The sequence below is a fragment of the Heterodontus francisci genome, chromosome 25, assembly GCF_036365525.1.
Source record: "Heterodontus francisci isolate sHetFra1 chromosome 25, sHetFra1.hap1, whole genome shotgun sequence".
In the NCBI taxonomy this organism is placed as follows: Eukaryota; Metazoa; Chordata; class Chondrichthyes; order Heterodontiformes; family Heterodontidae; genus Heterodontus; species Heterodontus francisci.
This window is the reverse complement of record NC_090395.1, coordinates 73,989,025-74,110,920: the sequence shown is the minus strand read 5'-3', so window position 1 is coordinate 74,110,920 and position 121,896 is coordinate 73,989,025. Positions and strand designations below refer to the sequence as shown.

Sequence of the window (121,896 nt, the reverse complement as noted above, 5' to 3'; positions counted from 1 at the left end):
ACAGAGAGGAAGAATGAGTTGGAATGATTTCCGTGGGGCCCTGATGTAACTATACCACAATTAAACATTATGCCACCTGACCTTGCACTAACCTCTGATTATGTCTTGTTTACTCCTGGTCCCAGCCCTGATCTGGGCTAATTATAAACTTTTCTTCCGTCATTTCTGGTGGCAAGTCTTTGTAAAGACTCAACAAGTCATTGAATCCATTCTGCCTTGATCTGCAGCCACAGGAAACTCTGCCCGCTTTCCAACTTATAGCGAACACAGTCGTTTCCCCTCCACCTCACTCTCCCACTCATCCAATCCCAACAGGAGGTCATGAAAACCACCAATAGGACAGCACAATGGGAAATCTCTCAGGGTATTGGTGCAGAGTGGCCAACTCTGCTTGGACTTGTTCCTGGAGGTTTTAATCACCTGACCCCCTGCCTCCAAACACCCCTCCCCAAACACTCCCCGACATTGGACCTCTGATTTGCCCACTCTCACGATCCCCCACCTTCCCACAGCCAATCAGAAAGCAAACAGACTCTCCCTTACCTGATTGGATAATCCTTGATTGTCAAACAGAATTTCTCGACTGTCCGATATTTAACAAATCCCAAAAAAAAGCTTGCTATATTAATGTAATCTGGGCAAAATCAGCTAAACCTGCGCAAAAGATCAAGGAAAATTTAAGCATGAATTACACAAAACTACTTACATTTATGTTTTCCGCAATCTTTCGCGCCGCTTCAAGACTTAATTTGCCCACAAACAGAATGTGCCTCCAGAACTAAATTATGAGATTGCGCCAATTGTGCTGGTTTGGGAAGGCTCTTTAAATTGAGCTAATTTTCTTCGATGCAGAGGCTCTAGAAGGCATGTTTTAAAAGATTTATCACATGAAAAATTATTTAATTTCCTAAGAAACTGACTAGTGTACATTAATGGTTCAGTATCGTGTTTTAAAGTCATTTTCAGTGATTTTAAATCAGGCCACTCTCGGGATGAGTATGGCACATCCTTGTTATTTTTCAGATCGGCGAATTGCACAAAAGTTGCAATGTTTTACTCTCAGCCTGCACTCATCCCCATAACCTTCCAGTCGGATACTTACACCCAAATGTGGCAGTCCATGAAACCCTCCCTCTGTGAAAGACTTAAACCCCCTCTATTGCCTGGGATAAAGGTGGTCACAGCCATGAAAGGAGTGTTCATATCATGGCCTGTCAGGAGCTGTGAATCCTTCCATTACTTAACACTGAAAGCATAGATACAACACCCAGTCTGTCCGGACAGTATCTCCGGCCTCACACTAATGTTTGTTAATTCTGTATTCGATTCTGTGTTCATATTTAAATACACTGCTTATTTCTACATGCCTCTAGTTTAAATGCCTGTGCTACGAGTTCTCTCTCTCTCTCCTTTCTCCATCAGTAGAAACAAAGTGAAACCTTTTGAACCTTCCTAATTATATAGACCCCGGAATCACACTTGGCAGCTTCAAACAAGCTCAATGATTTCCATAGACACAGAGAAGGTGAGAAGTATATACGACTGATATTACTGGTTAATAAGGGCAAGCGTGCTATACCATGTGACACACAATGTATTATCCTGCTGCTAAAGTATAGCTATGTGCAACTTGATGTGACCATTTAAGGCCTTGCCTTCCCCAGGTCATTTAGAGGCTAATTGCACAGGTCAATTTGAGGTCACATTTTTTTAAAAACACCTTTTTTAAACAAAGAAAGTCAGAGTGATTAGCATTTTATATATACACCAGGGAATCCCTCATTACACTTCAGTGCAGTACTGAGGGAGTGCTGCACTCTCAGCGATGACATCCTTCAGATAAGAGATTAAACCAATGACCCGTCTGCCTGATAATAGCACTACTGGAGAAGAGCAGGGAATTTTCCCAGTGTCTTGGCCAACACTCCTCCCTCATTCAACCACCACCAAAAATACACATTATGTCATCACTCAATGGGATCTTGCTGTGCAACATACTGGCTGCTGCACTTGCCTACAGAACAGTGGCTACATTTCAAAAGTAATTCATTGGCTTTGAAGCACATTGGACATCCTGAGGACATGACAGATGCTACACAAATGCAACTCTTTTGTTCCACTCAGTGACCTATGCTAGAAAATTGTGTGTGTGTGTGTGTGTGTGTGTGAGAGAGAGAGAGAGAGTGAGAGTGGATGCGAGTGTGAATGTGTGTACAAGTGAATATGTGTGTGTGTGTCTGTGAGTGAGCGCGTGAGCAGATCATAACTGGATCCAGTTGGGTGAAAACCCACCCCCAACATGCAAATAACTTACTGACATTCCCTTCCAGGTGGCAGTCGTGACAGAACTGCACCCTAGCAACAGTCAGCACTGCTGGGGAGATGGTGAGCGGGTAACTTGGGGAAAGACATTTAAAGCTTTCACAGACATAGAATAAAAGCAGCTTTGCTCTGATGGGGCGACTTGTCCTGTTACACTGTGGCTCAATAGCACCACCTGGTGTTCAATAGAAAGATCTTCCCAGAACCCAGAATCAGAAGTAATTAAAACTTAACTCACCAGAACAGTTAGTTATATTAGTGGACAAGTAGTCCAGAAACCTAAGTGAATTACCAAGAGAACATTTGTTCAAATCCCACTGTGTTGGTTTGAGAATTTGAATTTGTTTTTAAAAATCTGGAAATAAAAAAGCTGATGTCAGTCACGATGAAACTGTTGGATTGTCATTAAGAGCCAACTCGTTCACTACTGCACTTTGGGAAGGAAACCTGACGTCCTTTCCTGGTCTGAACCGATATGTGACAGAAACGTGGTTGACTTTTAAATGTCCTCTGAAATGGCCTGGCCAGCCACTCAGTTGTATCAAAATGTACTACAGGCAAATGTAAACCCCAAAGACACTGCTGGCATCTAATGCATGTCGCTAATAGATTTGCATGTCTGCTCACTAGTCTAGGCCCTGTTGCTTGCTGCAAAAACCATGGTGTCATGACTACTTTGAGCAAGCTTGCTTCACAATGTGATTCTCAACAAATCAATGAAGTAGTTTTGAAGTGTAATCACTGTTGTAATGTTGGGAACATGGCAGCCAATTTGCAAACAGCAAACTCCCACAAACACAATGAAATTAAAGGTGTATCATCTGTTTTGGTGACATTGAGGGATAAACATTGGCCAGGACATCAAGGACGAACTCCCCTGCTCTTTTTTTTTTTTGAAACAGTGCCATTGGATCTTATATGTCCACCTGGGAGGGCAGACGAGGCCTCAGTTTAATGCCCCGTTCGAAAGATGGCACCTCTGACAGTTCAGCACTCCTTAGTACTGTGCTGGAAGTGCCAGCCTGGATTTTATACTCCAGTCTCTCGAGTGGGCCCATGACCATCTCACTCAGAGACAAGAGTACAACCCCCCACTAAGTCACTTTTTAATACCTTAAAATATAACTTTCAGGTAATGTTAAACACTGACCTGCAGTATCACTCAGCATTCCTGACCTGCTCCTGTGACCTGGGAGAACATTTGAGAAACAAACGATAACTAAAAAGAGTTTATCTCTGTTGATTTGGCTCCCGAGTCTTTTACTCCTGCCTGCCAGTCTCAGCAAGATTAGGTGATGCTAAGTTTCAGTTAAAAAAAAGGACAGAGATTAAAAAGAGAGCGAATTCAACTGATCAACTTCCTGTCGTTCACTGTTAGTAATGTGCATTTTCATACAAAGATCTCCAGGTGGCAATCCTGCTCTCTCAATAGCCCGAGTTCTTCACTAACAGTATGGGTACAGGCTGTAGCTCAACGTTGGTGTTCCTGCTGTGCAATCAGTTCAAAACCCACTTCAGACAGTCCCAGCCAGTGGAGAATAGATCTGAATTCTGGGGGGGAATTGTTGCTTCTGATGGGTGTGGTTAACCTATTCAGATGGGGCTATGACTGTAAAGCACTTTAGGATGCCCCAATATATAATTGCAAATTTCCTCTTGTATTAACACTCATCTTTTACAGTGCAGTCCAGCCTCCAGCCAGAGAAGTAATTGACAGAGTAGAGGGAGCTTTACTCTATACTAACCCGGTCTTCATTTTGCCCTGGGAGTGTTTGATGAGACACTGTAGAGGGAGCTTTACTTTGTATCTAACCCTCTGTACCTGCCCTGGCAAGTGTCCGAACAATGATTGTAATTCTCTATGTAGAAGTGGCTGTGACAGATTTACCTGGAGGGTTTAGCATCAACGGGAAAGCAAAGTCACAGAAGGACACACTGCAACACTCACTCACTGCTCATTTTGAGAGGTCCTGGGTGTTCTGCAAAGTCATTACCCTCACAAACCTGAAATTGAAGTTTCAAAAGTGCAGCATGGCCCAAATTATTTCTTGCACCTACTCACAAATCACACTGATGTAAAATCCAAACCCACGATAGAATGGCACTTTGAATGAACCAGGTTTCAGTCAATAAATTAGTGTGGAATGTTTGACATCGACAGAATGAGGAATTAGCACTATTGCCCTTAGGAGATTAATTCTATGATGGGAATCAGCATTGAACTAAATCCAATAGATTAATTACTGGGATGCGGACTGAAGATCCTTGTAGATCAGAGAATGGAACAGATTTTGGAAGGGGAATGCCAATAGAGGAACACTTGATCCTTGTGTTGTATACCAAAGAGGGCAAGAGTCACGTGTGAAGTTTAATTGCATGTTCCATCAAGTTGATCATTATATCTTGGGATGCAAGCTGGCGTTTATTTCACATTCCGAGTTGCCCACAGTTGAGAAAGCCTTCTCCTAGAACTACCGGGACTAAAAGGGTTACATTTTGAGGACAGGCTGCAGAGACTAGGCTTGTATTCCTTTGAGTATAGGTCATAGTCATACAGCACTGAAACAGGCCCTTCGACCCACCGAGTCTGTGCTGACCAACAACCACCCACTTATACTAATCCTACATTAATCCCATATTCCCTACCACATCCCCACCTTCCCTCAATTCTCCTACCACCTACCTACCCTAGGGGCAATTTAAAATGGCCAATTTACCTATCAACCTGCAAGTCTTTGGCTGTGGGAGGAAACTGGAGCACCCGGCGAAAACCCACGCGGTCACAGGGAGAACTTGCAAACTCCGCACAGGCAGTACCCAGAATTGAACCCGGGTCTCTGGAGCGGTGAGGCTGCGGTGCTAACCACTGTGCCGCCATTTATTCTAAAATAAGTAACTGTAGTCATTGTTATGCAGAGAATTGTGGGAGTGATTTTGCATGCCATTGCCAACACACTGTATATAGACAGAAAACACACTATAGTCAGGAGCATAAAATGAGAGAGAGAGATTGTTAAAAGGGAGTGGGCTGAACTGTGGCAGATGGATTTCAATGCAGTTAACGGTGAAGCCTTCCAATTTAGACTAAATAAGGATAAGGATAAAGGCAAGGAACAGTGAAACCTCAAAGAGATTTAGAGGCCCATGGATACAGGTCTCTAAAACGTAGTAATTAGGAACAAAATGAATCAAAAGGCTAATGGAATGTTAGCCTTTATATTCCAGCCCTCGAGTTATAAAGGAAGTTTTGCTCCTGCTATACAAATCCCTGGTCAGATCTCAATGAGGGCACTGCACCATATAAGAGATGTATATGCTTTGGAAGGAGTGCAGCACAGACTCAACAGAATGTTACCAGGATTTCAAGGATTAGATTATAAAGAGAGATTACATAAATTAGGCTTGTATTCCCTGGAAAATAGGTTATTGGGCCAGTCTAGGACAAGGAGTCAATACTTAAAAATCAGAGCCAGGCCATTCAGGAGAGAAGTTAGAAAGACATCTTCATGCAAAGGGTGGTAGAGGTGTGGAACACACACCCACAAAATGATTTTACGTCTGAGATCGATAATATATTTGGTATCCAAAGGTATAAAAGGATATTGGACTCAAGGTAAGTGGATAGAGTTAAGATGCAAATCAGCCACTAAATGGCAGAACAGGCTTAAGGGGCTGAATGGCCTCTTCCTATTCCTATGTTACACTATATTTCATTGGGTGTGAAGTGCTTTGGGAGATCCTGAGGTTGTGAAGCACAAATGCAAGACCTTGTTTCACAGCCCCTATACATTAAGATGTGGTTTGAAAATTTTGCCCTTTCAGGTGGATGCAACAGCTTCCATGGCACTAACAGCAGGGGCACCCTCCCTGGTGTCCTGGCCAATAACATCTAAAACAGATGATCTGGTCATTATTTCTTTGCTATTTGTGGCACCTTGCTGTGCGCAAATTGGCTGCTGCAATTCAAATATATTAAAATAATGATTATACTTCACAAGCACTTCAGGATGTCCTGAGGTTATGAAAGGCATTCTAGAAATGCAAACTCATTCTCTTTCCAACATGTTCAGTTACACAGATTGCATGATTTATAGGGACACATTGGTAAGTACGGAGGCTGAAATCCACCTGCCAAAACGCACAAATATGATGCAGAGATTTACTAGAATGGAACCAGGGATGAGGGACTTCAGTTATGTGGAGAGACTGGAGAAATTAGGGGTTTTCTCTCCTTAGAACAAAGGTGGTCAAGGGAAGTTTTAATAGTATTCAAAATAATGAGGGGTTTTGATAAAGCAAATTAGGAGAAACTGTTTCCAGAGGCAGGAGGGTCAGTAAGCAGAGGACACAAATTGAAGGTAGTTGGCAAAATAACCAGTGGGGAGAGAAGAAATATTTTACGCAATGAGCTACAATCTGGAAGCCACTGCCCAAGGGGTGGTGGAAGCAGATTTAACAGTAACTTTCAAAAAGGGTATTGGATATACACTTGAAGGGGAAAAATTTGCAGGGCTATGGGTGGAAAAAGCAGGGGAAGTGGGACTAATTGGATAACTCTTTCAAAGAGCTGTCACAGACGTGATGGGGCCGAATAGCTTCTGTCTGTGCTGTAAAAACCCATGAGTTATAGAAGATTTATTAAATGGGAATGAAATTTGAAATCACTTTAGAGTGACCACATTTTAAACCAGGAGAGAGCGTGCATTACAGGATATGATGTAGTGGAAGCAAGCGTGCTTGTGTTTGGGTTTCCAGTTTTCCCCTCAAATTTCTCCACCATCCCTCCACCCACCTCAAGGAGCTGATTCTTTTCATCAGGCAACAGCTCAAGTAGCCATTCTTTATGCAAGTGGCAGCAGGGCTATTCAAATGTGAAGGATTTCACAGCCAAGCCCATGGCTCCATTTCTCACCAGACATCCTTGGACACGCTTTATAACGTAGACCACTGGGTGATGCACATCGGGGCTGATTCTAGTTTGATTCCCCAACTGAGGGACTCTACACCACAACAACCCAGTCCACATGGAGAATAAAAGCTGGCATCCAGTTCCAACCCACTTTGCTCTTCCTAACATGCCTTACGTTTGTCTGTTACATAGGAAAAGGAGGCCATTCAGCCCCTCAAGCCTGTTCAGTCATTCAATTAGAACATGGCCGATCTGTACTTCAACTTTGTTTCCCCATCTTTGCTCCATATCACTCAATACCCTTACCCAGCAAAAATCTATCCATTACATTCTTAAAAATTTCAATTAACCTCCAGCATTCACAGCCTGAGATACGAGAGCATTCCAGATTTCTACTCCCATTTATGTGAAAAAAAATCCTTCCTGAACAGCCTGGCTCCAAATTTAAGATATTGCTCCCTTGTTTTGGACTCCCACTGGAAAAAAAATCATTTTCTCTCACTACCCCATCGAACACTGTCATTTTAAACACATCAATCAGGTCACCCCGCAACCTTCTAAACAAGGGAATACAAGCTCAAGTTTAAGCTGATTATAAATAGAAAAACCAAAGTATTATATAAATGATAGAACACATGACATATTTTAGTTCCTATTCTAATCTTGTGTGTCCTAGGCCAATTATTTGCCACCTTTTAACTCCACTTCACCTGGTCACGTCATGCCACAAGGTTGATCAAACACGCCAAACATCCACAGCTCAGTTTTTCCTACTTTTTACTGTATGCAGAAATACAAGCTTTTTACAGAAACAGGTTTATTTTACACATGCTTTACAGAATGTACACATGACTGAGGTGAAACAAATATACACAAGGACAGACACTGGTTTACACATCCGCACACTGCAATTGCAGACGGCTCGTAGCACAGTACTGGTACAGAGAGGGTTCACAGCACCTGCATAGAGAAGGCTCATAGCACAGTACTAGGACAGAGATGGCTTACAGCACAGGACTGGGACAGAGAGTTTTCACAGCACAGGACTGGGACAGAGAGGGTTCATAGTACCTGCATAGAGAGGGCTCACAGCACAGAGAGAAAGATCACAGTACATTACTTCCATTAATAAAAATTAAAGCGGAGAGAATAAATTAATTTTAGATTCTGCTTTCATAAATGTGCCAGGCACTGTGTGCATCCAACATGAAATAATCAACCAGGTTGCTCCCTTTCAAAGAACTGGCACCAGCACAATGGGCTGAATGGCCTGCCTCTGTGCAGCACGTACAATCCATACGTTTGCTTATTCCCTGCCTCCCACCTCCCACACCCTCCCCAGGATGACCCACATATCACTTCCAATCTGAGGGCAGCCAGGTATTTATTTTTGCTTTTCTTTCAGAATTCCCACTTGTGTAGCTTCCCCACCCACATTTCTACTTTTCGCTGTGAACTGTTGCCTACAAGTGCTCTTGGACCACCTTGTGTGTCTTAAGACCCATTTCCCTAAAGAGGGCACTGAAGATCAGAATTAAGGTCAGGTAGGGAATTCAACCAGCTCCGATTAACCTGGGGGATATCGGATCAGTAGAATTAAAGTCAGATACAGCAGTCGATGTTCTTCTTAGAGCAGAGAAGGCTAAGAGATGATTCGATAGAGATGCTGAAAATCATGAAGGGTTTAGACAGAGTAAATAAATAAGATGGAGATGGGGTTTCATTGCTTTGAAGTTCTGGGAAAGAATTAGTTAAGGATAGGAGATAACGATGAACTTCACACTAACAAGTTACAATCAGATAGCAACTCCAAATGAAGCAAAAACATCCCTCGGTACTTTGCAGCTGGGAGTCAGGAGTAGGAGGGCTGTTGAGAGAGGTAGCCCAAGAGGTTAGCTTCAAGAAGGACTTTGAGGATGGAGAGGTGGTGAATGAATCCAGGCAGAAATATGAAGGACTCACTGATGGCAAGAGAAAGGAACTTGACAATGGTCAGTAGGACAGAGTTGGCAGAAGCTAGAGAGGGACCTTTAGACAGGAATGACGATCTTGATATCAAACAGTCAGGGGTGGGGATGACAGGTGAGCAGAAATTTGTATAGAATAGACTGCTGCTGGAATGCGGAATGTTGGAGTTTACATTGGTGGAGTTTGCAAGGCGGAAGATTGAGTGAATGAAGGCCGTGACAGCAGTCTGGGACAGACTAGATTCAACCCAGCGAGAATACGCTTGAAGCTTTAGAGAAATGAAAGGAAAATTCAGAGCAGCAATGACCATACCACTAGATCATGCACATCCCAAAGCTATCAGACAGCAGACACCCACTGACTTTAGTGACAATGGCACCACTAATACAGGTGACAGCCCCTCACCAAAGTTTTTTCACAAAGACAAATGCACCAGTACAGAAATGCCACAGATTTAAAAAGTATATAAAAGCACTGGAGAAAAGTGCAAAAACAATTTTCAAGGATGACAGCAGAACTAAGAGATTATAACCATCAGGGAAGACTGAACAGGATGGGACTCTTCTCTAAAAATAGAGAACTGAGGGGTGACCTGATAGAGGTCTTCAAAATTATGAAGGGGTTTGATAGAGTAGACATGGCAAAGTTGTTTCCACTTATTTTGGGGGGTGGGGGAGTCCAAAACTACAGCCCATAAATATAAGATAGTTACTAAGAAATCAGATAGGGAATTCAGGAGAATTTTTCCCCCCAGAGCGGTGAAAATGAACACCTTGTTACCACAAGGAGTAGGTGAAGAGCAGAGATACATTTAACGGGAAGCTAAATAAGCACATGAGGGATATTGGAAGGATACGCTGATAGGGTGAGATTAAGTAGGGCGAGAGGAGGCTCATGTGGAGCATAAACACCAGCACAGTCGGGACAAATGGCCTGTTTCAGTGCTGTAAAATTCTAAGATTTGGCCGAGTAAAGACAAACTTCTGCAGAAAAACCAGAAACCTGTTACCAAACAGTCAATGCACCCTGGCAAATCGTTACTATGGCCTAAATATACTTTGGAATTGAATTGATAAGTAATAATTCACTGCAGTCAGTCAATCATTAATCACTGGGTACTGAAACAAACCCGCACACCAATGGAATAAATCACAGCTCACTACAATTGCTGACTGAATCAGGTCCAGTAAATCTCTGTTAATCATTACAACTTGGTTTAAAAAAATAATAATGAAATTCTATTAACTTCTTGTTTCTCCCACTTGTGATCCAGAAATAGAGAGGAGAACGCAGAAATAAGCGAGTGGTAATTAATACATTATATCAGATAGCAGCTTGCTAGAGGAGCACAGGAAGGGCTTTAGGTGATTTGAACAGTCAGCAGCAAGTAGTAGAGGGAACAAATATGTCAGACATGGGTGCGGCCATGTAGCGCTGTTACTGAATCCAGAGAACAGAAGTTCAAACTCCAGTACGGCAGGTCGGAACTGAATTCCATCAAAAAAAAAGCAGTTAAGTGACCATGAAGCTGTCGGATTGTCATGAAAAACCTAACTGGTTCAACTAATGCTCTTTTGAGACATCCTCACCCTGTCAGGCTGACATGTGACTCCAGTCCGACACCAACGTGGCAGACTTTGGTAGTACTTATTTAATAAAGACAAGCAGTGTGAAGCTTGACACTGTGCCAAGCCATACTGCAAACACATTTCACAAACTATCCTCGCAGACTATCGTCTGAATGCCTGCAGATCTTTTCTGAAACTCCTCTCATGTTAAGTTAAGCTGCAACCTACAATCTTGGAAACATCATATCCTGAGAATGTCTCAAACTACAAGATTAATATCTCAGATACTTCACTGTAACTTGAGTGACAGCTTCAGCCAACACCAACAGTTCGCAGATGACAAGAAAATTGATGGTGTCATAAATAGTGAGGAGGAAAGCCTTAGATTACAGGATGATATAGATGGGCCAGTAAGATGGGCGGAGCAGTGGCAAATGGAATTTAATCCTGAGAAGTGTAAGGTGATGCATTTTGGGAGGACCAATAAGGAAAGGGAATATACAATGGATGGTAGGCACAGTGGAGCAGTGGTTAGCTCCGCAGCCTCACAGCTCCAGCGACCCGGGTTCAGTTCTGGGTACTGCCCGTGTGGAGTTTGCAAGTTCTCCCTGTGACCGCGTGGGTTTCCGCCGGGCGCTCCGGTTTCCTCCCACAACCAAAGACTTGTAGGTTGATAGGTAAATTGGCCATTGTAAAATTGCCCCTAGTGTAGGTAGGTGGTAGGAGAATGGTGGGGATGTGGTAGGGAATATGGGATTGATGTAGGATTAGTATAAATGGGTGGTTGTTGGTCGGCACAGACTCGGTGGGCCGAAGGGCCTGTTTCAGTGCTGTATCTCTAAATAAAAAATAAAAAGTAGGACCCTAGGAAGTACAGAGGGTCAGAGACCTTGGTGTACTTGTCCATAAATCACTCAAGGCAGCAGCACAGATAGATAAGGTGGTTAGGAAGGCATATGGGATACTTGCCTTTATTAGCCGAGGCACAGAATATAAGAGCAGGGAGGTTATGATGGAGCTGTATAAAATGCTAGTTAGGCCACAGCTGGAGTACTGTGTACAGTTCTGGTCACCACACTATAGGAAGGATGTGATTACACTGGAGAGGGTGCAGAGGAGATTCACCAGGATGTTGCCTGGCCTGGAGCATTTCGGCTATGAAGAGAGACTGAAAAGGCTAGGGTTGTTTTCCTTAGAGCAGAGAAAGCTGAGGGAGGAACATGATTGAGGTATACAAAATTATGAGGGGCATTGATAGGTTAGTTAGGAAGCAACTTTTTCCCTTAGCGGAGGGGTCAATAACCAGGGGGCATAGATTTAAGGTAAGGGGCAGGAGGTTTAGAGGGGATTTGAGGAAAAAAATTTGCACTCAGAGGGTGGTTGGAATCTGGAACACTGCCTGAAGAGGTGGTAGAGGCAGGAACCCTCAACATTTAAGAAGTGTTTAGATGAACACTTGAAACGCCATAGCATACAAGTCTACAGGCCAAGTGCTGGAAAATGGGATTAGAATAGTTAAGTGCTTGATGGCCGGCACAGACACGATGGGCCGAAGGGGCTGTTTCTGTGCTGTATAACCCAAGACTCTAACAGAGGTGATTAAGGCGGAGATTATACACTCCAAGTCCGTGCATATTAATTTAAAGTGTTGGATTTTTTTCACTGGAGTGGATACAATAAAACTGTTAAACATGAAACACAATTAACAAGTGGTAAAGTAATAACTGTGCTAGAACAGCCCAATCTGTGCATAATTAAATGTCAGCACTTAAATGTATTGTTCCTACTTTGTGATTGATAGTTGTCTGGATGTGGGTGACACTGGCATGCCATAAACAATCAACCACATCGTGTAAACTAGAGACACATCTAAGGCAGATTGTGCAAGAACAGGTCCCTTTTTCCCTGAAGGACATTAGTCAATCAGTTGGATTTCCACAATATTCGGACAGTTTTCATGCTTACTTCCCCTGGCGTTAAACCACATATTAACAGGTTTATTGAAATCAATCTCAAAACTGATCATGGGATTGAAACTGGGTTACTAGACCAGTACCAAAACCACAAGGTTAATGTACCTGCAGTTCAACAGTTCGAAAAAGGTTATCGACCTGAAAAATTAACTGTTTTCCTCTCCGCAGATGCTGGCTGACCTGTGTATTTCCAGCATTCGTAGTATTTTGTTTTTATCCACATAGCAAACTATGACGGTACAAGTAGTTGTTGCTACAGTACACTACAGGGCTACTTCAAGTCACGTGTTATAGTTTGGGGCAACAGGAGCTACCGTACAACTTTAATCTGATCATATATACTAACAGTGGCTCCAATGTGGATGCAGGAAGTTAAGGAACAGGTGGCTATTCAATGGGAGAATTTATTAGTCTCTGAAGCCGATGAATGGGATGTCAGCCTTGCTGTCTGTTTACAGTTTTCTCTCGTGCGTCATCTTGCATCAATGTTTCTATTGTAATATAGTGGGATTGTACGTTCCAAAATCCCAGGAAATTGTGGGATATACAGAGCTGCTGAAACCAGAGAAGGGCAGTGAATGGCTTCCACTTACATCGTAATCTATTGACCTGTGGTGATGACAACATTGACAACCACAGATGCCAGTCAAAGCTGCAGGTACCAGGATGCATTCCGGACAAAGTTCAGATAGTGGAATTGAAGGTGTTGGCCCAGCCATATGCATAATCACATGTACCAGTTCTCACAATAAGCACTCAAATCCATAACTGGAAAAAAGGAAACTTATTTACATCATATAAGGCTCTATATATATATAATATAAAAATTATAAATGCAAGAGTCAATTTATACCAAAGGTTCCAAAATAGACAAGAACATTGTGGCCAGGGGGACAAGTTTCAGCAGTCACATGGAACCGTTTATGTTTCTGACACCGCACCACTCACCCCCACCCACCCCCTGCCCCAAAACAAGTTCTCTCCTGCTGGTTACCCAACAAGGAATCATCATTAGGCCAAAATAAAATGGTGTATGTCTGTTTATGATTATCCTGTCAAGGTTACACAGCAACACAGGAGGAGGAGAACATCACTGGCACATACTGTGTTTGCCGCTCACTTCCGTGATGGGAGGTTGGAGTCGGTGCTTTGATTACAGCTCACGTCCTGAAAAGACGAGAAGGATTTGGAGTCGTGAACTCTTAAGCTGTTTAATCAATAGCGTACATTTTCAAATTCATACTCTTGCAGATAGTCAAAGACGAGTCGCTCTTTCTCTTCTCCTCAGCTGGCTAATGCCAAACCAAAACATGTCCTGCTCAAATCCTGAAAGCGAGATACAGCAGCCATATCACACCAAGTTTATCTTGGCTGGAGCACTGCAAGTTAGTTCTTTTTAAAACTCAAATGATTTTTAAAAACTAGCAATGTTTGTAGCATCATAAATCTGACTCTGGCAGCAATGCAAAACCTACATTTCAACCAGTACATTCCACATCATTAATGCAGTCCGGTTACTGTAATGGCTTTATATTTGCTGTACTGAGGCTGAATTATAACCAATAACTCGCATGGTGTCTGTCTGCTGACTGCCTATAAAATTGTCACACTTGGGAGAGAAGGTTCTTTTGGCTGCCTTTCTAACTTACTGCTACTGTCTTGGCAAAGATGAGATTCTTTGAGAAAGGCTAATTGGAAAGTCAGACCTAGAGCCGCAAACCAAGCAATCACGTTACTGTAAAATCAATTCAGACAGGAGAACAATTATATATGCTTACTCATCCACATGCTGTTCTTAAGGCAGTTAAAGCTGCAACTTACTGCAGTGCTGTCAGTGCAATGTCAGTAACATTCTGTACACTGTATTCACTGGAACTGTGAAATATACACCCAGCAGCATGATTCTAGATCCTGGTGTTCCAAATCCAGGAGCACTCTGAGCTGAATATTGGATGAATTACTGCTGGGTACAGTCTGTTACCAGCAGGGAGAAAATTGATGGGATTGAATTATTTGGCTGGAGTGTGACTTTTCCTATAGCCAATTTTTGAAATTAAATTCCATTTTTATTAGATGATTCCAAGAGGTTTGCCAATATTTCAGGGATTGCATTCCACAATTCCAGCTGTTTTGTTTGCCCATAAGGTATTGGCACAGATACACTAAAATTTCCTACTAACGCTACAGTATGTACAGTGTGTGGTTGGCACTGGGAGATTAAACGCACATAAAATGGAATCATTCCTCCGCTGCTTCCTTACAAAGATTGTTTTCCTAAAAACATAGTAAATGAAGATGAGGAGAGTCACGAAGATCTGTTACGTCTAATCATAAACATACATATCCAGTGTGTCTGGCCTCAGTGTCAGCGCTTTGAGGTAGTGGGTGGAGGTTCTGTTGCTCAGAGTACCAAGAATACATTTGCATTCATCACAAAGACCATCTACGTAGTGGCACCATAAGCCTGCACGGCTAGAGTCCGCTCATTGCCAGCACTCTGATCAAGGCTTCTCTGGCTCAGTCTGTTATTGGCTGCAGAGGGCTCAGACCCACCCTCTGCCTCATCATCACCTTCCACGAGAGCCCGGGGATTTTCATGGACAGTCACAGGTTGCTGTGAATACTGAGAAAGCGTGTGCAGTCCTGAATCCACATTCAGATCCCATGATGGCCGTGGGCAGGATTCTAACAAAAGGAGCAAAAGAACAGAGAAAATTAAAAACATGCAATGATTAACTTTCACACAACACTCTTAACATAGGAACAGAACAAGGTCATTCAGCTCTGTGAGGCTGTTCTGCCATTCAATTAGATCACAGCTGATCTGCATCATAACTTCATTTACCCGCCTTGGTTCCGTAACACTTAACACCCTTACCTAGCAAAAATCTATCAATCTCCGCTTCGGAATTTTCAATTGATCCCCAATATCACTTTGGAGAGTGGGTGGAAATAGTATTCTGGATTTCCAACACCCTTTGTGTGAAAAAGTGCTTCCTGACATCGCCATTGAACATCCTAGCTCTAATTTTAAAGTTATGCCTCCTTGTTCAGAATTTCCCCAACAGCAGAAATAGTTTCTCTCTAGCTACCCTACCGATTTCTTTAATTATCTGAAACGCCTCAGTTAGATCACATCCATAGTGCAGGAGATACATGCCTAGTCTAAGCCCCTCAATGGACAATGCCGCTGTGAAGAGTGTAAACTCATATCATACGGACAGGATTTACTGTGCTGAACCATTCCACCGAATGTCAGAAAGCCCAAAAAGGAACTGCGATTGCCTTGTTAAACAGACAAACAAACTTACAAGTATAGGTTGGTAAGGAGTAAACTTTAAAAAGCAGGCAACACGAGTGAAGCTGAATGTCTGTTGAAAGGTGAAGTAGTTCCAAACTGTATAAGCTACTGTGCAAGCTAAACCAGGCTGCATAAGGTATGGGCCTTAGCAGGACATCCAACCAGGGCAAAGGAAAATACTCTTCCCAATATGGACACAACAGCAGCGTTGGAAATCCAGAGCAACATCTCAAAAGGAAGATAAAAACAAGAAATGCTGGAAATACTCAGCAGGTCTGGCAACATCTGTGGAGAGAAAAGCAGAGTTAACGTTTCAGGTCAGTGACTTTTCTTCAGAACTTCAGAAGTTCTGAAGAAGGGTCACTGACCTGAAACGTTAACTCTGCTTCTCTCGCCACAGATGCTGCCAAACCTGCTGAGTATTTCCAGTATTTCTTGTTTATATTTCAGATTTCCAGCATCTGCAGTATTTTGCTTCTATCTCAAAGGAAGAAGCAGTTTTGGCTGGTTTGGGAAACAGGATTCTCTTTTATACAGTGCCATATGCAGATCACAGCATTTTACACAGAATGAATTAGTCTGAAGCGTAGATGCTGATGTTACTTTGGATTCTCATCAGAACTCTCACTAGAAACTTTAATACAGCTCTTTTCATTGGTAGAGCTGCTATGAATTTCCAACATTTCTGTGCTTCTATTTTCAGCACTTAAAAGTTTTTCTTTTTTTTAAAAAATCTAGTTGTAGCAGTGATTAAAGCTGTGTGGCTTCCTCTAAGCTATAGTTACTGTAAGATGTGGGTTGTACTTTTAGAGTCAAACAATTTCTCGATATTCTGCTTCACACGAGTGTCAAGTCGCTCGGGTTTATGAGTCCCTGTGTGTAGAATGGCTGCCATGTTTCCTACATTACAACACCGACTACACATCAAAATGTTTCATTGACTATAAAGCACTTTGGGACACCCTGAGGACATAAAAGGTGCTATATAAATGCAAGTCTTTACTTTAAAAAAAGCATAATTCTTTCTTTCAAAGATCAGTGATTAGTTATATTGTTTTGGCAGCAATGACTTACCCTTCCGGTATTGCTGAATCGCAGTTGCAGGATTGCATATCCTATCGTGGTTTGTTAGATAAACGGACACGTCGGCCTCTGTGATCAGACTATCTATGGCTGTGCCCTCGTGCTGAGCATGTACAGCGAAGCTGTCCTTTGGAAGTTGGCCCATAATGTTGGAGAGAGCATGCTCTAGGGGATCCTCCTCCCCAAGGAATGTGTATGGACAGTACTCTCTGTTTTTTGCGTATATGTTAGCATTGTCGTAACAGTCTGAGCATATCACCAGTGGTCCAGAAGTGCCACCTGAAAACACAGATTTAAGGGTTAAAAAATAAGTAATTTAAGCACTGTGGTAGTTCTAGCTGGATTCTTTGTCAGATAGAAAGATCTACATATCTCATATTTCAGGATGTTGGAATGCACCTCACATAGAATTAATCATTTTGAATCACATTCACTACTGCTACATTGGCAAACACAGCAGCCATTTTGTATATAAGACCTCTTGTCTTTAAATCAGAAGGTCGTTGGTTCACCTCCCATTCTGGGACTTGAGCACATAATCTAGGCAGTGAGGGAGTGCTGCACTGTCAGAGGTGCCATCTTTTGGATGAGATGTTAAACAGAGTTGGGGTGGATGTTTAAGATCCCATGGCACAATATGAAGAGCAGAGGACTTCCCAGTGCTCTGGCTAATATTTATTTCTCCACTAAAACAAATTACCTGGTCATTAACTCACTGCTATTTGGTGGTGGGGGTGGGGGTGAGGGGGACCTTGCTGCCACTATTCCTACATTGCAACACTGACCACAGATCAAAATGTTTCATTGACTACAAAGCGCTTTTGAACAGCCCGAGGACATAAAAGGCGCTAAATAAATGCCAAGTCTTTACTTTGAAAAAGCAAAAAGCAAAGTTATTTCTTTCAAAGATCAGTGATTAGTTACATTGTTTTGGCAGCATTGATCGAGAAAGGTGTGTTGCTCAGGACACTGGGAGAGGCCCTGCTTTTCCAGTAGTGCCATTGGATCTTATGCATTCACCCAAACTCAATGTCACATCCAAAAGATGGGACCTTCGACAATGTAGCAGTTCCCTACAATTGCACTGGAGAGTTAGCCTAAGATTATGTGCTCAAGTCCTTGTTAAAGGCTCAAACCAACAGGCTTCTCAGAGGTGAGAATGTTAGAAAATGAGCCAAACTGAAAGCGAAGGAAAGAAAATCCTACAGTAGAATAACCTTGGAAGGACATGTTTCAGACCAGGTTCTCTGGGCTGAATGGTCTTTTCCTGCACTGCATTTTATGCTCTAAGTATGTACTTCTTACTCAACCCAAACTTAAGCAGCACGTGTAATGCATACCTGGGTTGGCCTGCTGTGCCAGTCCTTCACGAGGCTCACTCGGGTGGAAGCTGCCTCTTCCTGCATACAAGGATCCCATCCTCCCATGCAGGTTTGTTGTAAGAGGGGTGGTCAAGATATCAGCGTCTGTCTCACTTCCGGTGTCTACATAGCAAATACCTTTTGGAATGAAGCAACAAAGTTTCGAGACTAAATCAGCATGTCATGAGGTACACAGGAACAGAAGTAAGCTACTCAACTGGGGAGGCTCAATAAATAAGAGAGGGAGCCAAAATCCTTGTGCTCATTTTAAGATAAACTCTGAAATACTTCCTCCTATTCATAATGCAATCAAACAAAGCTCCAGGAAGCCAAGGTGATCTAAAATGTATCACTAGACACGTTTAACTAGCCTGCCTCCCCCACCATGTCCTGTTTTAATGTCAATAGCACTGCATCTGACCAGAATAGTATCTGTGCAGTAAATTCTATGTAAAAAAGAGTCAAGCCACATCAATAGCAAGTAGATACATCTGTATTTTGCCATCAAAACAGAGTTAACAACACAGTGCAACAACAGCAACTAAAGCAGAATTCCCTGCCACAAGGTGGTGCAAGCCATTTGGTCCAATAAGCGTAATGGTTTTTTGTTTTACCAACCACTTCACCTATATCCCTCAGTCCCGCCTCTAGGATGGATGGTGACCGTTTTTTCATGGTCCACCCTGTTACATGACCTTAAATCATGCCAAATGTCATCTTACAGCATACCTAACTTGTTGACAAATCAACCACTCGCGGGAGTGTCAAATTAAGCAAAGTCCCATCTTTCTCTAGAGACATGTCTAATTGTCTCATGAAACTGTTTATACTTACTGTCTGCTCCAATGTCCTTCCCTGATAACTTATTCCACAACTTCATGATGTTTTGGGTGGAAAAGTTGCCCTCTTAATTCTAACTCCCCCAGTTTTACCTTTCCTCCCATATTTGAACCTGTCACCCATAGCTAGAACGCTGCAGCACTTCAGGCCAGACTCAATCCCAATGAATTAGTGTGCAAAGCAGCAGGGGCACCTTTACTCACCATCGGTTCCTTTATGTACATAACCATGGGCAGTGGATGCCATTAGTTGTTGGTGGCTTCCAGCCTCCGAGTTGCTGTAGCCTTCCTGAGGCTCGGACAGAGTTCCTTGGGAAGACAGATAGCTTGGAATATCAGCAGGTAAATTCATTTCATCTGGGAGAAACAGAACAAATTTGTTAAAACATTCCACTTAGCAAAAAAAATCCTCAATTTAGGCCCATCTATTTATGCTGTACCTGAAGAAACCCTTTCTTTACAATACAGGCATTTAATTCACTGAACAAATATTGTGTTGGTCTTACTCCAATAAATAACCAAGTTTACACGACAACATATATCTTGGCAGATTCTTAGTATAGACACTGAGCTATATTGGTACATGTCGTTCTTAAATAAGAAGCATTCATTACAAGGTCAGCCGCCAAGAGTACACTAACTACTTTATACATCAATTTACACGGCCACAGATAGCAGTCCAATTACAAGCTGAGCCTTTAAACCACCCGTGATGAGTTTGTCATCTCTCAATCACAATGACCATCCTTCCACAGAAACTCTTGACAATCCTCTACAATGGAGGTGTCCCAAACAGACTGGTGGATTTACATAACATTCGATGCAGTTATGCAAATTATATTGGCACCATACCCGAACACCGGGTAAAGCAGACAAGGCAGAGAAAACAAGGCAGAAGTCCCAGAGCCCATTTTAAACAAAGAAAGAATTAACTGCATTTATAATAATGCTTTACATCGCCAGACACTGGAAAGCACTTCTTGGAATGAATTACTGCAGTGACTATTATGCAGTCAAACTCTTACTTGGGTTAAAGGGGTCCTGGAATCTTAACACATTGAATATTCCCATTTGAGAAAGATTACACTACAAACTGACTACACACAGAATAAAACCAGTCTATAGTCTTTTGTGTCATTGCACATAGGGAGTCAAAACGTAATTGTAGGCTTCAGGTCAAACGGGACTGGACCAGCAGGGTTTACAAATAAAAACAGAAAATACACAGTGTATCTTCAGCACTTGGAGAGAAGAATGGCAGATCATCTCTGGTGCAGACCCTTTGCTTCACTGAAGCATACAGACTGTTCAAATTTCAGTCTGAATCAGTCCTCTGAATACTCAGAGGGCATTAATATCCATTAATATATATAAAATCTGTGTGCAGTACTTAACGTTTCCATTATAAACCCCCAAGACCACAGTTATAACAGGAAGTGTATATAAACTTGAGTTGTAATTACGCCCACCTATCTGTGGAGGTGCTGCAGTACCACCACTGGCAGGAGGATGTAGTTACATCGTGACATGTTTACATAGGTATCTTCCATTATAAATTTGGACTTAGGAATTTTCAATGGAGACATAAAATTGTTAAGTTGTAGCACTTTATATATACAGACATGTACACAATTTTAAGCCTGCCCACCTGTGTCTGTAATACTGTAATCCTCACTCTTCCGTCTCATGTGGTATATAACGATCACCCAGACCAAAGACGTGCCCACTACACAAACCACCACAACTATGATTACAATTCCAATAGTTGCCCAGCCGTCTTCCTCAAAGACCGAGCTTCTCTGCATGGAGTCGCAGTTGGAAGTTGGAATCACATTCAGGTAAATGTGGCCACGCTCCGTCCCAAGTGTGTTGGACATGACGCAGGTGTATTTCCCAATATCCTCGGGGCCAGCATCCACAATGATTAGAAGCTGGTTGGCAGCAGCAAAGAAGTGTCGCTCTGTTACAGTTAAAGGGCCATCATCCTTGGTCCAGTTCAGGCGCGGAGTGGGGCTGCCAGCAGCGATACACTGCAAAACAGCAGTCTCTCCTCTGGCAACAGTCCGGTCTTCTAACGGCCGCACAAATGAGGGAGTTTCTGGTGGGGGGAATAATAGTGTGTAAATTAACCAGATTAGCCCAGCAGGGTGACAAAAACGGCTTTAAAATTCTCAAACACCTCAGGTGCAAGCAATTTCACAGCCAAAAAGCTCTGGGCAGCACTTTGCAGCTGGAATAAACATTAGTACTGTGGTCACTTTGAACCAGAACTAAACCGTAGTGCTATAGAAGTGGGGTAGGGAGAAAGGCTCCACAGCTGTTATTACACTGTTGACTAGAAAGATAAAAAACATCCACTTTGATCAAGGAATTTCAGTTCAACATGTCGTATTCAACAAAATGTTGGTCAAAGCTACAACCAACCGAGTATGCAAAGAGAAAATTAATCCTCTCTCCATTCCCCACCCCAGCAGACAATCTGTTCTAATCTAGGATCAATTCACACAATATCTTGTTCTCAACATTATTTTCAGGTTTAACACATTAAACACTTGGCATGTTATACAGTATAGTATAGTTTTCACAGCATTTGGCCCAACTGGTCCATGCCAGTGTTTATACTCCACACAAGCCTCCTCCCACCTTTCTTCATCTCATGCCATTAAAATATCCTTCTATTGCTTTCTCCTTCATGTTTATCAAGCTTTCCCTTAAAATACATCTATACATCAGGGCGGCACAGTGGCTAGCAGCGCAGCCTCACAGCTCCAGCGACCCGGGTTCAATTCTGGGTACTGCCTGTGTGGAGTTTGCAAGTTCTCCTTGTGTCTGCGTGGGTTTCCGCCGGGTGCTCTGGTTTCCTCCCACATGCCAAAGACTTGCTGGTTGATAGGTTAATTGGCCATTATAAATTGCCCCTAGTATAGGTAGGTGGTAGGGAAATATAGGGAAGGTGGGGATGTGGTAGGAATAAGGAATTAGTGTAGGATTAGTATAAATGGGTGGTTGATGGTCGGCACAGACTCGGTGGGCCGAAGGGCCTGTTTCAGTGCTGTATCTCTAAACTAAACTAAACTATTCCTCTCAACTATTCCTTACGGTAGCGAATTCCACATTCTCACCACTATCTAGGTAATTTCCTGAATTCCCTATTGGATTTATTAGTATCTTATACTGATGACCTCTAGTTTGGTCTTCCTGCAAGTGGAATCATCTTCTCTACCCTTTCATAATCTTAAAAGACCTTTACCAAGTAATCCCTCAGACTTCCCTGAGAACAGTGAAAAAAACTTCAATACAATCTTTCCTGTTAGTTATAACCTCTCAGTTCCGATATCATTCTTGCCACTCTTCTATTTAACCTTTTCCAGGACCGAAATGCCTGTTTTACAATAGAGACACCAAAACTGTGCACAGTACTCCAAGTGAGGTCTAACCTAGGTTCTATACAATTTTAACATAACTTCTCTGCTTCTCAATTCTATTACTCTAAGAACGAACCGCAACGCTTTGTTTTTTTTTTAAATGGCCTTATTAATCTGCATTCCTATTTTCAAATAAGTTGTGTATCTGTACCCGATTCCTTTGATCCTTTACCCATTTAGACACTGAATTTTCCAAGGAGCATGTAGCCTTAAGCTAACAGCAGTTTTCACTAAAGCCAACCTCTCACCTAGGACAGTTAGCGTGGCGTTTGCGGAAATGCCCCCTGCCGTGTTTTGGGCCATGCAGCTGTACATGCCCATGTCCTCAATCTTCACGTTTGCAATGAAGACGACATCATCCTCTGGCATGACGTGCATACGCCGCTCCCGTGCTGCTGGAAAGTCTGTGCCGCCATCTTTCTGCCATGCAATCTGCGGCATCGGGTGACCTCCTGCAGCACACTCCAGCCGTGCCATCGCACCTGTCCGGATTGTTAAATCCATGGGAATTTTCATAAATGAGGGGAGTTCTAATAGGAATAAAAGAACAAACTTTTATGACAGCAATAAGCAAGTTATATTTGTATAGTGCCTTTAAATAGGAGAGTATATTAAGACAAACATTTGACACCGAGCCAAGTAAGGAGATATTAGGTCAGGTGACCGAAAGCGTGGTCAAAGAGGTGGGTTTTAAGGGGCATCTTAAAGGAGGAGAAAGAGGTAGAGGCGAAGAGAGGCTTAGAGAGCGAATTCCAGAACTTAGGCCTAGGCAGTTGAATGCACGGTCGCCAATGGTGGAGCAAAGAAAATTTGGAATGCGCAAGAAGCCAGAATTGGAAAAATTTAGAGATCTAGGAAGGTTGTAGAGCTTAAGGAGGTTACAGAGACAGGAAGGCAGAAGAAACTCTGCTGCAGTAACACTGACTAAGGAGAGATATCAAAATCCTCACAAGCCCAATTAATATTGAACATTTCTAATTGCAGATAGGTATCACATTCACTAGAATATTAGGGCAATTATCTCTTCACTATTCAATTTAAAGCTTACCGGGAAAAACAAACTGTATTCATAACGTTCTACTTGTTCAGTTACCTGTGGCATTGCACATGGAGAGTCAAAAAGCAAGTGTAGTCTGTAGCAGAGGAGCCAAAGCAAAACCTAGTCTATTCACCTGGATTCTAAAGATGCAACAAAGTGCATAATGCCGAAAAACTAGGAAGAAGTGCTCAGACAGTTGAACATGATTGAAGTCACATGAAATCGAAGCAGAATATCGATCTGTGATAAGGGTTTTTGTTCCGAATGGGTTAGAGGGGGTTAGGGGAGGCAGTGGTATTGTCAGTGGACTAGTAACCCAGAGACCCAGGGTATTGTTCTGGGGACATGTGTTTGAATCCCACCATGGCAGAAGGTGGAATGTGAATTCAATTAATAAATCTGGAATTAAAAAGTGAGTCTAATGATGGCCATAATAACGATTGTCGTAAAAACCCATTTGGTTCACTAATGTCCTTTAGGGAAGGAAATCTGCTGACCTTACCTGGTCTAGCCTACATGCAACTCCAGACCCATAGCAATGTGGTTAGTTCTTAAATGCCCTCTGAAATGGCGTAGGCAGCCACTCAGTTGTATCAAACTGCTACATAGCAGTTCAAGAAGGCAGCTCACCACCACCTTCTCAAGTGCAATTAGGGATGGGCAATAAATGTTGTCCTAGCCAGCGATGCCCACATCCCATGAACGAATAAAAAAAAAGAGCAGGGATCAGGACGGGACATTATTTATTCCTCCGAAGAGTGCATATGTATTTTTGTTAAAAATCAGGCCAGAAAGGTGATAATCTCTTAGAGTGTACGGAAGCACGTTTTATACTGTACACTGGCAGATGCCAGTCCTATTAGGACCCCAAATTAAACTGACCATATTATTTTATATAAGCTGGCTTGGCATTCAATTTATCCTCTTGTTCTTGACCGGTCACATTTATACATTTTGTAAATGCACCAATGGATAAATTAATAGCAGAGCCATGGTATATAATTCACATGACAACAGCTCATTAACGCTGTGCATTGATGTTCCATAAAGCTGTCTGATGGGTGTTGGGGGCAGTGGGTGTGGGGTACATATCCACAGTTTCTTGTGTTCAACCTTTTTTGGAGGAAAGAGAAGTAGTTGGGCAGTAAGAAGTGGGGTGGGGGAGGGAGCAATTTTAAGGGAGACAAAATGAAACTGAAAATGAGTTTACTTATTCTGTTCTCATGCCTTTTGGGGCTCAGTAGGACGAACCAGGTTTAAACCTGGAAAGAGGAGGATGATACAGTAGAATCAGTGAAAGAGAAAAAATACTTTAAAATGAGGATAGAGAGTAAAGATTAAATTGATTAAGCATAACTGAGTCTTCTGTGCAAATACCTAAAAATAAAATTATAAACTGACAGTTCTGCTACCAGTTATAGCTTTATTTTAATAGCACTTGTAAAGCTGACTTGCACCAGGGACTTGAATTACGGACAGTTTCACTTGGGGTATTAACAAAATTCACACTACTCTTACAGCAAAGTCTACTTACATGCAGGATTATGGAGTAAAATTCAAATAAGTGAATAAGTACTGACAGACTGCACACTTGCCCCCTCCCTCAACCCCAAACAAACACACTTACCATTCACAGTGAGCTTTGCCTTGTTAGAGTAATTGGAGCCAAAGTAATTTGTTACGACACACTGGTACCACCCCTCGTCTGTGAAGTTGACGTTCCGCAGTTGCAGCACGGTGGTGTATTCGACGAACTCGCCGTCATGCTCTCGCAAACTGGAGTAGTTCTGTATCTCGGCTTCGTACAATAACTCGCTGTCCTTCCTCCACGCAGCGGCCATGGGAGAGTCACTACTGCTGCCGGCCGTGCAACTAAAGCTGACGTTCATCCCCCTCAGCGCCACGGTGGTTTTGGGATGGGAAGTGATTACAGGCTTTGGGAAAGCATCTGCCAAGTTTAAAAAAAAAACCATGAGCTAGGCAGCGATACAAAAAAAACCTGAAAGTTGCAACAGGTTTGTATTTTACACAATCGAACTGTTTACTTATCAGCAAGTCTAATATGTTCTAATCTATGGTCTGTTTATGGTAACCTGAAGTCGCTTTTTGTGCTAATACATTCCAATAGTAAAAATAAAGCCACATAAACAACACAAGTAGGAATTCAGTACTAAAACAGTAGACTGTAAAAGTAAATTTATCCCACAGATCAAATCTCTTCCCTTTTTAAAAAATTTGACATATCCCCTCACCCATTCACTACTCTATATTCTAATGATCTTGAGGCGATCGTGAATTGGTTATGTGGACTGGTGTGCACTACCACAACGACAGCTTGACAACAGAGGTCAACATCAAAAAAGAATAACTCACAGCATCACTTGGCAGCTTCACGTGCAGTACTTATGACAGAACCTTCCTCTCAAGGACTGGCCTTCACAGCCATCAACAAAGGTGCACCAAGAGAAATCACCTCACCTAAATAGATTGTCTGCTGCATGTCTGTCATCTTTTGCAGACAGAAGGATGCCAAACATATTGGGGCAATCGTGACCAGATTATGTCTGTATCAAAAAGTGTAAGCTTACTTTTATTCTGAATCATCAAGTTGGCTAAAGGTTACTCCTCTTCAAAGCAAGAAACTAAATACCAATTTTTGTTTGTGTGAAAACTTAAGAGCAAAACTTTTCCTTTTGGAAAATCTCAATTGGTTCCATCAATAATGAGTTGATCTCTGATGAGTCAAAACCAAATACAGTCTTTAGATGAAGCAGAATTGGAGGCAGGCACAAGGGTGTGAAAGATGTAATTCAGTTACATTTTACTCTTTTATATTTCCAGCATAAATTCCTATACCCACATTTACAATGGTAACGTCGTGAAAGGTTGCACTTCAAAGCTTACATGATCAGCTTCCATTATATAGGGCGGCACAGTGGTTAGCACCGCAGCCTCACAGCTCCAGCGACCCGGGTTCAATTCTGGGTACTGCCTGTGTGGAGTTTGCAAGTTCTCCCTGTGCCTGCGTGGGTTTCCTCCGGGTGCTCCGGTTTCCTCCCACATGCCAAAGACTTGCAGGTTGATAGGTAAATTGACCATTAGCAATTGCCCCTAGTATAGGTAGGTGGTAGGGAAATATAGGGACAGGTGGGGATGTGGTAGGAATATGGAATTAGTGTAGGATTAGTATAAATGGGTGGTTGATGGTCGGCACAGACTCGGTGGGCCAAAGGGCCCGTTTCAGTGCTGTATCTCTAAACGTGCACATGGGAAAGTAAGGAAAAAGCTGACAGAAAGTGTGCGCAAATGCAAGGTATTTAATATGATCCAGACAGATATTCGCCAAATAATTACTAATAAAGCATCAGAGCAGACCTATTGATCAATGACATCTTTATACATGGATTCCCAGCAAATACAAAGTACGTTTTCCTAATCCATTTTGCCCACAAACATTTTTTTTGCTGTATTTCTGTTCTTTTCCTCTGCCTTCGCAGCATCCAGGCACACCAGCACTATCCAAGTTTGTTGTGGTGGATATAAATGGACTAAAAATAACTTAACACATGCTAATCGTACTTGAACCATTGTAGGAGGGTTGGGTCCTACGGCCAGGTGAACGTCCCCATCAAGGGAAAGCTCACGTTCAGATGGAGTTTGGTTCTCCAACGGAGTCTTGAATTTAAGCAACCCCACAAATGAAAAGCATCAAATGTACACTGAAGCAAGCAGGACAGCAGTGCAGTTTCCACCACATAGTGGGTGCGCTTGTGCGACCAAGTTTGCCTGCTATCTATAGTGTATTCGAAATAGCCAGTGCAGTGTTCTAAGTGGCATCGCTATAACTGAATTCAATAAAAATGGAAAATTGTTAGCACCATTTACCAGATCGAGGAAGCTGCCAAGTGGCAGTGACCAGGAACAGGACAAGGCCAAGGCCATTCAGCCCCTTGAGCCTGTTCTGCTAGTCAATTAGATAATGACTGATCTGCATCTCAACACCATCTAACCAGCCTTGGGTACATAACCCTTAATACCCTTACCCAACATCAATATCAGTTCTGACATTTTCATTTGACCTCTGCCTCAACAGCTTTTTGGGGAAGAGTGTTCTGGATTTCTTCTACCCTTGGTGTGAAGAAGTGCTTCATAACATAAACCTTGAACGATCTAGCTCTAATTTTAAGGTTATGCCCCTTGTTCTAGACTTCCCCACCACCAGAGGAAATAATTTCTCTCTATCTACCCTATCTATTCCTTTAACCATCTCAAAAACATGAATTAGATAACCCGTTAATCTTCTATACTCAAGGGAATGCAAGCCATGTCAGTATAACCCGTCCTCATCACTTAGTGTATAACTGCACAGCATCTTCATCAGTTACTTCTAGGAATTAAAGTTCACATGAGAGAATCAGTTGAAAACAGCTGAAACTTCTACTAAATGGCACTGGAAACATAACCCGGTACACTGATAATAGCTGCTGCTCAGGGACTATATAAATTTATTCTATCTATTGCATACAGTTAATAAATTTCCCATGCACAGTCAAATCAAATGAACAGCTGACCTCCAGTGCCTTTTATCTTCAGACTCCAAACGTTTGTAACAAGTTACATCACATGCACAAGCTGTCATTAAGCCCAGTTTGCACTTTCTACTTACTGTCACCTTCATTTAACTTTGCAGATTCAGAGAACATGAAAAAAAAATGATTACAAAACAAGATGAGGCAGACAGGCATCTGCTGGGCATGTCAGCCATGAATTAAGTCACAATAAACACAAATTAAACAAACCACAAATGTAGTCCTCTGCATCAATATTAAAGATGCTTTTCCCTGCCAACCACGCAGGGTGAGCACAGCTGGCAGTGACCATGTGCTGAAACTGTTTTTCCACCAGAAACTGAGGCAGCCACTTTAGCTGACAGTCGCACAGAAGACTGGATGTGTTCAGACCCCTGTGGATAGCAAACAAAAATGTACACCCTTCAGAAACGTGTAACTGTGAAGAATTAGATGAGAGACAATGAATTATAGAAAGCTTTTCAGAAAAGTAGCTCTAAGGAAGTCATAAACCAAACAAGGCAAGTGCAAGCAGCTTCGTGACAGAGCAACAATCACGGTCAGGGCTCATACTTTATTAGCTTAGAGCATGACTGTTACACAAAGAGGATGCTGAGCACAGTACAGGTGGCATGACATGTGTGACATTATGCAACTGTCCTACAGTAATGGCCAACGTGGCATCAGACAAGTGGTAAATACACTGCACAGCAAATACACAGCATTAGCAGCGAATATACTAAGACCAGCACAGACTAGTTTGGCCAAATAGCCTGTTTTGGAGGCATATCCTATGGAATTCTGTATTATACTCAGTGAATACACACCATAGATTGAAAGAAAAAGCACTCTCTCAGCAATATTAGTGAAAGCAGACTACAATATTTTTTACATTTATCTTCATATTTGAAGGGGGTGGGGAGGGGGTAGTCATCAGCAAGGCCACTATCTTTTGCTAAATCCCAAGTTGCCTTGAGAAGGTGCTGCTGAATCTGAAGAACATCCTTCTTTGTGAAAGTAATGATCATTTCCCCAACACATGGTGCTAATAACATGCAACAGAACCATGAGGCAAGACAGAAACTGCACCCATTCATTTCTTTTGTTGGATGATGGTACTAAGAGATATGAAACGAAGGCAGGTAAAGAGAGTTAAGATAGAGATCAGTCATGATCTAACTGCATGGAGGAACAGGCTCAAGGGGCTGAATGGCATACTCCTGTTCCCAAATGCATGGAGCTGACCAAAGCTCACCAGCAACTCATCTAGGTCAGCCCACCTGTGGCTCCAGCAACCCCTGTTGGCACACTTACCAAAACCTTCAAATAATACACCTTCTATTTAGCAAAGACCTTAACATGCTTTAAATAAATGGATTAATGTCTCCACATAGATAACAGGGAGACACAGAGATGAGCACATTAAGCATTCATAAGCTCACCTCCCACTACCTAATTTCAGGGCCCAGGATTTGCTCATCATACTTGACACAGACTCCAACAATATCAGCTGACATTTTAACAAGCAAGTTAAATTTCACAGCTGCCCTTTTTTTTTTTGCTAAATCTTGCCAATTACAGGGTTTGTATTACCAGAGCAACAGGGTGCTCCCTTTGACCCTCCACCCCCAGGCCACCTTTACTGCCGAACATTAAGAATGCAATTATACCAGTTGAACCTCAGGATGCGGTGGACTGCACAAGGAGGAAGCTAAAGCATTTCTTTTCATTTACCTGTTCACCATTTCTCATTAAAGCTCTCACGAGTCATACACACGCCCAAAGCCTCCCGAGTTGCTGGCATTACTCCAGATTTCTAATTTGTATGCAGAGCAGCTGCTCCACCACCACCGCCCCAACCCCTGACAACTCTCAATAAACAATGAGCAGGCGTCACGGAGGAATCAGTGGACAGGATTTCACACATGAATAAGCAGTGCATTCATTCAGGAAAAAGCTTTCTAATTAAATTACTTCATGCAGTACTGATTAATTTACCAAAATATTTTAAATACTCACAGCTCCTTCAGGTTCATTTGGGTAAAAGAGTTTTCTTGAATAGACATGATAGCATTGTTGCTCAAATCTCTAAAAGAAATACAAAGTAAAATTGTTTAAAAATTAGAATGTAAAAGGAATACTAGCATTTGTACAGCATTATCAACATAGCAAAGCATTTCTCACACAATGGCTCATTTTGAAGTGCAGTGACTTATGTAGGAAAGATCAGTGACCATTTTATACACAGCAAGACCCCCAAAAAAAGTAATGAACTGAAGGGCTGATTAATATTTTGTTTCTGGTGGCGTTGCTTGGGGAAAGGGGGTATGGCCAGATCACTGGGAGAACTCCCTCCTCCTCTTCCAATAGTGCCCATGGAATCCGTTCATGCGAACACTTAATCTGAACCATGACCAATGCCCCTCTAAATTTTTCAGATGTGTGCGGCCTGTTCATTTCAATGCACAGTATCTTCAAATTATTTTGTGTGGCTGTGCATGCTCGGTATCTTAAAAGGGACACTGATGATGACCAAACAGTAAGTCACTGCTTAAAATCAGAAAAAACTTAACACAAATCAAATCCCCGTCTAAATCTGATGGTAAAATACCCCACCCCTGCACACGCTCCTAAAAATATAGGCAGCTCAGAGAAGAACGGTGCCAGTGATTCATTTGTGTTCTCTGCCCCCTCTGTTCAACAAGCACTGCCCATGTCAGGGCCACCTCATCAGTTAAACAACTGGTACACCAAAGGACCCAAATTGCAACCATTAGGAATTCAAATCAGGCACAGAACTCATTCACTTACAGAATTATTTAGCAAGTGGCTATTAAAAGCGTGGGAATTCTAAACCATTTATAATATTCTCACTCTAACTGGTGTTGCATTTTATGAGGGTGCAATGTGATTACATGATTGAAGAGTAATTCTAGGTAGATACTCACAGGTATTCAAGTGTTTCCAGCCCAGAAAATGCTTTCTTTGTAATGGATGTTATTTTGCTTCCCTGCAGGATTCTACAAAGAATGAAAGGGTAATTGCCAAATTATACTCCTTTACTCAGAGTGTACATTACAAAGAGAAGGCTTCCAGACACTCGCCCATATTAGATGTTCTTTTATTGTTCTTCTAGTTCAGATTCTGGGAGTTGCCTCATGCAGTTTATGCTATTAAATAAGTATTTGTGAGTATTGCTGGAGACGAATACATCCAGAATAATGGTCTGACAAAAACACTGGGAACTGGGTCTTGGATTTGCAGAAAACCAGCTATCGTCGCCAAATCCAACAGACACCAAACATGCCTTTAGAGTAACAGATACAGCACTAACATTGAACTTGCTGGCAGTTTCTCACCACAGACCTGGGCAAAGGACCAAGTCTGGAGCAGAGCAGCAGTTTGAGTGCAAAATTGGCTTCTACATCCCTGGGTTAGTGGAGGGAAAAAAAACAGCCCAAATTCTCATCCATGATCTCCGTCCAGCGACCCTGCTGTAAAACGCAGGTTTATAAATTTTAGACAAAGACAGACTTCACACTTGACTGGCTTCCACAGTTGAAGGGTCCATGAACTCAAAGAATGGCCACTTGGGACAGAGTACCAGGACACAGCTGGTGCTCTTAAACTGTACCGCAGCAGGAGTCAGCTCGACCAACTCCCTCAGTACTTCACCGAAGCCTGTATTTAACCTCAGGATGTGTCCATTTACAACTTTAGACCTTGCGGCCTTTAAAGGGACAGGCCAAAGCTACAGGGCAAGATAAATCAGAAAAAGAAAACTTATGACGGTCACAAAAAACATAATACTTGAGAAAGATGGTCCCCATTGGTCTGGGAATCTAGAACACGGGGACATAGTCTCAGGATAAGGGGTCAATCATTCAGGACTGAGATGAGAAAAAATTACTTCACTCAAAGGGTTATCAATCTTTGGAATTCTCTACCCCCTAGGGGTGTGGATGCTCCATCACTGAATAAATTAAAGACTAGGATAGATAGATTTCTGGTCTCGCAGGGAATCAAGAGATATGGGGAGCAGGTAGAAAAGTAGAATTGAAGCGCAAGATTGAATGGAGGAGCAGGCTCGATGGGTCATATGGTCTACTTCTGCTCCTATTTCTTGCGATCTTGTGAATTGAAAAAGGACATTAGGAAAGAAAAGAGAGGTCATGAAACATTATTGGCAGGTAAAATCAAGGAAAACTCGAAGATGTTTTACCAGTACATTAAGAGCAAGAGGATAACTAAGGAAAGGGTAGGGCCTATCAGCGATGTACAAGGGAACTTGTGTGTGGATGCAGAAGATGTGGGCAGGGTTCTTAATGAGTTTTTTGTCTCTGTCTTCACAAAGGAGAGGGATGATGCAGACACTGTAGTTAAACAGGAAGAGTGTGAACTATTAAATACAATAAGCATAATGAGAGAGGAAGCACTAGAGGGTCTGACATCCTTGAAAATGGATAAATTGCCAGAGCCGGATGGATTGTATCCCAGGTTGTTAAAGGAAGCCAGAGAGGAAACAGCGGATGCTCTGAGGGTCATCTTCAAATCCTCACTAGATACAGGCGAGGTACCAGAAGATTGGAGGTCTGCAAACGTTGTACCATTGTTTAAAAAGGGTGCGAGGGATAGACCAAATAATTATAGACCGGTCAGTCTGACCTCAGCGGTGGGCAAATTATTAGAATCTATTCTGAGAGATAGGATAAACTGCCACTTAGAAAGGCACGGATTAATCAGGGATCGTCAGAATGGATTTGTTAAGGGAAGGTCGTGTCTTACTAACTTAATTGAATTTTTTGAGTAAGTAACAAGGAGAATTGATGAGGGTAGTGCAGTGGATGTGGTCTACATGGATTTTAGTAAGGCATCTGACAAGGTCCCACATGGCAGACTGGTCAGAAAAATAAAAGTCCATGGGATACAGGGGAATGTGGCGAGTTGGATCCAAAATTGATTCAGTGACAGGAAACAAAGGGTAGCGGTTGACGGATGTTTTTGCGAATGGAAAGCAGTTTCCAGTGCCGTTCCACAGGGCTCAGTGCTGGGTCCCTTGCTGTTTGTGGTTTCTATTAATGATTTGGACTTAAATGTGAGAGGCATGATTGGAAAATTTGCAGAATTGGTTGTGTAGTTGATAGTGAAGAGGATAGCTGTAGACTCCAGAACGATAGCAATGGTTTGGTTGAGTGGGTGGTAAGTGGCATATGGAATTCAAGCCAGAGAAGTGTGAGGTAATGCATTTGGGGAGGGCAAATAAAGCGAGGGAACACACAATAAAAGGGAGGATCTTGAGAGGGGTAGAAGTGAGAGACCTTAGAGTGCATGTCCACAGGTCCCTGAAAGTGGCAGGACAGACAGATAAAATGGTGAAGGCATATGAAATGCTTTCCTTTATTGGATGAGGTATATAATACAAAAGCAGGGATGTAATGCTGGAACTGTATAAAACGCTGGTTAGGCCACAGCTGGAGTACTGCGTGCAGTTCTGGTCATATTATAGGAAGGACATAATTGCTCTGGAAAGAGTACAGAAGACATTTACGAGAAGGCTTCCAGGGCTTGAAAGTTGCAGCTATGAGGAAAGATTGGATTGGCTAGGGTTGTTTTCCTTTGAACAGAGGAGGCTGAGGGGTGACTTAATTGAGGTGTCAAAATTATTAAGGGCCGAGATAGAGCTGACAGGGAGGACCTGTTTCCCCTCGTAGGGAGGTCAATTACCAGTGGGCACAGATTTAAGGTGATTGGCAGGAGGATTAGAGGGGGCAAGTGGTAAGGCCACTGGTCTGTTTGGTAAGGCCACAGCTGGAATACTGTGTGCAATTCTGGTCGCCACATTATAGGAAGGATGTGATTGCACTGGAGGGGGTGCAGAGGCGATTCACCAGGATGGTGCCTGGGATGGAACATTTAAGCTATGAAGAGAGGTTGGATAGGCTTGGGTTGTTTTTGCTGGAGCAGAGAAGACTGAGGGGTGACCTGATCAAGGTGTACAAGATTATGAAGGGCATGGACAGGGTGGATAGGGAGCAGCTATTCCCCTTAGTTGAAGGGTCAGTTACGAGGGGACACAAGTTTAAGGTGAGGGGCAGGAGGTTTAAGGGGGATTTGAGGAAGAACATTTTTTACCCAGAGGGTGATGATGATCTGGAATGCACTGCCTGGGAGGGTGGTACAGGCGGGTTTCCTCACATCCTTTAAAAAGTACCTGGATGAGCACTTGACACGTCATAACATTCTAGACTATTGGCCAAGTGCTGGCAAATGGGATTAGGTAGACAGGTCAGGTGACTTTAGTGCATCGGTGCAGACTCGATGGGCCGAAGGGCCTCTTCTGCACTGTATTATTCTGTGATTCTGTGTCAGAGGAAAAAAAACTTTTTCACCCATAGGGTGGTGGGTGTCTGGAATTCTCTGCCCGGATCAGTAGTGGAGGCAAAGACCCTAAACTCATTTTTAAAAAGGTACCTGACATGCTGTAACCTGCTACATGCTCGAACCAGGTGCTGGAAGGTGGGATTAGATTGGGCGGCTAGCGTTTTTTTAGCCTGCACAGACACAATGGGCTGAATAGCCTCCTTCTGTGCTGTAACTTTTCTATGGCTAAACGTGAGCAATGCCATGGGGGAATCTGCTAGTGCTGTATAAATAGGGATCAACTTCAAAATCATTGCAGTCTTAGGTATGTGATGGCAGAGTGAAACTGGAGACGGGTACGCCCAAAAATAAAAGCAAGCAAGGCACCAGTTTGTGAGCCACAGTAGGCTTAATGAATGAGGTACGTACAACTTGTGCAGCTTGTCTAATCCAGCGAAAGCGCCGTTTGAATCCTCAATTGCCCAAGAGATTTCGTTATTCCTTAGATCACTGCAGGAAGAAAGCTGCTATTACATTTTCTAACAAATAGGATAGGTAAAGCAATCAATCTAAGTTTCCTAGTTTTCCAAAAGCACACTTTTGATACTTTCTGAAAATACCCCAATACACAAATTAAAATTACACACTAGATGTCAAAGTGAATGCAAGCAAGCCGATATATTGGCAGATTCTAAAATAAAAATTGCATAGAATTTACAGCAAAGAAACAGACCAGTTGGCCCAAGCGTTTATGCCAAGTGATCCCACAACCAAGGATCAGGTGAAAGCTCTGCAGTCCTGCCACATCCAATCATGAATGGAGGTGAACAAATAAACAACTAACTGATGGAGGAGGCTCCACAAACATCCCCACCCTCAAAGACAGGGGAGCCCAGCACATCAGTGCAAAAGACGAGGCTGAAACATTTGCAACCATCTTCAACCAAAAGTCCTGGGTGGATGACCCATCTCTGTCTCCTTCTGAAGTCCCCACCATCACCAATGCCAGTCTTCAGCTAATTCGATTCACTCCATGTGACATCAAGAAATGGCTGAAGGCACCGGATACTGCAAAGGCTACAGGCCCCCGACAAGATCCCAGTAGTAGTACTAAAGACTTGTGCTCCAGAACTAGCTGCACACCTAGTCAAGCTGTTCCAATAGAGCTACAACACTGGCTTCTCCCTGACAATGTGGAAAATTGCTGAGTTTTGTCCTGTCCACAAAAAGCATGACAAATCCAATCCAGTCGATTACTGCTCCATCAGTCTACTCTCAATCAGCAGCAAAGTGATGCAAGGTGTCACTGACAGTGCTGTCAAGCTGCACTTACTCGGAAACAACATACTCACCAATATTGAGTTTGGGTTCCACCAGGGGCACTTGCCTCCAGAATTCAATACAACCTTGGTCCAAACATAGACAAAAGAGCTGAACTCCAGAGGCAAGGTGAAAGTGACTGCCCTCCACATCAAGACAGCATTTGACTGAGTGTGGTATCAAGGAGCCCCAGCAAAATTGAAATCGATGAGGATCAGGGGGAAAACTCTCCGCTGTTTGGAGTCATACCTAAGGAAGATGACTGTTATTAATGCAGGCCAATCATCTTAGCTCCAAGACATTGCTGCAGGAGTTCCTCAGGTTCGTGTCCTAGACCCAACCATCTTCAGCTGCTTCATCAATGACCTTCGCTCCATAAGGTCAGAAGTGGTGATGTTCGCTGATGATTGCGCAGTCTTCAGTACCATTCATGACTCCTCAGATTCTGAAGCATCCGTGCCCGCGTGCAGCGAGGCCTGGATAACATTCAGGCTTGGGCTGATAAGTGGCATGAAACATTCACGCCGCACAAGTGCCGGGCAATGACCATCTTAAACAACAGAGAGTTTATCCATCTCCCCTTGATGTATAATGGCATTACCATCGCTGAATCCCCCATGATCAACATCCTGGGTTACCACTGATCAGAAACTTAACTGGACCAGCCATATAAATACTGTGACTACAAGAGCAGGTCAGGTTGGGAATTCTGAGGCGAGTAACTCACCTCTTGACTCCCCAAAGTCAGCAATATGATGGAATACTCTCCAATGGCCTGGATGAATGTAACGCCAACAGCACACAAGAAGCAAGAATACCATTCAGGACAAAGCAGCCTGCTTGAATGGCACCCTATCCTCCACCTGAAACATTCACTCCCTCCAGCACTTTGCACAGTGGCAGCAGTGTGTACCAGCCACAGGATGCACTGCAGCAACTTGCGAACCTTCCCTCAACAGCACCTTCCAAAAACGCAACCTCTACTACCTAGGACAAGGGTAGCAGATGCATGGGAACACCACCACCTGAAAGTTCCCCTCCAAGCCACAAACCATCCTGACCTGGAACTATATCTCCATTCCTTCACTGTCACTGGGTCAAAATTCTGGAACTCCCTCCCGAACAGCACTATTGGTGTACCTATGCCACATGGACTGCAGCAGGTCAAGGTGACTTGCAACCACCTTCTCAAGAGTAATTAGACATGGGCAATAAATACTCGCCTTGCCAGCAACGCTCACATCCCATGAATAAATTTTTTAAAAAACCTCCTCTCACGCTATCTGCATTCCTTTCTCCCTCATGTTTTTATCTAGCTTCCTCTTAAATGTATGTTACTCACCTCAACTATTCCCTGTAGTAGAGTGTTATACATTTTAACTACTCTCTAGGTAAAGTTTCTCCTGAATTCCCAGTTGGATTTATTAGTGACCATCTTGTATTAATGAACCCGCCATCCCCCTAGTGTCGGGCTCCCCCATATGTGGAAACATCTTCTCTACGCCTGTTAGTGCCAGAATAAATCATGATTTACCATTACTATAAACTAAAAAAGTACATATTGAAATTAGTCACAGTTCAAAGAGGACTGTCAATAAAAATATTTTTTTAAAATGATACGTTATGACTAATTTTGTGACAAATATAAACATGATACCAATCAATCTCCTGAGGCAGTGTCAAGATGCAGAGTCAAGATAAAGTGTAAGCTTCAGGGAAGGAGGGGTTAGAGGTCAGGAGGATAACTGGACTATGATGCAAGGACATACTTTAGGCCTCAATTAGCTTTTTACTTGCAATTCCTTTAATGTGAACTATAGCAGGTGTATTATTATAATTGGCCTTCTGCACCATGGGGACGTAGAAAGAACCAGATGCTAGGAGTCTGAACTACATACACAAAATGCTCAGAACAAATGTTAATTAGCATTGGAAACGATAAAGACAGCTGAACATTGAGTCTGTAGCCTTCATTAGAAAGGAGTTACCTCCTTTTCACGTGCTGACAGACATGTACATTTGCATTGCTTTCTGTTTTCAGTACAATCAGGGTTTCTGTTTACACTGCAATCAGGGTCAGCTTCGTTGTACAAAGCAGCCAAAGCTTTGAACAAAACTCTCTGCTGCAGTTAAAGCCTTTTCTTGCAAGATGGAAACAAGGGATATTAAAAAAAAATTTTTTCTTTCTAAAGACAGGTTATCCTTGAATGTGTGATGCAGAGCTCAGAAAGTGTAGTGAATTCAATTGTGGCTTTGAAAAGGGAATTAGATAACAGCTGAAGATAAAAAAAATTGCAGTGCTAACAGGGAAAAGGTGGGTGAATCGGACTAGCTGAACTGCTCTTCGAGAATTGGTGTAGACTTGATGGGCCAAATGGCCTCCTTTTGTGCTGCAACCATTCTGTCATTCTATGAACAATAGTCTTTAAGATGTTTGCATAGAAACAAAATCCAAGCGAAACAGATGCTTTCTGCACACTGTCCATTAAAATTCTCTCCAGAATTTGAAGACCTTTTTTGATACAATTGGTGCCTGGACGGAGGTGCAGGTTTGCTAACGCATGAGACAGTCCTACAGTCTGATCTAGGTGGGATTGGTGATTTTCAGTTTGTGCACTATTTTCCTTTCAATTTTAAATTTCTCTGTCATATTCTGTAAACTTTCAGCATAAAATTCCTCAGCAAGCGGGTGACCCACTCGGAGGTTTGTCAATGGCACTCTGCAACAGTGTACTAATTTCCAAACTGACTCGTTCATACAATTTCCCTCTCTCAATCCAGGAAATACCTCATGCCTTGAGAGCAGAACCTCCTGGTGTCAGGAACTAAGGGTGCTGACCTACGCTCCATCACCCTGTAGTCGTCTATAAGTCATGGCTATAGGTAAGTCTTAGAGGAGCATAAGCTTTCAAATTGTTACCAGAGTGAACACTAAAAACACACAAAAATCACATAGAATTCATCCAAAAGTTTAATAAGAAATAAAACAAACACAGTCACATCAAGTATTATTCTGACTTCGCTTTGACTAGAGAAATTAATTCCACCCTTATGCCCTTATCGGTTAGTTTTCCATTCTCCTCACAACTGGTCATGCACGAGTAATTGGAACCTCACTAATCAGCATTGTCCTGGAACGTGAATACAATCGGTAACCCTGAACTGAAGAAGCTTGGTAGTCACTTCTTCTTACATCCCTCCTCCTTAGGACCCAACAACACAATTTGCTTTGTTCTTCTGTTTAATACTACTTTGAATGAAAGCAGATCAGTGGTGATCAGTTGATTACTAAAGGTTGTACCAAGGACACAGAATTCCATATTGCTTCAACCCATTCAGGTTTATTTTGGGACTTTTGCTTTCCCCATATCCGCTCAGTCAAACAATTCAACACAGTAAAGTCTGGCTTGCAGACTTCTAGCAGGGTGGGGCAGAGGCAAAATGTCAGTAGGATTCATTTATAATATGATAACAGACACTGTAGAGTGAAACTGCAAAAGATAAAGCCAAAGTTCATAGTCCTGCCTGCTAACTTCATCCTTTGTGTAATCAGCACCAATTTCTCTCTCCCACCACTGTGAAACACCTACTTGTCCAGGTGGCTAAGTCAGATGGTCAGAACTAATAGATGCTGCTGTACACAAATTTCTAGCACTTTTTACTATCTATGGACTTGTCAATTCTTGCAGCTTTCACAAGCACAACTGAAAAATGTACATCATACGGTGAACTATGCACATGTTATAACAGATGCAGGACTTCATCACAATGGAATAACTTGCATGTTTTTATTAATATAAAGTTACACCTCACAAATGACATGTGTGTATCAAAAGGTGCAGCAAAGTACAGCTTTACTGCCCAATACAGTGCTGGATAGCGGCTTTGAGATGGAGGACATGCAATTCATCAGTTACCTGTCACCCAGCAATGATTTCCAGTCCTACTGCAGGATGAGACTTGCATGCTGTTCTGAGAGGCTCACACATTGGTGCAGTTTATGGAGAATAGTTTATGGGGTGGGGAGTAAATGATCCCTTTGCTAAGCTGTCTGGTTTTCTGATTTTAGCATACAATGCCATTTTATTCCGTATACTTACAGTGTCAGCAGGTTAGACAAGCTGCTAAAGACTCCGTCAGCGATATAACTCACTCGGTTGTCTCCCATGTACAAACTTTCAAGCAAATTCAAGCCCACAAAGGTAGACTCATCTAAGCGAGCCATCTGATTATAGGTCATGTCTCTGAAATAGAAGAAATAAAATTATGATTTATGTAGAAGTTTCTAATACAGCTCTCCCATCCCATTTACATTGACTCCTCAACCAATATGCAGTTTATAATCTGGATACAGTAATACAATCGTATCCAGTACAAGTTAGACCTTTTCCACAAAAGCACCCAATGTTTTGTTCACACCGATGAGCAGAAATTAGATGAGCTCCAGGACTTCCTTATTTTACCTCTGCAGAGTACTAAAACAAAATCTTGTTCTAACTTTCACAGCCACACTTGGCAGATAGTGTTTTTATTGCAGTCAGCTTCTTGTGGTCTGCTCCAATGCACGATTGGCAAGTGATCGACTTTCATGCGAAATCAGCCAAAATAAATTACTTGGTATATAAACACAGAGGAAACAGTCAAGAAATGGAACGGGAACCACTGATATTTTCTTGCTTAAATCTGATGTAGAATAAAAACACTTCTGTGAATTCGACACATTCTAGGCATAGGGGTCACTGGAATTTATGGTAGTCGATATTAGAGATGCATGAACGACATCTCCAGTTGGAACACAGCACAGTTGTACACTTCTACGTCACAATGAACACTTAACAAACATCCCCTCTACCAACAATTAAGTTACTTACAATCTGACTCCTACATTAAGTAACTAATGGCAACACACACACTGCAAGCACTGGCGAGCCCTTTTGTTGAGGAGTCAGTTCTGGAGTATAGGGATGATCATCTTTTCACCACATAACACCTTTAGCAAAGTATAACGTCCCAAGGAGCAATTATCGAACAGAATTTAACTCCGGGCCACACAAGGAGATATTAGGACAGATGACTGAAAGCTTGGTCAAAGAGGTATGTGTTAAGAAATGACTTAAAAGAGAAGTGGAAAGGTGGAGAGATTTAGGAAGGGAATTTCAGAGCTTAGGGCCCAGGCAACCAAAGGCATAGCAACTAATGTGGAGTGATGAAAATCAGAATGGATGAGAGGCTACAATTGGAGGATTGCAGGAAAGAAGAAAAACTCACAGTTCTGTCAGTTTCTGGCAGAACTCCCAGGCATCAGCACTGATCCTGGTGATGGCATTCTGGCTCAGGTGAAGCTGCTGCAGTAGTTTGAGACCGTAAAGCCAGCCCTTGGTCACTTCGGTCAAGTTATTATGCGCCAAGTCCCTACAACAGAGAAAAGAAATATCACTTTTGGTTCCCTGAGTCACCAGAACATTTCTTAGTTGCCTCTATATATACACCAATATTCTTAGCAACATAAAGAAGAAAGTTTTGGAACTGCTATCCTATCAAGTTTGAACAAATGTACACTTCTGATCAATATCAACTCGAGATCCAGGTTGAAATATCTTATTTCAATATTCTTATATAACTTGGTACATAAACACAGAGGAAACAGTCAAGAAATGGAGTGGGAACATTAGGGTTAGGGTTAGATGTTTTCTTGCTTAAATCTGACGTTCAAAAAAACACTTCTATTGTGGATTAGACTCTGGGCCATGTTCCAGGCACAGCAACACTGGAATTTATGGTAAGTCTATATTAGAGATGCATGAATGACATCTCCAGTTGGAACACAGCTCAGCTGTACACTTCTACGTAATAATGAACACTTAAACATCTCCTCTACCAACAATTAAACGACTTGCAATCTGATTCCTACATTAAGTAACTAATGCTAACACACACACACCAAAGAAAGAGCACCATAAGTTAGCACTTAAGTTAAATATCAAATTAGGTTGTAATACCTTCAAAATACCCCTGTAAATTACCCAAAACTTTTGTTTACTTAGGTAGACGAGACGTAACTCTACACAGTGCAATTGGAACAAGAAGAAACTTAAGGGACTAAAATCCGATAAATCCCCAGGACCTGATGGCCTACACTGCAGGATTCTAAAAGAGAAAGCTGCAGAGATAGTGAATGCGCTAGCTATGATTTTCCAAAATTCCTTAGATTTGGGAATGGTCTCATCAGTTTGGAAGTTGGCAAATGTTACATTGCTTTTCAAGAAAGGAGGGAGAGAAAGGCTGCACAGTGGTTAGCACCGCAACCTCACAGCTCCAGCGACCCGGGTTCGGTTCTGGGTACTGCCAGTGCGGAGTTTGACCGCGTGGGTTTCCTCCGGGTGCTCTGGTTTCCCCCCACATGCCAAAGACTTGCGGGTTGATAGGTAAATTGGCCATTGTAAAAATTGCCCCTAGTGTAGGTAGGTGGTAGGAGAATTGAGGGAAGGTGGGGATGTGAGAGGGAAAATGGGATTAATGTAGGATTAGTATAAATGGGGGGTTGATGGTCGGCGCGGATTCAGTGGGCCGAAGGGCCTGTTTCAGTGCTGTATCTCTCTATGACTCTAAAACAGGGTACAGGCCAGTTAGCCTAACATCAGTCATTGGGAAAATGCTGGGATCTATTATTAAGGAGGTCCGAACAATGCTAACCACCCCCAGTGGGGTGTTATTTAGTGTGATGCTATTTAGTGTGATCGGGGCAGATCACACTGAATAACATCCCACTGGAAATGGTTAGCAAATTCTGCTACCTTGGGCCCACGGTGATAGACAATCTGTCCCTTGCTGCAGAGCTCGATGCACACATAGGGAAAGCAGCAACCACCTTTTGGCGACTTGCGAAATGTACATGGGATAACACCAAGCTGACCCTTAGGACCAAACTGATGGTTTATAAGGCTTGTGTTCTCAGCACCTTGTTGTATGGCTGTGAAACATGGGTGACTTACAGCTACCAGGAAAAGCAGCTCAATAATTTCCATCTTATCTATCTGCGGCACATTATGGGTATATCCAGGCAGGACAAAAATCACAAATGTGGCAGTTCTCTCAAAGGCAGAGCTCTCAAGTGTATTGGCAGTAGTCAAACAGAGGCGACTTTGGTGGATCAGACACATCCGCAGGATGAAAGACGGTCGCATACCCAAGGACCTTCTGTATGGTAAGGCAGCCGGGGACAGATGACCAGTGGGGCGCCCAAAGCTCCGCTTCAAGGATGCTTGCGAACGTGACATGAAGGCCCTAAATGTCGACTACTGCACTTGGGAGTCATTAGTTGGTGAGAGAAATGGCAACACATTCTGTGGACTGGTGTGCACTACCATGGCGACCAGTTGCTACAGCAGCTTGGCAATAGACGCCAATGTCAAAAACAACAACTCTCAGCGTCACTTGGCAGCTTCACGTGCAGCACTTGCGGCAGAACCTGCATCTGCACCAAGAGAAGACACCCCACCTAAATGATTGTTTGTTGCATCTCCATCATCTTTCATTGATGGAAGGGTGCCAACTCAACTCAACAATGCTCTTAGAAAAGCACAGTACGATTAGAACAAGTCAACATGGTTTTACTAAAGAGAAACCCCATTTGACAAATTTATTAGTTTTATTTTTATTAGTTCGTGGGATGTGGGCATCGCTGGCTAGGCCAGCATTTATTGCCTATCCTAATTGCCCTTGAGAAGGTGGTTGTGAGCTGCTTTCTTGAACCCCTGCAGTCCTTGGGGTACACCTACACCTAGGTACACCCACAGTGCTGTTAGGAAGGGAGTTCCAGGATTTTGACCCAGCAACAGCGAAGGAACATCCAAGTCAGGATGGTGTGGGGCTTGGAGGGGAACTTGCAAGTGGTGGTGTTCCCATGCATCTGCTGCCCTTATCCTTCTAGGTGGTAGAGGTCGGTTTGGAAGGTTCTGTCGAAGGAGCCTTGGTGAGTTGCTGCAGTGCAGCTTGTAAATGGTACACACTGCTGCCACTATGCGTCAGTGGTGGAGGGAGTGAATGTTGAAGGTGGTGGATGGGGTACCAATCAAGTGGGCTGCTTTGTCCTAGATAGTGTTGACCTTCTTCAGTGTTGTTGGAGCTGTACCCATCCAGGCAACTGGAGAGTATTCCATCACACTCCTGACTTGTAGATGGTGGACAGGCACTGGGGAGACAGGAGGTGAGTTTTACACTGCAAAATTCCCAGCCTCTGACCTGCTCTTATAGCCACAACATTTATGAGGCTGGTCCAGTTCAGTTTCTGGTCAATGGTGACCCCCAGGATGTTGATAGCGGGGGATTCGGCAATGGTAATGCCATTGACCATCAACGGGAGATGGTTAGATTCTCTGTTGTTTGAGATTGCCTAGCACTTGTGTGGCGCAAATGTTACTGTTTTTAAGGATGTAACTAGCAGGATAGATAAAGGGGAATGAGCAGATGTAGTATACCTGGATTTCCAAAAGGCATTCCATAAGGTGCCACACAAAATGTTAATAGGCAAGATCAGGGCTCATGAAGTTGGGGGTAATATATTAGCATGGATAGAGAATTGGTTAATGGACAGGAAGCAACGGAGCAACTTCACTCAAAATGTTGAGAGTCTTTGGAAGTCTCTACTCCAGAGGGTTGTGGATGCTCCATTGTTGAATATGTTTAAGGCTGGGATAGACAGATTTTTGGTCTCTCAGGGAATCAAGGGATATGGAGAGTGGGCAGGAAAGTGGAGTTGAAGCCTAAGATCAGTCATGATCATATTGAATGGCGGAGCAGGCTCGATGGGCCATACGGTCCACTCCTATTTCCTGAGTGCACTGTACTCTAACATGGAGCTGACTTAAGGTCGCATTCCTCAGTTAGGCAAGGCTACATTGTGCACATTTTAGATTCAAAAGTTATCAGACAACAGGAGCATTAGTTTTAGCCATTTTTAATTAGACTCCATGAGATGACAAAGCTTTTCACAGAACTGCTGAGGTTACACCGTTACAGGTTACAGTTTTGTTGATTTTTCACTGATGCAGAGAAAGACTCTCACTAGCAGAGACAATGAGTTTTTTTTTTGAGGGGTCTCTCTCCAATTCTCTCCCTAAAGATGTTGATTCCTTCATTGTGCTTTAGCTCTACAGGCCTCCAGTACCTCACCATCCGTGACCAAATCACCACTTTTGAGCCCCAATAGTAAATGTGAGAAGGGCATTCAACCTTGGTGGCAGCACCTTGGTGATCTCCCCCTCCAATGCCCACCACCACCCCTGCCTCTGCACAAGTGAAAGTACTGGAAGCCAGCTGATTTTGTCCCTCCCTCGTCCAAAAGCTCTCAGGTCAATTACAGCATGCAAGCACTACCCAGATGAGTCTGCATGGATCAGACTTGAAGATCTCAAATTAATAATGTAATGCAATGTTCAATTAAACATGCGACTTCTCCAGGTTACATAAATATGCTCAAGCAGCCATTGTTCCACCCGAGGAAGACAAATCGGTTAATGCATTTCTACCTGTTCTTTGACAATTATCTTTCCTTTAAACATTCCAAATACCAGAATTTCAAATTGCCATTTGGGCAACAGCTGGGCAAGATCCAATTACTCCAGAATAGCTATCAAATCAAAGGACTCACAGCTCCTCGATTTCATTCAGCCCCCAAAAGGCCCCATCCTTGAGTTCACAGATCCCATTATGCTGCAGTTTCAATGACTTTAGTGAGTCCAGGCCGTGAAACGTCAGACTCTCGATAACTCTGATTCTGTTGCGTTTTAGCTCCCTGTTTAAACATAAAATGTGAAGTCAATCCATGTGGTAATTAAACTTTTGCTTTTAAAAAAGGACCAAAACTGAAGAACCATTTAATAAACTTGTCAGATTGGCGAGTGATGAGAATGAATGTGCACTGCAATAGAATCCACATACTTGTTTTTGGGGAGAAATTTCTACACTTTCAAAGTTGTGACGTTGTTTCTACATACTCTTAATATCTTGGAGCAGAAACGTAAAACAGAGGTAAATATTGATAAGAGTATGACCAACCACTCCCCACACCAAGCTTGTGCACTGACAAACACCATATTCAGCAAATTAAATCCAACCTATGTTCAGTTGTTTGTTTTTCCACTTATTTGGGAGTTGTTTTCTTAAACTCAGCTGAACTGGGACAAAAAGGCCACTTGTGGCAAGGTTTTTCAATTTAAGAAAGTTGTACTTACAGAGATGGGCCTGATTCATGCTGTCCAAGCCAAAAGGGCCACAGTTCAAGCTGTGTGAAGAGGGTTTAATTTACTAAAGAGCTTTACTGTTTGTCTCTGAATCTCATCTCAAAAGTGTGTACTTATGCAAATCTACATGCACCAATAAGCTTTGCTGATCGTTATAATGTACTGCAGGGAGACAAAGCATTGTGCCACCAATGCTTAAAAATGCAAGGAGAGAAATTTTTTTTCCAGTTGGCTGTACCCTGCAGTGCAAATGATACAAAACAGCATTGCAAACCCATCAGAATGTGTGTCCTAGAAAGTAACTGTCAGTTGTAAGATAGCAGGTTTCAGTGAAGTTAAACCAAGCATTTGATCCGAAGCTCTGCACTGTCCATCGTGCCCAAGGAGTGGTTCCTGATGCAAGAGTACAAAAGTACGAGAGGCGCTCACAGAGGTTATGCTCTCAAAACAGGATCTAACTAGAATTTCAAGTGCCAAATGGAGCCTTCAGAAGCTACAGAGTATCCTCAAGGTTCCAGCACTTCTTGTATTCAGACATAAAGCAAAATACTGCAGATGCTGGAAATCTGAAACAAAAATCAGAAAATGCTGAAACACTCAGCAGGTCAGGTAGCGTCTGTTCAGAGACAGAATTAATGTCGTCAGGTCGAGATCCTTTCATCAGAACACATGAATGGTCATCAGCCTGAAACATTAACTCTCATTCTCTCTCTACAGATGTAGCTTTTTTAAAAATTCTTTCATGGGATGTGGGCATTGTTGGCAAGGCCAGCATTTTGTTATCCATCCCTAATTGCCCTTGACAACTGAGTGGCTTGCTAGGACATTTCAGAAGTAGTTAAGAATCAACCACATTGCTATGGGTCTGGAGTCACATGTAGGCCAGATCAGGTAAGGACAGCAGGTTTCCTTTGTTAAAGGACATTAGTGAACCAGATGAGTTTTTACGGAAATCGATGACAGTTTCTTGACACCTTTACTGAGACTAACTTTCAATTCCAGATTTTTATTAATTAATTGAACTTAAATTCCACCTGCTGTCATGGTGGGATTTGAACCCATGTCCCCAAGGTATTAGCCTGGGCCTCTGGATTACCAGCTCAGCGACACTGCCACTACACCACCGTCTCCCCAGCATTTTCTGTTTACAATAGACAGAATGGGTTCTGCCAGCAACCTTACCAGCTTGCATTCAAGCAACTCAGTAACATTAGCAGTGTTTTGAATCACTTAGAAACCAATGAGATGTGAATCTGCGCTCTAAACTGTAAAAGAAACAAAATCACTTACAGATACTGAAGCTGAGGCAACCGGAAGCTCTTTGGCTGAATGACAGCAATTTTATTCCTATTCAGTTTGAGGACCAGCAAGGTGCTGGACAGATTATCAAAACAGCCGGGCTCTAGGATGGTTATTCGATTATTGTTCAAATGTCTGAAAATAAGGTTTATATTTATATGTTACTAAAGTAAAATTTTTGGCAAGTCAAATACTCATACTCTATTTCAAAACTTAGATAGCTTAAATAATAAAGCCCATGTTTAAGTGTTAGTGCTTCACGTCTCTCCAGTTTAACAGAGGTTATCCGGAATCCTCCTACTGGGCCAAATCTGCATCTGTAGCCATAACATTTGACTTTTTCCAAAACCAAAGAACAGACAAAACAGTAAACTTTCATAAGGTATTGGATGACTGGAAACAGTGCTGTTAAAGGAAAGTTTCAGTTGCTGTTTAAGATATGTGCTTTGAAAAAAAAACATTCGTCCAGAGACTGGATGGTATAGTGAGGCAGCATAATGTGCTTTCGCTAATGGAATATGGCTTTGACTCTAGCCCACATTGATGGGATAATATCTGCTCTTTGTTGACAGAAAGTGTCCTTTGTGAAACGAATCTGGGACAGTGTCAATCCTGCTTTATGTGGGCTGAAGCGACAGAGACTAATCCAGCATAAATGAGCAATCTCACAAAAGAGGCAGCCACAAGGACTGCTGCAGCAGGAAGTGAATATATAACAGGTGACACAGGACAGACTGGCCTCAAACCAGTCACATATCACTCAACATGTGCACGGCATAGACTGTGCAAAGCCCTAGTAAGGGCGCTTCTTTATCTTAACGACTGCAGAATAAACACACCATTTAAACAAAGTATGGCATTGTAGCCCTTGGTAACAAAGCACCATGGTCTGTTTGGCTGACATGCCCGTTAAAACAATTAGAGCTCCCTGCATCTCACTGAGCATCTTTTCCCATGTCTGTCACAGTCTGCAGACACAGGGGATGCTGCTTGGCACAACAACGAAAAGAGCAATGCATTTTCCTCAATCAAAAACTCCAATACAAATTGATGCTATCACTATTAGCAAACATGCTACAATCTCAAACACAAGTCTAGAGACTGCTGTATTTTACAATACTTCATTGGGACTGGTCAAGGCACTGCAAATGTTCTCAAATAGTTTCCGCAATGCAAGTGTGTCTCGCTTCCTTTTTGAAAAGAAATCAATAATAATAAATTTTAAAAGCAGCAACTCAAGCACAAATCCCATGCGTCATCTGCACTAAGGCTGTAATTCTCAATATTAAAAGTTCAGACAGGTTTTAACATGTCTCACATTACACTTAACTCTAAGTCAGCTGGGTGCCTGACGAGCACAAAATTCCTTCACCATTCTCAAGCGCTTTCAAACCAAGCTATTCACCTTCACACATGTGGGGTTTCCTTTTGCCCACCATGAACTGTACATACTCTCCCTAGAGGAACACATCCCATTAACACAAGCCCACAAAGCCTAAGTGCAGGTTGGCACCAAGGGTTGAGACTCCCAAGTATGCACAAGGGCACTGCTAGAAATTTATCAGCTCAAACTGCACAGCTTAGTAGAACACATGCTGCTTCCCATTGTTTGTCAAGCAAAGACCACCGTACCCATTAGGGCAGCAGATTGCAAGGTTATCTGGTGCCAAGTTGGAAGACTCCTAGCTACTAATGATGGGTATAGCCTCCAGAAGTGGGGTTATCTGCTCAATTACCCACATCTTTTGAATCTTCAGGACTTATGAATTTTAAATGGAAAGGTTACACAGTACAATTAACAGTATGTCAATTGGTATATTGAACAGTTTTGAGCTGGAGTATCTTGCGTAAAAAAGCGTATGTTGTAGAATGTGTCCAGCCAGAAACTACCAGAGCTTGTGGAGAGCATGTAATGTTTAACATATTAAGCAAACCCACAATTCAGAAAATAGCACTAGAAAAGAAATACCCAGCCAAAAAAGCTCCCTGTGCCCCTTAAAACTCTTGCTGTAATCACTAACTGTTGACTGGAAAGACACAATAGTGTGTGCAGCAGACTCCATGGAGCCAACCACAATGGGCTGGTATCTCAAGGAAATCCACAGGACACAGTTCGGAAAGCTTTGTACTTCAGTCCCTAATTGAAAAGGCACTTGCATGCAGTTCCAGAATTTTAGTTAATCCACTCTATTCTGAATCAGGACTACATCTTATCGCTTAAAAAAAAGATTAAGCATTTCAAAAATTCAACACTTACAAAGAATCAAGATTAATTCAAATATTCTTTTATATTCTTGTTATTTTTATTCAAATACGTATTGATGGTTATTTTAATAAGCCAGTAACCTTGATACTAAGACCCACCATACTGGTAAGCACAACCTACAGATATGGTTAATTCTGAAGCACCTTCAGATTAATGACTGTAATGCTTTGGTAAGCAAAGATTAAAATGGATTGCATCAGAAAGAATGGAAAGTGCAAGGCAAAATAATTTCTTTTAATATTTATAATTTTTGGTATATCGGCTTATCATAGTACTAATTATTTGCATTTCGACCGGGAGGAGACCGGTGTACAGCATAAACACTGGCTGTGCTGCAAATGCTATGTAATAACCGTTACTGCAACATTATGGTTTAATTTCAGCGTATAAGATGAAAATCTGAAAGGTTTTGGGCAGGAAGCATAGAACTCCTCAAAGCTGATAATATAAGGATTATTTCCAAAAATCACAAAGATGGATGGATAAAACAAGGATGTTTATTATATTTATCATACGTATTTTTATTACTCTTGTAAATGTGATGCTAAGTGCTGCATGCTTTCTCCTGGGTCCCATGGCTTTTCCGCTATTGCTTTGCAGCCTAACACTTCTGTAACTGCACCTCATTACAATATTAGAGTCAATGAAAGAGCTTAATTAGCAACTAGTTGATGCCTTTTCTCTTACAAATATTATCAAACCATCAGTATACAGCAAGAAATAACAAGCCTTTGTCACAGAGAGAAGGCAATCCCACATGGACACTACGTTCTGGTTCACTGTTAGCTGTTCCCTCCCTCAGTTTACAATGTATCAGCCTGCACTTCTATGTTTTACATCCTCGCATTGCCCAAACAGCACTGCTCGAGTTCATCATCCAGAACGCTGTGATGCACCAACGCGATTTTTAAGTAACAAACATAACGGCTGGAATCTTCTCGGCTGTTAAGAAGTCCCACCACCGGGACCCGACCAGTGGGAGTGTCCATTGCCACTGGAGGACCTTTCCATGGAGCAGCCATAAAGGATGACACCACTCCCACCCCCCAGAACCTGCTGGGAGGCTGCCAGGATATACCGGCATTCTGCCAGTGGCGGCAGCCCCTCCTGTTGTTGGTAAAATGCTGGCAGGGGTGGAAGGTGGCCCTTAATTGGCACAATCGGTCGCCCTGTGGGCAACTGTGCCGCTGAAGTTCCCATCACTGATAAAATGCTGTGGCAGCGGGAAGACATCGGGTTCCCCTCCCACGCTTTCTGCTGCCATATTACCAGCCCTCTTGCCTCCCAGCCTGTCTCCAAACAGCTAGCAAAATCCAGCCCAATGTAGCTGCGTTACTCACAGATTTTTCAGCTGCATTATAGGAAACAAAGAAGTTTTGACTTCTGAAATTAGATTCGAACTCAGGTCTAAGGTCTCCAAAGTGCTGTATGGCTGAAGGTCCTCTGTAATTATCTCCGCTACCCGATTATGCTTTCTGCAAAAGAAAGGTAAATATCTCAAAAATGATCGTTCAACTTTCCCAATAAGTATTCCCCCTTTCCCAAGAAATCACTAACATTCCTCTAAAAAGAACATTTCTAAACTGCTTATGTGGAACTTCAACCAGTTCTTCTGCACATTGAAACACTGACAGGCTGATAAAAGATGACGTTTAGGATTTGAAGCCAATTTCAAAGCAACTGTGTAATTAGATTCCCTTAAGACCCTTCCGATAATGGCTACAGCCCCATACGACAAATTTAGAACATTAGAAAGCCCAATCATTTTTTGAATGCAATTATAGTAGGCAAATTAGGAGGTCAATTGCAGGAAAAATGCATCCCTCACTCTGAGGCAATAGCAACACTTTCCCTACATGTTTAAATCGGTTTTAAACATTCCAATACTTTAGGTATCCTTTTAAATAATAAAGCCAGGACGGTGACTCAGATTTCATCTGTAAGAGTAAAAGGGTTGGCATTAGGAAAGTGGCCCGAGCTTGGACAAATGATACCAATGTGCAGAGCGCCCTTAATGTAGAAAAATATCATGCAGCACTTCTAAGGCAAAATAAAAAATTTTTTAAAAGGGACACCAAGCCAAAGGAGATATCAGAAAAGTTAGCAAAAGCTTGCTCAAGCATGTAGATTTTAAGGAGGGACCTAAAAGGAGAGGGAGATGGAGAAGTTTAGGGAGGAAATTCCAGAACATAGGACAGAAAAAAAAAACTACATCCTACTTATTGACACACCTGCCCTACCCATTAGTGTGGCAGATAAATGCAAAGGACAGTGATATGCTGGTCAGATAATTAACACACAATTTAGTCCTGGACAAAACGAGCATTCTGCCAAACAGGGTAACGTTACTGGTGATGCAGATTTGCAGTGTCACACAGTAACTTAACTCGAGTTGAAACAGATTAAAGTTTTCAACTGATGACAAACAAATTCTAAATCATTCTCTCCACTCCAGCCCATCAGGTTGGTGGTATAGTTGTACCTTAGCATTGTCAGGCGTGCACAAAAAGTGAGTGATTTCTAAAACATTAATTCAATGCTGACTTTAATACACAGTGCCAAGGGAACTGGATAGGTCAAGAGTATTAAAAAGTCTTTCACTTATAGGCTAGCTAGTTTAACATCAAGCTCAGACCAACTGGGAGAGTCACAATTTGTTTTATAGTGGATGTGAACACACATCACAAAACTATCCCTAATTTGACACTTTGTGCTCTGCAGGTTAAAGACATCACAGAATAGCTGGTGTGGAAAGTAAAAACATACTGAGGATTGTAGCTGAGGCTTATTGTTGGGACAATATAGAATAAGCTCCGTCCTTCATACAGCTGTCCTATACCTGTCCTAGGAGTACCAGATACCATCACCGAGTGACAGAAATTGTTCCATTTTTAAGCACCAACATCCACCACATGAAAGACAACAAAAAGAATTGCAAAGCACAAGGGGGTGGGGTGAAAAATTTCCTTTGCTATTTATCAGTGAGACAGCGAACAGGGTTTTTTTTTTAAGAACACTTTTGCAATTTCATCAGGAAAAGTAAGCGACCACAGATTTTCCCACTACTTTTACAATGTTACCCCACAGCAACTGAGGAAAACTCTCCCCAAGGTCAGCTAGCATGCCAATTACACAAAATGTTCTCTTAAAACTAATACAAACACAAAGCAACATAAATTTCAGGCTACAGAAAGCAGCCTGACATTTTACTTACAGTGACAGGATGGTAATGTTAGCTGTTACTGCTCCCAAAGACGGGACTGCAGAGAGTAGATTATAGTTGATATTCCTTGAGGACAAGTGATTAAAAGTGATCAGTTAGAAAACGTCTGACATTTAATGATCAATTCTTTCAAGTATTCACCAAGTTAAAATATCAACAGGACACTTACACTTCCAGAAGCCTGTGAAGGCCATCAAATACAGTGTCTTTTGTGGAAACCAATCGGTTACGACTCAAGTCTCTGTAATAACAATGAATTCAAAAAAATCAGTGCTGTATTCTCATGAGAGGATTCTCCCTAGTTGTTAAAATGTGAGGAGAGGAGAGTTAGTACACTAGTCACAATGCGGAACTGTACTCTGCTGCTCGTATCCTATTCCAAACACCTATTATCCCTCTGCCTGCTGACCTACATTTGTTCCAACGCCTCAGATTTAAATATCATATTCAAATTCCCTTTATGGTGTTGCCCACTCTATCTCTACCCTCCATCTTTACCAAAACTCTTCTCCGCCCTAAAATATTCTGCCTTCCTCTCTTCTTTAAGGCAGCTCTTAAAGCCCACCTCTTTGACCACGCTTTTAGTCACCCTTGTAACACCTTTCTTTGGCTCCATGTCCATTTTTGTCTGATCAAACTTCTGTGAAGCACTTCGGGATGACTTCGGTATGTTAGAGACGCTAGATAAACACAAGTTCTTGCTATGTGGTGAAAATGTAGGATTTATATAATTGCTACATGTGGGTGGCAACAAAGAAAATGGCCACCAACATAACTTTCCTTAGAAGAAAAGATTCGAGGATAAGAAAGTGGTTATTCATCCCAATAATACGTTAACCTTCCCATTTTTGTTATAGGATTGTGTGTCCTTTGCCTACCAGCAGTAACTATCCTAACTTCTTTCCACAAGAGAGCGCTTTGTTTTTGGAGACACAGGGGGCATAAAAATGTATACCAGACCACCTTGGCACAAAGCTGGTCCAAAAAATATAAAATCACACACCGTAGTCTAAATTTAACAGGAAAACTGAAACTTGTAACATCAGGTCCATTTGTTCAGAAAAGTGAATCAACCAGCAGAGTACTCATTGTGCAATTCCATGGCTCCAGCACATGCAACTCATGCCATGATATTTTGCCCAGATTGCAGATCACAAGTGTGCATAAATTCATGTACAGGTGCCATTCACTGCAAACTGTCAGTATATCAGAGTATCTCATTCCCTGTAAAGTGAAGTGACCACTGCTGACAAATTGTTAAAATGAATGATCTATCAGCAATTGCTAAATGCTCTGCTCATTTAGTGAAAGGTTAGATGCTTTAAAGACTCCACAAGTCTGCATTCTTTGCCTGTACCTCTTGCTGGAGAGAGGACAGCCGGCTCCTAGTGCTGACAGCCCGACTGTAATATCTGAGTCTAAGTCTATCATAATCTTAACAGGATTGCAAAGCAAGATAGGTAAGTGAGACACTGCTGTATGAGTTTATCACAGTCTGCTGCTCACAGTCACAATCTGCACACACCTGCTGACAGACTGAACATGTGTGGACAATGTCTCTATTAATGTACAGTCTGGAGTTTGCCCACAGTCTCTGTTCACATGTTTCACTTAAGAAAAAGCTCATCTGTACAACATTGATGTCACTCAACACTTTGATGGAAACACAAGACTTATTAAACCCATATTTTTCATTATTGTTGACCCTTTCAGTGCTCTTTGCTGTGAAAGTGCAGCCTCTCAACAAATACCCAATTTACTTAGGTTTTCTCCCTTTGTTTTTCACCCTTGTAGCTTTAACCTAACTAAACTTCACTTGAAGAGCGTATAGGGCAGGGGAATGATCCCTCATAATGTGTGTGTGTGACAGCCCGCTTGTGATTACATAGTGCCACATGGTAAAGGAATTGCGCCAACTGCACTACATGTACATAAATATCAAAATGATAGCAGTGCAGCAGCTGAACGTTTCTACTCTTTGGCCTCCTTATCTCGAGAGACAATGGGTAAGCGCCTGGAGGTGGTCAGTGGTGTGTGGAGCAGTGCCTGGAGTGGCTATAAAAGCCAATTCTAGAGTGACAGGCTCTTCCACAGGTGCTGCAGAAAAATTTGTTTGTCGGGGCTGTTGCACAGTTGGCTTCTATCTTTTTTTCCTGCCAACTGCTAAGTCTATTCGACTCGCCACACTTTAGCCCCGCCTTTATGGCTGCCCGCCAGCTCTGGCGAACGCTGGCAACTGACTCCCACGACTTGTGATCAATGTCACAGGACCTCATGTTGCGTTTGCAGACGTCTTTAAAGCGGAGACATGGACGGGCGGTGGGTCTGATACCAGTGGCGAGCTCGCTGTACAATGTGTCTTTGGGGATCTTGCCATCTTCCATGTGGCTCACATGGCCAAGCCATCTCAAGCGCCGCTGACTCAGTAGGGTGTATAAGCTGGGGATGTTGGCCGCCTCGAGGACTTCTGTGTTGGAGATACGGTCCTGCCACCTGATGCCAAGTATTCTCCGGAGGCAGCGAAGATGGAATGAATTGAGACGTCGCTCTTGGCTGACATACGTTGTCCAGGACTCGCTGCCATAGAGCAAGGTACTGAGGGCACAGGCTTGATACACTCGGACTTTTGTGTTCCGTGTCAGTGTGCCATTTCCCCACACTCTCTTGGCCAGTGTGGACATAGCAGTGGAAGCCTTTCCCATGCAATTGTTGATTTCTGCATCTAGCGACAGGTTACTGGTGATAGTTGAGCCCAGATAGGTGAACTCTTGAACCACTTACAGAGCGTGGTCGCCAATATTGATGGATGGAGCATTTCTGACGTCCTGCCCCATGATGTTCGTTTTCTTGAGGCTGATGGTTAGGCCAAATTCATTGCAGGCAGCCGCAATCCTGTCGATGAGACTCTGCAGGCACTCTTCAGTGTGAGATGTTAAAGCAGCATCGTCAGCAAAGAGGAGTTCCCTGATGAGGACTTTCCGTACTTTGGACTTCGCTCTTAGACGGGCAAGGTTGAACAACCTGCCCCCTGATCTTGTGTGGAGGAAAATTCCTTCTTCAGAGGACTTGAACGCATGTGAAAGCAGCAGGGAGAAGAAAATCCCAAAAAGTGTGGGTGCGAGAACACAGCCCTGTTTCACGCCACTCAGGATAGGAAAGGGCTCTGATGAGGAGCCGCCATGTTGAATTGTACCTTTCATATTGTCATGGAATGAGGTGATGATACTTAGTAGCTTTGGTGGACATCCAATCTTTTCTAGTAGTCTGAAGAGACCACGTCTGCTGACGAGGTCAAAGGCTTTGGTGAGATCAATGAAAGCAATGTAGAGGGGCATCTGTTGTTCGCGGCATTTCTCCTGTATCTGACGAAGGGAGAACAGCAGGTCAACGGTCGATCTCTCTGCACGAAAGCCACACTGTGCCTCAGGGTAGACGCGCTCGGCCAGCTTCTGGAGCCTGTTTAGAGCGACTGCATGTATATACAGTGCTGATGTACTACCAATGCAAGCTGTCTGCACAACAGGACAAGTGAGCCTAATGCAATTTCCAGTCATTGGCATTTCCAATTAGTTATAACACGACTGACAGCTCTGAAATAACCTTGGACGTAACTGAGGAATTAAAATCCTTTCAATGTCGCTAGATGTGACGCTCTAATTGGTACTGAGCTGCAAAAGTTTTTCCCTACTTCATGAAACATAAAAGTGTGTCGATTTACTAATGCACAGAACAGTTTGCAGGTTTAACCTGTTAATCTTAATTTATGATTCGAGTTGGAATGTAGCTTTGTGGGGGAAAAGGCGGCAATGTGGCATGAAGCAGAAGTCATGTCAACTAGACTGATGCTCATGTACCATCTAATGTTCTGAAGACCAATTTCAATGGATGCCTGGGAACAGGCCAACTGTCCTGGACATCCAGGGAGTGATGTGTTGCTCAAGGAAGAAACTGAGCAGGTGAAATATGGAGCAGGGAGACGAGAGTAAAAAGGGGAACAAATATTTTCATTTCTGAAGAATTAAAACAAGCCAAAAGGCCTGTTAAAAGTCCTGCAACAGAGTCTCCACACTTCACACATTTAATAAGTTGGAAGATAATACAATTTTTAAAAAATTTGTCCCATACAGAACCCAACAATAGTCTGATGTCATTAAATGTTGAAGTCTCTAATGTCTGGTTGCTACTGAACAATTGGAATATTACCTACAATCTCTAACATGAGCCTCTAGCAGGAAATGAACTGAAATGCAGCAATAAAGCCTGAAGAACCTCCGACTGGAGCAGTTGGGCAGAGGTCACTGATTGCTCGCACATTTGAGAAACTCATTAAACAGTTCCCAACTCATTCACGCACAAAGTGGACTCAATTTGAGGCAGCCAGCCAGCTCAGAGCCCGTATCACAATGTCACTCGTTGCTCTCTCCCAAATCGTGACACCAAAGACTAAACATTTCTCTTCCTTTCCTCCGCCACCCAATATTAAACAACAGATTGTGCCAATCACTCTAACTGTTGCCAGTAGTCTGCTTATCCTCTCACAAATCACAGGAAACGCAAAACATACCTGATGCTGTAGCCTGATGATTCTGCTACTGGATAAGTACCCAGAAATCCTGAGTATAAATCCTACCACAGCAGGTTATGAAACAAAATGTAATAAATCTAGTTAACTTGTGAGCTGCTGCAAGACGAGAGAATGAGCAGGAAAGCTACCAGACTGTCACAAAAATCCAAATGGTTCACTAACATTCTTCAGAGAAGGGGACTTGCCACCTTTACCTAATCTGGCCTACATGCGAATCCAAGCCTACTTCCCGACTAGGGATGGGCAATAAATATTGCCTCACCACATCTAAAAGAACAAAGAAATGAAAAGACGCAACACCAAAAGTGCTATAGTGTCAGGCTACAAACCATGCACAATGAAAACAAAACTGTAAAAGATAGAAGAACATAGCAGGTCCACCTGAAGAGAAAAAAAAAGATTTTAATATTTTGGGTGTAGACCCTGTCTATTCTGCCTTTTGATGCATGTTTTCAGCTTTTCTTTGTAAACCACAATACTAACACTGCATCAGGGGAGGTGGTGGCAGAGTGGTAATGTTACTGGATTAGTAATCCAGAGACCCAGGCTGATACTCGGGATAAAATAAAAGCAAAATACTGCAGATGCTGGAAATCTGAAATAAAAACAAGAAATGCTGGAAATACTCAGCAGGTCTGGCAGCATCTGAGAAAGGAGAAGCAGAATTAACATTTCAGGTCAGTGACCCTTCATCAGAACTGTCACATTGTCTGATAATGCTTCCATGAAGCACATTGGGACACTTTACTACTTTAAAGGTTCTATGGAAATGACAAGTTATTGTTGTTGATTTAGACTTTTTTATTGAATAGGGATAGGGTATTTTCACACAGGTACTTTATGCCACAGAACTACAGCATATGTTTCAAATTTAACAAACTTCAACTGAAACAAGAGATTAGAAAACTTCTGCTCCATGGAATAGCAGTAACAGCAGATTCCTTGCTGCTTAACATCTTTTAAAAAAGAGTAAGAACCATATAGTTTGCCCCTGATTCGGACTTTAAGGATCAAATATTGCGTGTGACATGATGGCTTATATGTGAGTAAGGGGCTGAGGTTGGGGAATTGTGCTATCCAGCACAGCAAGCTGCGGTTTCACTGTGGATGCACAAACTGCTCGATTACCTCCGGGAATGGAGAATTATTTACACAGGAGATTAAATGGATTGGACAAAGTCCATGATCGAGCAACAATATGTTGCAGAGCGATTTTAGTGGCTCAGAAAACCCTTTCCTTTTTGCACTCAATCACATTAGAAATCAGAAAAATTTTAAGGCACAGAAAGAGACCACTTGGCCCATCATGTCTGTGCCGGCCAAAAAACAATCCACCTATTCTAATCCCACATTCCAGCATTTGGTCCATAGCCCTGCAGATTACAGCACTTGAGATGCATATCAAGACTCCTTTTGAATGAGTTGAGGGTTTCTGCCTCAACTAACCTTTTAGGCAGTGAGTTCCAGACCCCCACCACCCTCTGGGTGAAAAAAGTTTTTCCTCATCTCCCCTCTAACTTTTCTACCAATCACTTTAAATCTATGCCCCCTAGTCACTGACCTCTCTGCTAAGGTGAATTGACCCTTCAACCCCACTCTATCCAGGCCCCTCAAAATTTTGTACATTTCAATCAGATCTCCCCTCAGCCTTCTCCGTTCCTAGGAAACAACTCCAGCCTATCCAATCTTTCCTCATAGCTGCATTTTTCCAGTCCTGGGAACAACCTCGTAAATCTCCTCTGTTCCCTCTCTAGTGCAATTACATCCTTTCCGTAATGAGGTGACCAGAACTGCACACAGTACTCAAGTTGTGGCCTAACCAATGAGTTATACAGTTCCAGCATAACCTCCCTACTTTTATATTCTAAACCTCGGCTAGTAAAGGAAAGGATTCCATATGCCTTCTTAACCACCTTATTGACCTGTCCTGCTACCTTCAGGGATCTATGGACATTCACTCCAAGGTCCCTCACTTTCTCTACATTTCTCAGTATTTTCCCATTTATCGTGCATTTCTTTGCCTTGTTTGACCTCCCCACTTCTCTAGGTTGAATTCCATTTGCCACTTTTCTGTCCATCTGACCAGACTATCAATATCTTCCTGCAGCCTACAGCTATCCTCCTCACTATCTACCACACGGCCAATCTTTGTTGTGTTGTCTGCAAACTTCTTAATCACGCCCCCTACATTTACGTCAAAATTGTTAATATATAACACAAAAAGCAGAGGATCCAGTACTGAGCCCTGCGGAACGTTACAGGAAACAGCCCTCCTCCAGTCACAAAACACCCTGTGTTTCCTGCCACTGAGCCAATTTTGCATCCACCTTGCTATATTTCCTAAGATCCCATGGGATTTTATTTTTTTTAAACCAGTCTGCCATGTGGGACCTTATCAAAATACATACAGACCACATCAACTGCGCTACCCTCATCTATTTTCCTTGTTACTTCAACAAATTCGATGAAGTTGGTCAAACAAGATCTTCCCTTAACAAATCCATGCTGACTATCCTTGATTAACCTGTGCCTTTCTAAGTGACAGCTTACGCAGTCTCTCAGAATAGATTCCAATAATTTACCCACTACTGAGGTTAGACTGACTGGTCTGTAATTATTCGGTCTGTCCTTCGCTCCCTTTTCAAAGGGAGGTACAACGATAGCAGTTCTCTCACATATTCGACATCAGGGTTGTACAACATATGGCCTGCCAAAGTTTTCCATCCAGCCTGTTGATTGAAACTGTACTCCACCGTTCCTCCTCCATGCTGTGCGGTTTTTGCCCTCGGCCGTTTGCTTTCAGCTTCGGGGATGTGAAATTTCTTCCGGCCTGCCAAAGATTTCTATTACAATCAGCTACCACTGCTGTTTTCGCTGCTGGGAAATATTGTCTCCCTGCTCCCCAGTCCCCGATAGCACCGCTTCCTATGTGGCGATTGACTATGGCCCAACGCCATAGGTTGATGAGCGGAGCAGGTCACGATAGACACAGTAACTGCGGCCAGCCTGAGGAACATATAGCATGCTGAATGAATTGAAGGTGAGCCCAGGGCTTGCGGCCCAGGCGCGGGGGGGGGGAAGAGAGAGAGAGACAGAGAGACAGAGACAGAGACAGAGACAGAGACAGAGACAGAGAGAGAGAGACAGAGACAGAGACAGAGACAGAGAGAGAGAGAGAGAGAGAGAGAGAGAGAGAGAGAGAGAGAGAGAGAGAGAGAGAGACACAGACACAGAAAGGGAGTGAAAGAGACAAACGGAGAGATAGAGAGAGACGGACAGAGAGAAAGAGAGAGAAAGAGGGAGGGCAGGAGGGAGAGCCATCCCGATCACACCTAAAAGATGGACATCCGGAATGCTCTGCATCGCTACCTCAAATGTGCGGGCAGACATTGTCTACTTGTGCAAGCAAAAGCAATGCCAGTTCTCTCACTAAATCAGTGTTCAACATAGTAAATTAATAAATGAGTCTTCTCATTTATAGCTTGTTCACAAAAATGCACATTTTTTGTTGTTTTGATCCTTCTGAAATTTGCACCTATGTGGACAAAATTTCTAACTTGGCCCCTCGTGCAACAAGATTGGACACCCCTGTTCTCAATACACAAGTCCAACTCTTCAGCTTCAAATGCAGTGACACAGAAACTAGAATGTTGTTAGATAATGATTTGTGTGTTTCTAATAAATGAACAGGAGAACGGTTTGAATTCTGAGTAAGTGGCTGCAGAACCAACAGTTCCATGTGCATAACTGCAGAGAATCATAAATTATTCAGACCTCTGATATTATACAGGGCACAGGTGCTGATAATGTAACCTTTTAGTGCCATCAGTGTCTGAATTATTCAGATAGTGGAAGCAAAGAAAGTGTCTAAGAAACACAAGCCTACCGATTTCAAGCTTTAAAAGGCCCATCATTATATCGAGCTCCAGCATTCAGTTGGGGACTGATCTCTTTCTTATCTACCACTTCTTGTCAATTTTTAATGTGTTTCTTTAAAAGAATGATTTACAAAATAGTCAACTTGCACATCTCACAGCATGCTGAGTTGCAAGTTGCAGGTTGCAGTAATTTCAGCTTACAAATGACTTTGTCATATTTAAAAAAAATATTCATTCTTGGGAAGCAGACATCGCTGGCTCATTCCTAGTTGCCTTTCAGCAGGTGGTGGTAGGCCATCTTCTTGAACCGCTGCAGTACGTGGGGTGAAGCACTCCTAGAACGCTAAGTCGAGAATTCCAGAATTTTATTTGCTCCACCTTTTACAGGTGTGCCTTCAGGTGCCAAAGCCCCAAGCTCTGCAATTCCCTTCTGCTTCTCCAACTCCCACTCCTCCTTTCAGGGTTTCTTTCAAAACCAAATCTTTGACCAAGCTTTTGATTAGCTTCCCAGTCTTTCCTCCCATGGCTCAGTGCCCCAATTCTCTTGCATCTTGGAAGTGCTGGACATTTTTCCATTAAGACCCTACGTCATTATGTCAGACAATAGGACCATTTCTTTCTTGGTCTCTTTTTATGATCAGATTATCGCCAAAATTATCCAATCATGTTTTTCTTTCGTTATTTACTGAAATATCTGTTTTCTGCACCCCCAACTCACTCCTCTCCTTTTTCTGATTCCATTCCAATCTTTATCTTTCATTTTTCATGGTGACTGACAATGGTAAACTATCCCTCCTCACCGTCTGCAGCCTTTAACATGGCAGATCACACCATCCTCCTCCAGCGTCTCTCCACCGTCGTCCAGCCGGGTGGGACTGCACTTGCCTGGTCCAATTTTTATCTATCCAGTCGTAGCAAGAGAATCACCTGCAATGGCTTCTCTCCATGTTCCCACACCATGTCGGTGTTCCCCCTCAAAGGTCTGCCCTTCCCCCCTTCCTATTTCTCATTTACATGCCCTTCGGCAGCATTATCCGAAAACACTGTTAGTTTTCACATGTCATTGACAACACTCGGTTCTATCTTTCCACCACGTCTCTTGATCCCTCCAGTGTCTCTAAATTGTCAGTCTGCTTATCCAACATCAGGACAATCAGGAATTTCCTCCAAATAAATATTGGGAAGACAAAAGCAATTGCCTTCAGTCCCCATCACAAGCTCCGTTTTCTAGCCACCAACTCCATGCCTCTCCCTGGCAACTGTCTTGAGGCTGAACCAGACCTGTTCACAACCTCGGTGTCATATTTGAAACTGAGCTTCCGACTACATATAGACGCCATCACTAAGACATCTTTCCACTTCCATAACATTGCCTGACTGCTTCCTGCCTCAGCTCATCTGCTTCTGAAACCCTCATCATTGCCTTTAGATTTGACTATTTCAACATACACCTGGGTGGCCTCCCACGTTCTGCACTCCTTAACGTTAAGGTCATCCAAAACTCTGCTGCCAGTGTATTAATTCACACCAAGTTCCATTCACCCATCACCTCTTGCTGACCTACATTGGCACCCAGTTAAGCAATGGCTTGATTCTAAAATCCTCACCCTCATTTCCAAATCCCTCCATGGCCTCACCCCCTCCCGATCTCTAATCTCCTCCAGCCCTAGAACATTCGGAGATATTTGTATTCCTTCAATTCTGGTTTCTTGACCATTCCTAATTTTAATCGTTCCACCATTGGCAGCTGTGCCTTCAGCTGCCTGGGCTCCAAGCTTTAGAATTTCCTCCCTGGAGTTTAACCCTGAAAAGTGTGAGGTCGTCCATTTTGGAAGGACAAACATGAATGCAAAATACTGGGTTAACGGTAGGGTTCTTGGGCATGTGGAGGAGCAGAGAGACCTTGGGGTCTATGTGCATAGATCATTGAAAGTTGCAACTCAAGTGGATAGGGCTGTGAAGAAGGCATATGGGGTGTTAGCGTTCATTAGCAGAGGGATTGAATTTAAGAGCCGTGAGGTGATGATGCAGCTGTACAGGACCTTGGTAAGGCCTCATTTGGAGTACTGTGTGCAGTTCTGGTCGCCTCATTTTAGGAAGGATGTGGAAGCCTTGGAGAGGGTGCAGAGGAGATTTACCAGGATGTTGCCTGGAATGGAGAATAAGTCTTACGAGGAAAGGCTGAACATTCTAGGCCTCTTCTCATTAGAAAGGAGAAGGATGAGGGGTGACATGATAGAGGTTTATAAGATGATCAGGGGAATAGATAGGGTAGACAGTCAGAAACTTTTTCCCCGGGTGGAGCAAAGCGTTACAAGGGGTCATAAATTTAAGGTGAAGGGTGGGAGATATAAGGGGGATGTCAGGGGAAGGTTCTTTACCCAGAGAGTGGTCGAGGCATGGAATGCCTTGCCCGGGGAAGTTGTTGAGTCAGAAACTTTAGGGACTTTCAAAAGGCTTTTGGATAGGTATATGGATAAAGGAGAATGATGGGGTATAGATTAAATTGTCCTTGACAGAGGACAAAGGATCGGCACAACATTGTGGGCCGAAGGGCCTGTTCTGTGCTGTATGTTCTATGTTCTATGTTCTATGTTCTAAATCTCTCTGCCTCTCTTTCCTCCTTTAAGACACTCCTTAAAGTCACCCTCTCTAACCAAGCTTTTGGTCATCTGTACTACTATCTCCTTATGTGGTTCGGTATTAAATTTTGTTTGATAACGTTCCAGTGAACTGCCTTGAGACATTTCACTACGTTAAAGGCACGATATAAGTACAAGTTGTTATCTTAGATCGGAAACCAAGGCCCAGCCTAAAACTGTGCATTCTGACTGACCTACTGTATGCTTCCAGTATTTCTGTTTTCGTTGCAGAAACAGTTTTTTTTAGGCAATAAACTTGGTCAGTAAACTTGTTACAACAATAATATAAAAGCAAAACACTGCAGATGCTGGAAATCTGAAATAAAAACAAGAAATGATGGAAATACTCAGCAGGTCTGGCAGCATCTGTGGAGAGAGAAGCAGAATTAACTTGTTACAACAACTTGCATTAATATGCTGTTGGCAATCAATGGGAGGATCTAATTAATGGATAAATAAAAATACCACCACCATTATCCTATCTTAAGTAGTTTCGGATATTGGCTCAATGTACTCGTCCTGGTTCATTTTTCCAAAACTGTTGCTGACATTATAAGCACTTAGCCTGAAAAAAAAACTTTCAGAACACAGTGACTTGCTCCCAAACCACCTTCTCTGCCGATAAGGAACTACCTGGCCCCCATTTGATAGCATCACATGACCTCCCCCCACACCCCCCCTACCCCCCCCCCCCAACCCTCGAACCAACAAAATATTCCCTCCCCGTGTGGACACACGGGTAATTTTCCCCTCTACTTCACCCATCCATTTGAGAGTACCCATTTGTGGTGTCAGAGATGGGACTGAAACCTTACTTTGTGGTGACCCGTAGCCATAAGCCTACAGTCCAAGATGTAGCATAAACAGTGGGAATTTAAATAAAATAACCATTTCACCTGTCTAAAAACACTCACCTGCAAGATCCAATTTTGTCCTATACATCTTCCAGCTGTGTTAACCAGGAAATTTGTTTTTAGGTTTAATCTAAAACTAGCAATCTAAAGCCGAAAGGTAGAAAACTATAAGGCCAAATCATTGGTTTGCATAAAGATACACTTTTATAGTGTTTACCGCAGTATAAGCCAACTATTATTGGTTAGAAACAAAGCCTTTCATTTAAATTCCAAGTAATTTAACATACATAGAACAAGCTGCTCTCAAACAAAGATCAACAGATAATGATCTCAGTCAGATATTAATTTTAGATAGACTAACAGAAATATGTAATTCATATTGAAATCACTTGTAACGACACACTTGCATCACACAGCACATAGCCACAAGCAATTAGGTTAAATGGTTGGAGCTCTGAAGATTAGGATATAAAATGCCTGGGGTAAATGAGCCACAGATCAGAAGGTCCCAAGTTTGAATCGCATTCTGCCCCAAATTAGGGACCTCAACTGGTTGAGCTCTTGAGTTAGTGGGGGTGGAATTTTAAAAAAAAATTGCAACACATTGGATTATACTGCAGTATGCAAATCTAAATATGTATCTATCCCAGCTTCTGATTCTGCCATTTACACCTCCTGGGCACATCTTTTGTTTATTTAATGACTCATCACCAACCCCACCTTTGTCCTGTAATCAATCCTGCCCTCCACCCTATCAGAGATCTGCCCCTTTGTTCTCTTCCACTCCCATTTTTTCCTGGCTTGTACTTGCTTAAAATCAGTTAAATCTCTAACTCCTTCCAGTTCTGATGACAGATGCTGTCTGATCTGCTCAGTGTTTCCAGAATTTTCTGCTTTTATTGGCACTCCTGATTTCCATCCATTGATCCCCTGCTGGAAATTATGCTTATGGAAGTCAGGTGAGAACAGAATCAGACTTTTAGAATTAGAACATTACAGCGCAGTACAGGCCCTTCGGCCCTCAATGTTGCTTAGATGTGATATAATTCTTAAACAGTCTGCAGAGGCTTACCAGCTAGGCTGAAACAACTAATGGAAACCTACAAGAGAACTGCCAGCTCTTCTGGAACAATATCCCGACAAGTTAGCACTTCCAGGGGCACAAATTTGAGGACTGAGAGAGGGGAAAATGGATTTGAATCATGTTATCTGAAAGGGAAGTTAACTTTGCACATGGAATGCTGATATCAGTATTGCATCACATATGCATTTGTATTGCTCACATCCACTCTCTTCACCCTGGGTCCCAGCCAATTGCAAAATCAGATTTTGAGTGAAAATGCAGCAGCAAGTTCACAATTTATCACTGATACTATTGAAGTGGCCAGCTCAATGAACATTTAGTTCTTAGAGAGGCAGGTTTCTTTAGTTGCTCACCACAGAATAGAGAGAGAAAAATACAGGGATCAAAAACCCAACTGGGGTCAACCCTGGAACACTGCAGCTTCAACCAACGAAAGCAAAGTCCAGGAAACAGCAGAATCTCTTCACTCCTTCCCCAGAGTAGGCATGTTTAATGTACTCCGCAGATGTGCATACACAGTACAGAATTTTTAATACACAGGAGCATAGGTTCTCCAAACATACAGGTAATAACATTTAAAGATCCTTCCCTAAAAGTGATCAAGATTTTCTAGATGCTTTACTGCAGATTGTAGAGGAAGAGAAAACTGCCTCGGCACATTTCAATTGTTTCCAATGCTTACTCCAGATGTCCAATGACTTCCTTATTGACAATGAACAACTTCCTTCCACAGACTGTGACATAATTACCACGAGATTTGCATAAAAAGCTTTAATAGACACACTAGAATCAATTCATAGTACAGAAAACATGAGATTTAGAATCCTAAGTTGTACAAAAAGAATGGGTGTGTGCTTGTTACAGGAGCCCTTTCTACAGTGGGTCAGTGATAGAACTAGATAAAGTGCTTGTGTGTGACTGGAGGAATTGAAATTCATCATGCCTGAGATGGTGAGCAAGGTGAAACAAATGTTATTTTAAAACAAAGATTTTTACTTCAGTGGTTTAACATTCATAGAACTTACAAACATATGAATTAGGAGTAGGCCACTCGGCCCCTCGAGCCTCATTAACAATCAGAACCAATTTATTCACTGAAGGTAGCTTAATAACTTGACATGACTAAGAACATCGATGTTCTTAAATTTAATTATATGTGGATACAAGGTTGGTATGCGCACTCTGAAAATCATTAATAACTAACAGCTTTGAACACCAGAAGTGCAATGTTTTCATGTTTTTTTGCAGCACTGATAATATTATTCTAAGCTTTCAATCGACAAGGTCACCAAGTCACTATCGCCCACTGAAACTTGCCAGAGATATCTGGGGGTTGGACAGGAATGTCCTCACAGGTTTTCTATCTCATCCATGTCTATGTGTATGAAGGAGGAAGAGAGAATGGGAGTGACCATGTACAGAAGTTTCTTCTTCTTTGGCCTCCTTGCCTCGGGAGACAATGTGTAAGCGCCTGGAGGTGGTCAGTGGTTTGCGGGGCAGCGCCTGGAATGGCTATAAAGGCCAATACTAGAGTGACAGACTCCTCCACAGGGGCTGCAGAAAAAATTGGTTGTTGGGGCTGTTACACAGTTGGCTCTCCCCTTGCGCTTTTGTCTTTTTTCCTGCCAACGGCTAAGTCTCTTCGACTCGTCACACTTTAGCCCCGCCTTTATGGCTGCCCGCCAGCTCTGGCAATCGCTGGCAACTGACTCCCACGACTTGTGATCAATGTTACAGGACATCATGTCGCGTTTGCAGACGTCTTTAAAGCGGAGACATGGATGGCCGGTGGGTCTGATACCAGTGGCGAGCTTGCTGTACAATGTGTCCTTAGGGATCCTGCCATCTTCCATGCGGCTCACATGGCCAAGCCATCTCAAGCGCCGCTGACTCAGTAGTGTGTATAAGCTGGGGATGTTGGCCATCTCGAGGACTACTGTGTTGGAGATGCGGTCCTGCCACCTGATGCCAAGTATTCTCCGGAGGTAGCGAAGATGGAATGAATTGAGAAATCGCTCTTGGCTGGCATACGTTGTCCAAGCCTCGTTGCCGTAGAGCAAGGTACTGAGGACACAGGCTTGATACACTCGGACTTTTGTGTTCCATGTCAGTGTGCCATTTTCCCACACTCTCTTGGCCAGTCTGGACATAGCAGTGGAAGCCTTTCCCATGCGCTTGTTAATTTTTGCATCGAGAGACAGGTTACTGGTGATAGTTGAGCCTAGGTATGTGAACTCTTGAACCACTTCCAGAGCGTGGTCGCCAATATTGATGGACGGAGCATTTCTGACGTCCTGTCCCATGATGTTCGTTTTCTTGAGGCTGATGGTTAGGCCAAATTCGTTGCAGTCAGCCGCAAACCTGTCGATGAGACTCTGCAGACACTCTTCAGTGAGATGTTAATGCAGCATCGTCAGCAAAGAGGAGTTCCCTGATGAGGGCTTGCCGTACTTTGGTCTTCGCTCTTAGGCGGGCAAGGTTGAACAACCTGCCACCTGATCTTGTGCGGAGGAAAATTCCTTCTTCTGAAGACTTGAACGCGTGTGACAGCAGCAGGGAGAAGAAAATCCCAAACAAACAGTGTAGATGCGAGAACACAGCTCTGTTTCACGCCAATCACAGAAGTTACAGGGATAATAAACCAACTGGTCTTTTCCTGTCCCATTCCATACGTCTCATCTGTTACCCACCATCAAAAAGTTGCTCTAGTTTGCCATTCGCCATCACTTTCACAAATCCAGGAGTGAACTTTGTCGTCACTGGGTCAAAATCCTAGAACACCCACCTAACAGCACTGTGGGAGTACCTTCACCACACAGAATGCAACGGTTCAAGAAGGTGGCTGACCACCAGCTTCTCAATGTGCAATGCAGGATGGGGAATAAATGCTCACTTTTCCAGCGACGCACACATCCCATAAAAGAATAAAAAAATACATAATCATAGAATAGTACAGCAAAGGAGGAAGCTGTTCAGCCCATTGAGTCTGTGTCGGCACTTTCGAAGAGTGATCAGTTAGTCCCATTAGCCCGCTCTTTCCCTACATCACAGCAATTTCTTTTCTCCTTCAAGCATTGGCAAAACTATTAAAATCCAGTGCGCGAACAGGTCATCCAGCTTCCACTTCATTCTACTGATGAAGATGGGGAGTGTGCCATAACAAATTATTAGGTCAGAGTTGGGCTATTGTGCGCAGTACTGGGTACTTCATTACAGGAAAAATGTCAAGAGCCATGGAAAGGGCATGGTTTGGATTCAATAGAATGATACCAGGACTGAAGGATTATTATGAAGTAGTGCTTGGGAAATTAAAGCTTCCCCCTACCACCACCCTCGCCTCCCCAAATAAAATATATACAGTTAAAGGGGGAGGTCTAAAAGCAATTTTTAGAATTATAGAAGGCTTTGATAGGATAATAAAATCCGTAACAAAGGGTATAAATTCACTGGAAGAACGAAAGAATTAGAATTTTTTTTAGAAGGCCGCTACAGCATTGAAAAATGCAAAGCATTTCAAAAGATTCAATAAGTAATTTCAATTAAATTGGACACGTGATGGAAAAATATTTTTTAAAAACTACTGGGAAATATGATTAGATAGCTCCAGTTGAAAAACAGTCTCCAGCAGAGGCACAATGGACCAAATGGACAGCTGTTATGTTGTAATTTCAATGAGACTGTCATTGTTGCATTTGAAGTCATCAACATTATCTGTTAGTGCATGTTCATTTATGAATGAGCAGAAATTCTTATGCTAGTTTATGTACTAGACTATATAAACAAGGCTCACCCTAATCAATCAATTTTGAAAGTACAGCATGCCAAAATTTCAACTATTAGTTGCCTGCAACTATTTTCTATTCACACCAGTATAAATCTGAGTAACACAAGGACACTTTGTGAAGTAATGCAATCCAACCCAAAGGACTCTGTATGGATAATCTGTTCTTTTGGCAGTGATGATCTTGGTGTGCAAATTTAATATTGATTAACATACTTAGATCTGTAGAACGTGACAGCACAAAGACAGGCTATTCGGCCCATCAAGCCTGTGCAGAGTTTGCAAGTTCTCCCTGTGACCGCGTGTGTTTTCGCCGGGTGCTCCGGTTTCTTCCCACAGCCAAAGACTTGCAGGTTGATAGGTAAATTGGCAATTATAAATTGCCCCTAGTATAGGTAGGTGGTAGGGGAATTGTGGGGATGTGGTAGGAATATGGGATTAATGTAGGATTAGTATAAATGGGTGGTTGTTGGTCAGCACAGACTCGGTGGGCCGAAGGGCCTGTTTCAGCGCTGTATTTCTAAAGAAAATAAAATAAAAAAGTTAAAGTCCCCCACTCTAACCCCTCAGGTGCTCAATTATCATATCTTTTAAAGAGGATTTAAAAAAAAAGGCATCAGATAGTGGTTAATAAATTACGGACTCTTCAACAGAAGAGAATTTCACATTTCAACTATCCTGTGGCTCTTTAAGAGTACTGAAGAACACGGTTTAGATTCCTAGTGTATTGAAGTAGATCTGGCATAATTCAGATAAAGTGTTCTAATCCACTGTAGCTTTTTCTTCTATCCCTCACAACTGCCATTTACTGCAAGTATATTCTATAAACAAACAGAAGCAGCGCATCAGTATCCAAATCCCTCCACGGCCTTGTCCCACCCCCAGCCCCGGGCCATCTCTGCAATCACTTCCTGTCCCACAGGATATCTGCACTCTTCAATTCTGGCCTCTTGCACATCCCCCTAAATTTTATTGCTCCTCCATTGGTGGCCATGCCTTCAGCTACCTGGGCCCTAAAGCTCTGGAATTCCCTTCCTTAAATCTCTCCACTTCTCTACCTCCATCAATATGCTCCTTAAAACCTATCTCTTTGAACAAGCTTTTGGTCATTTGCCCCAATATCACCTAGTGTGGTTCTGCGTCAACTTTTGCTTTATAATGCTTCTGTTGAGTGCCTTGGTATATTTTATTACACTAAAGGCACTATATAAACACAAGTTGTTGTTGAATTATACACTATATGCTTAAGTTTGAAGGATTTAGATTTTGTGGACAAAGAGAGAAACCAGTATAACTGCTGAAATCTTGCCAAGAATTTAAGAAAATCTTGTCAAAAATATACGCCCTGACTTGTAGCATTGCACGTTACAGACTTCACTTTCAAGCTAAAAATACCAAGACTCAAAAAGCTGTTTACTAACTTGAGTTCGCAAAGCACCATCACTAAAGCCAACATGCAAATTTGGCACAGTGCCAAGTAAAGGACTAACAGAAGCAGACACTTATGATATTGTACATAGTGTGTTGCAAAAAAACTGCAGCCTGACATTTAACACATTCCAACAAGCACATCAGTTCCAAAATGGTTCAAACAACCCACAAGCTTATAGTAAGAGCGCTCAGTAAGTACAACATAGCAGAAAGTTCACTTCTGGTCCTCATTTGAAAAAAAAAGTAATCCAGGTAATGTAATTCAAAGAAAACCTCTCATGTCGCTCAGACCACTAACCAGCAACCCCCTTACACTTTCCTAGATCTTCATCTTAATTTATACTTTTCTGTTTTTACATTTCTTCTTTTCAATGTAGCTATCAACTTTAAGACACTGAACAGGAATAAATGGGTCATTCTCAGGATGGCAGGCTGTTACTAGTGGGGTACCGCAAGGATCAGTGCTTGGGCCACAGCTGTTTACAATCTATATAAATGACTTGGGGGGGGCCAAAAGACGGGGCTAAAGTGTGGCGAGTCGAAGAGACTTAGCCGCTGGCAGGAAAAAAGACAGAGGCGCAAGGGGAGAGCCAACTGTGTAACAGCCCCGACAATCAAATTTTTCTGCAGCACCTGTGGAAGAGCCTGTCACTCTAGAATTGGCCTTTATAGCCACTCCAGGCGCTGCTCCACACACCACTGACCACCTCCAGGCGCTTACCCATTGTCTCTCGAGATAAGGAGGCCAAAGAAAAGAAATGACTTGGATATAAAAACCAAAGAAAAATTATGGCACAGAAGGAGGCCATTCAGCCCATTGTGTCTGCGTCAGCCAAACAAATCTAGCTGCCCAATCTAATCCCTCCTTCCAGCACCATGTTCGTAGCCTTGCAGGTTACAACACTTCAGGTGCATGTCGAGGTACCTTTTAAATGAGTTGAGCGATTCTGCCTTCACCACCATTCCTGGCAGTGAATTCCAGACACCCAACACCCTCTGGGTGAAAATGTTTTTCCTCATGTCACCTCTAATCCTTCTACCAATAAATTTAAATCTGCGCTCGCTGGTAAATGGCCAACTGTAATATTTCCAAATTTGTGAATGGCACAAAACTAGGAGGGAATGTAAGTTGTGAAGAGGATGCAAGGAGGCTTCAAGGGGGTTTGGACAGGCTCAGTGAATGGGCAAGAACATGGCAGATGGAATATAATGTGAATAAGTGTGAAGTGATCTACTTTGATCGAAAAAAAAGCCAGAGTATTTCTTAAATGGAGAGAGGTTGGGAAGTGTTGATGTCCAAAGAGACCTGGGTGCCCTTGTTCATGAGTCAATAAAAGCTAGTATGCAGGTTCAGCAAGCAATTAAGGCGGCAAATGGTATATTGGCCTTCATTGCAAGGGAATTTGAGTAAAGATGTACTGCTTCAATTGTATAACACATTGGTGAGACCACACCTGGAGTATTGTGTACAGTTTTGGTCTCTTTATCTAAGCAAGGACATACTTGTCAGAGGGACTGCAATGAAGGTTCACCAGACTAAATCCCTGGGATGACGGGATTATCTTATGAGGAAAGATTGCAAAAACTGGGCATGTATTCGCTAGTTTTGAAGAATGAGAGGTGATCTAATTGAAACTTACAAAATGCTTACAGGGCGTGAAGGGTAGATGTGGATAGGATGTTTCCTCTGGCTGATGAGTCTAGAACAGAGGACACAGTTTCAGAAGAAGGGAAGGCCATTTAAGACTGAGATGAGGAGGAATTTCTTTACTCAGAGGATGGTGAATCTGTGGAATTCTCTACCCCAGAGGGCTGTGGAAGCTCAATCGTTGAGCATGTTCAAGACAGAAATCAATAGATTTCTGAATACTAACGACATCAAGGGATATGCGGATAGTGGGGAAAGTGGCGTAGAGGTAGATGATCAGCCATGATCTGCTTAAATGGCGGAGCAGGCTCGATGGGTCGAATCGTCTATTTCCTATGATCCTATGAACAGATATTCTCCTCAAAATAAACTTCACATTAACCAACTAAAGCAACAATTGTCCTGTCCTGGGTACAGATGTTGGCACCTGGTAACAATAAAATGTTTGAGACCCACAGGCAGTTTTCTGCAGTAACCTTTGGTGACATAATACTAACAGGATTAATTGCACCTATCTAACAATTAATGGAATTATTGATCCAATACTGGGAAGAACCAGACATTAATGACCAATTTAAGTATCAGCATTGGTTCAGTGCTAGCACTCTCACCGAGGTCCTGTCAGCCTTCTTAGATGAATGCAAAAGATCCATAGCATTATTTAAAGAGCAAATGAGCTCTCCCCAGTGGCCTGGCCAACATTATCCCTCAACCATCACTAAAATAAACAAATGATCTGATTGCTGTTTGTGGGAGCTTGCTCTCCACAAATTGGCTGCCACATTTCCTACATTACAATACGGACAACATTTCAGAAGTACTTCATTGGCTGTGAAGCGCTTTGGGATGTCATTTGTGGGCGGGGGGGGGGGGGGGGGGGGGGGGGAAGGGTATCTAAGACCTCTGCATAAGTTTTCATATTTTTACAGCTCTATTCATGATCATGTGTAATGTTTATAATTTTGTAGTTAGTAAACATAAACATGAAATAACCTCATGCATTGTCAAAAGGCACAGAAATTCAACCTGAACATATTTAGATTACCTATCTTGCTGTGAAAACAATTTAACACTTTACAGCAATTTCAGTTCATTCTCTGTAATTTGCGAGACAAAGCAATGTCCTGCTCTACTTAAAAGAAAATATCCACCAAAATGATTTATGCTAGGTATTGCACTCCCTGTGGATCACAGCAAGGAGGTCAACGTCACACTCTTTCACAGTTCAACAACCTAACTTGTTCCCAAAATATATGGTAAATGCCAATTCATTGAAAAGGGAACATACACTGCAATTCCCCACACAACGTTCAGCAATGCAGGCAACAGAAACTATGTGAGCAAAAGTGGAAAGGACAGTACTTTAAGGGGAGAATGTATAATCACATGGGCTAATTCCTCATTTCTTCAGCTGCATTTACAGCAACGCTCAGTGGAAAAGTAGGGCTCCTGTCTTCTGATATGCAGCTTCCTTGCAACCCCAAAGTAAACAACCTATACTGAAATTGTGCCTTTAAAGTAATAAAACGTCCCAAGGTGCTTCACAGGAGCATTACAAAACAAAATGTGACACCGAGCCACACAAGGAGACATTAGGTCTAATTCTAAAAGCTTGATCAAAGAGGTAGGTTTTAAGGAGTGTCTTAAAAGGAGGAAAGTGAGGTAAAGAAGCCAAGAGAGCATTTCAAAGCTTAGGGCCTAGGCAACTGAAGGCGTGACCACCAATGGCAGAGCGATTAAAATTGAGGATGCTCAACAGGCCAGAATTAGAGGGGCTGGAGGTGATTAGAAAGACAGGGAGGAACGAGGCCTTGGAGGGATTTGAAAATGAGGATAAGAACTTTAAAAATCAAGATGTTGCTTGACCAGAAGCCAATGTAGGTTAGTGAGCACAGGGGCGATAGGTGAACGGGACTTGGCGCTAGTTAAGAAACAGACAGCAGACTTTTGGATGACCTCAATTTTACAGAGGACAGAATATAGGAGACCAGCCAAAGTGAGTTGGAATAGTCAAGTCTAGAGGTAATGAAGACATGAATGAGGGTTTCAGCAGATGAGCTGAGACGGGATGAAGTCAGGGCGATGTCACAGTGGCAAAGACAGGTGATCTCGGTGATGGTGCAAATGAGGTCAGAAACACCAAGGTTGCCAACAGACTGGCTTAATCTCAGATTGTTGCCAGGGATAGGGATGTAGTCGGTAGCTAGGAAATGGAGTTTGGAGCAGGGACTGAAAACAATGGCTTCAGACTTCCCAATATTTAATTGGAGGAAATTTCTGCTCATGCAGTACTGGATGTTGGATGGGAAGTCTCATAATTTAGCAAGAGTGGAGGATTCAAGAGAAGTGGTGGTGAGGTTGAGCTGGATGACATCAGCATACATGTAAAAGCTAATGCTATGCTTTCAGATGATGTCACCAAGGGCCAGCATGTAGATGAGAAATAGGAGGGGGCCAAGGATAGACCCTTGGAGGACACCAGAGGTAGCAGTGCGGGAGTGGGAAGAGAAGCCATTGAAAGTGATACTCTGGCTACTGGAAGTGATACTCTGGCTACGATTAGATAGATAAGAATGGAACCTGGTGAGAGCAGTCCCACCTAGCTGGATGACCATGCAGAGGCACTGGAGGATGGTGTGGTCAACTGTATCAGATGTCGAGAAGGATGAGGGGGAGAAATTTACCATTGTTAGTCACATGACAAATCTGGCAGGTTTACATCCTGAGGCCATCAGCTGGGAAGCCTGCAATTTAATCACAGCCTGTGCAAGACTTCCAAAAATATCACAGTATTTGGAAACATACAAAAGCTCTGCAGTGATATATTCTGAACGTCATTACCATGATAACTTAAACATCCATACTATAATAAAAGCAGAATGAAAGACAGACAGACTTGCATTTATTCAGCAGCTTTCATGACATGGCATCTCAAAATGCTTTACAGCCAATGAAGTACCTTTGAAGCGTAGGTACTATTGTAATGTAGGAAACACAGAAGTTAATTTGCACACAGCAAGCTCCCACAAACAGCAATGTGATAATGACCAGATAATCTGCTTTCAGTGATTTTGTTTGAGGGATAAATATTGGTTCAGGACAGCAGGGAGAATTCCTCTACTTTTCGAAATAGTGCCACAGGATCTTTTGCGTCTACTTCAATTTGACATCTAATCCGAAGACGGCACCTCTGACAGTGCCGTACTCTCTCAGTACTGCACAGGAGTGTCACTCTTGATTTTTGTGTTCAAGTCTTGGAGTGGGACTTGAACCACAGCTATCTGGCTCAACAAACACACTCAGAACTGCAACCAGACGGCTCCAGTGCATGACTGACACAGTCCCACTCTGTTCAAAATATATTGTTCTCCCACATGCTCTGCACCTGTCCTGCTCAAAACAGGCACTGCCACTATACGCAAATAATTGTGACCCACTTTACCACACAGCTCCAGAAGACATAAAAAGCTGTATACTTTCCTAATGAATCATTTGCAAGTTTGAGGTCAGTTTCAAGAATTCTAAGCCAGCCACAGAGTCACCTGAGCTATTGCTGTAAATAGAAGCATTAGATTAATACTGTATTTAAACAACTGTTAGAAATATTGATTAGAACTTTGATACTAAAATCAAACAGACTTACAGTATTTACGACAAATTTCAACACAATCTGCAACTTGTAATGTACAGCTAACCATATTCAATACACGTTTCCGTAAAACATTCACGATGCTACATCTGTACTGCAAAGCAAGGTGGCATGACATGCTGGGCGGTGAGCTGGCTATCTGGAATTCCAATTGAAACTGGTCATCAAGCCAGAGGTCCCAGAGGGCAGATATCATGCCAGAGTTAATGTTTCAGGTTGATGACCTTTCATCAGATATGTTAACTCTGTTGCGCTCTCCACAGATGTTGTCAGACCTAGAATATTTCCAACATTTTCTGTTTTTATTTCAGATTTCCAGTATCCACAATCTTTTGCTTTTTTTAAGTCTGTGCCAGTGTTTGTCTTTATGAGCTACTGCACGTAACCCCACTCTCATCAGTGCCCAGATCTTTTAATAGTTCTTTCAAACAACAATCTAATTCCCCATCAAAAAAAATAGACTCTGCTTCAACAGTTTGTGTTTAAGAATTTCACATTCTAACTACCGCCTGTTTGGTGAATCCTTTCCTAAACTCTCCAATTCTCTTGTGGTTATGGTGTTTAATTCATGCTTTCTAATTACCATCTAACCCAGTAGCAACAATCTGTCACTATTCACACGTCATAATCTTGAACACTTCTATCAGAAAGCCCAGGAGCCCAAAGTAAATGGGCGGCATTTGGGACGGCACAGTGGTTAGCACCGCAGCCTCACAGCTCCAGCGACCCGGGTTCGATTCTGGGTACTGCCTGTGTGGAGTTTGCAAGTACTCCCTGTGACCGCGTGGGTTTTCACCGGGTGCTCTGGTTTCCTCCCACAGCCAAAGACTTGCAAGTTGATAGGTAAATTGGCCATTGTAAATTGCCCCTAGGAATATGGGATTACTGTAGGGTTAGTATAAATGGGTGGTTGTTGGTCGGCACAGACTCAGTGGGCCGAAGGGCCTATTTCGTTGCTGTATCTCTAAATAAGTAAAAATATAAAACTGAACCAAAAACAAACATTTTACAGTTTTCACAACCCAACAGACTTCATTTCTCATCTCAGTACACTCATCCACCTAGAATTAAGAACCTGCCTCTTTCCTTAAAGTCCACTCAACACTTGTTGTCTGTGATCATAAATTTACAACAGTGGTGCAATGAACTGCAGCATTTTTCCACAGAATACCCCAAGTTCATGCTGCACTACCTCAATGACTCTTTCCATACTGCTAAAAACAGTTGCTTCCTTCTAATGAAAGGTCACTTCAAAAACACACTGCAGATAGAGGAGATTTACAACTGTTGGACTGTATGTGCCTCTCACGGAGTTTTATATTTAAGGTAATAAACCAAAACACACCCAGCTTCCAATGATCCGACAGCTCCCTGCCCTTTCGGTTAGGAGCTCAGACTAGAAAGCTGGTGCCAGAAACCTGCCAAGATCGCAGACATTTGATGCAAAGCTATGAAAATTCACAGCCTGCAAGTCTGAATATAGTTTGTTAACACTAAAGAGCACTCAGGCACTTAATCTGGCTCCTGTAAAAGCCTATCTGGTGGGTTTGCGAAACCCTCAGATCAAGGGATTTCAAATATTTCAACTCGTTTGCCTCCCAGAAGCTTGGGCTCACTTGATAAAATGCTCACTTGCACAACAACAACAATGCTTGTTGCTTTCAAAGTTTCAGTTACAACCCAAGCGCTATTAAATAAGGATCTTGGCTCCTTAAACAGCAAAGACCAATCTTATATCACTGTGCAGCAATCCAAACGAGAAGTTTAGAATCTGAATGGAACTACCAAAATAAAAAGTAACTATTACCTTTTCTTGCGATAGGATATGGTCTGACTATAAGTGGACAGAACCTACAAAGCATTCAGTGACCGCAGTAGGTAAAGCCCAAACAGCAGAGCTGTCTCAGAGTCTGCCAAACAGCCAGAACAAGTATAGCAATGTCCATGTTCCTAACATATATCTCTAATTATTAGCATATAAATGCAGTTTTAAAAAAAAAAAATCATTCCTTGGTTGCCCTGATGTAGAATTTCAGTACAACTAGATGGCTTGCAATACCATTTCAGAGAGTAAGAGTCAACCAAGAGACTGGAGTCACGTATAAACCAGACCAGTCAAGGATGGCATATTTTCTTTCCTAAAAGGAAAGGTGAACCAGTTGGGAGTTTTATGACAATCTGACAGCTTTGTGGTCACTTTTACTGGCACCAGCTTTTTATTTCAAGATATTTAAAAACTAAATTCAAACTCTCATGGTAGGATTTGAATTCATGTTCGTTGGATTATTCGCCCAAGTCTCGGGATTGCTAGTCCAGTAATGTAACCATTACATTACCTGAAAGGTGGCAACTTTGGCTCTATTGAGCCTTGTGAACAATGTTTTACGATACAATGCTGTATATAACAGGCTACAGCTGTTGGAACATATTGCTATAGCACCTCAGCCTTCTGTATTTGCCTCCAGATTAAAAATAAAAACTATAACACATCCCACCATTTGGGAAAATTTTTATGCCACGCAACAAATTAATCTACCATAGTTGGCCTCCCAACGATTTTGTTCAGAGTATCCAGTCACTATAAGGAGGCATGGACAGCAGAGTTAATAATTAACAATGGTAAGAAAAATAAAAAGTTAATTGATTTTAATCTGAAATTAAAATAGAAAAAAAAAACAGCAGGGTGTTCAGATGAATCAGGACTCATAGGAAATGTAAACTTGTCCAGATGCTGGAAGATCTGTGTATTTCTGGCATTTTCAATTTTGCAGTTAGAGAAAGACAAGCTTCACTTACAGCCTTCTTGAGTTTCCACAACTTGCACAGTGAATGCAGCAAATTTCATGAATCATTCAGCTGTTCACATGGCACCGAGCACCACAGGAGGACAATGCAGAATTACATGAATGCTGGAATTAGTTATAATGAAGACTGAAAAAGTCTGAAAATTCTTTTAAAAAACTAAAAGAAAAGAACTTGCATTTCTTTAGTGCCAGCCCTTTACAGCCAATGAAATACTTCTGAAGTGTCGTCACTGTCGTAATATAGGAAACATGACAGCAAATTTGCAAACAGCAAACTCCCACAAAAAGCATGTGATAATGACCAGATAATTTTTTTTTTAAAGTAATGTTGGTTGAAGGATAATTATTGGCCAGGACTCCCACTCTGCACCTGAGGGGGGGAGGGAGGCTGCAATTTAATATTTAATCAGAAAGACAGCATCTCCAACAGTGCAGTACTCCCTCAGTACTTGCACTGGAGAAACAGCCTAGCAGAAAGTCACAACATGAGGTCCTGTAATCTGTGCTATGACAGCCATTTTGCACACAGCAAACTCCCACAAACAGCAATGTGATAATAACCAGATAATCTGTTTGGTTCTTGGCACTGGGGAGAACTGCCCTGTTGTTCTTCTAAATAGTGGCATGGGATCTTTTACATCCACCCATGGGGGTAGACGGGGCTGTCAGTTTGAAAGATGGCACGCTGATCATGCAGTACTCCCTTAGTACTGCTCTAGAGCGTCAATCTAGATTTTTTTGCTCAAGTATCTGGAGTCTGGCTTTAACCCATAACCTTCTGCCTCAGCCGACAGAGTGTGCTATAACTGAACTAGAGCTAACTAGATAGATATTAAAGTATATGTATGACAGAATGTATGGCACAGTGTGGCTTTTGTGCAGAGAGATCGACCATTGACCTGCTGTTCTCCCTTCGTCAGATACAGGAGAAATGCCACGAACAGATGCCCCTCTACATTGCTTTCATTGATCTCACCAAAGCCTTTGACCTCGTCAGCAGACGTGGTCTCTTCAGACTACTAGAAAAGATTGGATGTCCACCAAAGCTACTAAGTATCATCACCTCATCCCATGACAATATGAAAGGCACAATTCAACATAGCAGCACCTCATCAGACCCCTTTCCTATCCTGAGTGGTGTGAAACAGGGCTGTGTTCTCGCACCCACACTTTTTGGGATTTTTTTCTCCCTGCTGTTCTCACATGCGTTCAAGTCTTCAGAAGAAGGAATTTTCCTCCACACAAGATCAGGCGGCAGGTTGTTCAACCTTGCCCGTCTAAGAGCGAAGTCCAAAGTACGGAAAGTCCTCATCAGGGAACTCCTCTTTGCTGACGATGCTGCTTTAACATCTCACACTGAAGAGTGTCTGCAGAGTCTCATCGACAGGTTTGCGGCTGACTGCAACAAATTTGGCCTAACTATCAGTCTCAAGAAAACGAACATCATGGGACAGGACGTCAGAAATGCTCCATCCATCAATACACGCTCTGGAAGTGGTTCAAGAGTTCACCTACCTAGGCTCAACTATCACCAGTAACCTGTCGCTAGATGCAGAAATCAACAAGCGCATGGGAAAGGCTTCCACTGCTATGTCCAGACTGGCCAAGAGAGTGTGGGAAAATGGCGCACTGACATGGAACACAAAAGTCCGAGTGTATCAAGCCTGTGTCCTCAGTACCTTGCTCTCTGGCAGCGAGGCCTGGACAACGTATGTCAGCCACGAGCGACGTCTCAATTCATTCCATCTTCGCTGCCTCCGGAGAATACTTGGAGATACGGTCCTGCCACCTGATGCCAACACAGAAGTCCTCGAGGCAGCCAACATCCCCAGCTTATACACACTACTGAGTCAGCGGCGCTTGAGATGGCTTGGCCATGTGAGCCGCATGGAAGATGGCAGGATCCCCAAAGACACATTGTACAGCGAGCTCGCCACTGGTATCAGACCTACCGGCCGTCCAAGTCTCCGCTTTAAAGACGTCTGCAAACGCGACATGAAGTCCTGTGACATTGATCACAAGTCGTGGGAGTCAGTTGCCAGCGTTCGCCAGAGCTGGCGGGCAGCCATAAAGGCGGGGCTAAAGTGTGGCTAGTCGAAGAGACTTAGCAGTTGGCAGGAAAAAAGACAGAAGCGCAAGGGGAGAGCCAACTGTGTAACAGCCCCGACAAACAAATTTTTCTGCAGCACCTGTGGAAGAGCCTGTCACTCTAGAATTGGCCTTTATAGCCACTCCAGGCGCTGCTCCACACACCACTGACCACCTCCAAGCGCTTACCCATTGTCTCTCGAGATAAGGAGGCCAAAGAAGATGACAGAATGAATTTGACTTGTTCTCTGTAAAACTCAACATTCTTCCTTTGGTACCCCAGTTGAGTTTTTCTCTATTCATGCTAATAGCTTATTACCATACAGTAAAACATTTTCAATCAGCTGGCCTTGCACTAAAACATTAGTATTGACATTCAGTTTCCAGAGTACTTTGTTCCCACAACCCTGAAAACAGAGTAGGAAAAGATCATTAGATTTCATTAAAAAAAAACTTGTAAAAGTCAAATCAGACTAATGGATACACACAAGTGCCTGTAATCTACACTATGATAAGCAAATCCTGCATTAGTGCTTTTAAACACACCATCCTTTTTCCTCAAACAAAGGAAGGATACCTGGAGTTATATAGCACTTTAGCATTTCTTAGGAACATCTCCCACAGGCTAAAGTGTGGTGATTTATCCAGGCAAAAGCAAAAGCCATTTTCTGTACTGCATGGCTTGACAAACAGTAATGAGATTAATCAGTTCATCATTTTTCAGTTTTGGCTAAGACACGAAGAACTCCCAATTCATCTTCAAATAGCACTACAAGACCTTTAATACCCAGCTGAACCATCACAGCAGGCAGCTGCGGCCTCAACTCAACAACTTATTTGAAAGATGGAATCTCCAATAATGCAGTACTCCCTCAGTACTGTTCAAGTGTCACTGTGGATCATGATCAGAACCTACAATGGCGACACACAAACTATCTAGTATCTATCCGAGGAATGGGAAAATGTGATTTAAAAAAAAAGATTCAAAATACCCAAACAGACTTTTTTTTTAACGTTTGGAGAAGGGCACAATTTAGATAATACAGATAAAAGTCTGAAGTCAAAAATAACGTCCTCCAACTTTATAAAAGCTATGACTTTTACTTTTAGGGAGTTTATCAGTGGATCTGTGAAGATTTTTTAAATGGCTGCAGCAGGAAAGTTATAGTCTAATGAAGTGCTACAGGTTATTGACAGTGAGGAAGCTGGCTGAGTATTTCCATCATACAATTGTCACTGCCAGCACCGCACATCATCATGCAGGAACCAGTAGCATCATTCATGTAATGGAATACAACTGGTGCACCAACAAGCAGGGCCACAGAACAGAAGATGCAAACAGAGTTCCCAACCTCAAAACAGTTGCTTGGAGGCTGCCAAGAGTGAGGAAGTTTTGTTCGCTGGCTGCTGTCACGTGTCTCTTAGTGGCCAGCTGAGGTTGATTTGAGTCTTAAGGATTTTGGTGTTTGCGAATTGTAGAATGAGGCAAAGTCTCAGGAGACTTTGTCCCAGCAAATTCTGCTGGATAATAAGCAAGTGGGTAATTGCAGTATGGATAATGGAGGTTCCACAACATAGGGATTTTATATTCAAAAGATAAATGATAATCTGAATTGTACATTCTTCATTATTATTCCACCGTTGGTGACAAATCTTCCTATATACAGAAACTTAAATTACATTAGTAAACCTGCGGAGAACTTTATTAAAGGATCTAAGAGGTTCTGTCCACAAACAGTGCTAATAGGTAAATTTTTTTTAAAACTTGCATTTTGATAAAAATGGTTTTTAATCATAGGAAAACTGCCCAAGATGCTTCACAAAAGCATAATCAGACCAAAGCTGACACTCAGCCAAGGGAGATATGAGGAGGAATGACTAAACAAGAGAGGTCTTAAGTAGGATCTTAAAAGGTGAAGAGGCAGAGATATTTAGGGATGGAATTTGAGTTTCGGGTCATGACGGCTGAAGACACGACCACCAGTGATGGAGTGAAGTGAAGGAGAGATGCACAAGAAGGCATAGTTCGAAGAAAGCAATGGTCTCAATGCTAGTAGGCTGAAGGAGGTGGGAGAGATAAAGTAAGGGCATGGCTATGGAGGGATTTGTATGAGGATGAGAATTTTAAATTTGTAGCTTTGGTGGACCGGGAACCAATTTCGGTCTGCAAGCACGGGGTGATGAATGAGTGGAACTTGATGCGAGTTAGGAGTTGGGCAGCGGAGTTTTGGATGGGGTCAAGTTTATGAAAGGTGGAAGATGGGAAGCTGACCAGAGAGTACTGTATAGGAAACAGAAGGGTAGCTTTCAGGAAAGCATTAAAGATACACGAAAGCTATCATTCAATTGCAATACTGTGTTAATACAAGTACCTCTCACTCCACAAGTTCAGTGGTAGATGCATTGTATCTGGCCAGTACCAAAGAATATTCAAGTTCTGAAATGTTACAGTGTTTTGAGTTTATAGAAGGAAAGTTACATTGGCACAAGTACTTGTTGCTACAGTCAATTCAGACCGATGTGCTTCAGTGCAATTTTACATTGCTAAGATTCTTTCTGGCTCATTGAAACACTAATACAGGGCCCTTTATATTCACACAAGGAACTGTTAGGAGACTGGATACATGCCTATCAGTGGGATATTTTAAGTCATCTTAGACATTCAAACTCCCCACACAAAAGGTTCACAGTATTTGCTGCAAGAACATCATGGTTGGGATACCCATGAGAAGTGCAGGAATAGTTTTATTGAAAATATTAAAAGCTCATTGCTAACAGAAGTAGTCACTGTACAAAATGCAGCAAATCAAATCAAGCACTGACTCTTGAAAAATTACTCAGACCTCTCCAAGAGAAACCTTTGGTCAGAGGACACAAATATTCAAGAAAAATTGAGGAAAGAAAGGGATTGAGCTTCACTCCTTCAATACCCTGAGTCTTCAATTACAGCATTTGAACACTCCAATTTTTTTGTTGTTGTCTCTATTACCCAGCCAGGCAGATTTTTTCCAAGCATTTCTCCCTCATTATAAAATCTTTTAAATAGCAATTTTAAATGTACATGCATTAATTTAACTTTCAGATTCCTCCATCCACACCCCCCCCCCCCACCCCCCCAGTCTCTTCCCCATTTAGCTGGAAATAAGAAGTTTGAAATAAAAACAGAAAATGCTGGAAACACTCAGCAGGTCTGGCAGCATCTGTGGAGATAGAAACAGAGTTAATGTTACACAAGTTCTGATGAAAGTTCATCAATCTGAAATGTTAGCTGGTTCTCGCTTCACAGATGCTGCCAGACATGAACATTTCCAGCATTTTGTGTTTTTGTTAGTTTCAACATCTGCAATATTTTGTTTTATTAATTTTACTTCCTCATACTATTTAATATTTTATCTCAATTAGATTTCTCCTGAACCACCTTGCTTCTAGACTTGAGCTAGAGTTTCTTTACTTTATCAACAATCAACTTCATACTTGCTAGTTACCAAAACTGTGAAAATATATTAACTAATACAAAAGGCAGAGGAAACCTTTATTTATATAGACTGTTAATTTTACATAAAAATACTGAGACTCTAATAAGTTAAACATTCAAAACGCTTTTAGCTTCACTTTAAAAAAAAAACTGGCCTAAACAGTTTGATTTCTATAGCGCTCCTAATGTAGAGAAAAACAAAAGACACTACACAGAAGACAAGGAAACTAGCAGGCAAGGGGAAAGCAGAGAAGAATTAAGGTAGGAATTGAAGGCATCAAAGAGAAGGGCTTCAAAAGAGACTTTTGAAAATAGGAGGAAGACAGCAAGACACAGGGACCCCAGGTGAACGCTGTACAGGATAGTTATGTACTACTGGCTTACACTGCTGTTATGGTGCAGTGGCAGGCACAAGCAAGGATAAAGGTCTAGAGGACACTGCGAAAAGAGGGTAGAGCCAGATCATGGAAGAGTTTTAAAGCAAATGATGATCTTAAAGTAAATTTATGGAGGCACACAAGCTAATGGAATGATATTTTTCAGAGAACCTACTCAACGGAATCATTAACACTAACAGGAAGAGGATATATTTAGGACTATACTCAGAGAGGAGTGCAGCTTCATGTCAACAGTGATTTTGCGAGACTTTTTTGTTATTGCTGAAAATAGAGACATGCTGTCGAAGCTTTTCATCTTGCACTCATCAGGACAATCTGCAAGAGTAACCAATGTAAGGGAAAACAACAACTTACACTGCACAAAAAGAGTGCCGATTGGTTAGCAAGTGAACTCTGGTAGCGGCGTTGCCATGGAGAATGCACCAGTTTACAGTGACTGACAGTTAACTGCCAAGCCTTGTTTGAAATTTAAACCAGGCAGTTTGACAAGATTGGCCTTATCGGCAACCACGTAAATAGGGCCCGAGCCATGTGCTCACCATGCAAGCTTGATGCTGAAGTAGGGCGATTCAAAGACATCCTGCGTGACAATGGCTACCCTGATCAGATCATTTCTCACTGTATATTGAGAAAACTTATGAATGAGCCCAGGCTATCTTTTTCGGCTCTGAAAAGTGCTCAGTCTCCCTCAAATTACCCTGGAAGGGGAATGTCTCCCAAAAATTTGAGCAACAGGTAAAGACAGCTGTTTCACACTGCTACTGTGCAGCAGCAACACGTGTGGATGCTGCCATCAAGCCAAAAAGACATCCTGCCTATCACACAAATGAGTAATGTGATATATGAATTTCAATGCCAGTGTAATGCTAGGTATAAAGGCCGTATCTCCCAAAGACTGGCGGATCGTATCAAACATGTCCCTTTTGCTGTTCACAACGGGCAATGTACGGACCGTACACAACCAGCCTGTGCCTGCAAAACTCAAAATAGTGTCCAACATTAGATGTGATTCCGTGATTGGACAACATTTGCTAAATAATCCACAGTGTGCTAAGAAATATGCTGGCAACCAATTTAAGATAGTCAGTGAGGCTCGCAGTGTGGTGCATTTGCGTGTACTGGAAGCGACATATATTAATACACAGGGCCCTGTTCTTAGCAGACAGAAATAATATGTACAAACGTTGCACCTGTTTCAGCTGAACAAAATAAATGACAGCCATTTGCTGGTTCATTCCTCAGGGCAAAGCCTTGACCAATCAGAATCAAGTTGCCTGCTTTAAATTTCAAACAAAGCATGGCAGTTAACTGTCAGTCACTGTAAACTGGTGAATTCTCCATGGCAACACCTCTGCCAGAGTTCACCTGCCAACCAATCAGCACTCTCTTCTCATGCAGTATAAGTTGCTGTTTTCCCTTACATTGGTTATTCTTGCCGATTGTCCTGATGAGTGCAAGACGAAAAGCTTCGACAACATGTCTCTATTTTCAGCAATACTCAAGTTCTGTACTACCAAACGACATTTTTTGTTACATAACTGTTACAAGAAGAGATCCGATATGGAAATAAATGCTTATGTGTCATTAACCTAGGGAGCCAGATCAGGTTAAAAACTGCTACCGTAATGACAGTGGACAGTACTACCTGGGACTGCAAACCAGACGGCAGATCAGCACCTGGAGTTGGGGAGTGGGACCCTTGATGGAGGAAATGCCATTGAAAGGCAGATGAGCTAATCCTTGAATCAACCAATGGCATCCTCAACCAGCTGACAGTGACATAGCTACAGTGCAGAACAAGTCAATGAAAGAGACACCACGGACAGTCTCAAACACAAAACTAGGATTCAAGGCCCCGCCCTAAGCATTGAGGACAGTCACAGGAGCTATAGTAATTGGCAACCAGCTATGATAACATTTGCCAAAGATCAGTCCAGAACAAGCATGAAAAGGAAATGTTCCAGCACCTCTCCACTCAGGAATCTTGCGCAACGGATGCATGGGAATAGGTCAAGCTGACAACCGCTGACATCCCCATTTATAGCCTGATCATCTTATTGAGAGAATTGAAAAAACAATCTTCCTAGGTAGGAGATTGAGAGGATGAGTCATCTGTACATCACATTAAATAACTGGTATTCACGTGAAACTATGCCAGATCAATTTTAAACAAATCATACATTTGCTGAATCAGCAGTATGTCCTATACAAACATGCAAACCAATTCTGCTTTTTAAATTAATAATCCCTCCGCACAATAAAATGAGAGCCATTGTTAGTTATTTTCACTGTGTAGCAAGACACTGTACGTTGCACGTGACCAATGATAGAAGACGTGCCACTTAACCTTGTGAAGTTTGGCTGAAAGTAGAACTACAGCATGTGTTTAACAAGCTCTGATTAACACCACAACATACATGCCTTCTACACACAAATTAAACACTGCAGCTTCTTAATCCTTCAAGGAACGCAACCAAAAAAAATTAAGGCAATGAAACATAAAACTGTAACCTATAATTACACAGTTGTAAGTACACGATGGTCCAGAAGAAAATCTGCTTTTCCTGGTCAGATTTCAATTGTTGCAATGAAACAAACTACGGGAACTTTTGAAATAGAAAACAACAAGGACATTTTAAATGAAAAAGATGTAATGCCCTTTTTATAAAATTATAAATTTTGTGACGACTATAAATACTTCCATCTGCACAAAAAAGGTTGAACATCAGAGACAGATGAACAGTGGTAAAATAGCCATATAAGAAATGGAAAATGATTTCGCAGTCTTAGTAGAACTGGCACTAAACATGTCCAACAAATACGTAGCAGCAATTAACAAAGACAATAAAAGGTTTGAATTAGGCAGCCAGAACAGTACAAGTCAGAGTAAGTTATGATCAAGCTGCATGATGCTCTGGCCAGACATCACTTCAGTTCGGTGCCTGGTTCCCGATAAACAAGGGCCACATTCAAGCACTGGAAATAGTGTAAAGCAGAGCCACGAGTCTGACCACTGGTATCAGGGTTCTGAGGTATGAAGAAGGACTGGAGAGATTTGGGTTCTTTTGGCCTTGAAAAGAGACATCCAAGATACAACCAACATTCCCTCCAATTTGCACGTCTGAGTAGCAACCCAAAAGTTCCCGATCATACACAAGCTGGCCCCTTTATATTACTGTGTGTGTGTGGCAACGCAACAAAATTTAAAGGGCCACGCACTCCAGAAAAAAACTAGAGGGCATGTTGGATACAAGATAGTACAAGTTTCTAGAGGAACAGAATTGAAAAGCAGAGACATCATGTTATTATGTAGCACCTTGGTACAGCACATGAGAGCACGTGCACAGTTCTGGTCTCCAGATTACAAAAACATACAAGCACTGGAGAACGTTGTATTTTGTAAACCTTTTGCACTATCAAAAGACTGAACAGGCTGGGGCCCTTTTCTCTAGGAAAAAGACTGAGGTGACCTGAAAGGGTAAACATAGAGAAGATGCTTCCACTAGCGAGGGTGTCCAGAACGACGGGTCATAAATATGAAAGTCACTAATAAATCCAATAAGAAACTTGCTTAATCAGAGTTGTTAGAATATGAAACTTGTTACCACATGGAATAGTTGAGGGTAGCATAGATGCATTTAAAGGGAATCTAGGAAAGTACATAAGGATATTGCTGAAAAAAAGACATGCTGTCAAAGCTTTTTGTCTTGCACTCATCAGGACAGATGCAAGAATGTCAAATTTCAGAGGGAGCAGCAATTTATACTGTATGAGAAATGGGTGCTAATAGATTGGCAAGTCAACTCTAATCAAGGTGTTGCCATGGAGAATGCACTAAAAAACTACTGTCCCCCACGCTTTTAATTCAAAAAAGACACAACACCTGGACATGTTCCTTTTGCCTGCAGAGGGCAGGTCCCTGGGTATGACTATATGCAGCTTCCAGTAAGCATAAGTGAGCCACACTGCGAGCCCAACTGATAATTTTAAACTGGTTGTAGTGCAATTCTTAACACACTTGGGATTGTTCAATAAGTGCTGTCTAATCGTGGAATCAAATCTAACGTTAGACATTACATTCTAAGTTTTGCAAGTATGGGCTAGTTGAGTACAGTCAGTACTCTGCCTATTGCGAACAGCCGAAAGGACGGGTTGTTTGATACGATCTGCCAGTCTTTGGGATGTACAGCCTATGAACCTGGCATCACACCAGCACTGGAATTAATATACCATATTACTCATTTGTGTGGTAGGCAGAACGTCTTTTTGGCTTGATGGCAGCATCCTGTTGGTGGAAAATACCACTTGCGTTGCTACTGCATAGTAGCAGTGTGAAACGGCTAGCTTCACCTGTTGCTCAAATATTTAAGATACCCTACCCTTCCAGGGTAATTTGAGGTAGACTGGGTACTTTTAAGTTCCGAAAGTAGCGGCCTTAGGCCCATTCGTGAGTATGCACGATATACAATGAACAAAAGATCTGATCAGGGTAGCCATTATCCTGCAGGATAGCTTTGATGCGCCCTATTCTGGCATGAAGCTTGCATGGTCCCTTTGGCTGTTCGCAGATTTCTATTTGACATAACCCTGCACTAATAGACAAGAGCAGAAATTGAGATTGATATTTATTTATTTTTAAAAGTGATAATTTTGTTAAACTTCCAAGGACAGCTTCATAACAATCAAATCTCGAGCAATGAACTTTGGCTAATCTACCAGCAAAATTTTTATAGTGATGTACTTCATTCATCTTCCTCCATCTTGTGGTTTAGTATTTTTTCAATTTCTCCTTATGTTCTTGTGCTGCGAGGCCATGTGCATGGCCTGCTTCAATCCCTCTGCCAATGCCATGCTTGAAACAGCTGCAGGGAATTACAGAAAGCTGCTCAGGAGTCCAGACTAATTCTCATCCTTGTTTTCAAATCCCTCCATAACCTGCCCCCTCCCTATCTCTAATCTCCACCATCCCTAGAACCCTCTTACATATATGTACTCCTAATTCTAGCATCTCGCGCATTCCCGATGCTCCTTAAAACCTGCCTCTTTGACCAAGCTTTAGGTCACCTGACCCAATATTTGCAAGTGACTTGATGTCAGATTTTGTCCAATAATGTTCCTGAGGAGCCTTGGGATGTTTTACTATGTTAAAAGGTGCTACATAAATGCAACTTGTTGAGATTAAATAGTCACCCACGTCCCACTTTGCTATTGTGCAACGTGTCAGTACTCTTTAGTGCCCATGATTTTCCACTTTTGCACTCACCAGCTTATGATCTCCCCTCCACCAGTTCATTTTAATTGGCAGGAAAATCTCGAGTTGGCGATAGCACAAGTGAAAAACCCCAGTCCATAACTGTACTTAAAAAAAAAACAGAAACCATCTGTAGGGCTTCTCAATATATGCATGCTAAAAATCAATACACTCACCCTCTTCAGTAAGGTTTAGGGTTCCATATTGGGACTACAACTTACAGATTTTAGACCTTATTCTCCTAGCCAATATTTATCCCTAAACCAAACATCAATAAAAAGGATTATCTGGTCATTACCTCATTTGCTGTTTGTGGGAGCTTGCTGTCCACAAATTGGCTGCTTTGTTTCTCTACGTTACAAAAAGGCCGATATTTCAAAAGTATTTTATTGGCTGTAAAGCAATTTAGGACATCCGCAGGTTGTGAAAGGTGCTAGGTAAAAGCACATTTTTTTTTCTATTGGTGTTCAAAAGTAATTCTATTTCAAAGATTGAGTTTGTTCAATGAATAACTGTGCCATACAGACCAAGAAGGTCTCAGATTCCATCTCTGCTCTGTGCCAAGCTAGCCAATCACAGTCAGGGGTGCTAAAATTGGCCTCATTAATCCTTACTTCTGGTTAGTAGCCAGGGGTGGGGAGAGAAGAATTGGCAGTGATATATTTCAGCCCATAGCAGGATATCAGCATCACTATATCATTGTACCATTAATTAAAACATAACAGCTCCTTTACCAAGAGCTATATCTAACTTCTTCTTGAAAACATACAATGTTTTGGCCTCAACTGCTTGCTGTGGTAGCGAATTCCACAGGCTCACCACTCTCTGGGTGAAGTAATTTCTCATCTCAGTCCTGGGCAAGTTGCTGGAGTCTGTATTCAAGGATAGGGTGACTGAACACCTAGAAAAATTTCAGTTAATCAGGGACAGCCAGCATGGATTCATGACGGGAGGTCATGCCTGACAAATCTCACTGAATTTTTTGAAGAGGTGACTAAGGTACTGGACAGGGAAATGTCTATGGATGTTATTTATATGGACTTCCAGAAGGCATGTGATAAAGTCCCACATAAGAGACTGTTAACTAAGGTAGAAGCCCATGGAGTTGAGGGCAAATTATTGACATGGTTAGGAAGTTGGTTGAGTGGTAGGCGACAGAGAGTGGGGATAATGGGTAAGTACTCCGAATGGCAGGATGTGATTAGTGGCGTCCCGCAGGGATCTGTGTCGGGGCCTCAATTATTCATTAACGACTTGGATGATGGAATAGTAAGTCATATATCCAAATTTGCTGATGATACAAAGTTAGGTGGCATTGTAGACAGTCTAAATGATAGCGTAAAATTGCAAAGAAATATTGACAGACTAGGTGAGTGGGCAAAACTATGGCAGATGGATTTAAATGCGGGCAAGTGTGAGGTTATCCATTTTGGACCAAAAAAGGATAGAGCAGGGTACTTTCTAAATGGGAAGAGGTTAAGTACAGTGGATGTCCAAAGAGACTTGGGGGTTCAGATGCCATGAGCTAGTGCAGAAAATAATCAAAAAGGCCAATGGAATGCTAGCCTTTATATCTAGAGGATTAGAGTATAAAGACACAGAGGTTATGCTGCAACTGTACAAAACCCTGGTTCGACCCCACTTGGAGTACTGTGAGCAATTCTGGGCACCACACCTTAGGAAGGACATAATGGCCTTGGAGGGACTGCAACGTAGTGGGCATCATACAGAACTAGATCCTGTCTACATTAGCCTTTCATACTCCCACCTAGCAAGGTCACCAGATAGCGATCAGGAGCAGGAACTCTACCTGATTTTGCTCTTCCTAGCCAGATATAAGACGACGGCGGCGCAGTGGCGTGGTGGTTGGCGCCGCAGCCTCGCGGCTCCGACGGCCCGGGTTCGATTCTGGGTACTGCCTGTGCGGAGTTTGCAGGTTCTCCCTGTGACCGCGTGGGTTTTCGCCGGGTGCTCCGGTTTCCTCCCACAGCCAAAGACTTGCAGCTTAATAGGTAAATTGGCCATTGTAAATTGCCCCTAGTGTCGGTAGGTTGTAGGAGAATAGTGGGGATGTGGTAGGGAATATGGGATTAATGTAGGATTAGTATAAATGGGTGGTTGCTGGTCGGCACAGACTCGGTGGGCCGAAGGGCCTGTTTCAGTGCTGTATCTCTAAATTAAAATTAAAATATTGCAATATGCCAGCTTCTGTCTAAGCTAATGTAGCACAAGACTGATGAAATAAAGCCTGACTGAATGGAATCTGAATCTAGGTAGTCAATAAACAGAGAAGTAACAAATGGGCCAAATCTAAATGCTAATCCAGATTTCCTTTAGAGGCCCCATACTTGGAGAAAAAACTCCCAATTTCTCTAACAAAAATCAACATTCACTAGTGAACTAATTACTGAAAAAACAAACTGCAAGTAATTTGAGACACCCTAGCCAAAATTTATCCCTCAACCATTAAAAGATACAGTTCATTCTTGTTTGAGCGACCTGTGTGCAATTGGTTGCCACATTTGCCTACAAGACAACAGTGACTGTACTTCAAACGTAATAACAGGATGTGAAACACTTTGGACCTGATATGAAGTGCTAATAAAATGCAAGTTGTTGCACATGGGACAAAGAGTTAAAGATACACACAGATAAAGATACATCAAACAACTTCTAACTAGCAACTTGTGTTAAATATGAAAATGCATATCCAGATGCAATAATCAAAAAAATTCAGTATTAGACAAATACATACCCTCTCGAACAATTCATAGAACCTTAAAGAGTAGGAGGGCAATTTGTCATCTACAATGATTAAATGCCCTATTATTCAGGAAAGTATTACTGGCTTGCAAAAACCTAGATGGATCAGGGCAAACCTGATGAATTAGAGAATCACATTAGTCTCACTCACACTGCTCTTTCCCCATAGTCTTACAATTTTTTTCCCTTCAAGAATTTATCCAATTCCCTTTCGAAAGTCACTATTAAATTTGTTTCCACTACCTTCTTAGGGAATGCATTCCAAATTATAATTAGAGCCCACTTACTACACCTTCAAGGAACTAACTGCACCTTACTGGTGACAGGGTGGGTGTGAAACTATCAGGATGTGTTCTTAGAGACAGCACTGGGAGATCAAATTGCCATCAGGGAAACTGGCCAGATCATAAAACTTTAAAGTGCTGATATACATCATGACAGCTGCTGGCCAGTATAGATTTGATTTACTGCAGAATCTGCAAATAGAAATAAATGGAAATTATTTTTAATGGCAACAGGTAAGCAGGGCAATTAGTTTGGAGGGGTTATGAATAATGCAAATTCTACTTTTATCACAGGGAGAAGGCTGGGACATTTAATTATATTGGGGTTCCCATTCCACGACTGCATGTTTTTCCATGCAAATTGCCAACCAAATAGCTTTGCAAATAATATGTCAGTTGCAATTTATAACAAGTTAGCAGAGCCACAAGTTTTGTTGGTTGGGGGGGGGGGGGGGGGGAAGAGGGGGATGTTTAATCATTTTGGGGAGGTACTCATGTTTTCTCCCCCCCCCCCCCCATTAACACTGCAAACTGAACAAGCTAGCAAATGACAAAAGCAAAATACTGCAGATGTTGGAAATCTGAAGTAAAAGCAGAAATTGCTGGAAATACTCAGCAGGTCTGGCAGTGTCTGCGGAGAGAGAAACAGAGTTAACGTTTCAGATTGATGAAGAAGCCCTCTGATGATGAAAGGTTACAGTGAACATTTAGGAATGCTCTGGATCAGAAGGTGCTGATTTTTAACTGTTTTTCTTTTCGCAGATGCTGCCAGACCTGCTGAGTATTTGCAGCATTTTCGGTTTTAATTTAAGCTTACAAGTGCTGCAATTTATAAATTTGAAGATCAATGAAAACTGTCACTAAATTATTGCGGCTGTTTCTCTGCTCTGAGCCCAGGACACTGGGATACACCATGATGCTCTCTGCAGTGTGTGCCGGGCTCTCCCACCCGTTTTGTTTTTTTTTCACGCCCGCCCGCCCGCACCTGGCTGATACTCACAGTTGTTTGACCCAGGCTGGAAGGTGCTGAGGAATCGCGGTCGCCCGGCGCCTGCTGCAGTCCACCAGGCCATCGGCACAGGAACATTCCGGGGGGCAAGCCGAGGCAGCCGCCAGGCACAGGGCGGCCCATAGCAACCGGAGGCCGAGCCCAGGCCCCGCCTCCATCTTAAATCCCACCGACAAAAACAAAACAAACCCTCCCTCCCCCCACCCCACCCCCACCCCGCAATAAAACAAACCGGAGCGGAGATAAAAAGCTGCAAGAAATCGTCCCCCGGGAGTCTCGCCACACACCGACACTGAAACCTATCAGCGACCCTTAGCAGCCCGGAACCGTGCTTTCTCCCACCGACACAAAGCGCCCATTCTCAGCGACCCCCTCCCGCCCACAGCCAGCCAGCCCGAGTTCCGCCTCCTCCCTACCGCCATTCGCCAGTTCGGGCCCCGCCCCCGCAGCTCTACTGGTCACCGGCAACGCCCATCACATGACATCAAGCGTCCCGCAGGGGTGGACCCACCCCCCCTTCTCCGTGACGACGAGTAGGCTACGATTGGTGGAATCACACGTCAATCATATCGGGGCCCTGCTTTCTTAATGGGGAACTACATGCTCTCATTATTAGTTCATGAGATCATTAGAAATAGGATAAAAGCAAAATACTGCAGATGCTGGAAATCCGGATTAAAAACAAAAAGTGCTGGAAATACTCAGCAGGTCTGGGAGCATCTGTGGAGACAGAAGCAGAGCTCTTCTTCCGTCGCCTCCGCCTCCGGGCTCACTTCTTTGACCAGGAGTCCTCCCCCCGACCAGCAGACCCATTCACCCGCCTCCAGCATTCTCCCTCTACCTGGACCCCTCCCCCTGGCCTCTTACCCGCTCTTGATCTCTTCATTGAAAACTGTCGGCGAGACATTGGTCATCTCAATTTCTCTGCCCCCCTCACTCACTCTAACCTGTCCCCCTCTGAACTTGAAGCACTTCGTTCTCTCAGGTCTAACCCCGACATGGTCATCAAACCTGCAGACAAGAGTGGTGCTGTTGTTGTATGGCGTACCGACCTCTACCTTGCAGAAGCTCAACGCCAACTCACAGACACTTCTTCCTACCTCCCTCTGGACCATGACCCTACCACAGAACATCAAGCCACCGTCCAAAGGACTGTCACTGACCTCATCTCCTCTGGAGATCTTCCCTCTACAGCTTCCAACCTCATAGTCCCGCAACCCCGGACAGCCCGCTCTACCTCCTTCCCAAAATCTACAAACAGGACTGTCCCTGCAGACCCATTGTGTCAGCCTGCTCCTGCCCCACTGAACTTATTTCTTCCTATCTCGACTCTATCTTTTCTTCGCTGGTCCAGTCTCTTCCCACCTACATCCGTGACTCTTCTGACACCCTACGTCATTTTGACAATTTCCAGTTTCCTGGTCCCAACCGCCTCCTCTTCACTATGGATGTCCAATCACTCGACACCTCCATCCCCTACCAGGATGGTTTGAGGGCTCGCCGCTTCTTCCTGGAACAGAGGCCTAACCAGTCCCCATCCACCACCACCCTCTTCCTGGCTGAACTTGTTCTCACACTGAACAACTTCTCCTTCAACTCTACGCACTTCCTTCAAGTGAAAGGTGTCGCTATGGGGACCTGCATGGGTCCAAGTTATGCCTGTCTTTTTGTGGGATATGTCGAGCAATCTTTGTTCCAGTCCTACAAAGGCCCCCTCCCCCAACTCTTTTTCCAGTACATTGATGACTATATCGGTGCCGTTTCCTGCTCCCGCCCCGAACTGGAAAACTTTATCAACTTTGCTTCCAATTTCCACCCTTTTCTCACCTTTACATGGTCCATCTCTGACACTTCCCTTCACTTCCTCGACTTCTCTGTCTCCATCTCTGGGGATAGGTTGTCTACGAATATCCATTATAAGCCCACTGACTCCCACAGCTATCTCGACTACACTTATTCACACCCTACCTCCTGTAAGGACTCCATTCCATTCTCCCAGTTTCTCCGTCTCCGACGCATCTGCTCTGATGATGCTACCGTCCATGACGGTGCTTCTGATATGACCTCCTTTTTCCTCAACCGAGGATTCCCCCCCACTGTTGATGACAGGGCCCTCAACTGTGTCCGGCCCATTTCCCGCACCTCTGCCCTCAACCCTTCCCCTCCCTCCCAGAACCGTGACAGGGTTCCCCTTGTCCCCACTTTCCACCCCATCAGCCTCCATATCCAAAGGATCATCCTCCGCCATTTTCGCCACTTCCAGCGTGATGCCACTACCAAACGCATCTTCCCCTCCCTTCCCCTGTCAGCATTCCGAAGGGATCGTTCCCTCCGTGACACCCTGGTTCACTCCTCCATTGCCCCCACCACCTCGTCCCCGTCCCATGGCACCTTCCCCTGCAATCGCAGGAGGTGTAATACCTGCCCATTTACCTCCTCTCTCCTCACTATCCCAGGCCCCAAACACTCCTTTCAGGTGAAGCAGTGATTTACTTGTACTTCTTTCAATGTAGTATACTGTATTCGCTGCTCACAGTGTGGTCTCCTCTACATTGGGGAGACCAAGCGCAGACTGGGTGACTGCTTTGTGGAACACCTCCACTGAGTCCGCAAGCAGGACCCTGAGCTTCCGGTTGCTGGCCATTTCAACACTCCCCCCTGCTCCCATGCTCACATCTCTGTCCTGGGATTGCTGCAGTGTTCCAGTGAACATCAACACAAGCTCGAGGAACAGCATCTCATCTACCGATTAGGCACACTACAGCCTGCCGGACTGAACATTGAGTTCAATAATTTCAGAGCATGACAGCCCCCCATTTTACTTTCATTTTTACTTATTTTTTCTTTTTTTCTTTTTTACATTTTTTACAATCTTTCTTTTTTTTTGCATTTATTTCATTTCATCTTAGTTTGTTCAGTTTGCTTACCCACTGTTTGTTTTCATGTTTGCACTTGCTGCTGTTCAATCTTCAGTCCGTTAACACCTTATCTGTACTAATGCTTTGTCTTTCAACACACCATTAACATATTGTTTGCCTTTGCTCCATGACCTTTTGGTCAGCTATGTGGCCTTGTCCAATCTACACCTTCTCCTTTGTTATCTCTTGCCCCACCCCCGCCTCACTTGCTTATAACCTGTGACATTTTTAATATTTGTTAGTTCCGAAGAAGGGTCACTGACCCGAAACGTTAACTCTGCTTCTCTTTCCACAGATGCTGCCAGACCTGCTGAGTGGTTCAAGCATTTCTTGTTTTTATTTCACATTTCCAGCATCCGCAGTATTTTGCTTTTATTATAGCAGAGTTAATGTTGCAGGCCAGTGACCCTTCATTGGAACTGAGTATTTCCAGCATTTCTTGTTTTTAATTACATAAGAAATAGGAGCTGGCTGGACGAGGCCATACACCTGCTTTGCTATTCGATGAATCATGGCTGATCTTCTACCTCAACTGGACCTTCCCGCACTATCACCATATCCTTTAATTCCCTCAGTATCAAAAATGAATCAAACCCTGCTTTGAATATACTCAACGACTGAGCATGCACAGCTCTCTGTGGTAGAGAATTCCAAAGATTCACAATCCTTTGAGTAAAGACATTTCTCCTCATCTCAGTCTTGAATGGCCATCCCCTTATTCTGTGACCCTTTGTTCTACATTGCCCAGACAGGAGAAGCCTTTTCTCAGCATCTATCCTGTCAAGTCCTTTAAGAATTTTATATGCATCAATTAGATGATTAGCTTAAAACAGCTTAAAGGCACATATGAAATGTCCCTCAGTTTCATTCATAGGAAAGGCTTTCACTCAATTGATATGTAGCTAGCGTGCGTTGCTAATCAAGGTGCCCTCTCAAAACTATCACCACCCCTCTAATTCTGATCTCTTGAGCATCCCCAATTTTAATCACGCCACCATTGGTGGCTGCACCATCAGTTGCCTTAGCCCTACGCTCTGGAATTCCCTTCCTAAACCTCTCTGCTACTCTACCTTGCTTTCCTCCTTAAAGCCAATCTCTGACAAATTTTCTAGTCATCTTCCTGTTGCTGCTTGGTATCATATTTTGTTTTATAATGTCCCTGTGAGGCACCTTGGGATGTTTTATTACATTCAAGATGCTACATAAATGCAAGTTGTTCTTGTTGTGAATGCCTGCTACCCAGGAATTTGTTATGATGCTCTCATCACATGGCGATCTACCATAGCAGGCCTCATGGCTTTAAAAAAATGCGTTAGGATGGTTTGTTGATGATCAGTGCTACCCCCTACAGTCACGATTTATGACTCCTATAAGGTTTCTGCAGATAAAGATGGACAACAGATACAATGAGATCCATGTCACTGCCAGAAGTGTGATACAGCAAATTACAGAGATTCTCAAGTTCCATGTTGGGTGGCTGCATGAACTTTTTTTTAGAACATTACAGCGCAGTACAGGCCCTTCGACCCTCGATGTTGCGCCGACCTGTGAAACCATCTGACCTACACTATTCCATTTTCATCCATATGTCTATCCAATGACCACTTAAATGCCCTTAAAGTTGGCGAATCTACTACTGCTGCAGGCAGGGCGTTCCACGCCCCTACTACTCTCTGAGTAAAGAAACTACCTCTGACATCTGTCCTATATCTTTCACCCCTCAACTTAAAGCTATGTCCCCTCGTGTTTGCCATCACCATCCGAGGAAAAAGACTCTCACTATCCACCCTATCTAACCCTCTGATTATCTTATATGTCTCTATTAAGTCACCTCTCCTCCTCCTTCTCTCCAACGAAAACAACCTCAAGTCCCTCAGCCTTTCCTCGTAAGACCTTCCCTCCATACCAGGCAACATCCTAGTAAATCTCCTCTGCACCCTTTCCAAAGCATCCACATCCCTCCTATAATGCGGTGACCAGAACTGCACGCAATACTCCAGGTGCAGCCTCGCCAGAGTTTTGTACAGCTGCAACATGACCTCGTGGCTCCGAAACTCGATCCCCCTACTAATAAAAGCTAACACACCATATGCCTTCTTAACAGCCCTATTAACCTGAGTAGCAACTTTCAGGGATTTATGTACCTGGACACCAAGATCTCTCTGTTCATCTACACTACCAAGAATCTTCCCATTAGCCCAGTACTCTGCATTCCTGTTACTCCTTCCAAAGTGAATCACCTCACACTTTTCCGCATTAAACTCCATTTGCCATCTCTCAGCCCAGCTCTGCAGCCTATCTATGTCCCTCTGTACCCTACAACATCCTTCGGCACTATCCACAACTCCACCGACCTTCGTGTCATCTGCAAATTTACTAACCCACCCTTCTACAGCCTCTTCCAGGTCATTTATAAAAATGACAAACAGCAGTGGCCCCAAAACAGATCCTTGCGGTACACCACTAGTAACTAAACTCCAGGATGAACATTTGCCATCAACCACCACCCTCTGTCTTCTTTCAGCTAGCCAATTTCTGATCCAAAGCTCTAAATCACCTTCAACCCCATACTTCCGTATTTTCTGCAATAGCCTACCGTGGGGAACCTTATCAAACGCCTTACTGAAATCTATATACACCACATCAACTGCTTTACCCTCATCCACCTGTTTGGTCACCTTCTCGAAAAACTCAATAAGGTTTGTGAGGCACGACCTACCCTTCACAAAACCGTGCTGACTATCGCTAATGAACTTATTCTTTTCAAGATGATTATAAATCCTGTCTCTTATAACCTTTTCCAACATTTTACCCACAACCGAAGTAAGGCTCACAGGTCTATAATTACCAGGGCTGTCTCTACTCCCCTTCTTGAACAAGGGGACAACATTTGCTATCCTCCAGTCTTCCGGCACTATTCCTGTCGACAATGACGACATAAAGATCAAGGACAAAGGCTCTGCAATTTCCTCCCTGGCTTCCCAGAGAATCCTAGGATAAATCCCATCTGGCCCAGGGGACGTATCTATTTTCACACTTTCCAAAATTGCTAACACCTCCTCCTTGTGAACCTCAATCCCATCTAGCCTAGTAGTCTGAATCTCAGTATTCTCCTCGACAACATTTTCTTTCTCTACTGTAAATACTGACGAAAAATATTCATTTAACGCTTCCCCTATCTCCTCTGATTCCACACACAACTTCCTACTACTATCCTTGATTGGCCCTAATCTAACTCTAGTCATTCTTTTATTCCTGATATACCTATAGAAAGCCTTAGGGTTTTCCTTGATCCTATCCGCCAATGACTTCTCGTGTCCTCTCCTTGCTCTTCTTAGCTCTCCCTTTAGATCCTTCCTGGCTAGCTTGTAACTCTCAAGCGCCCTAACTGAGCCTTCACGTCTCATCCTAACATAAGCCTTCTTCTTCCTCTTGACAAGCGCTTCAACTTCTTTAGTAAACCACGGCTCCCTCGCTCGACGACTTCCTCCCTGCCTGACAGGTACATACTTATCAAGGACACGCAGTAGCTGCTCCTTGAATAAGCTCCACATTTCGATTGTGCCCATCCCCTGCAGTTTCCTTCCCCATCCTACGCATCCTAAATCTTGCCTAATCGCATCATAATTTCCTTTCCCCAGCTATAATTCTTGCCCTGCGGTATATACCTGTCCCTGCCCATCGCTAAGGTAAACCTGACCGAATTGTGATCACTATCACCAAAGTGCTCACCTACATCTAAATCTAACACCTGGCCGGGTTCATTACCCAGTACCAAATCCAATGTGGCATCGCCCCTGGTTGGCCTGTCTACATACTGTGTCAGAAAACCCTCCTGGCACACACTGGACAAAAACTGACCCATCTAAAGTACTCGAACTATAGTATTTCCAGTCAATATTTGGAAAGTTAAAGTCCCCCATAACAACTACCCTGTTACTCTCGCTCCTGTCGAGAATCATCTTTGCTATCCTTTCCTCTACATCTCTGGAACTATTCGGAGGTCTATAGAAAACTCCCAACAGGGTGACCTGTCCTCTCCTGTTTCTAACCTTGGCCCATACTATCTCAGTAGACGAGTCCTCAAACGTCCTTTCTGCCGCTGTAATACTCTCCTTGATTAACAATGCCACACCCCCCCTCTTTTACCATCTTCTCTGTTCTTACTGAAACATCTAAATCCCGGAACCCGCAACTTCCATTCCTGCCCCTGCTCTACCCATGTCTCCGAAATGGCCACAACATTGAGATCCCAGGTACCAGCCCATGCTGCAAGCTCACCCACCTTATTCCGGATGCTCCTGGCGTTGAAGTAGACACACTTTAAACCAAGTTCTTGCTTGCCAGTGCCCTCTTGCGTCCTTGTAACCTTATCCCTGACCTCACTACTCTCAACATCCTGTACACTGGAACTACAATTTAGGTTCCCATTCCCTGCTGAATTAGTTTAAACCCCCCCGAAGAGCACTAGCAAACCTCCCCCCCAGGATATTGGTACCCCTCTGGTTCAGGTGAAGACCATCCTGTTTGTAGAGGTCCCACCTACCCCAGAAAGAGCCCCAATTATCCAGGAAACCAAAACCCTCCCTCCTACACCATCCCTGCAGCCACGTGTTCAACTCCTCTCTCTCCCTATTCCTCGCTTTGCTGGCACGTGGCACGGGCAACAACCCAGAGATAACAACTCTGTTTGTTCTCGCTCTAAGCTTCCACCCTAGCTCCCTGAATTTCTGCCTTAAATCCCCATCTCTCTTCCTACCTATGTCGTTGGTGCCTATGTGGACCACGACTTGGGGCTGCTCCCCCTCCCCATTAAGGATCCCAAAAACACGATCCGAGACATCACGAACCCTGGCACCTGGGAGGCAACACACCAACCGTGAGTCTCTCTCGTTCCCACAGAACCTCCTATCTGTTCCCCTAACTATGGAGACCCCAATGACTAATGCTCTGCTCCTCTTCCCCCTTCCCTTCTGAGCAACAGGGACAGACTCTGTGCCAGAGACCTGTACCCCATTGCTTACCCCTGGTAAGTCGTCCCCCGCAACAGTATCCAAAACGGTATACCTGTTGTTGAGGGAAACGGCCACAGGGGATCCCTGCACTGCCTGCTGGTTCCCTCTCCTTCCCCTGACGGTAACCCATCTACCTACTTCTTTTACCTGAGGTGTGACTACCTCCCCATAACTCCTCTCAATAACCCCCTCCGCCTCCTGAATGATCCGAAGTTCATCCAGCTCCAGCTCCAGTTCCCTAACGTGGTTCTCGAGGAGCTGGAGTTGGGTGCACTTCCCGCAGATGCAGTCAGCAGGGACACTCTTGGCGACCCTTACCTCCCACATTCTGCAGGAGGAATATTCAACTGCCTTAACCTCCATTCCCACTATTCTAAATTCCCAACAAATCGACTGAAAAACCAAAAAAAAAAGTCAAAACTTGTTAGGTTAGCAATCCGACGGACAGAACTTTTTAAATAAAAAGCTTACCTTATCAACACACCAGAGTCCTTTTTTTTTGGTTAGAGGAGGAGGGTGGGTGGGAGACACTACACGGGTAGTGTCTCGGGTACTGCCACTGCCCAAATAAATAGTTTTTACTTACCCAGCAGTCCCCTGGTCCTCCAAAAACAAAAGGGAATTAACTTTAACTTACACTGAAACTGACCTCCCAGCTGCAAGTTCGCTCCGTACCTCCGCTTCTGTCATAGCTGCTGGAACCAAAAGCTTGATGGAGATGTGCAAGACAATTCACTGAGAGTCATTGGAGTTTGCTGCATTCTGCATAATATGGTAAGGAAGAAAGGCTTGGTGATTCTAGACGCTGAAAGTGATGATGATGATGATGGAATTATAGAGTAACACGGCACTGAAGGAGGCCATTTGACTCATCATGCCTCTGCTGGCTCTTTGGGAGAGGTAAACAAATTGATCCAACTCCCCATCTTTTTCCTTGTAGCCCTGCAATCATCTTTCCTTTTCAAGTATTTATCCAATTCCCTCTTGAAAGTTACTATTGAATCTGCTTCCACCGCCCTTTCAGGCAGTGCGTTCCAGATCACAACTCACTCAGTAAAAAATTGTTTCCTTATATCACCTCTGATTCTTTGATGATGAAGAATGGGTAAAAGGATCTCTCTCCCCAGATTGCAAAGAGGGTGCAGAGAGAGGAGGGGCTGTGGGACAGGACAGACAGCAGCCAGAAAAAGGAGGACACAACTGATAGCCCAGTACTTTAAATAAATAAAGGTTGAGTCACCAAGTAAAGTTATTCTAGATCTGCCTGTTCTCTCCCCCACTCAAAGCGGTTAAAATCCCTCATTGACAATGACTTCTGACTATTTCTTTCAAAGATTGAAATTTACACTTCCCTCATTCATCAAACATCTGCCAAATGAACTCAGAACTCTTGCTGATCAAACCGTGCTTACTTTGAGGAATAACATTTACCCAAAGGTTCCAAACAATTCACTCACCCTGCTTCTTAGCACTGTACCCACCCCTTGTGTCACCTAGTTTACAGCTTTCTTGCTCTAGCTCTTAGTACAGCTTCGATGAGGTGTTCCCTGAGTGAGATGAGGTTGAATGATGGGCAGCTGGGAGATGCTTCCTCAACCCTGAGGTGACACTGGCCTCAGAGAGGCAGCTGTCATAGAGATCCCAGCTTCCGTCAGTCTGATGCTGGCAGTCAAGGAGTACCTGGACCATGTCTGACACAACATCACATGCAGGCATCGGAGGAGACATTGGAGTTAGCCTTTATTGCAAGGGTGTTGGTTTAAAAGAGTAAGGAACTCTTGCTGCAATTATATAGGTGTTTGGTGAGACCACACAGGAGTACTGTGTACAGTTTTGGTTTTCTTACCAAAAGATGGATATACTGGCCTTAGAGAGTTTATCTTATTCATTGGCCTCCTTATCTCGAGAGACAATGGATAAGCGCCTGGAGGTGGTCAGTGGTTTGTGAAGCAGCGCCTGGAGTGGCGATAAAGGCCAATTCTAGAGTGACAGGCTCTTGCACAGGTGCTGCAGAGAAATTTGTTTGTCGGGGCTGTTACACAGTTGGCTCTCCCCTTGCGCCTCTGTCTTTTTTCCTGCCAACTACTAAGTCTCTTCGACTCACCACACTTTAGCACCGTCTTTATGGCTGCCCGCCAGCTCTGGCGAACGCTGGCAACTGACTCCCACGACTTGTGATCAATGTCACAGGATTTCATGTCGCGTTTGCAGACGTCTTTAAAGCGGAGACATGGACGGCCGGTGGGTCTGATACCAGTGGCGAGCTCGCTGTACAATGTATCTTTGGGGATCCTGCCATCTTCCATGCGGCTCACATGGCCAAGCCATCTCAAGCGCCGCTGACTCAGTAGTGTGTATAAGCTGGGGATGTTGGCCGCCTCGAGGACTTCTGTGTTGGAGATACGGTCCTGCCACCTGGTGCCAAGTATTCTCCGGAGGCAGCGAAGATGGATTGAATTGAGACGTCGCTCTTGGCTGGCATACGTTGTCCAGGCCTCGCTGCCATAGAGCAAGGTACTGAGGACACAGGCTTGATACACTCGGACTTTTGTGTTCCATGTCAGTGCGCCATTTTCCCACACTCTCTTGGCTAGTCTGGACATAGCAGTGGAAGCCTTTCCCATGCACTTGTTGATTTCTGCATCTATCGACAGGTTACTGGTGATAGTTGAGCCTAGGTAGGTGAACTCTTGAACCACTTCCAGAGCGTGGTCGCCAATATTGATGGATGGAGCATTTCTGACGTCCTGCCTCATGATGTTCCTTTTCTTGAGGCTGATGGTTAGGCCAAATTCATTGCAGGCAGCCGCAAACCTGTCGATGAGACTCTGCAGGCACTCTTCAGTGTGAGATGTTAAAGCAGCATCGTCAGCAAAGAGGAGTTCCCTGATGAGGACTTTCCGTACTTTGGACTTCGCTCTTAGACGGGCAAGGTTGAACAACCTGCCCCCTGATCTTGTGTGGAGGAAAATTCCTTCTTCAGAAGACTTGAACGCATGTGAAAGCAGCAGGGAGAAGAAAATCCCAAAAAGTGTGGGTGCGAGAACACAGCCCTGTATCACGCCACTCAGGATAGGAAAGGGCTCTGATGAGGAGCCACCATGTTGAATTGTGCCTTTCATATTGTCATGGAATGAGGTGATGATACTTAGTAGCTTTGGTGGGCATCCAATCTTTTCTAGTAGTCTGAAGAGACCACGTCTGCTGACGAGGTCAAAGGCTTTGGTGAGATCAATGAAAGCAATGTAGAGGGGCATCTGTTGTTCACGGCATTTCTCCTGTATCTGACGAAGGGAGAACAGCATGTCAACGGTCGATCTCTCTGCACGAAAGCCACACTGTGCCTCAGGGTAGACGCACTCGGCCAGCTTCTGGAGCCTGTTCAGAGCGACTCGAGCAAAGACTTTCCCCACTATGCTGAGCAGGGAGATTCCACGGTAGTTGTTGCAGTCACCGCGGTCACCTTTGTTTTTATAGAGGGTGATGATATTGGCATCGCGCATGTCCTGGGGTACTGCTCCCTCATCCCAGCACAGGCATAGCAGTTCATGTAGTGCTGAGACTCTGACTCAGCAGAGTGTTCTGACTAGGTCAGCATTTATTACCCATCCCTAATTGCCCTTGAGAAGATGGTGGTGAGCTGCCTTCTTGAACCGCTGCAGTCCTTGGGAGGTAGGTATACCCACAGTGCTGTTAGGAAGGGAGTTCCAGGATTTTGATCCAGTGATGAGGAATGAAGAGCGATATATTTCCACATCAGAATGACTTGCTGTTTCCCCTGGCTGAAGAGTCTGGAATTAGGGATCATAATCTCAGGATAAGCTGTCAGCTGTTTAGGACAGGGATGAGGAGAAAGCTCTTCACTCAGAGGGTTGTGAATCTTGGAATTCTCTGCCGCATACAGCCGTGGATGCTCAGTCGTTGAGTGTATTCAAGACTGAAATTGATAGATTTTTGGGCACTAAGGCAAATGGGGATAGTTGAGATAAAAGGCTGAATTTTCCCCAGGGAAGCGGGAAACAGAATTGGGACTGTTTTTGGATCCCGAACCCACCTGCAGTGGGAAACTGATTAAAATCCAGATTTTTATGTGGGTGAGACCTTAATTGGCATGGAGACATGGCAGTGGGCAGGCTCTCTACGCTGGAGGGCCAATCAGAGGCCTTCCAGCTTCAGAGAAGCACTTGGCTGCAGTACAAGCTAAGAACCAGGAGGGCTCTTCAGCAAGAAGATTCCTTCTCAGCCCTCTTTTCAAAAACTTTAATTACAAAACACAAAAAAGCGGCCAAGCCACCACTGTGGGGGGGGGGGGGGGGGGGTATGGGAGCCCCCGTACAGTGTGGCCTTTGACTCTACCCCCACAGAGGCAGGCAGAGGAGGGGTTGTAGGCCTGCCATTGGGTGACTGCCACCAGACAGTTGACCTGCCCCCTCCCCCCACAGTCGCGTCAGGAAACTGGAGGCCAACTGGAAAATCGCAGTCAGCCTCTTCAATCCCTGCTCAACCAGGGCTTTAAGGACCCAGATTCCCTGCCCTCATTATGGGGACGGGCAGCCTTCCCAGGCCCTGAACACGCGTTGGCCAAAATGACTCGCTGGCCGGTCTCATAATTTTTGAGTTCTGTCTGCCTCCGTTCCCGATGTTGTTGGGCCCCAAAATTCAGCCCAATACATCAGCCATGAGTTATTGAATGAAACAGCAAGCTTGAAGGGTCACATGGCCTACTCCTGCTTCTATTTATCATGTCTTTATGAGGCCCTAAGGCAGTGTTGGAAGATAGAAATAGCTGACAAGCTACAGGTGTAGCTACACTGATCATGTTTCAGCTGGACACATTAACTTTCAAAGAAAACGCCTCGCACACAATTACACCACACAAGCAAATACTTCACATATGTATATATATTTAATAAATACTTTCCACTATTCAGTGAGCAAGGAAATAAAGCACTCACAACAATCAAAAAACACTTGCATACTCTGATTTACGTCTCACCATTTTGCCAACAAACGCACAAAAAGATTGAAGTTCGCATGTGCATCCCATGCAATTATGGATATTGAAATCATATAATCATCGATGATGATTATTACTCACTACTAACGACAGATTCAATTAGTCACATCTGATTCCTAATTAGCCACATGAGGTTAGTGGCTAACGTACTGGGCGATATTGATCTATGGAAGCAGGTTGATTGCCACTCTTTGGAGAAACAGCAATAGAAGGAAGAGCAACACAGAACAGAAATTGATCAAATCATCAGGGAAATAAAAGGGCAATGTTTGGCAACATATAAGTCGCAGTAAGTACATCATTACTGGAGTACTCTGAAAGGATTATTTGAAATAAAGTTTGTAAGTTTAAAAAAACCCAAATTATTTAAAACAAAATATAATTTTTTTAACGAAAGGGAGAGATAACAATATAATTATAATTCATTAAAAGAGGCTAGAGCACATAATCCAGACTCAGGCAGCACTGAGGGGATACTGCACTGACAGAGGTACTGTCCTTGGGGTTAGGGCCCGTCTGCTCTCTCGGGTGGATTTGAAAGGTCCTTGGCACTGTTTCAAAGAAGAGCCCGACAGTTCTTCTGGTATCTGGACCAATATTTATCCTTCAACCAAGATCATTAAAACAGATTTCCTGGTCAATTATTGCATTGCTGTTTGTGCTGATTGGCGTCTGCATTTCTCTGCATTGCTACACTTCAAAAATATTTCATTGGAGTGCAGACCAGCCAAGATCTAATTGAATGGCAGAGAAAGCTCAAGGGGCTGAATTACCTTTTTTTTATTCATTCATGGGATGTAGGCATCAGTAGCTTAGCCAGCATTTGTTGCCCATCCCTAATTGCCCTTGAACTGAATGGTTTGCAAGGCCATTTCAGAGTCAACCACATTGCTGTGGGTCTGGAGTCACATGTAGGCCAGACCAGGTAAAGACATCAGATTTCTTTCCCTAAAGGACATTAGTGAACCAGATGGGATTTTACAACAATCGACAATTTCAGATTTATTAATTGAATTCAAATTTCACCATCTGCCGTGGTGGGATTCAAATCCATGCCCCAGAGCTCTAGCCTGGGCCTCTGCATCGCTAGTCCAGTGGTATTACCATTACTCCACCACCTCTTCTTCCTATTATTTTACTGGCTGAAAAACATTTTGGGGCATCCTAAGATCGTCACAAGCACGATATAAATGCAAACATCTTTCCTTTCTTCATTCCATTGGACGAGTGACCCTGACGAGTATATCACTGGCTCGGCTGTTTGCACCAAAGCTGCACCAATACCTGATTTCAACACATAATCTGACTGTTTACTTCACGTCATAGTATCTAAGAACCAGACGGAGCTGCGATTAGGTCTTTGATATTAGTTAAGGAACAGCTAAGTCATGGAACGAGTCAGAGACAGATGTTAAACTGATCAAGGTCACTTGTGTTAGAGGTCTGCTGTGGATGTCGTGAAAGACACATTATAAACTTGTGCTTTGAGAATTGGGTCACAAATATAAATTCCTATTAACCCAGCATTTTATACATTTAGAATAAATATGACATTAACTGACACTTAATTACATAACAACCAACATTCAAGGCATGATACTGATCCGCAGATTAACTCAGCACGTTCTACACGGTAATAATCATGGAACATCAGTCTATTACTCTACAATTCCAAGCTTTCGGTTCATTTGATACTGAACCTGCTGTCAATTTTGCTGAGCTGAGATCTGAAGACAGCTGATTATTTCAAGATTAATTTTCATAAAGCTCGATGGCCTCCTGAGTGTGGGGATTGTGAAAACGAGTGGAGGCAGGAAACAGGAACCTGGTCTTGTTTTTGGGTCTCAAACCTGTCACCTCTGGGAAGCTGATTCAGATTGCAATTTTCATGTGGGAAAGCCTTAATTGGTATGGAGACAGGTTTCCTGTCCTCTTAGAGCCAGTGGGATTAAAAAAGGCAGTCGGTCGGATCAAGTGTGGGGCTTCTGTAGACTCCTAGGGTAGCCGTCACTGAGGCTGCTGGTTGTCCGGAGGAAGAGATCTGCCTTTCACAGCACCAGAGGGAAGTGGGGATGTCACAGGGGAGCTGGAGGCCTGGCACCAGCGGCAGTGCAAACCTTCGCTTCATTGATGCCCACCTGGATCTAATGCTGGAGCAGTGAGGGAGAGGAGAGAGGTCCTCTTCCCAGAGGGTGGCAGGAGGAGGCCACCTCATCGTACAGCAGGGGTACCTCTCTGTTCAATGTTATCCTCCTCCGTCCTCTCTTCCTCCACGTCTCTTATTCCCTCCTCCTCCCCCTGATGAACAGTCTCCTGCCAAGGCCTCACTGTCCTCAAGGTCCGCACTTCTCTGGAGAGCCATGTTATGGAGAGCGCAGCAGACCACCACAATGACTGAGGCGCTTACAGGAGGGTATTGGAGGGTGCCACCCGATCGATCCAGGCACCAGAATCGCATCTTCAGAAGCCCGATGGCCTGCTCAATGGTTGGCCTGCTGAACAGGTGGCATTGGTTGTTTCACCTCTGTGTCGCTGTCTGGGGCTCCCATTGAGGGATCAGTAGCCATCTCATAAAGGGATTTCCCTTGTCTCCTTGGAGCCAGCCAGGCACTTTGGGGGATGGAGTGAAGGATGGAGGCAGCCTGGACTGGCGGAGGATGAAGGAGTCATGGCAGTTGCCAGGGGAGTGAGTGCACACACAGCGGAAGCTCTTGTTGTGGTAGGGAACCATTTGGACTTTGCGGGAGTGAAAGCCCTTCCTGTTGATGGATCTCACTGGACTGTTGCTGGTGCCTTGATGGCCAGATGGATACAATCGATGATGCCCTGCACCTGAAGGAATACATCAATGGCGTCAAACCCAAATGCCCTCTGTGCCAGTACAGGCTCATCTGTGTCAAAATGGGTGTAGTCCCCTGCCCTCCTGAAAAGGGCATCCGTGACCTGCCCAATGGCCTAATGAGATGTCGACTGCGAGATGCCCCCTAGGTCCACAGCTGATCTCTGGAACAACCTTGTTTCATAGAAGTTCAGAGCACCTGAGACCATGATGGCTGCAGGTAGGGGACTGCCATGGGCGCTGTGAGGTCACAGGTCATTGTGATCAGAGCACACAGGACCGAGACAATTTGCATGGATAGGTGTAGTGCTCTATGGCACTGGCTGTCTGTTATTTGCAGGTAGCTGAATCTTGGGATGTGCAGCCGATGTCTTGGGTAGCTCCTTCCTCCCCTTGCAGTTCCCCACTGTGCTCCTCTCGCCCCCTGCTGTCCAGGAGGTTGGATCTGCTGCAGCTCCTCCTGGCTGCTCTGTCCAATGTCAGAGATGCCTGTTTCCATCTGACCTCCGTCAGCTGGGCCTTGGATGCTTCCAGGCTTTCCCGTGCCAACCCCAGGTGCCACTGTGATGCCAGCAGACTCACTTCCCTATCCAGCTTCACGCACTCTCCAATGTAACATTTAAATCTTGGAGCTTCAGCAATATCCACACTGAGACACATCTGAGGAGCTAAGCTTTATTTTCTGCCTTTGCTTTAATTTAACCAGCCCTTCCCATAGCCCTCATGGCTCTCCACAATGTTCACATCTTCACTACCCTGCCGTATGCCCTCCATGGCATTTCCCTCGTTCCTAGACTTTGAAAATAATCTTTGTTCCTGACAAGTCAGTTAATGAGCTTTACTGAGCTCGACAGACAGTTAATTGGACGTGGGCACCGGACCCATTGCCTCCCTGCTGGCTGAAGTTTAAAAATAGCATCGAGTTCCGGAGGTGGAGAGACCGAGTACCGACTGCCGAGAATGCAATCTTCAAATTGCACTTGCTGCCGTTCCTGCCCTCAGCGGGTATTGAAAACCTGAGCCTCTGTGTCACTTAACAACCTATTCTCAAATCACAAACAAAGAAAGAACGAACTTGCATTTATATAGCACCTTTTATAACCTCAGGTCTCTCAAAGCACTTTACAGACATTAAAGGACTTTCGAAGTGTAGTCACTGTTGCAGTATCAGTAAACACAGCAACCAAATTGTGCACAGTATGGCGCAAGAAATAGAAATTAAATTAATGTCCAGAAAATCTTGGCCACGACATGAGAAGCTTTCATCTTTGAATTGTGCCACAGGACAGTTTACAACCCCCTAATAGTGAGTTCTGTCGCAATCCTAATAGTGAGTTCTGCCCCAGTCCTAATGGTGAGCTCTGTCCCAGTCCTAATTGAGAGTTCTGTTCCAGTTCTAATAGTGAGCTCTGTCCCATTGCAAATAGTGAGTTCTGTCCTAGTCCTAATGGTGAGCTGTGTCCTAGTCCTAATAGTGAGCAGTCCCAATGCTAATATTGAGCTGTTCCAGTCCTAATAATGATCTCTGTCCCAGTGCTAATAGTGAGTTATGTCCCAGTCCTAATAGCGAGTTCTGTCGCAATCCTGATGGTGAGTTTTGTTCCAGTCCTAATAGTGAGTTCGGTTCCAGTCCTAATATTGAGTTCTGTCCTGGTCCTAATAGTGAGCAGTCTCCCAGTCCTAACTGAGAGTTCTGTCCCAGCTCTAATAATGAGTTCTGACCTAATCCTAACAGTGAGCTCTGTCCCAGTCCTATTAGTGAGTTCTGTTCCAGTGCTAATAGCGAGTTCTGTCCCAACTCTAATAGCGAGTTCTGTCGCAATCCTTATAGTGAGTTCTGTTCCAGTTCTAATATTGAGTTATCTCCCAGTCCTAATAGTGAGTTCTGTCCCAGCTCTAATAGCGAGTTCTGTCCCAGTCCTAATAGTGAACTCTGTTCCAGTTCTAATAGTGAGCTCTGTCCCAGACCTAATAGTGAGTTCTGTTCCAGCCCTAATATTGAGTTCTCTCCCAGTCCTAATAGTGAGTTCTGTCCCAGCTCTAATAGCGAGTTCTGTCCCAGTCCTAATAGTGAACTCTGTTCCAGTTCTAATAGTGAGCTCTGTCCCAGACCTAATAGTGAGTTCTGTTCCAGTCCTAATATTGAGTTCTCTCCCAGTCCTAATAGTGAGTTCTGTCCCAGCTCTAATAGCGAGTTCTGTCCCAGTCCTAATAGTGAACTCTGTTCCAGTTCTAATAGTGAGCTCTGTCCCAGACCTAATAGTGAGTTCTGTTCCAGTCCTAATATTGAGTTCTCTCCCAGTCCTAATAGTGAGTTCTGTCCCAGCTCTAATAGCGAGTTCTGTCCCAGTCCTAATAGTGAACTCTGTTCCAGTTCTAATAGTGAGCTCTGTCCCAGACCTAATAGTGAGTTCTGTTCCAGTCCTAATATTGAGTTCTCTCCCAGTGTTAATAGTGAGTTCTGTCCCAGTCCTAATAGTGAACTCTGTTCCAGTTCTAATAGTGAGCTCTGTCCCAGACCTAATATTGAGTTCTCTCCCAGTGTTAATATTGAGCTCTCTCCCAGTGTTAATAGTGAGTTCTGTCCCAGTGCTAATAGTGATCTCTGTCCCAGTCCTAATAGTGAGCAGTCTCCCAGCTCTAAGAACTGAGTACTGTTGAAAACAGATTGAGGGGATTAATAATCTGTGAGGTACGTCCTTGGCATTGAGACTGACGACATGCCCACTGGTGGCCCCCAGTGTTGACCCCACTGGTGATTGCAGGAGTAGAGAAGGGAACCCTCCCTCTGCTGTTCAGGGGCAAACTGGCCAACTTCCCCCAGTGAACCCTGTCTGTATCTCTGGTGTCATCTTCTTGTTTGTGCTAGTGAAGCAGAAATGCCCAGTGTAAGGAGAGCCTCATCCTGCCCCATCATGTTAGTGACCTTGTCAGGCAGCGTTAGAGATAAAAAAAAGCAAGGTTTGCATTCATATAGCACCGTTGACAACCTCAGAGTGTCGCTAAGAACTTTACAGCCAATGAAGTACTTTTGAAGTTGTTGTAAAAGTGCTTCTATTTTTAAAATTTTTTTTGAGGACTCGTGGTTGAAGGTTGTAGAAATGGATTCATTTGGAGGACTGAAGTGATTCCATAGATGCTGGACTTTGTTTTTTTTTTAAAAGGTCACTGGAAGGACTTTGAGACTTGAGATTTCTGTTTAAAAACAACACTTACTGGAAGTCACATGTCTTCAGCTAAGTAAACAGCAGGTGCCTTCTGACGATGGGAGCTGTTTATAGAGAAGTGACTTGTAAAGATTTATGGTGGTTAAGAGTTGGTTTCATTTTGAATACTGTTTTGATTCAGTTGGGGGGTCAGCATATTAAGAGAGAAGACATTATTTCATCTTCTCTCCACTTCTCTGAGAAACCCTGCGGATCCAGTGTGATAGCTGAAACCCCTGATGTTGCATTTCTCCTGGAAAGCCTGCCAGACTAATCCTCGATGCTACCTGCAAAAAGATCCCAGTGACAGCTATCTACACGTATTTTGGATGCCAGAAAAAGGGACAACTGATATCATTCCATATCTTCTCCTTTTTCTTCAAGAATTAACAAGTATTTGGCCAAAGTTTTTTTTTTTTTGTAAGAAGATCTCTACAGAGAAAACCTCTTTATTTTTTCTTTAACGAGTGTGTTTGAGTGTGTTGGGCTAAGGTAGAAGGGAACTTTTATATTTCAATCTGTGTGTTAACGCTTTGCATCTTTACTGTTTACATCTTGTTTTATAATAAATTGATAATTTTGTTGTTTATTAAAGAAACCTGTTTAATGTATTTTATTCTGAAACAAAAATAGAGCATATAATTGGCTGTATCGGTAACAGGGTAAACATTTAAATATATGTTGTGACCTGTGGAGGAGTGGAACTAGAGAAAGACAGTACACTCCTCCCACCTCAGCCGGAATTTTACGCACCCCCCCGCCCCCCCCCCCCGCCCCCCCCCCCCCCGAAGAGCAGGAAGGTAGGGGAGGGGGTGTAAAATGGAGCAGGAGGCTTGGGTTGGGGACTTTCCCGACCTGCTCCTGCCTCCGCCGTCACTTTACGCAGGGCGGCAGCGGCGAAAAACGGCCTGCCCACCCCAGACCAATCAAGGCCCTTAAGTGGTGACTTAATGGCTACTTAAGGGTCTCAGCTCGCCGCCATGGGGATTTTACCCATGGCTGGTTGCGCAGCCCAGGCCTGCGAGAAACCGTCTGACAAAAGCAGGTGGCTTTCTGACGGGTTGGGGGGGTTGGTGGAGATAGCCCACATGATCAGGCACTCTGCCCCCGCTGCCCCAACAATCCCCAACACCCAACACGCCACCCACCACACCCCCCTCCCCCCCAGTCCCCCCAATCGACCACACTCGCCTCGCCAGGGCCCGAACAATCACGCCTGTCAAGGCATCCAAAACTTACCTTCGTTCCGGGGCTCCCCGACATCATCTTTCCGAAGGCTGGGTTGCAGCTGTGGCCACAGCTCCCAATGGTGCTACTAGGACTAAGAGCTGCTGGCCCACTGATTGGCTGGCAGCTCCATTAGGCGAGATTTCCTCCCTCAATGAGGTGGAAGTCCCGCCTCAGACCAATTAAAGGCCTGGGAACCACAAAATACTGTCTGGATCCCGAGGCCAGGCTGAGGCGGGTTCGCCACTGACTTTTCAGTCGGTGGGCAGCTCCCGTCCGGCAAGGGAAAAATTCTGGCCCAAGTCTAAGGTGGACCTATAAGGTGTAAAAGATCCCACGACACTATTCGAAGAAGAGCAGGGGAGGTCTCCTGGTACCGGCACCAAAATTCGGCCCCTCAACCAGCATCACTTAAACAGATAATCTGGTTATTATCACATTGCTGTTTGTGGAATCTTGCTGTGTCACATTTCCTACATTATGACAGAGACTACACTTCAAATAGTGCTTCATTTGTGATAAAGGAACATCTGAAGGTTGTGGAATGTGCCATAGAAATATAAGTTATTTATTTCTTTTACCTGTTTCATATAAATGAGGGCGGCACAGTGGCGCAGTGGATAGCACCGCAACCTCACAGCTCCAGCGACCCGGGTTCAATTCTGGGTACTGCCTGTGTGGAGTTTGCAAGTTCTCCCTGTGTCTGCGTGGGTTTCCTCCGGGTGCTCCGGTTTCCTCCCACATGCCAAAGACTTGCTGGTTGATAGGTAAATTGGCCATTATAAATTGCCCCTAGTATAGGTAGGTGATAGGGAAATATAGGGACAGGTGGGGATGTGGTAGGAATATGGAATTAGTGTAGGATTAGTATAAATGGGTGGTTGATGGTCAGCACAGACTCGGTGGGCCGAAGGGCCTGTTTCAGTGCTGTATCACTAAACTAAACTAAAAATAATACACTCATTAATGTATTCTTGGTGTTCACACTAAGCAGTAAAGGGTTAAAATTTTGCGAAACATGTAGGACAGAGGTGCCACTAATATTCCTTTGACGAGCTGACCATTGACACTGTAGAGTATTTGTGTAACTCTCATCCCCTCAAGTGACTCATGGAACCTGTCAGTGCTTCTCAAGCAAAGTTAGTGCAAAATCCCTGTTTAATGCTCAGGGTCTGAAAAAGAGTTTGAGAATAGGGCACAGCGGCTGTGATTAGAGTAAATAGATTGACAGTCCTCACTGATTAAACCAGGCTGACAAGTAGGCCCAAACCCAGCACCAGAGCTCTCTTATACAGTGACACGGTGGGTAGCCGAGATTGAGAGAAACAGTGAGGTGGGTCATCTGGCTTGAGGGTTATGGTGAAATGGCTAGTTGTGGTTGAGTGTTATGGTGAGGTGGGTCGTTGTGGTTGAGTGTTGCGGTGAGGTGGGTCGTTGGGGGTTGAGTGTTGCGGTGAGGTGGGTCGTTGGGGGTTGAGTGTTGCGGTGAGGTGGGTCGTTGGGGGTTGAGTGTTGCGGTGAATTGGGTCGTTGCGGTTGAGTGTTGCGGTGAATTGGGTCGTTGCGGTTGAGTGTTGCGGTGAGGTGGGTCGTTGGGGGTTGAGTGTTGCGGTGAAGTGGATCGTTGCGGTTGAGTGTTGCGGTGAGGTGGGTCGTTGTGGTTGAGTGTTGCGGTGAGGTGGGTCGTTGGGGGTTGAGTGTTGCGGTGAATTGGGTCGTTGTGGTTGAGTGTTGCGGTGAGGTGGGTCGTTGTGGTTGAGTGTTGCGGTGAGGTGGGTCGTTGTGGTTGAGTGTTGCGGTGAGGTGGGTCATTGGGGGTTGAGTGTTGCGGTGAGGTGGGTCGTTGTGGTTGAGTGTTGCGGTGAGGTGGGTCGTTGGGGGTTGAGTGTTGCGGTGAATTGGGTCGTTGGGGATTGAGTGTTGCGGTGAGGTGGGTCGTTGGGGGTTGAGTGTTGCGGTGAGGTGGGTCGTTGGGGGTTGAGTGTTGCGGTGAATTGGGTCGTTGGGGGTTGAGTGTTGCGGTGAGGTGGGTCGTTGTGGTTGAGTGTTGCGGTGAGGTGGGTCGTTGTGGTTGAGTGTTGCGGTGAATTGGGTCGTTGCGGTTGAGTGTTGCGGTGAGGTGGGTCGTTGTGGTTGAGTGTTGCGGTGAGGTGGGTCGTTGTGGTTGAGTGTTGCGGTGAATTGGGTCGTTGTGGTTGAGTGTTGCGGTGAGGTGGGTCGTTGGGGGTTGAGTGTTGCGGTGAATTGGGTCGTTGCGGTTGAGTGTTGCGGTGAGGTGGATCGTTGTGGTTGAGTGTTGCGGTGAGGTGGGTCGTTGGGGGTTGAGTGTTGCGGTGAGGTGGGTCGTTGCGGTTGAGTGTTGCGGTGAGGTGGGTCGTTGGGGGTTGAGTGTTGCGGTGAGGTGGATCGTTGTGGTTGAGTGTTGCGGTGAATTGGGTCGTTGTGGTTGAGTGTTGCGGTGAGGTGGGTCGTTGCGGTTGAGTGTTGCGGTGAGGTGGGTATTTGGGTTAATCTATCAAGAATGGCTTGTTGGGCCAATGGTCGTCTCCTGGCTCTGCAAATCATGCCAGAAATTGAAAAACACATATTAGCAATTCATTCATTCACGTTAGGTTCCCATTAATCTTTGTGTGGAAGCAGCAGGGTGATTCACCCTAGAGGCTAAATAATGTCTCCTGGTGGCTCGCTCATTCACCAGCCTGTGCTGCTGACTATAGACTGAATAAACAGTTAAACCCAGCAACAGAACTCCACATAAATCCTCTCAGCAACTCTAGCTCGTGTAATCACACAGAGGTTATAAGCTGAGTACATTTTTGCTTCCAGGTCAGGCAGTGTGTCAATCCACCAGCATGAACCAATGATGTAGCACTCCACTTCAGAGTCTCACAGGCATGAACTTACAATTTAACGAGCGATTTACAGTATGACACTATGATGTAACACCACACTTTAAAGAATGCATCGTTTTGAACCTAAGATCTAAAGTTCAACTTTAGAGTGTCAGTGGTGTGAACATACAATGTGACGCTCCATGACACAGAGCACTGGGACAGACTGCCAATATGTTAGATAAACCCTTCCTTTATGGCTCGGTGCTTGTTAATGAGGAGAATCATTTGGCCTTGAAGACAGAAGTTAATGACATCAGCATGCCTTTAATAAAAGTCACACTTAGTCAAGTCGTTTTAAACTGCTAAAAATGTGAATCAGTTCTTTCCCCTCCACAACCATTTCCTAATTGATTTTTAGTGATGATTAGTGTCAGTTAACAAGCAGGAGAGCAGCAGATGGAGTTGTAACAATCAGTGGATAGCTGTAAAGGGACACAGTTCCTGTTAATTAACATCCGCAGAAAATTCAGGTGGGACTTTTTATTACAGAAAGGAAACACAGAGTGCAGAGTTAGTGGGGAAAGTCAGGAACACAAAGGTAGGCTGAAATAATAACAAATCGTGCAGTTTTATTTTTCTGCTGGCCTTTAGAATTGTGGAATCATCCCGAATTTCTGGCTTGGAAGCCAAGTGACTGTGTTCCTTTTCCAATCAGCTGAGGCTCAGCGGGTAGTACTCTCTCACACCTGAGTCAGAAGGTTGTGAATTCAATAAAAGCAAAATACTGCAGATGCTGGAAATCTGAACTAAAAACAAGAAACACTGGAAATACTCAGCAGGTCTGGCAGCATCTGTGGAGAGAGAAGCAGAGTTAATGTTTCAGGTCATTGACCTTTCAGCAGAACTGGCAGATATAAGAAATGTAAAAGATTTTAAGCAAGTAAAGCGGGGGTGGGGCAAGAGATAACAAAAGAGAAGGTGTTGATAGGACAAGGTCAAAGAATAGCTGACCAGAAGGTCATGGAGCAAAGGCAAATGGTATGTTAATAGTGTGGTGAAAGACAAAGCGTTAGTACAGAGAGGGTGTTAATGGACTGAAAACTGAACAGCCACAAGCACAAAGAGGGAAAAAAAAACACAGTGGGTAGGCACAGTAGAAACAAACTAAAATAAAACAAACACAAAAAAGAAAAAATAACTAAAAATAAAATGGGGGGCCCATCATGCTCTGAAATTATTGAACTCAATGTTCAGTCCGGCAGGCTGTAGTGTGCCTAATCAGTAAATGAGATGCTGTTCCTCGAGCTTGCGTTGATGTTCACTGGAACACTGCAGCAATCCCAGAACAGAGATGTGAGCATGAGAGCAGGGGGTGGGGTGTTGAAATGGCAAGCAACCGGAAGCTCAGGGTCCTGCTTGCGGACTGAGCGGAGATGTTCTGCAAAGCGGTCACCCAATCTTCGTTTGGTCTCCCCGGTGTAGAGGAGAGCACATTGTGGGCAGCGAATACAGTACGCTACATTGAAAGAAGTACAAGTAAATCGCTGCTTCACCTGAAAGGAGTGTTTGGGGCCTTGGATAGTGAGGACAGAGGAGGTAAATGGGTAGGTATTACACCTCATGTGATTGCAGGGGAAGGTGCCGTGGGAAGGGGACGAGGTGGTGGGGGTAATGGAGGACTGGACCAGGGTGCTGCGGAGGGCAACATCCCTTCGGAATGCTGACGGGGAGGGGAGGGGAAGATGCCTTTGATAGTGGCGGAAATGGCAGAGGATGATCCTTTGGATATGGAGGCTGATGGGATGGAAAGTGAGAACAAGGGAAACCCTGTCGTGGTTTGGGGAAGGGGTGAGGGTAGAGGTGCAGGAAATGGGAATTCAAGCCTGGCTCCAAAGACTTGAGCACATAATCCCAGCCGACAGTCCCAGTGCCAGCGCTGAGGGAGTGCTGCACTGTCAGGGGTGCCATCCTTTGTATGCAATGTTAACCAATGCTCTGTCTGTCCTCTCAAGTGGACGTAAAAGATCCCAGGGCATGATTTGAAGAGCGGGGAGTTCTCCCTGGTGTCCTGCCCAATGTTTATCCCACAGCCGGCATTCACTGAAAACAGATTATCTGTACATTATCACATTGCTTTTTGTGGCAGCTTGCTGTGCACCAATTGTTTGCCACGTTTCCTTCATTACAACAGAGACTACACTTCAAACAGTACTTACTGAGTGTAAAGTGCATTTGGAATGTGCTGAGGTTGTGAAAGTTGCTATATAAATGCCATTTCTTCATTTCATCTCTTTTCTAAAGTTGCCTTGGCTCTAGTCTCTTGTCTCACTTCCGACATCGCTGTCCTCTGCACCTTTAAAAACTTTCGACTGATCTTTTTGCTCAGTGCTCCTGGCTCAGCACCTGCTGCTTTCTTATCTATTTTGTTTCTGCTCCTCGGCAAGGCACCTTGTGGATATGATGCAAGTGGAAACTGTTGGTCCTCGGTATAGAGCTGGTTCCCATTTGAGAATGCAAAGAGTAAACGGATATTTACTTATCCCATTGCCCCTTTGCTTGTTCACTCTGGTTCTTGCTTATGACAGATCAGAGTGTTGAGTGTGACGGTTATTGTCAAGCCTTTGCAATTCTTGTCCTCAATCTGCTCTATCAATCAGGCAGTGTAATAGAATATAATCATTTACTTTCTCTTGCTTTCCATTATAAGGTATTCCTTGGTGTATTTAAGAGCAGTAACCTGGGGCAGTTTAATTAATTCAGCTCAAATGGGTTTAATCTGCAAAAATAAGCTATTTTAATAAGAGTGTCCAGTCCACTGCCTGTGAGTAACCTGATTTAAAATCACTGAACATAAGAACACAGGAAATAGGAGCAGGAGTCGGCTATTCTGCCCCTGAAGCCTGCTCCACCATTCAATATAATGAGTAAATGAAATAATTGAAAATAACATTAAAAACTATACTGAACTATTTAGCAGCTTTATTGGTCAGTTTCTTAGTAAATTAAATATTTTTTGATATGAGGAAACTTTTTTTGAATGTGGTCAAACTGATCCAGTTTAAGAGCATGATATAATCTGGAATAAGGACTCTTTGCTCTGACTCTCCACAGAGAGATGATAAGACTAGTTTCTCCCTCTCCTGCTTCCCTATACACACCTTGTTAAGTGAAATCTCTGCTTGCAAACAATCAATTCCTATTGGCATTCTCGATTCAGGGAGTGCTCAGGAACCAATTCACAACAAACAGTATTTGTAAGAGTTTCAATCCTTTCTGATGTTGGAGCTCCCCTTAGTGGTTGCACGGCACGTCCTCAATTCGCCCAGAACTGACTAAATTGATACAATAAAGAGAGATTTGCATTTCTATAGCACCTTTCACAGGACATTTCAAAGTGCTTTACAGCCAATGAAGTACTTTTGAAGTGTCGTCACTGTTGTAATGTAGGAAATGCGGCAGCTAGTTTGCGCACAGCAAGCTCCCACAAACAGCAATGGGATAATGGTTTGATCATGTAAATTTTTTTAGTGATGTTGGTTAAGGGATAAATATTGGCCAGGTCACTAGAGAGAACTCCCTTGCTCTTCTTCAAAATAGTGCCGTGGGATCTTTTACGTTCACCTGAGAGGGCAGACGGGGCCTCGGTTTAATGTCTCAACTGAAAAACGGTACCTCTGAGAATGCAGCACTCCCTCAGTACTGCAGTGGGAGTGTCGGCCTGGATATTGTGCTCAAGTCTCTGGAGTGGGACTCGAACCCACAAACTCCTGACCCAGGAGCAAGAGTGTTACCCACTAATTTCAATGAAGGCCAGTGTTCGAGAGAGTAGGCAACTGCTCAAGAGTTGGATGATTTCCTGGCCAAGGGATTGTGACTGTGTGTTCTGGTTTATCGAGATGTGACTGGCCACCTCTCCCTGGCCATGATGAGGAGGATTAGTGGGGGGAGCAGGGAACGGAGGCCTCAGCGGACCTGCAGTGCTGCCCCTCACTCTCCTTACTGAGGTAAAAGGTCTGTGCTCAAGGAACTACTTTTACACCATCTAATGGTGTTCATGCACAATATTCTTCTTGTCTCATTCCTCCTGTTGCCTGCAAGGTTTTTCAGTCCATGAATGGCAGGAACTGTGCCACCATGGGAAACCCATGCCG

The 121,896-nt window shown here is 43.5% G+C and overlaps 1 protein-coding gene across 1 annotated transcript; it reads right to left on the bottom strand.

Moving 5' to 3' along the window:
* Window positions 1-13,692: 13,692 nt before the first annotated feature.
* Window positions 13,693-94,878, bottom strand: lrig2 (leucine-rich repeats and immunoglobulin-like domains 2). The gene is made up of 19 exons (XM_068057506.1): window positions 94,681-94,878; window positions 53,235-53,306; window positions 53,057-53,131; window positions 51,183-51,317; window positions 47,568-47,711; window positions 45,686-45,829; window positions 41,305-41,448; window positions 40,137-40,280; window positions 35,146-35,226; window positions 31,305-31,376; window positions 30,376-30,444; window positions 28,588-28,751; window positions 25,416-25,736; window positions 22,998-23,279; window positions 20,973-21,422; window positions 19,529-19,681; window positions 18,465-18,623; window positions 17,116-17,403; window positions 13,693-15,425 (listed from the first exon to the last, which is right to left on the bottom strand). The coding sequence occupies exons 1-19, from the start codon at window positions 94,845-94,847 to the stop codon at window positions 15,184-15,186; spliced, it is 3,306 nt and encodes a 1,101-aa protein (XP_067913607.1). The 5' UTR covers window positions 94,848-94,878; the 3' UTR covers window positions 13,693-15,183.
* Between the last annotated feature and the right edge of the window lie 27,018 nt (window positions 94,879-121,896).

Coding starts and splice junctions, on each gene's coding strand:
- lrig2 (XM_068057506.1), bottom strand. CDS start 94,847: ATGGAGGCGGGGCCTGGGCTCGGCCTCCGGTTGCTATGGGCCGCCCTG. Junction 40,281..41,304: donor TGCCAGAAACTGACAGAACT/GTGAGTTTTTCT, acceptor CTTCTATTTCAG/AGACATGACCTATAATCAGA. Junction 15,426..17,115: donor GATTCAGCAATACCGGAAGG/GTAAGTCATTGC, acceptor TCCTTTTGTTAG/AATCCTGCCCACGGCCATCA.